Here is a 142,317-nt window from a genome sequence, read left to right on the forward strand (position 1 = left end):
CTCTCTCTCTGTCCCTGTAAATAATAATAATAATAAATAAAAATTAAAAAATAAAATACTTTAGAGAACAATAGATTAAATATTAACAATTGAATCTTGAATACTTAATGAGAATGAAGTGCCAAGCAAATTCAGTCATAGCAGCCTCTGTAATACTAAGTAGCTATCTAATTTCATCCTCTTACTCCCATAGGGTCAGCCTTTGTTTCTTCTTACCTGGACGTCTGCAAGTGGCCCTAAACTGTCTCTACCTCTGATCTCATCTAAGCCACCTTTCATCACAGCCCCCCCCTCAAAAAAATTCTTCTGATATACAAATTTTATGTCCTATATCTGCTTAATCCCCTTGGATGGTGTCCAACTGCCTGCATCATGAAAGTCAAGCTCCTTAGCACATGGCCCTTCCCCATCTGCATCCTACCTGATTGCTTCTCTGGCCTTCCTTCTATCTTCATGTCATACGTATTCCAGCCATAATGGGCTAATTATAACTCTTCAAATGTACCCTGTTGCTTCACAGTTACATTTGTAAAACCTTAAGTTATTCCTTCTATGTGGAACCTCCTTCTTCTCTATCACTACTAATAACTCTTTTTTAAAATAAATTTTTATTAATTTTAATGGGGTGACATCAATAAATCAGGGTACATATGTTCAAAGAAAACCTCTCCAGGTTATCTTGTCATTCAATTATGTTGCATACCCATCAACCAAAGTCAGATTGTCCTCCATCACTTTCTATCTGGTTTTCCTTGTGCTCCTCCACCTCTCCCTCTCTCTCCCTCTCTCCCCCCCATAACCACCACACTCTTGTCCATGTCTCTTAGTCTCAATTTTATGTCCCACCCATGTATGGAATCATACAGTTCTTGGTTTTTTTTGATTTACTTATTTCACTTCATATAATGTTATCAAGATCCATCCACTTTGTTGTTAATGATCTGATGTCATCATTTCTTATGGCTGAGTAGTATTCCATAGTGTATATGTACCACATCTTCTTTATCCAGTCATCTATTGAAGGGCTTTTTGGTTGTTTCCATGTCTTGGCCACTGTGAACAATGCTGCAATGAACATGGGGCTACATGTGTCTTTTTTTTTAAATTTATTTATTTATTCATTTTTTTAGAGAGGTGAGGGAGAGACAGAGAGAGAGAAGGGGGGAGGAGCTGGAAGCATCAACTCCCATATGTGTCCTGACCAGGCCAGCCCAGGGTTTTGAACCGGCGACCTCAGCATTTCCAGGTCGACGCTTTATCCACTGCACCACCACAGGTCAGGCGGGGCTACATGTGTCTTTACGTATCAATGTCTCTAAGTTTTGGGGGTATATACCCAGTAGAGGGATTGCTGGGTCATATGGTAGCTCCATTTTCAGTTTTTTGAGGAACAACCATACTTTCTTCCATAATGGTTGTATACTTTACATTCCCACCAACAGTGAATGAGGGTTCCTTTTTCTCCACAGCCTTTCCAACACTTGCTATTACCTATCTTGTTGATAATAGCTAATCTAACAGGTGTGAGGTGGTATCTCATTGTAGTTTTGATTTGCATTTCTCTGATAACTAATAAAGATGAGCATCTTTTCATATATCTGTTGGCCATTCGTATTTCTTCCTGGGAGAAGTGTCTGTTCATGTCCTCTCCCTTTTTTTTTTTTTTTTTTTTTTCTGAAGCTGGAAACGAGGAGAGACAGTCAGACAGACTCCCGCATGCGCCCGACTGGGATCCACCTGGCATGCCCACCAGGGGCAATGCTCTGCCCACCAGGGGGCGATGCTCTGCCCCTCCGGGGTGTCGCTCTGCCGCGACCAGAGCCACTCTAGTGCCTGGGGCAGAGGCCAAGGAGCCATCCCCAGCGCCTGGGTCATCTTTGCTCCAATGGAGCCTTGGCTGCGGGAGGGGAAGAGAGGGACAGAGAGGAAGGGGGGGGGATGGAGAAGCAAATGGGCGCTTCTCCCATGTGCCCTGGCCAGGAATCGAATCCGGGTCCCCCGCACGCCAGGCCGACGCTCTACCGCTGAGCCAACCGGCCAGGGCCCCTCTCCCCATTTTTTTATTTGATTGTTTGTTGTTGAGTTTTATGAGTTCTCTGTATATTTTGGATATTAGGCCCTTATCTGAACGGTTGTTTGAAAATATCATTTCCCATTTAGTTGGCTGTTTATTTTGTTGTCAGTTTCTCTTGCTGAGCAAAAACTTCTTAGTCTGATGTAGTCCCATTCATTTATCTTTGCCTTCACTTCTCTTGCCTTTGGACTCAAATTCATAAAATGCTCTTTAAAACCAAGGTCCATGAGTTTAGTACTTATGTTTTCTTCTATATACTTTATTGTTTCAGGTCTTATATTTAGGTCTTTGATTCATTTTGAATTAATTTTAGTACAAGGGGACAAACTGTAGTCAAGTTTCATTCTTTTACATGTGGCTTTCCAGTTTTTCCAGCACCATTTGTTTAAGAGGCTTTCTTTTCTCCATTGTGTGTTGTTGTCCCCTTTATCAAAAATTATTTGACCATATATATGGGGTTTTATTTCTGGACTTTCTATTCTGTTGCATTGGTCTGAGTGACTATTTTTCTGCCAGTACCATGCTGTTTTGATTGTCGTGGCCCTATAATATAATTTGAAGTCAGGTATTGTAATGCCCCCAGCTTCATTCTTTTCCTTAGGATTGCTTTGGCTATTCGGCGTTTTTTATACTTCCATATAAATCTGATAATTTTTTGTTCCATTTCTTTAAAAAATGTCATTGGAATTTTGATGGGAATTGCATTAAATTTGTATATTGCTTTGGGTAATATGGTCATTTTGATTATATTTATTCTTCCTATTCAAGAACAAGGAATATTTTTCCATTTCATTGTATCTTTTTCGATTTCCCTTAACAATGCTTTGTAGTTTTCGTTATATAGGTCCTTTACAGTCTTTGTTATGTTTATTCCTAGGTATTTTTTTGTTGTTGCAATTGTGAAGGGGATTATTTTTTGAGTTTGTTTTCTAATGTTTCGTTCTTGGCATATAGAAAGGCTATGGACTTTTGTATATTAATTTTGTATCCTATGACCTTACTGTATTGGTTTATTGTTTCTAGTAATCTTTTTGTGGAATCTTTGGGGTTTTCAAAGTATAGGATCATATCATCTGCAAAAAGTGAAACCTTTACTTCTTCTTTTCTGATATGGATGCCTTTTATTTCTTTATCTTGTCTGATTACTCAGGCTAGAACTTCTAGCACCACATTAAATAAGAGTGGAGATAGTGGACAACCCTGTCTTGTTCCTGATTTAAGGGGGAAAGTCCTCAGTTTTATGCCATTTAATATGATGTTAGCTGATGGTTTATCATATAAGGCCTTTATCATGTTGAGATATTTTCCTTCTATACCCATTTTGTTGAGTGTCTTAAACATAAAGTTGTGCTGTATTTTATCGAATGCCTTTTCTGCATCTATTGATAAGATCATGTGATTTTATTCTTTGTTTTGTTGATATGGTGTGTTATGTTAACCATTTTACATATGTTGAACCATCCTTGAGATTCTGGGATGAATCCCACTTGATCATGATGTATTATTATTATTATTTTTTTTAATTTTTAAAGATTTTATTTATTCATTATAGACAGGAGAGAGAGAGAGAGAGAGAGAGAGAGAGAGAGAGAGAAGGAGGGAGGAGCAGGAAGCATCAACTCCCATATGTGCCTTGACCAGGCAAGCCCAGGGTTTTGAACTGGCAACCTCAGCATTTCCAGGTTGACGCTTTATCCACTGCACCACCACAGGTCAGGCCATGATGTATTATTTTTAAAATATGTTGTTGTATTCGATTTGCTAGTATTTTGTTTAGTATTTTAACATCTGTATTCATTAGAGATATTAGTCTGTAGTTTTCTTTTTTTGTGCTGTCCTTGCCAGGTTTCAGTATGAGGGTTATGTTGACCTCATAAAATGTGTTTGGAAGTATTGCTTCTTCTTCAATTTTTTGGAAGACTTTGAGTAGAATAGGAACCAAGTCTTCTTTGAATGTTTGATAGAATTCACTAGTGTAGCCATCTGGGCCTGGACTTTTATTTTTGGGGAGGTTTTTAATAGTTTTTTTCTATTTCCTCCCTGCTAATTGGTCTGTTGGCTTTCTGCTTCTTCATGACTCGGTCTAGGAAGGTTGTATTGTTCTAGGAATTTATCCATTTCTTCTAGATTGTTGAATTTGGTGGCATATAGTTTTTCATAGTATTCTACAATAATTCTTAGTATATCTATGATGTCTGTGGTGATTTCTCCTCTTTCATTTTGGATTTTGTTTATATGAGTCCTTTCTCTTTTTTCCTTGGTGAGTCTTACCAAGGGTTTGTCAATTTTGTTGATCTTTTCAAAGAACCAGCTCCTTGTTTTATTAATTTTTCCTATAGTTTTTCTGTTCTCTATTTCATTTATTTCTGCTCTGATTTTTATTATTTCCTTTCTTCAGCTGGTTTTGGGTTGTCTTTGTTCTTCTTTTTCTAGTTCCTTAAGGTGTGAAGTTAAGAGGTTCACTTGGGCTCTCTCTTGTTTGTTCATATAGACCTGAAGTGATATGAACTTCCCTCTTATTACTGCTTTAGCTGCATCCCAGAGATTCTGATATGTTGTATTGTTATTTTCATTTGTCTGTATATATCTTTTGATCTCTGAGCTTATTTCTTCTTTGACCCACTCATTTTTTTAAAGTATGTTGTTTAGTTTCCACATTTTTGTGGGTTTTTTTTTACCTCTTTTTTGCAGTTGAATTCTAGTTTCAAGGCTTTATGATCAGAAAATATGCTTGGTACAATTTCAATTTTTCTGAATTTGCTGATGTTATTTTTGTGGACCAATATATGGTCAATTCTTGAGAATATTCCATGTACACTAGAGAAAAATTTAAACTCTGTCACTTTGGGATGAAATGTCCTATAGATGTCTATCATATCCAATTGCTCTAGTGTTTCATTTAAGGCCAATATATCTTTATTGATTTTCTGTTTGGATGAACGATCTAGAGCCGTCAGCAATGTATTGAGGTCTCCAAGTATGACATTTTTGTCAGTTTTTGTTTTTAGGTCAATCAGTGGTTGTCATATATTTTGGTGCTCCTTGGTTTGGTGTATATATATTAAGAATTGTTATGTCTTCTTGATTCAGTGTCCCCTTAATCATTATGAAATGACCATTTTTGTCCCTGATTACTTTTGCTGTCTTGTAGTCAGCATTATTAGATATGAGTATTGCTACACCTGCTTTTTTTTGGATGTTATTTGCTTGGAGTATTGTTTTCCAGCCTTTCACTTTGAATTTGTTTTTATTCTTTTTTTTTGAATTAACTTTATTTTCCCTACCATGTTTTTATTCTTGTTGCTTAGATGTGTTTCTTGTAGGCAGCATACAGTTGGATTTTCTTTTTTAATCCATTCTGCTACTCTGTGTCTTTTTATTGGTGAGTTTAATCCATTTACATTTAGTGTAATTATTGACACTTGAGGGTTCCCTATTGCCATTTTATAAATTGCTTTCTGTTAGTTTTGTATCTTGTTTGATTCTTCTCTTTTGTTTTTCTATCATTTGTTACTACTGATAATTCTTATTTGTTCTTTTTCGTTTTCAACCATGTCTTTGTATATTCTAAGAAGCCTTCTGCCTCTCTCTCCTGTTCCTATAGGTATACACCTCTCTGCTTTCACAGGGCTCCATGTGTTTCTCTCTTTCAGCACTTTTGAGTGTTTAGTAGTCTGTCTTCTCTATGACCATGACTCAGGGTTTTACACAGGGCTTGACACACCAGAGGCCATTAAGTTTTTGCCAATTAAATATATAGAAAAATAAACATTTCCATATTTTCTCAGGAAAAACTACAACAAAGCCAATATGCCATATTCAAGTTTTAAATAGGAATTAAACAGTATCACAGAGGACATTAATAATAATTTAAAGAGTAGTATCACTTAAAGTGTTCAATATTTGCTTTTCTACCCTGTGCTATAATTTTCACATTTTTAGGTATAAAATAATAATATCAAGCAAACATCTTCTGAAGATAAAATAGGGTAGAAAGAAGATGTAATAATTTGGTTGTAGATGCTTCAGTATATTAGTTGCTAGTGTAAAACTCCAGGAGACCTAAGAACATCATATTTTCAAATATATATAATAATAAAAGTTATTAAATATTATAATAGAATTCATTTTTAGAGGAATATTGCAAATGCAGTTCATTTTTACATGGAACCCTTGATTTGAGGATACAGATAGGAAACTCCAGAACTAAGATTTGAAAAAGATAATAGAAGCTTAAGAAACTTATATAAACTTTAAAGTTCCTAAGAGACTAGATCTTAATTGTTCTCACAATAAAGTTATACACCTTCGACCCTGGCTGGGTAGTTCATTTTTAGAGTGTGTCCCAAATGTGCAGAAGTTGCATGTTTGATCCCTAGCCAGGGCACACACAAGAATCAACCAATGATGGCATGAATGAGTGGAACAAAGACTTTATTTTCTCTCTCTCTGTCTGTCTCTCTTGCTTCCTCTCTCTCCAAAAATCAATTAAAAAAGTTATACATCTTACATATATATAATTTTTATTTGTTAATTATACCTCCATAAAATTGGAAGAAAAAAGAAAGACAGAAGGGCCTAAAAATTGTTTGAGTAGGAGTCAAAACTGCCCAAGATCATCTCACAATAAAGAATCCCAAATAAAGCTCCAAGCTAGAAAATTCCAAGTGGGTAACAAAGTTACTTGGTCAAAATATGCAGGTGACAATCCCTAAATCTAGATTAATAAATAATCTAGATAATGAGTTAATCTAATAAATTCTTTTTCTCCAGTTTAGTTTCAGTGTAGATCTGGTCAGAGGGGTTCTGAAGCAAGAGAAATAAGAACAAAATGAAGAATACAGGCAGGCCATTGTGTCCAGGAAGCCCCGAGGAAAGGTGGCTGCTCAAGTGGAAGATGTGGCCATGTGGGAGTAAGTCAGGGGCCCTTTGAGGACCCCTGCACTGTGCCTGAGGTGACCCTTGCTTTCTACTGGGACAGAAGGGACAGCAACTCAGAGATTTGTGAGCAGGAGGCTTGGGAGCCCTACTGGCGTCACCACCCTAGTTTTAGGGTAATAGGAATTTGGCTGTCTATTGAAATCTCATCCTTCTTTGAAGTTCAAATTCTATCTTCTTCAGAAAACCTTCCCCAAATCGACCTATGTGATTTATAATCAGTTTGTAGCAATTTAACACCTTATTAAATTGAATCCGTATATTATCACCTTACTAGGTTATAAATGTCTTTTGGGCAGAAATCATGTTTTGGGTTTTAAAAATGTCCACAATGCTTAGGGGAGGGTTGAGAATGTAATAGGTGTTCAACAAGTAAGGTTCTGATGGTAAAGCTGAAAGGAAGAAACCATCAGGCTCCTGAAAGTTTCCAAAGCTTCTTTCTAACTTAGAGGAAGAATACCAGAGACAGTTGGGTCCTGTTCCCACATTCTCAAATCAGAGTGCTGAGGTTCATCTAATATATGGTATATTTTTCTCTGAAGAGAGCTATCCTAAATGCAAATTTAGTTTCACAGCCCTCCAAAGGACAACAGGGAAAGCACAGTCCCTTGTAAATCCCCTTGGGGACCAGGCTCTCCTGTCTGCATCCGCGTCTGTGTGTGAGTGTGCATGGTGGGGGAGGTTGTGGTGGGGTGGGAGGGCATTGGCAAGAGGGAGGAGAGAGACTCCACGCAGTGATTATGTGGAAGGGATTTGCTATGTCTCTTTTCCTCCCCCACCCCTCTTTCTTTGTCCTTTTTCTCCGTGTTCCTCTCTTTGTCCCCTTTTCCTCGTCCCTTCTTCTGCATTTGTCTGAGAGGATCCTGGAGTGTTCTTTTGATCGACTCAATCTTTCTCTGGCACTTGAGTCCTGATTGGCTGAAGGACTTAGAGGGGAAAAAAACTTTAATTAAGTAGATAATCTCTTCTTTGGAAGTTTGGCAGCTCCATTTCACCTCCCCTTAGCTCTGTTTGGGATCGCTTACACACCAAGGAAGTTGGGGTTCGAGAAGAATTCCATCCCACTACCACGAAGAGAATACTTCCCCATCTCACCTCTCTGTCTCCCAAGATTTTAGAATTTTCTATCTCTGTTACTCCAGAGGATTATGTTACTTATGGAGCCTTCTGTGTGCATCATTCTTTTCACCTGTGTCCTCCAACTCAGCCATACCTGGTAAGTAATCTGGACCTTGGAATTAGGTAAATGCCTGAAATATATGGGAGAGAGGTCATTTTCATTTCTAGGAACGTAGGATGCTTTGGGATCTCTCCTAGGAAAAAGTGTTCAAGGCAGTAGGGCTCTTCCAAATTTATGGCTGATTTCAGTAAATCTTTAGGCCCTGACTAATAAAAGAATTAAAATATGGGGCTCCTATTTTTCCAAATTGCTATATCATAAATATTCTAAGTGGTTTTGAGGAAAGACAGTAGCCTTTTCTATCAAATCCTGATTTTGGCATTGCAGAGAAGAGGAAGGTGGTTCAAAGCAGGTTCTACTGTGTGTGGAATCTGATCTTTGAGGTGAAGACAAAAATTCAGTGGGATCTTATTTTGCACTGTCTGACTTTAATGTTTTCAGAATATTCTAAGTAACAGCTTATAATATCACTTCTTAGAGGTTAAAAATTAACGTGAGTTACTGGGTTAACAAACATTTGAAATAAAATATTTTAGAAATTTAAACTTTCCTACAAAACTGTTTAATTTATTCAGTTTACAAATATTTCTAAATTGCTCAGAAGGTAAAATAATGTGTGTGAAAGTGCTTTGTAAACTATAAACAATTGCACAAATGATAGATGGTATAATCATCATTCGCACTGAGCTCTGGGAAACCATCTAAAATATCTTTACATAGAGAAGTTAATAAGCAAGTATTCAATAATATACAGGCGCAAGACCTGGGAAAGGCATGTTGCTCGGGTGTTTGGAGTTTCTCCTCAATTAAGATGTAAGCTCAGTCTCTCTCATTATTAGTTCTCATTTTGACCATCTATTTAACCAAGATACGAATCCAATTGCTCCATAAACTGTTGAGGAAGCAAGAATAGGAATTTCTTTGCTGAAATCAGCATCCTGTGCTAATTGACAGTGTATTCTTATCATAAACGAGTATAGCCATCTTTATTAGAGAGTTGATATAAACTGCCAAATTAATACAATGATTTGCCAGTTAATGGCATAATTTGCAAAATTTCTGATTATAAATCAAACCACCAAATAACTGGTTAATTTTTAATTGGTGTTTTAATTAAATACTTCATGTTAAAAAGAAAACCTCTCTTCTCTCTCCCTCATGAGAACAAAAAGACAAAAGGGACAGGAGACTATTTCAGAGCGTTTCCACTGATGTTCATGGTATTCTTCAGCTGATTCAGTATCAGCAAAAGAGAAACACGAGATTCCTTCCCCCAGTCACCAGGGCAGTGTGAAGAATTGTTCTATAAAAAATACCTTTACTGTGTGTTCCTTCCCTGCTGGAGGGGGTCATGTTCATTTCATTCCGATACTGACACAGCCACACTGAAAGGTGGCTGGGTTGCTTGTCTGTCCAAATTCAAGTGTCTGGATTCAAAAAGAAAGAAGAAAAAAGAGATGTGAAAGAAAGTTCTAATTTAAAAACAGGGTTTAAGAACCTCCTTGCTTTGCCTGACTTGGAGGAGAAAAATGTACAAATCTGTATAATGCGATTAGATTTTAATTGCATTTCCCCCATAAGCCCCAATTTGAATTAAATATTTATATTTTACCAAGAGTCTGGTTTTGGTAGCATTTGAAATGTGATTTTTAAATTTACCATCAAATCTTGATTATTCTTATAATGGAACTACCAGGGTTTTGCATAAGGTCATCTTTTCCTTTGTGCCATGCAGAGAAATCTGGCCAATCACAGTCTTTCAGATGTTTCTCTTAGTACTTCATTATCAACCTTTTATGTGAAGACCTCAAAAGCATTTAACAAATAGAGAACCACAATTTCTGCTTGGCTGTTCAATTGTAGGCTTGCCTGAAATTACTGCCTAAAAGAATCCATCAACAGAAATTCCTGAGCTTGGAAAGGAGATGATAAAAATTACATGTGACTACAATATGCAGTTTAACTAGTTATCTCAGTGCAAAATAATTGGGAAAAAAGCATTCTCCACAGTTTAGGGCCCTTCTGAAAGAATTATCTTTAAGTAACTGGAGAAAAATCTTTACTGTGAATTTGTTTTTCTTAATTTTAATGACTCCAGAAAAAAAAAAAGAAGAAGGAAGGAAGGGATGGAGGGAGGGAGGGAGGGAGGGAGGGAGGGAGGGAGGGAGGGAGGGAAAGAAAGAGAGAGAGAAAGAGAAAGAGAAAGAAAGAAAGAAAGAAAGAAAGAAAGAAAGAAAGAAAGAAAGAAAAGAAAGAACCATGATACAACCAAGCAAATGGTGATGGTTATAATGGTGGCTAGAGATGAATCAATGTGACTTTCTACTTCCAATATATTTACTCATCTAGAATGAATGGACCTAGAACATGTTTTTCCTTAACTGTTGCCTTCACTTGACTCCAAATGATGTCTCATAATGACACTGGGTTTTAACCAGTTCTGTCCTTCTCTCTCTCTCTCTCTCTCTCTCACTCATTGCTCAACTCAATCACCGAATCAGAAAGATGCAAGGGACTCAGAAGTTAACTATGGCTCTGCTTGTATTCTTTAACAGAGGTCATTACCTTCATTCTTTTCCAAAGGATTTAAACAGGGTTAGTTTCTTTTCTGTAATAGAGCAAGAATTTATCTGAAATCTGTGTGTTTTAAAGCAGTTTTTTAAAATAAATCATTCTTTGGTTCTCTACATTTATGTTTTTAGAGTAATCTGTCAAAATGGCTCTTGAAATCTCATCTGATAATGACATGTAAAACCCTTGATTAGAAAAAGCTTCAGTTATTGGGGGGAGAGGGGGTGTTTTTGAATCCATAGTCTCATCAAGCATCATCGATAACTAAAATTATTATTCTCAGCATTTATGTGCAAAACTTATCAAATGCATATATATTTAAATTTTTTCATTGACTTTATTTGGGTGACATTGATTAATATAATTACACAGGTTTCAGGTGCACAACTCTACAACACATCATCTGTGTATTGTATTGTGTGTTCACCGTCCCAAGTTGTCTCCCTCCATCAGATGTATATTATGACCAGTCAAACACACACTCATTTAAAAATCATTGAGTTCGTGGTAATTGGTTGTCCTATTAAGTTTTGGTTGAGTTTTCCCCATTAACAGATATAAAAAGAACAAGGGCAATCAAGTGAGAATCCACTGAGCTTTGTCACACTTGATAGGAATTCTCATCCTCACAGAGGCTGGGGATCTCTGAAGTTAGAGAAATAAAGTCAGGTATGAGAAATTGCTTTGGAATCTGCAAAATAATATACCAATAAAAGATTCACATTCCTAATAGCTTCCCTGGTCAAAAAAATTTCTCTATATCTATATCTATATCTATCTATCTATCTATCTATCTATCTATCTATCTATCTATCTATCTATATCTCCCATCTACCTTTCTATAGACAAAGGACCAGAGGAAAAAGAGTTTTATTTATTTATTTATTTTTACAGGGACAGAGAGAGAGTCAGAGAGAGGGATAGATAGGAATAGACAGGAACAAAGAGAGATGAGAAGCATCAATTATCAGTTTTTGGTTGCACACACCTTATTTCTTTCTTGATTGCTTTCTCATATGTGCCTTGACCGCGGGCCTTCAGCAGACCGAGTAATCCCTTGCCTGAGCCAGCAACCTTAGGTCCAAGCTGGTGAGCTTTTTGCTCAAACAAGATGAGCCCGCGCTCAAGCTGGCATCTGTGGGGTCTGGAATCTGGGTCCTTCCGCATCCCAGTCCGACGCTCTATTCACTGCGCCACCGCCTGGTCAGGCAGAAAAAAGAGTTTTAATAAAACTCTCTTGTCCATGGACAGAGTTTACTTTTTTTCCTTTTACCAGCTGGGACAATTGGTTTAATGCTGCTCTATACTGGGCAGTGCTAGTTTCTCTTGGAACTGTTAATAAAATCCCTCCCCCCCCCCCCCGGCTCCATTTACTCTTTCTATTTCCATCAGAAGTAGAGGAGAACTCAGAGGGCATAGAAAGAGTGGTCGATTTAATTTTACTTAGGATAAACCCTCATTTTGTCAGAAAGCAGATTTTCCTTCCTAGGTAAAAGATCAGGCTGGGTTAACAGTTGGAGAAATTCCGAGCTTGATCCACATAAATAACATTCCTCATTGCCTCCCATTTGAAATATACCTACATGCTAAGGCAAGGGTCGGGAACCTATGGCTCGCGAGCCAGATGTGGCTATTTTGATGGCTGCATCTGGCTCGCAGACAAGTCTTTAATAAAAAAAAATGATAACATTAAAAATATAAAACATTCTCATGTATTACAATCCATTCATTTCCCACCGCTCATTGGCTCCAGGCGAGTGGCTGGAGCCAATTACGGCTGTCCTCCAGGATAACACCAAATTTTTATTGGATAATGCATAATGTACACTGGTCGTTGTATGGCTCTCACGGAATTACATTTTAAAATATGCGGCGTTCATGGCTTTCTCAGCCAAAAAGGTTCCTAACCCCTGTGCTAAGGGCTTCTTGAAAGAACCTATTATCTGCTCTGGACAAACCCTCTACTCTCATTATAAACCAAACTTTTATGGCTTGTTTTTCTCAATCTTTATTATAGGCCCTTCTTATTGATCATATCATTTCTCTACATGCTTCTTAGGTCAGATTTTCCTCCAGGCCAAGAGAAATCACATCATAAAGGGATCATTTAAATTCTCCATTATCCAACCAGTCCAAATTCACTTTGCTTACTAGGTTGTTTTCCCAATGTCAGCATGCTCCAGTCCCAGCACAGACGAGGCTATGTTCCAGTAGTCTCAGTAGACCCCATAAGTAGACCAAGAGTTCAGTAGTTCTGCGCAGCTGCACAGATGAAATGCTTGTGTTTTCCAGGCCAAGCTTAAACCATCCTGCATGAGGAAAAACTTCCCCTTCATTCAAAACTGCAATTCTCTAATTGTCCCATAATATGCAACTAGATATCGACAATGACTAAATTTTTTAATAAATATTTTAAACCAAAACCCTGTAATTCTCTTTCACTACCAAAAATCTCAGTCCCTTTCCTTTACTCTTCGGGTTCACCATGTCAGACTTTGAACGTTCCATTGCATACCAAAATCCAGGGTAATAAATAGCAAACCAGGAGATTGGCCATATTATCCTGTCTGGCATTTCTTCATGTTAATCCAAGGTGTTTGGTGGAGCCCATATTGCATAGATTAATGCCTCAGGAATGTTCTGTGTCATTTTATATTATGAAAAATTTCATTTTTTCTCCTTGCAAACATTGAACAACATGTATAATAACCCCCCATAACTCAGATTCAACAGTTATCAACCCCTGTGTAAACTTGCTTCATGTATACTTTCGGTATCTTTTTTTTTTTAACAGAGACAGAGAGAGTCAGAGAGAGGGATAGACAGGGACAGACAGAAGGAACAGAGAGAGATGAGAAGCATCAATCATTAGTTTTTCGTTGCAACACCTTAGTTGTTCATTGATTGCTTTCTTATATGTGCCTTGACCGTGAGCCTTCAGCAGACCGAGTAACCCTTTGATCAAGCCAGCAACCTTGGGTCCAAGTTGGTGAGCCTTGCTCAAACCAGATGAGCCCGCGCTCAAGCTGGTGACCTTGGGGTCTCGAACCTGGGTCCTCTGCATCCCAGTCCAACGCTCTATCCACTGCGCCTTCGCCTGCTCGGGCTGTATAATTTTTAATTGCATGTATTCTCTTAGTCAAAGTCTTTCAAATACTTCCATGGATCAAAATAAGAAGGACAGAAAAAGGAACCCTTTACCCCATGTCCAAAAGACCTAGTGCCAGTAATTAGGGTGACTCGTCAGGAATATCATACAGATGTGACCGCCCTTGGAGAGGAAAATAAAAAATACAAATCAGTAAAAAGATAATAGCCTGACCTGTGGTGGCGCAGTGGATAAAGCGTCGACCTGGAAATGCTGAGGTCGTCAGTTCAAAACCTTGGGCTTGCCTGGTCAAGGCACATATGGGAGTTGATATGGCACATATGGGAGGATGCTTCCTGCTCCTCCCCCCCTTCTCTCTCTCTTCTCTCTCTCCTTTCTAAAATGAATAAGTAAAAAGATAATTCATTCAAATCCACATTTGAGTTTACTTCTGTTTGAGCTGTGGCTGGTTAGTAAAAGTAACAGAAATTGATAGTTGATCAGATTGAGGAGAGGACACTTTAGAATCCATTGGATTTACTTCCATTAAGTAGTGAAAACAGTACCAAAGTGCCAAAGCCTGTCCTACCTTGAACTGTCCACCTCGTTGTTTTATAGGACAATTCTCAGCGTTATCATGTACACCTATCTTCTTGATCTTGACATAAGCTGGTATTGCATCCATCAATGCCATTGAGAACATGAATATTTTCTAAAATCTGTACTACAAGGACTAAGGTAGCAACATCAGAAAACAAAACAGAATGCTCTGCTTCCGTAATGCTCCTGGATGAGGGTCCTGCAATCCCAGGCTTGCTGGAAACAGTGGCTTGAGCTGTTCCTTAACAGCTTTCACTTAGAGACCACGGAACAGAGAATGAGACAGCTTATTCCCAGTTCGAGTCCCCATTTAAATGCTAAATGCTAAAGGACCTTTCTATAGCTCTGTGTTTCTCAGCAGAGTTTGCTCCAATACAAAAAAAGAAAAAAGGAGATGAGGACAAGAAAGACAGCCTATATCTCTACAAAATATCCTGGAGTATAGGCCCTGGCCAGTTGGCTCAGCGGTAGAGTGTCGGCCTGGCGTGCGGGGGACCCGGGTTCGATTCCCGGCCAGGGCACATGGGAGAGGTGCCCATTTGCTTCTCCACACCCCCCCCCCTCCTCCTGGAGCAAAGATGGCCCGGGCGCTGGGAATGGCTCCTTGGCCTCTGCCCCGGGCGCTGGAGTGGCTCTGGTCGCGGCAGAGCGATGCCCCAGAGGGGCAGAGCATCGCCCCCTGGTGGGCAGAGAGTCGCCCCTGGTGGGCGTGCCGGGTGGATCTCGGTCGGGCGCATGCGGGAGTCTGTCTGTCTCTCCCCATTTCCAGCTTCAGAAAAATACAAAAAACAAAAACAAAACAAAAAAATATCCTGGAGTATAAATGACTTTTCACTTTCAGGGGAAAAGAGTATTCTCGATTTGCTCTGGGAAGAATTGGCCCATGATTGTTTCGCAGGGACCCATGACACACACTTGTCCAGAGCGCTGTTATATGGTCTTTGCCAGTGATTCATTGCCAAGGACTGGATCTGAGATCATGTAGGATTTTAATATATATTTTAATAAAGGATAACTACCCAAACTGACACATCTGTTTAATTTTTCTTAGTCAACTGGGTTATAAGACGTTTCAAAATATATTCTAGGGCACTACCTTATACTATAGAAAATTCACATTTATAAAAAATGTTTTTGAGGTTTTTTTGTGTGTGTGACAGAGACAGAGAGTGGGACAGACAGGGGCAGATAGACAGGAAGGGAGAGAGATGAGAAGCATCAATTCTTTGTTGTGGCACCTCAGTTGTTCATTGATTGCTTTTTCATATGTGCCTTGACGGGGGGCTACAGCAGAGCTAGTGACCCCTTGCTCAGGCCAGTGACCTTTGGGCTTAAGCCAGCAACCATGGGGTCATGTCTACGATCCCACCCTCAAGCCAGCGACCCTGTGCTCAAGCCGGATAAGCCCAGGCTCAAGACAGCGACTTTGGAGTTTTGAACCTGGGTCCTCTGTATCCACTGAACCACTGCCTGGTCAGGCTTGAGAATTCTTTATAGGGCTGAATTCTCTTTGAAGAAAGAGATGGAGTCTAAGACAGTGAAATAGCTATGAGGTATGACCAAAACCTGTGTAGTCCTTAACTTCTTCCTTTATACTCATCTTGAAACAATTTTCACTTGGCCCCAATCGTCACTACATTTCTCTCTTTTCTTTCAATGCCGCCAGACTCCTCCAATGAGGCTACACTAGCGGCTTTCATTCCATAACTGGTCATCCACCACAATCGGGTTTCTGTTCCATCTCTCTACTGAACAGTCTCCCTCTGTTATCATCTCTGTTCCTTCTTAACAAACGGTTAAGTAGGAGGAAATTTATCTTTGAAATTCTGAGTACTTCTCTTCTCTATAAGACTTCAGATATCTCATGATTTCTACTTCCTAATCCTTCCCCTAGCTAAACAGGAAAAAGCCCAATTTCAATTACTTGTACTTTACAATGGGTAAGAATTAGTCATGCAGTGCACCCTTGAAAAGCACTTGCATTTTAAAACTGAACTCTATCTAATTGTACAGTGAATTGTGCCTAGCTTAGTACCAATCCTTGATGTTGTCAGAGAGGGTAATAAAAAATTCTGGACCCGGCCCTGGCCGGTTGGCTCAGCGGTAAAACGTCAGCCTGGCGTGTGGGGGACCCGGGTTCGATTCCCGGCCAGGGCACATAGGAGAAGCGCCCATTTGCTTCTCCACCCCCCCCCCTCCTTCCTCTCTGTCTCTCTCTCCCCCTCCCGCAGCCAAGGCTCCATTGGAGCAAAGATAGCCCGGGCACTGGGGATGGCTCCTTGGCCTCTGCCCCAGGCGCTAGAGTGGCTCTGGTCACGGCAGAGCAATGCCCCGGAGGGGCAAAGCATTGCCCCTGGTGGGCGTGCCAGGTGGATCCCGGTTGGACGCATGCGGGAGTCTGTCTGACTGTCTCTCCCCGTTTCCAGCTTCAGAAAAAAAATACAAAAAAAAAAAAAAATCTGGACCCATAGGATATGATTTCACAATGATTACTAGTAAGGCCTGCCTTCCCTGCAGTTGTGTGTGTGCTGCGGTGCATGTGTGTTACGTGGGGTGTATGTTACAGCAGATAGGATCACCAGGCAACATTCTCAGAAAGGGCTGCTTTGGGGCTGTCCGGGCCTGAGGCCGCTTGTGAGTTCATGAGGTGAAAAGCAGGCTGTCAGACATTCATTGTAAGAAGAGGTTGCATCACTGGGACACCTCTAGCTACGGCTCCTGGCAGCCCCGAACTCTGGTCCCTCCCCGTGACCTCTCCCCTGTCTCCTGTTCTCTCTCTCTGTACCAAATCTCCAGAGAAAGATGTGCATCTATGTTAACTCACTGCCCCTTCTGCTCTCCCTGGGCCATCACCCCCAATTAGAATAATCACACGGGCCCTCCAGAAGTAGGCCAATGAGAGCTTCGTGACCCAGAGGCTTTTTATGGACCTCATGAAATGAGATTAAAGGGTAGAGGGAAGGCAAACCTGTTATTCAAAGACTTGTGAGGAAAGTGGAGAGAGGGAGAACACAAGGGGGGGGGGTGTCAGAAGGCATTGAGATAGAAGTCTTGGGCATCAAGAGGAAAACACCAAATTCTGGACACGTGCAGAATCTTTGTCTTGTAAAAATACATGTGGGGAAGGGTTAAGGGGAATCCTAACTGAAATGTAAGCTGCATCCGCACAGGGATTCAACTCACCCAGGCACTCATGGCAGCCAGTGAGGCTGGCCTGCAGGAAGTTTGCTGCCTGACACTTGGGATTTCCTGGGAAGGAACTCCCACACTGAGGGGAGAGGCAGTCTGCACACACACGTGGCCTAGAAACAAGGCCCTGGTTATGCAAAGGAAGAAGGAAGTCTGGAGGTAGCCTGGTGCTTGGCACTCCTGGCCCAGTGTTCATCTCTGTCATAGGCTATACAGAATCAGGCATATGTTCTCATCATGGTGGCCAAACTGCTGACCAGACCATGTGATGTGCTGCAGGCCACCTCATGGGCTGTGCTAGTTTGGATAACCACCCCCAAATAGAGGGAAATAGTGAAAACATTGGATAGTGGCTTAACCCCCCTGTCCACCATTAGATATGACTGACAGAGAATGGGAACTTCCTAAGGTGGTAAAATAGTAATAAGTAATGATTAAAAGTATCTTTAAATGGTATCAAATAAAGAGAAGCATTGAAAATTAGAGTGAGTGGGTAAATAATAAACGTTTGGCAAAAAAAAAGACAGCTTTTTTTATCCACTCATCTACTGATGGGCACTTGGGCTGTTTCCAGATCTTGGTATTTTAAATAATATTGGTATAGGTACACGATGCAGTGTGCAAAGGACGTTTTATTGAGTTGCACACCCAAACCTATACCTAATTAATTACAATTTTAAAAAGACAAATCAAAAACTTGGAGATTTTTCAAGAACTATAATAAAAGCGAAGCTGTGGCATTTGTATTTGTTGATCCAGCTCCCTGAAAAAAATTCATTGGTGATCACACAAATTATAGAATAGGCAATTTAGGAGATGGTACAGCCCCTGAGAGAAGCTGCAGAATGTTGAAAGTTGTGGGTATTTGAGGAGCTATAGTGTCCTAGATCAAGAAATTTTGCATAGTGGCTCGATTATAACTAGTTTATAGCCACGTTGTGTGGCAAAGTTGGAAGGTCCCTAGAGCAGACGCCAAGGGAATATGATAGAAAGTGCACAGGGCTCTGCTTTAGTGGTTATCCATAGCCTCAAAACTACTTGTGCGGGCCCTGGCCGGTTGGCTCAGCGGTTGAGCGTCGGCCTGGCGTGCGGGGGACCCGGGTTCGATTCCTGGCCAGGGCACATAGGAGGAGCGCCTATTTGCTTCTCCACCCCCCCTCCTTCCTCTCTGTCCCTCTCTTCCCCTCCCGCAGCCAAGGCTCCATTGGAGTGGGGATGGCCCAGGCGCTGGGGATGGCTCCTTGGCCTCTGCCCCAGGCGCTGGAGTGGCTCTGGTCTCCGCGGAGCGACACCCCGGAGGGGCAGAGCGTCGCCCCTGGTGGGCGTGCCGGGTGGATCCCGGTCGGGCGCATGCGGGAGTCTGTCTGTCTGTCTCTCCCCGTTTCCAGCTTCAGAAAAAGAAAAAGAAAAAAACTACTTGTGCGTCTGTAATTTTCACTTAAAAATAGCTGAACAGATACTCAGCAATGAAGAGACTAGCAAGGATTAGACACACAGGGAAAGGAAGAGGAAAGAACTGGTCAATGCTAATATTAGGGGAGCTGTGGCAGAAAGCATCACTGAAGACAAGGACAAGAGGATTTGTCTACCCAGTCTAGACAGGACTGGGAACAGAAGTTACTAACAATAAAACATTATTGTGAGAGTTCAGAATGAATGATGGAGAGAGAGAGGGAGAGATCTGACTGCTCTTGCAAATTCTTACTATTGGTAAATTAACTTGGGAGAATGATCAGATGGCATTAGAAGCTTGTAGGAAAGCGTATAGACCAAAAAGTGAATTAAAGACTCATTTCATGATTGATGACAATACTGTGGAAGTGGTCTAAGAATGTAAAATAATGGCAATGACAGGCCCTGGCCGGTTGGCTCAGTGGTAGAGCATTGGCCCAGCATGTGGAAGTCCCGGGTTCGATTCCTAGCCAGGGCACACAGGAGAAGCGCCCACCTACTTCTCCGCCCCTCCCCCTCTCCTTCCTCTCTGTCTCTCTCTTCCCTTCCCGCAGCCAAGGCTCCATTGGAGCAAAGCTCTCCCAGGCGCTGAGGATGGCTCCATGGCCTCCACCTCAGGTGCTAGAATGGCTCCAGTTATAATGGAGCAATGCCCCAGATAGGCAAAACATCATCCCCTGGTCAGCATGCCAGGTGGATCCTGGTCGGGCACATGCGGGAGTCTGTCTCTCTGCCTCCTTGCTTCTTACTTCAGAAAAATACAAAAAAAAAAAAAAAAAAAAAAATGGCAAAGGCATTAAAGCCTTCCTTGAGTGGCTTTAATGTTTCCTACAGGGCTGATGGCCCCTTGATGAAGGCTCAGAATCCTTGTAGGTACATGTCTTCCCCTCCCCAATTTTATTCTTGGTATGGGGAATATGGGCATAAACAGCCATGACACAATTGCCAGGAAAACATTCTACATGACCAAGAAAAACTGCGAGGACAGAAAGAGATCCGTGATTTTAGTGCTCAGTACAGAAACCCAGCCCTTCAGGGCAGTGACCAGTGAGGGCTTTGAGAGCTACTCAAACCAGAAGATGCTCCATCCAGATAAGAAAAAAAAAAAAAAAAAAGACATCCACCTATTAGTCACTGTTGCAGTTGGAGCAGCCATTTCTAGAAGACTGAAGCAATAATGTCAGTCTCCCGGGCCTTCAAAGTATTCCTTAGGTATTAGAGGCTTGTTTGGCACCGCCTTATTCTCCCTCGGGACCGGTGTTTCTCACAGTGGACTCTGAGGACCATGTGCTATACAACCCTTTCAGGACCGTGGACGTGCAGGTTCCATTGCCCATCCCCCCTCCCCACCAGTGATGGGATTCAGTCAGTTTGTACAGGTTCGGCAGAACCCATACCTAATTTTTTGTTGAGTTCAGTGAACCAGTTGTTGAAATGGCACTTGTAATCAGGGTTCTCTCTAAGGTGGGTGCCTGGGGCAGCCCCCCAATGTGGAAATCACAAATTTATATTCCTTACTCATTTTTAACATTCATCTGTGCAACAGCGTGTTCTAAGCACCCGTAATAATGTTCATTCCGTCCATAGGTGAAAAAATTTGATGGAACTATGTTGTAATATTTATTTATTCATTTCACAAAACTCATTATACCTTTGATGAAATACCTCATTTTAATTCCCTCACGTTTGTTACTTCAGTAAACAAACATATAATGTAAATAGAAAAAGTGCCAAACAACCAGGGAATGACAAGCTGTCATTGGAAATATCTTAAATAACAGTTTTATTGTTTTTTGTCAGGTATTATTTAATATTTTTTATTATTATTTTAAAACTCTTACCACATAATCTAGTTTTGTGTACCTCTTTTATTGTTCTTATTTAAGTATTAAGTGCATGAAATAATAAACTACCTTTTGGTGTATCGATTTTTATACTTAGAACTGTTATTAGGGCAAAGAACCAGATTTTATATTATTTGAATCCCACCATTGCTCTACAACAGTCTTTGGAGCTAAGGCCCATGAATTTTTTTTTTTGTGTGTGTGTGTGTGTGTGTGTGTGGCTGAGACAGAGAGAGTCAGAGAAAGGGACAGATAGGGACAGACAGATAGGAAGGGAGAGAGATGAGAAACATCAATTCTTCGTTGTGGCTCCTTAGTTGTTCATTAATTGATTTCTCATATGTGCCTCGACCAGGGGGCTACAGCAGACCAAGTAACCCCTTGCTCGAGCCAGTGACCTTGGGCTCAAGCTGGTGAGCCTTGCTCAAACCAGATGAGCCTGCGCTCAAGCTGACAACCTCAGGGTCTCGAACCTGGGTCCTCCACATCCCAGTCCCACATGCTCTATCCATTGCGCCACCACCTGGTCAGGCTAGACTACATTTTTAGAGAGATGTTAGGTGTACAGAAAACCTGAGCAGAAAATACAGAGTTTTCATGTATTCCCTTGCCCTCCTCCCCTGCATTTTCCCCCATTACTAACATCTATTTAGTGTGCTATGTCCATTGCCCTCAATTTTTAAATTTTATTGAGAGTGAGGGAGGGAAAGAGAGAGAGAGACAGAAATGTTTATCTGTTCCTGTATGTGCCCTGACTGGGGATCAAACCCACACCCTCTGCATATCGGTTGATGCTCAACCAATGGAGCCATCTGGCCAGGGCGACCGGGCTTTATCTATCTATCTATCTATCTATCTATCTATCTATCTATCTATCTATCTATATTAGTGAGAGGAGGGGAGGCAGAAACAGACTCCCATATGCGACCCTAGGGAGTGATGCTCTGCCCATCTGGGGTCCTTGCTCCATTGCAACCTGAGACATTTTTTAGCGTCTGAGGTGGAAGCCATGGAGCCATCCTCAGCAGCCCGGGGCCAACTTGCCCCAGTCGAGCCATGACTTCAGGAGAGCAGAAGGGAGAGAGAGATAGGAAGAAAAGCAAGAAGAAGAGGGGTGGAGAAGCAGATAGGCATTTCTCCTGTGTGCCCTGGCCGGGAATTGAACCCAGGGCTTCCACATGCTGGGCCAATGCTCTATCACTGAGTTAACCGGTCAGGGCCTGCTCCCACTTTTTTAATGCATAGAACCCAGTGTGAACAGCAACAGTCTCCATAAAAACGTGCTAGGGAATGTGGTGGTACCCAGATAAAGCAAAGCCTATGCCTGGGCAATAGGGGTGCCTGGTGGACACGGAAGCGGAGGAAGGGCTGAAGCAATGGGAAGATAGAAACACAGTGGAGACGATGTGATAGTTAACTGGGCTGTTTATGAGTGAGACCTCCAAGAAATACTTCCCAAGAACTTTGGAGGGACCAGGATTCCTGGAATGTGGATGGGAATAAGAGCAAGAAATAAGGGTTGTGGGCAAGGGGAGCAGTGGAGGAGATGCTCTAGAATCAGACTGACAAGGTTCCAGTCCTGGCTTTACCACTTAACCTGCTGATGCTGGCTAACCACTCCGTGTTGCAGTTTCTGTGTCAGTAAAATGGAAGACATAATACTTCCTCCCTCATATAACTGTTGTGATAATCATGTGAGCTTAAAACAGGCAAAGCACTTGAAACTGTATTTGGTGTGCACAGATAAACACTCAATAAATATCAGTAGTACCTCCCCCAGGGGGTTGCTTGCTATGAAAACAGAAAATGAGGACCTGGGTCAAGTGCTCGGAAGAGTTCCCACCATACTTGATGAATGCTAGCTATTACTGTGTGATAGAAATTAAATTTGATATGGTGTCACTATATCTACTGGGAGACTAACAAAAGGAGAAAGACAACTTAAATAATTTCATTTGGCAGGTCAAAGCAAAATTAACTAGTTACTTATGTAAATTGCTTACCACATATGTCTAATTATCGCAAAGCACAAGAATAATTATACATAGTGTTAAATGGTCATACTGACTTTGCTAAAAGTTTTGTTTATTTTTTTCTTTTTTTCTTCTTTTTTTTTCCAGAGACAGAGAGAGAGTCAGAGAGAGGGATAGACAGGGACAGACAGACAGTAATGGAGAGATGAGAAGCATCAATCATTAATTTTTCGTTGCGCATTGCGACACCTTAGTTGTTCATTGATTGCTTTCTCATATGTGCCTTGACCACGGGCCTTCAGCAGACCGAGTAACCCCTTGCTCGAGCCAGCAACCTTGGGTCCAAGCTGGTGAGCTTTTGCTCAAACCAGATGAGCCCACACTCAAGCTGGAGTCCTCGGGGTCTTGAACCTGGGTTCTTCCGCATCCCAGTCCGATGCTCTATCCACTGCGCCACCGCTTGGTCAGGCTAAAAGTTTTGATTATAACACCAACCCCTGTGTAATATACTCAGTGTTCAGTGTCTGTTGCTTCTTGTATGATCATCTGCTAATGAAGCATGGTTATCTGCTCAGAGCATTAGAAAATTAACGGGAGCATTGGCTTGCCAGAGACTTCCTTCTCCTGACCCCTCAAATCATTTTTCAGTCATTATTCTCAAATTTTCTGTTACCTCTGATGACCCTTTTATCCTTCTTTCAAAAACACTTCAATTCAATGTATTTTTATTAGAGAACTTACCATGTCCAGGTGCTATAGTAGGAGCTGAAAAGGACACAAAGATAATTAAGGCAACCCTCACTTATAGTCAAGTATAAGGGAATAAAGGGAAAGCTTAATACGAGGCAGGGGAATAGTTGCTGCGAGGCTTCAAGAAACGCTGACTGTGGTTTCGAACTAGATACTTATTTAAGAAAATGCAGGATTTTTACATAGTTGCTTTATTGAGACATAATTCACACACTATAAAATTCGCCCTTTTAAAGTGTACAAATCAGTGGGTTTTAGAATATTCACAAACTCGTGCACCCCTCACCACAATCAATTTTAAAACATTTTCGTCACCTTAAAAAGAAACGCCATGTGCATTAGTGGTGACTGCCTATTCCCTTTTCCTTCAGTCCTCGGCACCTGCTGATCTTTGTTTCTACAGAATTGTCTATGCTGAACATGTTTGTTTGTCTGTTTTTTAAGAGAGAGACGCATAGTTTTTGGGTTTTTATTCATTTTTATTAGAGAAGAGAGAGAGAGAAAGAGAGATAGTTTTTGGTTTTTTATTCATTTTTATTAGAGAGGAGAGAGAGAGATAGTTTTTGTTTTTTTATTCATTTTTATTAGAGAGGAGAGAGAGAGAGAGAGAGAGAGGAAAGAGAGAGAGAACAGGGGGAAGAGCAGGAAGCATCAACTCCCATATGTGCCCTGACCAGGCAAGCCAGGGTTTCAAACTGGCGACCTCGGCATTCCAGGTCGACGCCTTATCCACTGTGCCTACCACAGGCCAGGCTGGACATTTTTTAATAAGTAGAATCATACAATTTATGGCCTTTAGTGTATGGCTTCTTTCACTCAGAATGATATTTTTAAGGTTCATCTATGCTGTAACATGTACTTCATTCCTTCTTTTTTTTTTTTTTTTGAGCAAGAGAGACAAGAAGGGAAAGAGATGAGAAGCATCAATTTATAGTTGTGTCACTTTAGTTGTTCATTGATTGCTTTTTATATGTGCTTTGACCTGGGGGATCCAGGTGAGGCAGTGACCCCTTGATCAAGCCAGAGACCTTGGGCTCAAGCCAGTGATCATAGGATCATGTCTATGACCCCACTCAAGCCAGCAACCCTGCGATCAAGCTGGATGAGCCCGTGCTCAATCCTGCAACCTCAGGGTTTTGAACCCGGGCCCTCAGTGTCCCAGGTTGATGCTTTATTCACTGCGCCACCACCAGTCAGGCCTTTATTCCTCTTTGTGGTCAAATATTCTACTGTATAGATATACCACATTTTATTAACCTTTACATCAGTTGATAGAGATTTTAGCTATTTTTACTTGGGAGCTATTATGAATATTGTTGCTATGAACATTCATATACAATTTTTTTGTTGGACATGTGTTTTTATTTTATTTTAATTTTTTGTATTTTTCCGAAGTTAGAAATGGGGAGGCAGTCCGACAGACTCCCACATGCACCCAACCAGGATCCACCTGGCATGCCCACCAGGGGGTGATGCTCTGCCCATCTTGGGGTGTCGCTCTGCCACAACCAGAGCCATTCTAGGCAGAGGCCACAGAGCCATCCCCAGCGCCCGGACAAACTTTGCTCCAATGGAGCCTTGGCTGCGGGAGGGGAAGAGAGAGACAGAGAGGAAGGAGAGGGGGAGGGGTGGAGAAGCAGATGGGTGCTTCTCCTGTGTGCCCTGGCTGGGAATTGAACCTGGGACTCCTGCACGCCAGGCCAATGCTCTACCACTGAGCCAACCAGCCAGGGCCTGGACATGTGTTTTTAATTCTCTTGAGTACATACATACCTAGGAGTGGCACCACTGGGTCATATGGTAATTCCCTGCTTAAATTTTTGAGGAACTGCCAGACTATTCAAAACAGCTATACCATTTCACAATCCCACCAGCAATGTAGGAAGGGCCTGATTTCTCCACTTCTTTGCCAACAGCTGTCTTTGCCAATTGTCTGTCTTTTGTGTTTTATTTGTTTATTTGTTTATTTTTTTAAGTGAGAGGAGGGGAGATAGTGAGACAAACTCCCACATATGCCCCTACTGGGATCCATCCAGCGACCCTCATCTGGGGCCGATGCTGGAATCAACCAAGCTATCCTTAGTGTCTGGGGCCAATGCTCCAGCCAACTGAGCCACTGGCTTCAGGAGGAAAAGAGAGAGAGAGAGAGAAGGGAGAAGAGGAGGGGAGGAGAGGCAGATGGTCAATTCTCCTGTGTGCCCTGATCGGGAATCAAACCTGGGATATCCATATGCCAGGCCAATGCTCTATCCACTGAGCCAACTAGCCAGGGCCTGTCTTTTGTATTTTAGTTTATTGTATTTCCCTGGTGACTAATGATGTTCAGGATCATATCATACATTATTGGCCATTTGTTTTTCTTCTTTGAAGAAATCTCTATTCAGATCCTGTGACCAGACCCTGTGGTGGCGCAGTGGATAAAGCATCGATCTGGAAATGCTGAGGTCGCTGGTTCGAAACCCTGGGCTTGCCTGGTCAAGGCACATATGGGAGTTGAGGCTTTCCAGCTCCTCCCCCTGTCTCTCTCTCCTCTCTCTCTCTCTCTCTCTCTCTCTCTCTCTCTCTCTCTCTCTCCCTCCCTCTCTCTCTCCTCTCTAAAATGAATAAAAAAATTTAAAAAAAAATTAAAAAAAAAAAAAAGATCCTGTGACCATTTTTTATTTGGGCTATAAGTGGTCTTTATATATTCTGAATGTAAGTTTTTTACTTGCAAATATTTTCTCTCATTCTGTGGGTTGTCTTTTTTTCTTTTTTTAGTGAGAGGAGGGGAGACAGTGAAACAGACTCCCACATGCACCCTGACCGAGATCCATGCTGCAAGCCCCCTACCAGGCAATGCTCTGCCAATTTGGAGCCATCCTCAACCACCAAGCTATTTTTAGTGCCTGAGGTGAGGCTCTACCGAGCCATATTCAGTGCCCAGGGCCAATTCGCTTGAACCAATCAAGCCATGGCTGCAGCAGCAGGAGGAGGAGGAGGAAAGAGAGAGAGAGAGAGAGAAAGAGAGAGTGAGAAAGAGAGAGAGAGAAAGAGGAAGGGTAAGGGTAGAGGAGCAGATGGTCACTTCTCCTGGGTGCTCTGACCAGGAATCAAACCAGGCACATCCATAAGTCGGGCTGACGCTCTACCACTGAGTCAAGGCCTGTGGGTTATCTTTTATCCTTTCTTTTCTGATGCCTTTTGAAACACAACAGTTTTTAATTTCGAGGAAGTTCAATTTCTCAATGTTTTTTTTGGTCACTTGTGCTTTTGGTATCATATTTACAAAAACATTGCCTGACCCTAGTTCATGAAGACTTAACACCTGTATTTTCTTCTAAGAGTTTTATAGTTTTAGCTCCTACATTTAGGTCTATGATCTACTTTGAGTTAATATTTGTATGTGCTGTGAGTTATGGGTGCAACTCCATTCTTTTGAATGTGGATAACCAGTTGTTCCAGCAACACTGGTTAAAAATACAAAGACCAGGCAAGATTTAAGGGAACAGCATGAGTAATGGCATAGAGGCATGAATGTATAGCTGTCCAGGAATGTGTAGATGTCCAGTTTGGCTAGAGGATTGGACAAGTAGGGATATTTCATGGGATTCAAGCCTGGAAATGTGTGTATGGTCAGCTTACATACGAGTTGGAAAACTAAGAAAGATTCTTGAGCAGGATTATATAAGAATCAGGCTTTCAGAAGATTAATCTAGCTTCAAACTGACTATCCACTGGATTGGAATGGGGTAAAACTAAAACTAGAGAGGTCAGTTAATAGGACTTCTACAATGGTCTAAGTTGGAGGCCACAACTAAGACATGACAGTGAGAGTCCCTGAGAAAATGAGAGAGAAAAGGGGGAACTGATATGTGAAAAGTATAATAAAGGTAAAATATACACAGGTCTTACTGACTGATTAGATAGTGAGAACGGACTGGGGAAATAGTGGCTCTATTAACAAAACATAGTAAAGTCAGGAGAAGTGGTAAGTTTGGCAGGGAAGATAAGGTGGCTTTTAGACATATTATCTTCACTATTTGAGACATGCCCAGAGAGAAGTCGAGCATTCATCTGGAAATGCAGCTCTGGGCCTCAAAATGAATATCAGCACTGGAGGTAAAGATTTAGGAGGTGTTGGCCCTGGCCGGTTGGCTCAGCGGTAGAGCGTCGGCCTGGCGTGCGGGGGACCTGGGTTCGATTCCTTGCCGGGCACATAGGAGAAGCGCCCATTTGCTCTCCACCCCCCCTCCTTCCTCTCTGTCTCTCTCTTCCCCTCCCGCAGCTGAGGTTCCATTGGAGCAAAGATGGCCCGGGCGCTGGGGATGGCTCCTTGGCCTCTGCCCCAGGCGCTAGAGTGGCTCTGGTCATGGCAGAGCGTCACCCCGGAGGGGCAGAGCATCGCCCTCTGGTGGGCAGAGCGTCGCCCCTGGTGGGCATGCCGGGTGGATCCCGGTCGGGCGCATGCGGGAGTCTGTCTGACTGTCTCTCCCCGTTTCCAGCTTCAGAAAAATACCAAAAAAAAAAAAAAAAAAAAAGATTTAGGAGGTGTTGCATAATCATAATATATTGTTAAGACCATGGACGTGAATAAGGGATTCCTCCTTTTCCCCTGTCTCTCTGGATAGTTGCCTTTCTGAATTTCCTCAGATGGCACTTCTCCCTGTTCTCATCCTTAAATGGGAGTTCCTTCATTCTTTCGTTCAACACATATTTATTAAATGCTTACTATCCCCAGGTACTGTTCAAGGTACTAGTGTTACTTCCTGAACAAAACAGACGCCCAAGAATATCTGCCTTAACAGGCTAGGGGGAGGAAGCGAAGAGTAAAAAAATAAAGATGTGCAGCCTAGTGTTCAGATGATGACAGTACCATTGAGAAAAATTATGAAGCAGAGAAAAGGGCTGGGGGAGAGTTGCGATTTAAAAGTAGGATGACTGCCTGACCTGTGGTGGCGCAGTGGGTAAAGTGTTGACCTGGAATGCTGAGGTCACCAGTTCAAAACCCCGGGCTTGCCTGGTCAAGGCACATATGGGAGTTGATGCTTTCTGCTCCTCCCCCCTTCTCTCTCTCTGTCTCCTCTCTCTAAAATGAATAAATAAAAAAAAATCTAAAAGTAGGATGACTAAGGACAGTCTCAAGGAGAATGACACATTTGATTAAAAGGCCTGATGCAGGTGAAGAAACAAGCTATGTAGGTATCTGAATAAAAGTATTCCAGGCAAAGACAACAAGTACAGTAACTTGGAGGCTGGACAGTGCCTGGTGTGTCTGAGGAACCAGGAGACCATGTGGCTGGAGCAGAGTAAGCACGGGAGGGTAGCAGGAGATGAGGCCAGAAGACTAACTGAGGCCACATTGCGTAGGAGCTTACAAACCACAATGGGACTTTGGCTTCCCCTCTATGTAAGACAGGTAACCACTAGATGATTTTGAGCAGAGAATAAAAAATTTTTATTTCTATTTCAAAGAGATCACTCTTAAAAAGGACCAATCATTTTGAGAGTAGAATGTGGGAGAATAAAGGCAGAAGCAAGGTCAGTTAGTAGGCTAAAGCAGGCAAGAGAGAATGACGCCTTGGACCAGGGTGGTGGAAGTGTCAGTGCTGAGAACTGGTGAGAGTCTGGATGTATTCTCAGCTGAAACCGGCCTGATTTGATGACTGATTGAATACATGGCGTGAGAGAAAGATAGGAGCCAAAGACGAGTCTGATTTCCATCTGACAACTGAAAGGAGAACCTTTCCTTTACTTAGATGGGGTAGAGTATGGAAGGTGCAGGTTTGGGATGGTGGTCGTGAAGATCGGGGGTCCAGTTTGCAGTATTAAGCAAGTTTGAGATGCCTATGAAACACTGCAATGGAGACATCAAGAATATATTTGGATATATAAATCTGGAGTTCAAGAAAAGTTATGAGAACAGTTGGGAGGTTTCAGGAAGACATCCAGCCTTTGACGACACCCAGTGTGGGTGGTATCATCAGTGATTGCACGTATGAGGAACGGAAGCTTGCACCTCTGCCTAGGGGTGTGCTGCTTGCACCACCTCTGTAGAGATCTGCCTCCAGCTGCTAAACAGATTTTAATCTTCCAGTATTTGTCAGCATCTTTCCTTCAGTCGTATAGAACTGTCCACAGGTGGTACCTGCACACTTCAAATCCTTCTTTGGCTCCCTTTCTCCCTTCTACACATTCTGAGGCTGTCTCCCACCCATGAGGTAACCAGGGCCGACCCGGCTTAGCCTCCGAGATCACGCATGTCGGGCGCTTTCAGGTTGTTACGGATTTAGATTCTCGTTCTCCCTTCTGACATCACTCACTCACCATGCTTTCTGTAATCCATATTATATTTTACCCCCAAAAGAAAATCTTGCCATTGTCACATTAATAAAAAACAAGATCCTTCTTTGGTGCCCACCACAAGGACAGCAGTCTTTTTTTTTTTTCTGTTTGAGAATAATTGATATATTACTTTTTGGTGCCTTGACCAGGCAAGTGCAGGGTTTTTTTTTGAACCGGCGACCTCGGTGTTCCAGGTCGAAGCTTTATCCACCGCGCCACCACAGGTCAGGTGCATGAGTCTTTTCTTTTGTTGTTTGTTTGTTTTACAGGGACAGAAAGAGAGAGAGTCAGAGAGAGGGATAGATAGGGACAGACAGAGAGGAACGGAGAGAGATGAGAAGCATCAATCATCAGTTTTTTGTTGCGACATCTTAGTTGTTCATTGATTACTTTCCCATATGTGCCTTGACCACGGGCCTTCAGCAGACTGAGTAACCCCTTGCTTGAGCCAGCGACCTTGGGTCCAAGCTGGTGAGCTTTTTGCTCAAACCAGATGAGCCCGTGCTCAAGCTGGCGACCTCAGGGTCTCGAGCCTGGGTCCTCTGCATCCCAGTCCAACGCTCTATCCACTGCACCACTGCCTAGTCAGGCCATGAGTCTTTTCTTAAGATTACATAATTTCTATATGAGTAAGTCAGCCATAATGGTTCTAATATGTCTGCAAATAACTCAGGGGTTACCAACACAAGTCAGTTTATGGGAATGTTGTCCAAATAAGGCTGACAGTTGTGTCTCATGGCAGGTGTTCAATTAAATCTGACTGATGAATTAATTGAACTAGACCTGCGTGACATAGAAATCTTTACCTATTGTTGGGCCTTTGAGGAAAAAAGAATCCTCTAGCATCTGCCCAGCACTCCCTGTGATTACAATCTTGTATCTTCTCACAGGAAGTCTCTTCACCCAGGCTCAGGGCAAAGCTTTCTCCTTTGTCTGCCATTGGATTTTTGCATTGTTGTTTTGCATACTTTCCTGATACTGCCTGTCCTGGGGAATGGGAATTAGCCTCTGTCTCACCTAGTAACATCCAAGAATCTTTGACAGCTAGTCCTGACATGCAGAATGCCCTTCTGAGCCAGAGCAAGCTCAAGTGCCTTTCTCTGAAATACAGAGCCTGGCTGACCCATCTGATGCCAGTTTCTCAGGATCACACATTTATCTGCAAACCCATAATGGCTTCAGCAATTGTGAACCCATATAATTTGTTTTTAATTTATATTATACTTCTCAGTCAAGTTAATTTTGCCTGCTAGGCTTTAGAAATTGGGCTTTAGTTTTGCTAGACTATGCAGTCTTTTATGATATCCTAAAATTCTATTACACCTATTTCCAAGTCTTTTTCATCTTCTCTCATATGGCAGCTTCCCAGTATATAATACTGTTTTCCAAAAACTACCCCCACTTTAGGCGTTGTGTGTGTTCTGTGTGAAGAGAGTCAGCCGATCTCTTTTGGCCTCTGACAGAAGACTGAACTTTCTCAGTCTCTTTAGTTTCCAAATCTGCTTTGTGATGATGGCCAGCATCATACAGGCCTTTACTATTGCAGGGTACACCAACTTTCATGGAATAATACCTAATGATTCCCATGTTACTTTCTTCTGTTATAATGGGAAAAGAAAGATAATAGGTAATATACATGGGTGAATTTTTAAATGCCTATCCTAAGTCCCTCTGCCACATCTCTGGCACTCCAGATTATGTAGGTATGCATTAAATTTTTTATTTTTTTTCTTCTTTTTCCAAGTGAGAAGAGGGAAGACAGAGAGACAGGCTCCCACATCCACCCCAACCGGGATCCACATAGCAACCCCCATCGGGGGCCAATGCTCTGCCCATCTGGGGCCATGTCCGCAACTGAGCTATTTTCAGTGCCTGAGGCTCCATGGAGCCATCCTCAGTGTCTGGGGCTGATATGCTTAAACCAATTGAGCCATGGCTGTGGGAGGTGAAGAGAAAGAAAGCTAGAGAGGGAGAGAGAGGGGGGGGGGTGGGTGGAGCAGATGGTTGTCTCTCCTGTGTGCCCCGACCAGAAAATGAACCCAAGACATCCACGGACAAGGCCCATCCATGTTCTACCACTGAGCCAACCAGCTAGGTCCTGAATTTTTATGTAATTATAGACTTGCAGAAGGTTGCAAAGAAATGTGCAGGCAAGTCCCACACAAGTCACCCCTGGTGGTAATATCTTACAACTATAGTACAATACTTATAAAGTTTATTCAGACCACTCATTTTATATACACCCATTCATGTGAGTATGTGTATGTATAGCTCAATGCAATTTTGCCTCATGTATTGCTTTGTATCATCACACCACAGTCAAGACACTAAATTCTGCCATCTCAAGACTCTCTTTATAGCCACACCCATCCTTCATCCCTAACCCTTGGAAACCACTATTCTCCAGCACTATAATTATGTATCTCATAATTGTTACATAAATGAACTCATGCAGTTTGTATCCTTTTGAGATTGGCTTTGATGGCTCCATATAATTTCCTTGAGGTTCATTCAAGTTGTTGCTTGTATCAGTTGTTCACTCCTTTTCATTGTTAAGTAGTAGTTCATGGTATGGCTGTACCACACTTATTCCTGTGAAGGACACTTAAGACAATTTCAAATTTTGGTTATTATGAATAAACTTGCTATAAACATCTATATACAGCACCCTAAATAAAAATAACTCTTCATTTCTCAGGGATAAATGCCCAAGAGTGGGAACTGCTAAGTCGTATGACAAGTACACTTTCAGTTTCGAAAGGGACAGCCGAACTATTTTACAGAGTCAGATTATTTGTTTTTGGATTTAATTATGACTCAGTCCCTAGAAAGATATTCCACTGCTTACCTCTTTATGACTAGAGAACTATCCTTCTCAGAGTCCAGGGGAGTCAGACAGACCTGGATTCAAATCATGACTCAATCATTGACTAGCTGGGTGACTTTTAATACTTTTTTTTGACTCTCACATTCCCTGTTTGAAAACTAGAGATAATAATGCCTGGTAGTAAGTATTTAACAAGATCAACATGTAAAACACTGAGAGTAGAACATCTGGTACACAGCAGTGAGATGCTGGCTCTATTCCCACCCATGGCAAAACAATGATCAAGCATTACTCCCAACATTTTTGGTATTTGAAATTTTAAAAATCCAAAGGAAGCATTATACTAGTTCCTCTTATATATATATTCCTTCTTTTAATTAAATAAGTAGTCTTTTAATAGATTCCTTATTATAATTTTTCCTTGGCAAAATCACTTTCCCTTCCTTCCTATCAATTACGTTTACTGAAGTAATCCTTACAACTCTTGGCGGCAGAAATGAGTTGGCGCATCTCCATTACGCTCTGTGGTTTTCCTCTCTTCTAGGTCAGTGAACAATTTTCTGATGACTGGCCCAAAGGTAAGGAAGAAATTATTTTGATTTGGTTGGATTTCACTATTTTCAGCTTCATGACTGAAGATAATACATGCCAATTTCTTTTGATTATATCTGCATCTCTTATCATGCTGTAACTAGAAAAACAGTGGCACAGAGGGGGTTAGTGACGCCCCCCTGAACACACTGCAAACTAGTGTCAGAGCTAAGACAGGAACTCAGGAGTATCCATTCTGAGTTCATACCCAGAATCTCCAAAGCCAGAAGCGTTGACAGCCTGTCGCAGTGTCAGGCCGCAGTCACAAAACCTTCTCAGTGCAGTGGTGGGATGCAGTTTTCCATCCTTAAGATGTTGGCATTGTACTGCATTATCTCTAAGGACATTTCCAGTTCCAATATGTTATTTTCTAAGATAGTAATGGGATGAGGACATCTGAAAATTCATGAGCTGTGTAACTTGGAATCACGTTGGAGAGGTAGAATGGTACAGTGAATAAAGTCATGTCTAATGTCTGATAAAACCGAATTTCATTGCTAGCTGTGGGACCTTAGGCAAATTGCTTTAATTCACCTCTCCGATCCTCAGATTCCTAACCTATAAAATGGTTCCTATTTCACCAGGTTATTAGTAATGTTAAATGAGACAGCATATTTAAAGGGCTCACTCTGTCATTATTTTGGAGGGATGAGAGAGAGGGCAGGAAGAGAGGGAAGAGAGGGGCTTAGCCACTTTAGGGCAAATGTCTCCCAAGTCCAGCGGCTTTGAGTCTGAATTTGACCCATGTCCCTCAGGCTTACCTGATCTACTCCAGCAGCGTGGCAGCTGGTGCCCAGAGCGGTATTGAAGAATGCAAATACCAGTTTGCCTGGGACCGCTGGAACTGCCCTGAGAGAGCCCTGCAGCTGTCCAGCCATGGCGGCCTTCGCAGTGGTAAGGAAAGCCTCGGCCACCGCTCCCTGGACCCCCTGGCCACAGGTTAGAGCCCCGCTCTTCAGGGATGGCCCCTTGCCTCCTCTACACCCTAATTCCCCACCTGGTCTTGACTCTCAGGTCATCTCCCTCTCTGGGATCTTTTCTGTTCCATCTCCAGCTCCTCTTTCCTACCTACAGAGTTTTATTCCTTCTTCCCCAACACCCTCACTACTCGAGAAGTGGTCCTTGTCTCACCCCCAATCCTATATCATCTTTGGCCTCCTGGTGGCTAGAGGCTTCCTTCCTCACAATATAAAAGAACATCAGGAGGTAGGTATGGGATAGAATTGCTCGTTCCTCTTAGTCCCTTCCTTCAGCAGGCTCTGCAGAGAGGTACAAGGCAAGTGAGAACAGGCCTGGAGACCAAATTCCCATGCAGAAGACAGAGGGGCCATGCCAGTAAATAAAAGAGCTGGCAGTCGGAGGTTCTTTGCAGAACCAGCTGGTGCATGCCTCTTAGACTTTGATGTTTCCAGAGGAAATGGGGATAAGGTCGTGCTAACCTGGCCTTCAGCTTTCTCTCTTCCCCATTTCTTCTCAGGCTCTTTCCCACCTAAGTCCTTTACAACCATGAATGTCAACAAAACTCTTGCCTCCTAACCAAAAGTGTATGACTTGAAAAGATGGGAGGGGAGAAGAGCAGGGCTGAGACCAGGGCTGGAACGGAGCCGGGAAAGAGTAAGGTACATTATAAAGGTGGCAAGTAGGATGGAGCTGGGGAAGGAAAGGATAACGACTGCATTGAAGGGAGGTGCGTGACTGGTATTTCTTTGGGTTACAACTCCTCCCTCTAACTCACCCAATTTTTGGTTCCTGCCAGCTAATCGGGAGACAGCATTTGTACATGCCATCAGTTCTGCTGGGGTCATGTACACTCTGACTAGAAACTGCAGCCTTGGGGATTTTGACAACTGTGGCTGTGATGACTCCCGCAATGGACAACTGGGTGAGTAGGGATATTGGGGTGGGGAGGGCAGGCCGGTAAAGTTCACTTGAAGAATGAACAGCTTGGTGAGTAGCTGGGAAGGGGAGGAGGAAGAAGAGTTGTATTTTTCTAAATCTGACAAGAATCAGGGCCAACCAGTTAAGTCCAAACCCTGCAGTGTCAAACCAGCTTAAATGCAGCATGGGCTCTCCTTTTCCTACTGAGTCGTCTCCTTAAACACAATAATAACAACAACTAAACAACACTCCCCATGCAGTCAATCCAGTCACTCTCTCAAACATGGTGGGAACATCCTTCCATGTTGCCTCTGTTCCCTTTTCACTCTTTACTTCCACTGTCCCCTCTGGCTCAATTTCCAACTTACTTCAATTCCATATTACTTCAATTGCTCCTCTGTCTCCCCCTTCAATGTTCGCGCCATTTTGTCCCTTCTCTAAATCAGTCGCTGGCGGGCCAACGTGCCCACTTTGCCCAAAGGCCAGAAATTTATGTAGAGGGACACACCGGCACCTTGCATAGAATTCACTCAGCAACTACTTATGTCATGGAGTCCTAAGTAGGGGATTGGCTGGACGTGAGCGCGCAAAAAAAAAAAAAAAAGGCAAAAACAAATCTAGGCTGAAACTGATCTGTAGACAAGCACTCATCCAACCTTAATCTTTTCCCCATCCCAAAGCCCCAAAACCCAATTAGAAACAGCTGCTTAGGAGGCTCTGCACCGACTGCTCAACGATCTTTCCTCTCCCTGCACTTTTCTAGGGGGTCAAGGCTGGCTATGGGGAGGCTGTAGTGACAACGTGGGCTTTGGAGAGGCAATATCCAAGCAATTTGTCGATGCCTTGGAGACAGGACAGGATGCCCGGGCAGCCATGAACCTGCATAACAATGAGGCCGGCCGCAAGGTGAGTTCTGCAGCCCCTGGCGTTAGGCAGTTGGCTTCATCCACTACCACTTCTACATGAGGACTCTTCGCTTCATTTAACCGTTTGGAAAAACGAGGTACTTACTAAAGCGATGTTGACTGGCTAGACGCCTCTCAATCCCCCAGAGGCAGACACCCCACGCGCTTAATCCCCGGCCCGCTCACTCCTAACTCTCTCCCCAGGCAGTAAAAGGCACCATGAAACGCACGTGTAAGTGCCACGGCGTGTCTGGCAGCTGCACCACGCAGACCTGCTGGCTGCAGCTGCCTGAGTTCCGCGAGGTGGGTGCGCACCTGAAGGAGAAGTACCACGCAGCTCTCAAGGTGGACCTGCTGCAAGGTGCTGGCAACAGCGCGGCCGGCCGCGGCGCCATCGCCGACACCTTTCGCTCCATCTCCACGCGGGAGCTGGTGCACTTGGAGGATTCCCCAGACTACTGCCTGGAGAACAAAACGCTAGGACTGCTGGGCACCGAAGGCCGAGAGTGCCTGCGGCGCGGGCGGGCCCTGGGCCGCTGGGAGCGTCGCAGCTGCCGCCGGCTCTGCGGGGATTGCGGGCTAGCGGTGGAGGAGCGCCGCGCTGAGACCGTGTCCAGCTGCAACTGCAAATTCCACTGGTGCTGCGCTGTTCGCTGCGAGCAGTGCCGCCGGCGAGTCACCAAGTACTTCTGTAGCCGCGCCGAGCGGCCGCGGGGGGGCGCAGCGCACAAACCCGCGAGAAAACCCTAAGCGTTTCCTTTCCCCGCTCTTTTCCTATTTGGCCTTGGCTTCTTTTAGAGACCCCAGTAATAGAGGAACCTAGACAATGCAGGTCCCGCACTCGCAGCGCGGGGATCCCGAGAGAGACTCTGCAACCTCCGGAGCTTGTCACTTTCCAACCTGTTTCCCCAGTTCGGCCGCGCTCTCCTGAAGCTGTCTGAATCGTCCTCACAGCCCACACTTAGGTCTGAGAACTCAGATTTTGAACCATTATCTTTGGAAGAGGAAAATAGGTGTTCCTCTTCCCTTTCCCAGTCGCCCTAACGCTGGTCCTCCCGCCCCTCCTCCGCCAGGTCTGTATCGCTGCTGCCTTTTCCTCCTGCAGAGCCACTCCAGTGCTTCTGATTCCGTTAGTGTTGGCATAGACTCCCCAGGAATCTCTAATGCTTCCTCTCCCTTTCTCCCTTCCCCTCTTTCCTTGAAAACAAAAAACAGACCCATGGGGACGGGTTCCTAGAGGTAGGGGTTCAAAATGGGGAAAATGGGAACCCTGGAGTGCTGCCTTGCTGAAAATCAAGGTGCTCCTCATCCTCGTGACACCATCTCTAATGGACTTCACCAGCGGAACAATGACCTTCCTAGACAATCACCCAAGGTGCTCCAGACACTTACCCACAGTCTAGAAACTATATAAGGTCAGATTTCCAGTCATTTCCTACCCTTTAAAGTAACCTTTTCCCTGCACCTAACCTATTTTCTCCTAACAACCATCTTTACCTCTCCTCCTTCCCCCAAAATCCTTGTTCCTCTGAGCCAAGACTGAGCTCTATAAAGTCAGTTTCCCATTCAAACCCTGGTTTGCACTGACTGAAGCTAATCTGCCAAGGATTAGTGCATCGGCCACACAAATCTCGCACTAACACACTCGGCAGTGAGCTCGCTGTTGTGCTGGCCGAGGCCGCTGGTTCTCATCTCAGAAGCAGTAGAGCAGGGACTTGCTTATGAAGAGGGCTCTGGGAAGGGAAAGCCAATCCCTGACAGACACTGGGGACCAAGGAGCAGCCCAGTCAGCTCTCTCCCCCAGGCCAGCCCTGGTCTGCTCTTCAGGAGCAGAACTGGTCAGATGACAGGCTACCTTTTCCCACTTGGTCCAGACAGGAGAAAGCACAGAGGTGTGGCTCCAAGTAAGTAACAGGGGCTGAGGCCCTGGGGGCCAACCTGTGAGTGCAAGGGTTCCCATATTCCAAAATGAGACAGTGGCCCGGTCAGACCCCGAAGCCCTGGGCTCGTGCCTCCACCTCTCCTGCTCCTACTAACACTTGCTGACAGGAGAGGTTCCCCTTCCTTCCTTATAGGGACCTGCTTCCCTTCGGTGGTTCATTGCCAGCACTTCTGACCCATTTGTATCAGCAAAAGGCCTTTGCTTCTTCCCTCAGCTTTGATCTGGGCCTCTCGGTCTCCCAACCTGCCCTTCTTCCCTCATCGAGCAGCAGCTGTGATCTGAGTATGCAGTAGGAAAACCCGGCCAGGCAGCTAGGAAATATAAAAGGGCACAGTGTTGTCAGGACAGCTGCGTTCTCCCAGGATGGGGAGGTCTCTCAGCACAAAAGGAGAAGAATTTTTATGCTTCATATTTGATAACTCCAGATCAGTACTCAAAACATGTCATACTGCCAGCAAGTTCTCTCACAGGTTGTTTTGTACTCCCAAATGGATATGATACAAGACTCATTTGAGTTCTATAGAGAAAACATTACTGAGCTACTTTAGATTTGTATTGCTCTCCTTTGACCCCCACCAGCTGCCTTGCATTATCCATTCATTTATTTGTCCAGTTAAAAAACAACAACAACAAAAAAAAAACACACAAAGAAAAGGAGTGGATATAGAGTGGTGAACCTTTCCTACATTCGTGGAGTTGAGGTCCTCTCTTAGACTCATCACCAGGGCTGTGTTCCCCTTGACAGATGTGGACAACTCCAGAACAGCTACTTGGGAAGACATCTTCAGGTCAGCTAGTCAAACCTTAGGTTTTACAGATTTGAACGTGCTGAGAAAGATGTCTGGCTTGTCCCCCCAGCTGTACGTTACCGTGGAGTGTGCAGTGCAACCCAGGCCCCTTCCCATCTCTGTGTGCTTTTTAGGGGGCCAGAAGCAGAGTAGTTTTTGAGAAGTGACAGGACATTGGGGGTGTGGGGGGGGCGTGCAAAACACTGTCTCCTTCCTGTCCCTGGCCTGTAAGCCTACACACAGGCAGGGCTTTCTTTTCTTGAAAAGAATCCCAGCCTCAAGTGGCCTTAGCAGCAGGTTAGGGTAAAGACAGAGACAGGGTCGTGCTCAGCGCTGGTGGTGCTGGTGGTGGTGGGAGGGGAGGGCAGGACAGGGCACTCGCCTATTGTGAGTCTGGATTGGATGCTTCCACTCATTCACTTCCTTTTAATTAACCCACATTCCTGGAGGAGAAATATTTATGTTGGCTCCCATAGAGGCAATCTGCAGACTGGAAAGAAGGCGGAAGAAAGCCTGCCTTAGCAAAACAATATCTCTAAAGAGCTCAAGAAAAGAAAATGAGTACAAAATGCCATTAAAATAGCCTTCTACCCCCACTGGAGTCAACGAAAACTTCATTTCACATGCTAATCCCCCACTCCGCCCCTTTCTCTTCTCACACCTTTTCCGAAAGTGTTTGGGAAAAGTCTTCGCAGTCAGTACACAGCTCCCTGCAGCTCAGACTTCTCCTTGTGTTAGTTCAGGGCCCCAAGGGGGGCTCTCACTCCAACAGCGGCTTTTTTCTCCCCCCCTTTAATTTAAACAAAGACTTCGGAGTTCATCAACCTCCCACTGAAATTCACAGCTGCTGAACAAACTAATCCCCTCTCCCAGCCTTTCTTCCCTTCAATGGGCTCTTGGCTTCAAAGACACTTTGGGAAAGGACTTTGCTGGGGCTCACATTGCTTCATCAATAGAAGTTAGTGCAAGTATTATCTGAAGAGCAAGTGGCTTTACAAACAAATACTGCCTAACAATCCCGTCCTCCCAAACACACACATCTCGCCTGCAGACATGATGGGATCTACAACAGGATTAGAGATAGTACCCCTGGCTTCACACCCAGCCCCTTTGTGCAGCTGAGCTCAGCCCTGAAGTGTTGTGGGGAAAACCCTGGAGCTGACTGTCAGGCACAGATGGAGACACACGTGCCCACGCATGCACTCACACACACATACACACACACACACACAGAATGTAATGGCCACAAATGCTGCAAGGAGAGTCTATTTCAGTGACTAACTTTCTTCAACTGTCTTGACTCCCCATCTGTCTCCAAGCCTCTCCCCTGCCTATTGGGGTGGTGCAGGAAACAAGAACAAAGAGGACTAGGAAGAGAAGTGAGGGCAAAACAGGACCCAGGAGACAAGTATTGGGAGATGACTGAGGAAACCAAATCAAAGCAGCTTTATTGCACAGTAAGTAAACCAGTGCTTCAAACGCAGCGTCCAACCAGGAGAGCGCGGCCAGAGAAGGCAGCCCTGAGACATGGGTTCGGGGGGGGGGGGGGGGGGGCTCCAACCCTTGAAGAACAGTGCTAAAAGAGTCTCTGTTAATATGGCTCCCATTCCAGAGCCGGGTTTACACTCACAGAATGAGTGGTCTCTGGCCTTGGACCAGGGCTCAGACAGGCCAAGTCAGGAGTTGTTCCCCACAGGCAGTGGTTGGTCTCTCTGCTCCTATCTCATAGGCTAAGACAGCTCCCAGCAAAAGGCAGTGTGCCCCTTCCACCTCCCACGTAACCTTGCCCATCCTGAATAATGCTGGCCAATGAGATGTTCCTTTTGAAACGGGCCAAAGTTCCTTCTCTTGGTTCCGCTCGGCACCCACACTTATGTCCATGACTTGTTCAAAGGATGAACAGTCAACTCTACTCTAGCCTCTGGGGCTCAGAGAAATATGGACCCGGAAATATGAAGTCAGGTCAAGAAGAAAGTAAGGTCAGGCTCGTAACTCGCAGGACAAAAATAAGACCCAAAAAGTGGGCACAGCAGAGACAGACTTGGGTCCTGCTCACCCTCTTAGAAGCCGCTGAAGCAGAATGTCCCTGGGGAAGAGGGTACCCTGCCGCAGGTCCTGTCGGAGCACAGCAGTAGGGGGAGTGCAGAAACGGCTCTGCTCTGCCTCAGAGGCTGGGCAGCCCTGGGCACACCCTAGAAGGCCAGGCACACAGGGGTGGAGAGCAGGCAATCTGATGGTTTGGAGTCAAGCCGATAGCCGTGTATACCTGGCAGCAAGAAAGAAGATTGGTAAAAACCAACAGAATCTGTTCTGAAATTCCTTTTTCTACAAGGGCACAATTAAGTACCAGCAGACGGGGCCTGCTGGTGAGAGAGGCTACCTGGCTTAACCGTGCAGTTTCTGAGCAATGGTGAGGACGGCCTTCAGGACAGGCATGAAGCTGGAGACCTCGCTGAAGCGGCTGCAGCCCACCACCTGGGCGTGCACTGCGAGGCCCTGCTCAAAGCTTCCTGCAGCCGCACATCGGGCAACCTCGTGGAGCCCGGCCAGGACAGCAGGCGAGAGCTGTGGAGGGGTTGGCCCTTCGGTTAGTAAGCCCAAACCAGCCCTAAGTTGGCAGCATGGAAAGGATAAGAGGCGTAAGTTCTAGAGCCCGGTCCAGACAAGGTGGATCGATTCTGTGGGGAACCCAGGTCCATGAGACCTAAGGGGAGGAGACACTGGAGTTCCCTCGGCCATGGGTAAAGGTGGAGAGGCAGAGGAACGCCACTAAGGTACTTACCGTCCCCTCCCGGAGCTTCTCATAGAGACATTCTAGACGTTGTGCTGCCTCTTCCAGCTTCCGCGTTGTCTTCTGCAGGGAGGAAAAGGGGTTCTGATTCTAGCCCCTCAGGCTGGCATCACAGGACTAGAAAGAGTCTCGGTAGACTAGCGCTAGGACAGCTTAAGGTTGCTTCTTCCATTTCAGAGGGGAAAACGGGGGCCTGAGGGGGGTAAGTGACTTGCTCCAGCTGGCCCAGCCAGTGAATGAATGGCAAGTCTCCTGACTCCTGGTTTCACCCTCTTTCCGGTACTCCCTGCTGTCTCAGTGCTGGGTCCTGCTACCAAGAAGCTGGGCTTCAGACCAGGCAAGACCCCCCCCCACACACACACACACACGGACATCAAATAAGTGTAAGATACAGACATGTCAAGGGACGGTGACACAACGGTCACACAAAGACCTAATTTATGGCAAAGGGGTCCAGGAACCAGCTAAGGGAATGAGGAGAGCATTGTGGGGAAGGTTCAGACTTACTAAGTCTGTGGCAGACTGGGAGCAGCGTTGTAGAAGTGCCTCAAAGGTGGTTTTCAAAGACTGATGCTCTGGGGGCAGTTCCTTCCTGTCCATCTTCTCTGGTGGCCGTTGCTAAGGAAAAAGCAGGGAGACAGGATAGACAGGCAAGCTATCCTTCTCGTAGTTTCCCTGAGGACTAGTCCTCAGTGACTCAGCATCACACTGTTCTCACTAGAGCATAGCAGAGCCGGGAGGGGACATCCTCCACAGTAAGGACATTTGGTGTCTGTCCCTCCCCATCCCCCAGCTCACAGTCTGACTCTACTTTTAGGAATGAGGCCCATCTACCAAGTCCCTGCTTTTTTATACCCAAGGATGACTGGAAGGTTTCCAACGGGAGGGGGACACACTGTCACCTGCAGGCTGAGTTCTCCTGGCGCTCTAGGGGGAGCCCCTGCTTTTTTATACCCAAGGACGACTGGAAGGTTTCCAATGGGAGGGGGACACACTGTCACCTGCAGGCTGAGTTCTCCTGGTGCTCCAGGGGGAGCATGACCCACAGCAGGGACAGGGGGCTGTGAGGAAAGGACCCTTCGTGGCTCAGAGGTGAGGCTCATAACTGGAGCAGTAATTGGTGCCGGGGACACAAATGTCTTTGGCAACTTAAGAGAGAGAAAGAGAGAGGCACATTAGCGTAAGCTGAGAGACTCCCTAGGCCCTGGTTTGAGAGAGTGGCAGAAATCATGAGAGAACCACGGACAGAATAGTGAGTGGGACACCAGGAAGTGGGAAGACTGGTGTATATGTAAGAAGGAAAGAGGAGGGGGCAGAAGGGAGAAGAGTAAGGGGGAAAAGAAAGGGCAGAATGCATGCCTGAGAATGGGAAGGACTGGGCTGAATTCTGTAAGGAACTAAAGTGTGGCTCACTGATAAACATATGAGGAGGTGGGTGGGGCGGTGCACTGACCTGTGCCCTCTGGAGGTGTGCCCTGGGAGCTGGAGCATTTTTCAAGGGATCCTGAGGCCCTGTATAATACAGAGACAGAAGTATTGAGGGACATGGTCAGAAACATTGGTAAATCTCAGTCTGATGGTCATCAAAATTATTTTAGCTAGAGTCCACCACATCTCCCTCTCCAGACCAGTCATACTCTCAGCTGATGTTCTCCAACCCAGGGGCCCCAGTTCATTGGCTTGAAGAAGAGACTCCCAAGGTGGTTGTGGAGACAGAAGGAGAGGGAGGCAATGAATGAGCAAATGGGAAGCCATGGAGAAAAGACCAACCTGCATGAGGAGTCAAGATGCCGGTAGTTTGGATGGCACTAGAGTATGGAGCACTTGGTCCTCCTGGAGGGTGTGCTGCAGGGAAGCTGCCAGGAGGGGCTGGGGGCTGGAAGCTCGGAGGACCAAGACCTGGCGGTCTCACAGGAAGGAAAGGGAGCAGTGGAACAGTCTCAGGCAGGGAGGCAGAGCCAGGCTGCAAGATGCCGGAGGGGGCCATAGGTGGTGAGGGACCAGGAAGAGGCCAGGTTCCAGGGAATCCCACAGAGTTAGGAGCTGGCACCCTTTGCCCTCTTAATAGCTGTGGCTGAGATAAAGCTGGAGGGGAACAGAAACAGGTCATTTGCCACCAAATTTCAATTGGGGAGAGACTCAGAGCACATGAGGGGGAATGAACGCAATGATGATAATTTTTAAAAAGCTAATAATAAGAAATGATTAATTAATACATCTGTATGTAGATCTACCACATACAAAGTACTTTTAACTAAATTCCTTATTCGACCCTTAAGATAATACTGTGGTGCTGAAATGAACAACATAACAACTATTACTACGTTTCAAAAGAAACAGCATATTGCTAAGTATATTGCCCACAGGCACAAAGCCAATAAGTGATAGTACTGGGAATTCTGACTTCAAACTCCAAACTCCTTTCACTACACAGACACACTGCTTCCCAAATCCATGCTGGCCATGCCAATTGCTTTCCTCTGTGTTTTCCCAGACAGATCACTCACTCACCAGGCCTTACCCCAGGGTCCGGGGGCAAAGGCTGGGCTACCTGGGGCTCACATGCCCTGTAGTCTCTTATATTCTGCATTCTAGAGCCTTGATAAGGGGCAGTATGGGAAGGTGCCAAGGGCATTGCTAGTGATGAAGGAGGTGTGAAAATGCTTGGCCTTGTAGATGGAGTGGGAACCTGTAAAGAGAAAAAAAAATTATCCTTGGAAAGGGAAAGAAAGGAAAGTAATTGAAAATAGAAAAAACTATAGAAAAAAATGAAACTAGATAGTTCTTCAAAAAAAATCAATAAAACTGATAAACCTCTATAAAAACCTACAAAAATAAAGAGAGAAGACACAAGTCATCAAGGTTAGGGATGGCTGATCTTGATGACTTCATTATACTACAAAGTGGCAATAATCAAAACAGCATGGTATATTGAGCGTGGGGTCACTGGCTTGAGCATGGGATCATAAGCATGACCCCATATTCGCTGGCTTGAGCCCAAAGGTAGCTGGTTTGCAATCCAAGGTTACTGGCTTAAGCAAGGGGTCACTGGCTCAGTTGGAGCCCCCCATGAAGGTACACATGAGAAAGCAATCAATGAACAACTAAAATGCCGCAACTACAAGTAGATGCTTCTCATCTCTCTCCTTTACCTGTCAGTCCCTGTCTATCCCTCTCTCTTGCACGGACGCACACTAAACAAACAAAACAAACAAACAAAAACCCAGCATGGTATTGGCTAGAAAGCAGACACACAGACCAAAGGGACAGAACTGAGAGTGAAGAAATAAGCCACATGTATATGGGCAAATAATTTTTGACAAAGGAACGAAAAACATACAGTGGAGGAAGGAAAAAGCCTCTTCACTAAACTGCTGGAAAAATTGGAAAGCCACATGCAAAAGAATGAAACTAGACTGCTATTTGTAACTAGACACAAAAAATAACTCAAAATGGATCAAAGACCTAAATATAAGACCAGAAAAAATAAATTACATAGAAGAAAATATAGACCTTATGGACCTTGGAGTTAGGCAGAATTTTATGAATTTGATCTCAAAAGCAAGGGAAGTAAAAGCATTTTGCTTTTTAAAATAATTTTTTTTTTATTTTTTAAATCAATAGACTAAAAAGCTCTACAGAGCAAAAGAAACTGTCAACAAACAAAATGGCAACCAATTGAATGGGAGAAGATACTTGCAAACAACACATCCAATAAGGAATTCATATTCAAAATATATAAAGAACTTATACAACTTAAGAACAACAAAGAATGAACAATTCAATATAAAATTGAACAGAGGACCTAAACAGACACTTCTCCCAAGAAATATATGAAACGTTGCTTGACTTCACTAGTTACTAGGGAGATACAAGTCAAAACTACAAGGAGATACCACCTCACACCTGTTAGATTGGCTATTAGCAAATAAGACAATTAATAACAAGTGTTGGAGAGGTAGTTGAGAAAAAGGAACCCTCATTCACAGCTGCTGGGACTGTAAACTGGTATGGCCACTATGGAAAACAATATGGAGGTTCCTCAGAAAATTTCAAAAAGAGCCTGGCCTGTGATGGTGCAGTGGATAGAGTGTCGACCTGGGATGCTAAATTCACTGGTTTGAAACCCTGGGCTTGCCTGGTCAAGGCACATATGACAAGCGAGCAATGAACAACTAAGTAAAGCAGCTATGAGTCGATACTTCTTACCACCCTGCTCCTCTCTGTAAATCAATCAATAAAATATTTTTAAAAAATTAATAGGCCCTGGCCAGTTGGCTCAGTGGTAGAGCATTGCTCAGCATATGGAAGTCCCAGGTTCAATTCCCGGCCAAGGCACACAGGAGAAGCATCCATCTGCTTCTCCACTCTTCCCCCTCTCTTTTCTATCTCTCTCTTCTCCTCCCACAGCCAAGGCTCCACTGGAGCAAAGTTGGCCCGGGCGCTGAGGATGACTCCATGGCCTCTGCCTCAGGTGCCAGAATGGCTCCAGTTGCAATGGAGCAACACCCCAGATGGGCAGAGCATCGCCCCTTAGTGGGCTTGCCAGGTGGATTCAGGTCAGGAGCATGCAAGAGTCTGTTTCTCTGTCTCCCTGCTTCTCACTTCAGAAAAATACAGAAAAAAAAAATTAAGAAGAGAGTTACCAATGACCCAGCAACCCCTCTTCTGAGTATCCACCCAAAAACTTTGAAAACATTTATTTGTAAAGCTGTAGTACCCCTATGTTCACTGCAGCATTATTCATGATGGTCAAGACATGAAACAATCAAAGTGTCCTTCCATAGAGGACTGGATAAAGAAGATGTGGAACATATACACAATGAAATACTACCATTTATGGAAAGATGGATGGATCTTAAGAATATCATGCTAAGTGAAATAAGTCTGACAAAAAATTCAAGAACCATATACTTTCACTCATATGTGGGATATAAAACTGAAAGGAACAAGTAAACAAAGAGGACAAAAACCCATAAACACAGACAACAGCATGGTGGTTACCAGAGGAAAAGGGAAATATGGGAGAGATAGTAAAGGGCAAAGGGGGTCAACTATATAATGATGAAAGGAGATTTGACTTGGGTGGTAAACACACAATTCAATATACAGATGATGTGTTATAGAATTGTACACTTGAAGCCTATATAATTTTATTAACCAACATTACCCTGATAAATTTAATTTAAAAAGTTTTAATGATCAGGGATGAAATAGGGAATATTACAACAGACCCTGTAGCCATTAAAAGCATAATAAAGGAATACTACAAAAATAACTTTACATTCATAAATCTGACAATTTAGAAAAAAATGGGCCAATTCCTCAAGAACCACAAACTACTAAAATTCAGTCAAAATAAAATAGATAACAAATAGTTCTATAAATATTATTTTAAAAAATATTTTATTTATTGATTTTATAGAGTGGGGAGGAGCGAGAAGTAGCAACTTATAGTTGCTTCACTTTAGTTGTTCATTGATTACTTGTGTATGTGCCTTGATCAGGCAAGCCCAAGGTTTCAAACTGGCAACTATAACTACATACTAATAATGAACAGTGGGAACCAAAATTAAAAATGCAATACCATTGGATTTTAAATTGTTCAAGAAAAAATTAAATACTTATGTTTGAAATAAACAAACCATGTATGATGAAAATAATAAAGTGCTGATGGAGATAGCGTTGAAGAGACATACAATGTTCATGGATGGGAAGACTCAGCATGGTGAAAATGTCAATTCTCCTTACATAATTCTATAATTTTGATATAATTCCTGCCAAAATTTCAGCAAGTTTCTTTGTAGACATAGACAACATTATTCTAAAATTTATGTGGGAAGAGCAAAGTCCTAGAATATTCAAAGAAATTTTTAAAAAGAAAAAAAAAGTGGAAGAATTACTCTATCTCATGTCAAGGCATACTATATAGAATAGAGTGGTATTGGCAGAGGGATAAACTCAAAGATCAACAGAACAGAATAGATAACTGAGAAATAAATCCATATAAACATGTCCAATTAATTTCTGATAAAGGAGTAAAATCAATTCAATGGAGGGACAGTTTTTTCCATAAATGGAAATCCACTGGCAAGAAAAATGAAGCTTAACCTAAACTTCACACCTTACATAAAAATTAACTCAAAGTAACATGGATTTAAATGTAAAACATAAAATTATAAACTTCTACAAAGAACACAGGAGAAAATTTGTAGGACCCTGGACTAGGCAGAGTTCTTGGACTTGACAGCAAAAACAAGATCTATAGGAAGAAAATAAATTGGACCTAATAAAATTAAATTTGTTTCTTGAAGGACCCTGTTAAAAGAATGAAAAGACAAATTCTTACATAATTACACACACACACACACACACAAAGTACATGTAGAACTGGCGAAATCTGAATCTCTGGATTGTACCAAGGTCAATTTCTTGATTTTGTTATTGCATTGTGATTGCTGTTGGATGTTATGGGGTGAGGTTGGGATGCATGAGACTTTCCAGTATATTCCTTTGTGGCTTCCTGTAACTCTTTAATTATTTCAAAATATAAAAGACAGTGTGAGAAGGAGAAGAGAAGAATAAGGGAGAGAAAAAAGGGGAAGGCAAAAAACAAAATTAGGGTTGGAATTGAAGGTGGGACAGAATGAATCAATCATCAGAACTTCTGCCTGATACCTGTTTACAATCTCATTGGATTTTGTTTGCCAGTTTCTCGAGTAGGCTCCTGGTATCATAAATTAATAGCACCCTATCCATCTAGCCAGAAAGCTAGAGGCCAGTCCCTCTACTTCACACACTCTACTCTGAACTATCACCAATCTCTGTCAATTCTACCTACTAAATATCTTAAATCCAACCTCACTCTCCAGCCTTAGGTTATTTCTTGTCTTCATTATGCCTTGCTAGACAGCCTCCTCAGTGCCTCCAACACTGCCCTTCCTGAACACAGAGCTGGTTATTCCCCTGTATAAGACTATTGCTGGCCCTGGCCGGTTGGCTCAGCAGTAGAGCGTCGGCCTGGTGTGCGGGGAACCCGGGTTCGATTCCGGCCAGGGCACATAGGAGAAGCGCCCATTTGCTTCTCCACCCCCCCCCTTCCTCTCTCCATTAGAGTGAAGATGGCCCGGGCGCTGGGGATGGCTCCTTGGCCTCTGCCCCAGGCGCTAGAGTGGCTGCTGGTCGCGGCAGAGCATCGCCCCCTGGTGGGCAGAGCGTCGCCCCTGGTGGGCGTGCCGGGTGGATCCCGGTCGGGCGCATGCGGGAGTCTGTCTGACTGTCTCTCCCCGTTTCCAGCTTCAGAAAAATACAAAAAAAAAAAAAAAAAAAAAAAAAAAAAGACTATTGCTCCTGACTGCTATCAATTTCAGGGTCAAGCCTAAACTCTTTAGCTTAGACTACCAGGTCCTTCCTGGTCTAACTCCTGTTACTCCAGCTTCATCTAAGCCAGTGGTTCTCAACCTGTGGTGTATTGTATAATAAATGTGTATTTTCCGATGGCTTTAGGCGATCCCTGTGTTTTGGTCCTTTGACCCCCGCCGGGGTCACAACCCACAGGTTGAGAACCGCTGATCTAAGCCTACTTCACTGCCACGAAGAACTTTTTTGCAGCCTCATTAAAATATGTAGTAGTAGATCCTCAAATGGGTTTTGCTCACTCTTCCTTCAATGTTTTCATACTTGCTGTTTCCTCTGCCTTCAGCCTTTCCTTTGCCTAAATTACTTTTAATTTTCAAGCCTGAGATCAAACATCATACTTATTCTGAAATATTCCCCAAACTTCCCACCTTCCAAAGAGATAACTGCATTCTTTTGTGTGGTCCTGTGACACTTTATCATACCCAAATCATGGCATTTACAAATTTTATTGTATTTTTTACATCCCTATCGTTTCACTAGGTTATGAGCTAATTAAGGGAAGGGATCATGGTTTGTGCCCTTTTCTAAGAGCCTAGCAGTTGTTCGATAAACAATTATTAGAAAAATAACTGATTTTTTTAATGACTATAAAAGTTATATTTATTCACGATACTACATTAATTGCATTCCCTTAGAAAAATGGAGAACTGTTTATGTACCCAATTTGCACATATAAAACCTTATACAAATTATGTGCAGCACATAAAGGCCTCTGGTACAGCTAAAATCCTGCCACTACAATTGGGGTGAATCTGCTGCAAGGTCTCCAGTTTATCAAGTCTGTCCACAGAAAATTAAACACTGGAATTACAGTCAGTCTTGTGGCTCAATGTAGAAATTATTTTAAAATATAATAAAATAAAACTTTCAATTCTCTAAAACTCAAAAAAGGTAAACTGGAAGGGGATACATTTTGTTATTCAATTTAACATGATAAATTCACACCTTAGAAAAATAACTGATTTTGTGAAGTCAGGAATTTTCATCATTTCTGTTCATTAATGTATTCCCAATGCCTAGAACCATGCCTGGCACTTGGTAGACATTAATGAGTATTTTTGAATGAATGAACAAATCAATGAAGAAACAACGTGTTACCTGGTGAGAAGGCTGTAATCCCAATTTGCAAGATGACGTCTCTTTAGAGTGGGGGGCAGCTCCCACAGTGACTCGGGTGAAGGGGAAAGGAGGAGACTGTTGGCCTACGACATAAGCACCCTGGGCATGAAACAGCCGATCCCTCAGTTGCTGAATTGATGGCTATAAAAATCATAATAATGAAGAATTAAGTAAAATTAAAGCAAGCAAACATCCTCTCTTAAAAGCCTGGCCCCATATAGCATTCAAACTTTAGCTGACCCTCCACACCCTAGACACCTTAGATGACTCAAAACTCCCTAATCCCTGCCGTGCCTCCCTCCTTGCTGTTCTTTTTGCCTAGATCACTCTACATCTGCTGGTAAGCTACTTTTCTTTGAAGGTCCAGTTCAACAATTTCAACCACTCAGAAGCCTTCCTTGGCTTCTGCAGGCAAAACCAGCCCCTTCCCTGGAGTCCCACGCTGCTTAGTATAAGCCTCAGTTGTAGCAATATGAGTTAGTGACATCTGATTTTCCTCCAAAGGATTGTGAGCTTCCTGAGGGACTAGATCTTATTTACTCTGAGCTTCGGCATTTAGCACAGTGCCTAGAACAAGGAAGTGTTCAGCCAGTGTTAGATGATTAAATAAAATGGTTCGTTCTTTCCACATGGCACCACTCACCTGAGCACAGTCACTGGGTACGTAGCTCATGGCAGTGGCCAGGTTGCCCTGGGCTGCCAGGAGGCTGGCATACTGAGTGACCCAGTAGGTTGTGGCAGGGCCTGGGCTCACCCCATCAGGACCCCGCAGTAGCTCCAAGCTCCTGTTCAGGACCATTACCTTCTCCATCAGGTCCTAGAGGAACAAGGACGAGGACGGTCAGCCCTGTTCAAAGCACACCCTGCTCTCCAAGCCCAAGCAGCTCACCCAGAGATTTCCCAGTATGGGAGGAGGGCCCCTGGCATAGCCAGGTGAAGACATAAAATGATGACATATAAGAGACATGATAGTTAAAGAAGGGCCACTTGGCCTCGCCTCTCAGGCTGTTAGCACTGGGCTCAAGTGGGGCCATTAGGGTCTTAGATTCTCATATATCTCTGCCTTTTTTTGGCTTTCTTTATCCTTTCTGCTAGTACAACAGCAAATTCAGAATAAGTTATACTATTGTTTGTGCATGACTTTGCCTCCCCATAAGTCTGTGACCTCCATCTTCTCTGAGAGTATCTGGTGCAATTAAGATTCACAAAAATTTTCACAGCAGCTAAGAGAAGACCCAAGCTCACAATTACTCAGACATAAACTTGTATAGCCAAATCTGAAGTAGGAAAACATTATGAAGCTTAATACCTAAGCAGCTTTTGCTCAGTCTCCCTGATGAGAAGGAGGGAAGGAGGGGAGAGCTCACCCTTGGGAGGGGTCCCAGGCATTAATGGCCCTTCTCTCTTCCCTCATCTGACTCCAGCCTGGATCCCCAGAAGCCTTGCTCTAATGTCCCTGCACACCCCCACCGCTAGCCTCTCCTCACTGGAGCCCTGTGAGAAGGGGTACCTGCAGAGCCATGGGGGATGAAGCCTGGTGGCACTTTGCCCAGCACTCCACCAGCTGCTCCACACTCCCTGAACACACATAACAGAGTCTGGCTTCGGAGGTGAGCGCCCTACCACCCTCCTGCTCCATGCGAGTACCCAGCATGTCTGCAGAGAGATGGAAACTTCTTTAATGTCACAGCTTCCTCTTGCCTTTTCCCCTTTTCCTGTTTGGAAATGGTTGGAAGAACATGAGCTATGGGACAAGTAGCTACAGTGGCTTTGCACAACATTGAGGCTCACCCTGCTCTATAGTGGAGGGCAAAGCTCTTCCTTCAAGATGTGACAAAAAAAAAAAAAAAAAAGGACAAGTAAAAGTAGGAGAATGCACTCTAGTCCTTGGCTCTGGTGACATGGCCTGGGCTCCCAGAGCTCAGGCTGCTCTTCTGCCTCCTCTGTCAGCATGTCCACAGACGCCACGCTGAGTCACATCTCTCCACCCTAGGGCCCAGGGCCACCTACCGCAGAGCTCAGGGAATGTCTCTGGCCCTGAGTACGTCAGCAGCAAGGCCAGTGCCTCTCTCCAGTTCTGCAGGCTGCAGGAGCACACCATGTCCTTCCAATTCTTCTGCACAATACAGGCTAGCAGCTGTGAGGGGCAGAGACAGAGAGGGAAGGAGGCCATCACCTGCCCACCCTGCACAGGCAGCCGGAGTCATGCACAGGAATGTGCTAGAAAAGCCACTCATGAGTGGGCTTCATGTTAGACCACTGATTGACTGGGGGCTCTGTGTAAGGACAGGATGGTTAGAGTGGGAAGAGAGAGAGTTTGGCAGATCCTCTAAACACCAGTCCCAAGGTACGGGCATCCATCCAACAAGGTCCGAGTAACTCCCTCCAATCCCCTCCCCTCCCCTCCTGCATGGTCGGCAGTTACCAAGGAGATTCTGGTTTTCTTCTTGGCCAAGTAGCGTTCCTGTGTTTGCTTGAGCAGATCTGCGCCTCCAGCCTGGGCCAGGATAATGGCTTCAGCAAAGCGCTCTTCTTTCAGACACAGCTCCACAGCAGGGCCCAGCTCACCAAGCAGGAGAGCCTGGCTCAGGAGTCCATCTGTGTCTGTGGGCAGAGGCATCCCCCCATTCACCTGCCCTCAGCCCACAGCTTCCTGTCCCCGGCCGAGACCAGAGCACACCTGCTATATCTGTATCATCCGCCTCCCTCGCCCCAAACTCCCAAATTTCATTCCTCAACAACAAAAGGTAGTAGGGTGTCCTGAGGTGCCCAGGTCCAGGGATAACTCTCTAAGGCGAGAACCCAAGATGAGAGAGTAACTCATGTGGCAGTAACATGGGTGTGATGTGTGATTGTTCAGCAAGCCCAGGTCACAGTCCTTCAAGCAAGAACACAGAAGGATCAAAAAAAAAAAGAAGAAATCTAAGTAGAAGGCCTTCCATAGGAAGCTCTCCATAGGAGCTTTTCACCCATGAAAAGCTCTAACCAGTAACACAGTGCTCTAACCAGTAACAGAACCACCCGGCATTTTTGATGGCGAGAGGGAAGCAGGAGGCAGGGGACAAGAAGGAAATGTCCTCAAGTCTGAGAACTCTGAGCCCACCCACTCCCATGCAGAGGGTTTCTCTCCCTCAGGCTCAGAGTACCTTCTGTGGTGGGGATCTCCCATGGAGTCAAGTTCTGAGGAATCAGCTCATCAAAGAAGGCTGAGGAGGCAGAGGCTTCCTCTGTGGTGTGTTTGGAGGCCTTTACAAGGAAGGAGAGAGGTGGCTGCTTAGGAAATGAGCCCTAAAGACAGAGAGCTGGCTTAGCAGCTCTCTCTGGGAGCTCTACTATATTTGGCCCTAGATGGGTAAAGCTAAAAGGATAAACTGGTAAGGTTTGGGAGGGCTCTAGTTCATGGTTAAAACACAGCTCCACTCTATAAGCCCAAAAGCTTATCGACTTCGTGTCTCACTGTGGTTCCAAGTGATGAAGAGTCTGCACACTTCTACAGAAGCTGAGCAAAGGCTTCATGAAAGCAAAGCAAAGGGCCAGGAAGGGGTAAAAGCCCTGGTAGCACAGGTCGGACTGGCTGGGCTCCTCCCACACCTGGCTGCGGAAGGCCTGTTGTCTGTTACTGTTGAGGTCATCTCCCTCGGGCTGAGGACTCTCCCCCGGTCCCGAGGCACTCTTCAACCATGTGGCCACCTGCAGGGAGAGACCTATGAGTAACCCTTGCCCCAGCACAAGGGCAGACAAGCAGTATGCTTTCTTCCTACCTCCAAACCCCACTGACTAGACTGTGAGATCCTTGAGCTAGTTTCCTGGGAAACAGCCTGACTCCAGGAGGTCAAATGTTCGCACATACGTTAGTGATGCCCAGGAAGAGGTATGCTGAGTGGGTTTCCACCAACAGAATTCTATTCTTCTCTATAATATGAAGTGCATGATTCTGATGTGAAAGCAGCTTACCTTTTTCTGAAGTTCATCTTTACTGTATCCTAACAGCTTTAGGAATTTCATTCTGGAGTCTTGTTCCAAGGTCACCTAAGGAGCCACAGAACACAGACATCTCCATCAAATGAATGTGAATGACCCTCTCCTGCTGTTAAAACTGGATATCTGTGACAGTGTACCCTCAAATACAGTTCTCTGTGCTACCAGAAGTGCCTTACCAAGGCCAATACCACCTCTCCTTTTTCTCCCCAGATTTGATTTCTGCTGGGCTGTGGGCCTACTGGTAACAAAACACTTTCTCCCTTCTGCATGAGAACTGAACTATCAGTTGACTTCCTAGATCTGTTACCCTGGTAACCTGACAAGAATAAAATGTTAGCGATGTTTCTAGGCAACATTGCATTTGGACTAGAACTATATAAATTATAAGTAATCAATGTGGACGGCAAACTCTGGGCTTCCTTGATGGCAAGGATTCTTGTAACTGAACAGATCACTTGTAGAGTCTAGAAGCTACGCTTTTGAAGTTGGTACAAGAGATATGGGCTCTCCTGGACCTGAGTCGTCTAAATCAGGGCAACTGACACACCTGCCTATGGACACCTCAACTCCTCGCACCTAAGCCACCTCCCTGGGAGCCGAGGAGGAGAACTCTGCACTGCTGCATGGATGCTGCATGGATTGCCCAGAAGGGAACACCTGATGACACCCTGCTGACAGGTTGTGGTTCCTGTCCCCTATCTTTGAGATGATACCGAGTGAGTCTTCTAACTGTCAGGAGAAGACTCCTGCTAGGAGGCACACGGATATATAGTAAACAAAGTCAGCTTACCCATCCAGTGTCCCAGATACTGAGGACGAAGCTTTCCTGAACCCCTACCCTAACCTGGGTTCGCTGGCCCACACCCTTTATTTATCCTATACTGAACCATGAGTTCTGACTACCACCTTTTTCATAGCCTCTCAGGCCCCTCCTTCTTCCACGATCTTCCCTTGGAAATGGTCATCCACACTCAGCTCCATGACCACTCTAATGGACAGCTCTTGGGTAGCTTTTCAAACAGACTGCCTGAGGGAAAAGGCTGAACTCCTGATCCCTCCCTCTCCCTCTCGATCACTCCTATTCTCGTTCCCACCTCACCATTCCTGGAGTTATTACCTGCACCCTGCTTGTAACAAAAGCATCTTTTTCTTTCTTTTTTTTTTTAACAGAGACAGAGAGAGAGTCAAAGAGAGGGATAGATAGGGACAGACAGACAGGAACAGAGAGATGAGAAGCATCAATCATCAGTTTTTCGTTGCGAGACCTTAGTTGTTCATTGATTGCTTTCTCATATGTGCATTGACTGTGGGCTTTCAGCACCGAGTAACCCTTGTTCAAGCCAGCAACTTTGGGTCCACGCTGGTGAGCCTTGCTCAAACCAGATGAGCCCGCGCTCAAGCTGGCAACCTTGGGGTCTCGAACCTGGGTCCTCTGCATTCCAGTCGAATGCTCTATCCATTGCGCCACCCCCTGGTCAGGCTGATTGTTTTCTCATATGTGACTTGACCATGGGCCTTCAGCAAACTGAGTAACCCCTTGCTCGAGCCAGCAACCTTGGGTTCAAGCCGGTGAGCTTTTGCTCAAACCAGATGAGCCCGTGCTCAAGCTGACGACCTCAGGGTCTCAAACCTGGGTCCTTCCGCATCCCAGTCTGACGCTCTATCCACTGCGCCACCGCCTGGTCAGGCTTCCCACATCTTTTTCTAGCTTTACTTTTATAACTGATGATCTTTCTCAAAACCCTGGCTCCTTCCCAGATTCCAGGTGTCTACCTCCACTAAGTTCTACTATGTCTGAAGCACAGACCCAAGTCCTTCTCAGGCCCCTAGGAGAAGGCCCTGTCCTTTTTGCATTCTTTCCTACAACCCCAAAGATTTCAATAACTATCTGTCTGTCGGTCAGTTGTTTCTTTCTCCTGTCAGCCCTCTCCTGCTCATTTCCTTTGACAACTGCAGCACTCCTCCCGGTGTCATAAGCAACTTGAGATTAAGATAGCACTGTAACTGAAGCCATGCCTCCAGAGCAGCGTACGGCTTGAGCCCTAAATCCACCACCACAACTGGCCTTGCGTTCCTTGAAACAAATTCAAAGCCTACTTATGATGATACATTTTTCCAGCTAATCTTCTTCCCCTCCTTTCCCTTTCCTTCTTCTCCCTTCCCATCACCTTATCTGCCCTTCAGCATGGCCTTCACCTTGGCTCCAGTAAAGTACCCAGACATGAGCAAGAGTAGCAAAAAAGGCAAATGTCACTTGGACTCCTCAGCTTTCTTAGCTGCAAATGGTCTTTGAGCCTCTGGCTGATGATGAAAGTTCTGTGCGTAGCAGGTGTGTATTGTATGGGAGAAAACCTAGCAGGGGTTAGGGCCTCTGAAACCTGGCTCACACTGCGCTGTGCACCCCCGGCAGTGGACAGAGGAGGGAGCGCCCGCTTCGGGGAAACACTTCTGCGCAGCCAGCCGTCAGTCCTACCTTCAGGAACCGCCAGAGCATCTTTTCACTTTGCAGTGGTACTCGCTGGATCTTGTTCTGACAATAATTGAGGAGATCTCCTGACCCCAGGGCTTCCTGTAGCTCAGCTGACCGCATCAGGAATTCGGAATCTGTGGTCACTTGACTGATGAAGACTAGGCGGAGACAAGGCTGTGGCACCTGATGGGCAGGGGTGCTGGGAAGGCCAAAAGTAACCAGCTTCCCCCCAAACTGGTGAGGAAGAACAAGAAGGGTCAAGCTCATGTCTTCAAGCTAAAAGTTAACACCAAGTCAGCATCCTAGGAAAGGCTATCTACTGGTTAACCCTAGAATAGGAGATCCATAATAAGAGAACTCCTGGGGGTGGAACAGGACTAGGAATTGAATAGCAAACCACCTCTGCATTTTTAGCATCATCAGCTTAAAACTTCAGCACACGGTACTCATCTTCTCTTCACCTGTCCTGGTACCACCCTTCTCCCAGTCACCTGGACCAAACACCTTGGCATCATCAGCCTTTAGACACACTACAGCCAAGCAAAAACGAAGTCTTCCCTCTTCTCGTCCAATGTCTCATGTGGGCCCCTCAGTCCCACTCCCAGTGCTAGCACACCTAGCTTACCAGAGTAGTTTGCTAGACTCTAGGTTTTTTCCCTCATCCAATCCAGCTGCTCAGGAGCCTGTAATGGTTTCACAGGCCACAGGCCAGACCGGAAGCTCCTCTGCCTGCTGTGCACAGAACGCTCCAAACTCATGGCCAGACCTGCCCCCGCAGCCCCTCCCTCCCTGCTCGTTCGTGTGATCGCTCACACCAAGTGCCCAGCTCATTCCTGCTTCCGTGCCCTCGCCAGCACAGCACTTCAGCCTGAGCATCCTTCTCACCGAATCAGGTACTTTACATAAAGCGCTCGACACAGACTCATCTTAGTCGAGGTCCTTTACTCCAGCACTTCTCCACCTTGGCCACATATTAAAGTCACCTGGGGAGCTGTTCTGAGTCACCACTCTGGGGCGAAACCCAGCATCAGTATTTTTAAAATTCTTCAGGTTATTCCAATTGCTTTATTCCCTAGCCATGCATTATTGCCCTCCCTACGACCCTCTCCTTAATGAACTTTCCCAAGCAGAACTGTTCTCTTGACTCCTACAGAACAAAAGCTACACTTGGATCAGTGCTCAAGAAGACCATCTTAATTTGGATTGGTATAGCACTGGATAGTTTGACAAAATGCTTACATATATTCTTATTTGAGGTTCAGGTCAATTCACAAACATAAGCTAGGCAGGTATCACTATCCCCGTCTTACAGATAAGAACACTGAAGCCCTGAGTTAAGTGACTTGCCCAAGGTTACTCAACTGATAAGAGACAGATTAATAATAAGAATTCAGGCCTCTTCATCTCATAATCCTTCACTTCAATGCCTCTTGAGTGTGTTGGTCTTCTTACCTCCCTAATAAAATTCTGAAAACAAGAGTCTCTCCTGTAAGCATGTGTTTTCAATTCGAGCTTGCTATTTAAAGCACTGAGCTAGGTATTTCAGGGCCTTGCTAGTCCTTCGATCACCAGCACGGGCATTACCTGGGAACTTGAGGAAAATCAGAACCTTGGGCCCTCCCCCAGACCGGATGAACCAGAATTTGAATTTTAACAAGATCCCCAGGTGATCTGGATGCACATTAAATTTTGAGAAGTGCTGCTTTAAGAATAAAACATGAACAAGATGTGGTCCCTATCCTCACGGATTCTATTACGTAGCAGGGTGTAACACAGTCATATAAATAAGTTAGTACAGTTAGAATGTATCATTAAAAGAGTATAAATTTGTGACATAGTTTGACTAGGGAAGTGGTCGGCAAACTCATTAGTCAACAGAGCCAAATATCAACGAATGAAATTTCTTTTGAGAGCCAAATTTTTTAAACTTAAACTATACAGGTAGGTACATTCCTTATCAAGGTAGCGCCCGCACATGGTATCTTGTGGAAGAGCCACACTCAGGGAGCCAAAGAGCTGCATGTGGCTCGCAAGCCATGTTTGCCGACCAGGGGACTAGGGTGAAGAAGGGCCTCGCAAAGCAGGTGGTATTTAAGCGAGGGGCCCTGAAAGGCTGCAGCAGGATTCAATGGCCTGAGAGAGAGAGAAGCTGAAGAGTGGGGCACAGGTGGAAGCAGCAGAGTCGGGGAGTTATTCGTGGAACAGAAGGAAGTCACATTTATTTGGTTCATAGAGAACACATGAGAATAAGGTGGGGATAAGAACTGGAAAGGTAAAGGGGCTCTGTGTACATTTGGTTTGAGCCTATAAAGCAAAGGGGTTAAAGGTTTTGAGCAGAGGAGTCACAGGATGACTATATTATGTTTTCTTTCCTGCCTTGTAGTCTAACCCTTGCATAACTGGACTCACTACCGGTCCTGACACGTAAAGGTTAGAGAAACATCAGGTGCAACCTCAGGCAGTTCCCCATAACCAGGGGCGGGGGGTTTAATGCAATCTGTTGTTTTCATATATGACTGGCACAGCAAGCAGGGGAAGGGGCAGAGAGGGAAGCACTAGGAACTCTCTGCTTGAGCAGTTAGTGGGGCCTGTCCTGAGATACAGTAGATGGAAAAAATACCTCCTACAGAACAGAGCTCCATGCTGGGCACACGGCAGGCTTCACAGGCACTCACATACACATACACACACACACACACACACACACACACACACACACACTACACTTACAGCAAAGGAAACACCTGCTGGCCTTCTCATCCATTTGGGAGCTTTTTTCAGAGGAGGAATCGATGATGCTTGGGCCACTTGCTCTGGCACCTGCAATGGTGGGAGAGGCTGGCCTTTGCTGAAGGAAGAAGAGATCTGGGGACAAAAGGACACCAGCATCACCAGGCTGAAGTGGCAGCCTAGCCAGGAACTCCACCTACAAACTCCATTTTGGGAGGAACCCTTGAGATACCTAATCTGGCCCACAAAGACCAGATGACCATATTCCAAGGGACTAATAGTGATCGTGGGACACCCTGAAGTAGGCTTTTGGAAAGCCTACTGCTTCTAAGGTCTATAGAGGAGTATGACACAAAATGGATCTATGGGAGAGAGGGAAGTGAGACAGTTCATAATTCCAAAATAATGGCTCCAGCATGGAGGTCTGATGTCCCTGGAATACCACAGGGAACATCTAAGAACAAAAGTCAAGGTGATGTCCTCCATTGCATTGTGGCAGGAACTGACATCCTCCCAGGACAATGGGCAGTGGAGCAGAAAAAACTCAGCCCTCCAAAACCCAGGGCCCTGCCCTCCCACTCTTTAATAGCTCCCACTTCTTTCCAAGCTGTATGTCCTGCTCTCTTCCCCCAAAGAGAGACAGCCCATTCCCTCCGGCCTTCCCCACTAAGCCCCTCAAACCTTGTCAGCCTGTCTCATCTGCTGGACTTCCCAGCTCCTACCCATCACAGAGTACAAACTGATCCAGCCATCGAAGGAGGCAGCTGAGAATACTGGGGGGTCCCGAGGGCACCACTGTACATCAAAGCACCAGCTGCTCTGTGTGGGTAGCTTATATACCACCTGTTAAGAGAGAACACACCATAGGGAAACCCTGACATAGGGAAGGCAGCCCAGAATGCAGCGCTGCTGGTTTCCCCTCCCATCGCCCCTCCCCTCCCAGCACACCCACGGAAGGGCCAGCCTACCTCGCTGCTCCCCAGGTTCCAGCACAAGACCTGGTTGTCTTTGGCACTACTGAGCAGCAGCTCAGCATCGGCCTGGCTCCATGACACTGACAAGATACCCCTAAAGAGGAAGGAGGAGCTAACATTTGCTGAATGTCTCCTATGAGTAAAGTACTTTATATGTCTCTGATAAATCTCATCCCTACAAGGTGAGCAGCTTGATTTTATTTCACAAATGAGGAAAACAAGGCCTTGAAAAATTAAGAAACTTTCAGCAGCCAAGCAGCCAGAACCCAAGTCAATTTCCAGAGTCTATGTACTGTGTGCACCATCTCACTCTGACTCTCACAGGCCACTGCAGGACGGCCTGCTTCTTTTCCCTGATTGTAGAGTAGGGACTATGAACATGACAAGCACTCATCCCTATGGGTGCTTTCAGCCGAAGAGGGTAGTGAGGACCTAATTCTCAAAAATCCCCAAGGAAGTCTAAAGGCAGCATGACCTGTGAGATAGAAAGAACAGACCTTGGGGCTGCGTTCTCTGCTGTGGGCCCAAGAGCTCAGCTTCAGAGGCAGGCCTGTGCGCAGGACACACAGAGCCAAGGATCTCCTGTTAAGGAGAAGTCTTAGAAAGGGGGCAACCTTATCACCTAAAGAAATGAGCATTACCCTCAGATGGGAGCCTGGAGACTCTCCTAGGGGGCTGAACACTGGCTCCAATATTTCTCATGACTCCATCTCCATTCCAATTTCTAGAAGCTGGATGAAACCTAAGGCTCTGCTCCATAACCTCTGGTCTGAAGGAACTCCTCTTGGTTGGGCTGGAGCTAGGACCGGTGACTGTGTGTTCACTGGGATGTCTTTGAAGACAGAGAGGATGTTTGGTAGCTAAAGTGAGGCACTCATTGCCCCCTACCTGGGTCATTATGCCCCTGCCCTCCACCAGGGATGCTGATGAGGTTTGAGATGCTACCTGCTATGGCTCTCCAGCACCTTCAGGGGTGAGGAGGCAAAGCGCAGGTCCCACAGCTGAATCACCGGGAGACGGTCGTCTTCTGAGCACAGCACCAACTGAGTGGCTATGTCGGGGTGCCAGGCCAGGCCTGAGCAGTGCATCTGTGAACAGAGCAGATGCCAATGCCAATGGGCAACATAACCTGACTCTTTTAGTTACTGACTTTTTCTGTCCAGACGGAATGGGGCCTCTCCAAGGGCAGGTTATGCCTTTTCTAGGTGACTGGGAACACCATAGCCATCAGGAAATAAATGATGACCATGAATGAGGAAGGAGCATTAGAAGCCCCCATATCAGCTCTGTTTAGCTTCCCTAAGATGTCATCCTCAATAGGAAATCTGCTAGGTGCTGAATCCAGATGTGCAACAGCTGGAAACAGAATCCTGGTCTGGGAAAGAAAAGCTGCAATGACTAGGCATGAGAGAGAAGCCACAGCCCAAGGCTGTATTGTGCTCCATGACTTACCCTGTTGCTGTGATCACTGACTTTGATGATAGGTTCATTCTTCCTGAGATCCCACACAACTGCCTTGCCACTGGGGTGAGCAGAAGACAAAATATGTTGAACTTGCCGGTTCCAAGAGAGTGCCTTGATGTCTTCCAGGGGCTGCTGAGGTGGGATGGGGGTAGGGGGTGGAGGACAACTTGTCACCCCAGACCAAAGGACATCTGCTCTTCCACTGCTCCCAACCACCCTCAGAAAGACTTAAGAGTAGACATCAGGCTACCCAAACCAAGATGGTCTCAGGTAGCTGGGAGCTGAATTTCCAGAGAGGAAGCTTTAGGGTACTGGTATAGAAGCTGAGACAATGGCAGGCACACCTGGGTTTTACTCTTATCCCAAGGTGCTCCTGAAAGGATAGAATCAAGATTAAAAAAACAAAAAAAACAAAACAAAAAAACCTCTCAGGGAGAGGAAGGTGAGGAAGGGAGGGAAACAAACACCCAACATTCCCAGAGTGAGACAGAAAGAAAAGCCATTTAGGGCACAGACGCTATCAAATTTATTAACTTACCTCACGATACTGTAAGCGTAAGCCAGAGAAAAGCCAAGAAGCAAAAAGGCCCAGTTACAGACTGACACACAAGTACACTCAGAGACAGAGATACACGTGACCCCTGCCTGCACAGGGAACCCAGGTACAGAGACAAGGCTGACCGTCCCCACAGAAAGGACAAGGGTGTATCTGGGAGTCCTGCGCTGGCCCCTTCTGCACTGCGCTCGCTTAGCCTTGCCCGCACTGTGCTGTGATAAAACAGCACGCTCATTCCTCCCCTCAATGTCTTCTACTCCCCCCCTCTCCTTCACTCTCTTTCCAGAAACCCCTGAGACAGTTAATGACCACAACCCCCACCCACCCACACACACAACCTCCCCACCCGTCTGTGATCATCTGGTAGCACATTAGTCTGTGGAGCTGTATTGCCCTCCAGTGGTAAAGCCTAAAACCTTTTATGCTTTGGCTCTAGAAGTCAATCAAGACTTTTCCTTTTTCCTGGGCAAGTCAGCTGCACACTGTTCACAGCAGCTCCGGGAGCCTCCTCACCTGTGACTTGGATCCCGGGGTCATTGGCACACTCAGGTTATTCAAATCCCATATGAAGATTTCAGAATCACTGGCTCCCGAGGCCAGGAGGTTGCCCTGTATGAAACATAGGCCTTTGGAGACCACCATCCCAGGAAGAGAGGAGAGGAGAGAAGGAGAGGGGGGAAGAGACCCACATATTAGGCTTCCAAAGCCTCCCCCATAACAGCCTGGGATGGGTTCAGAGTTATAGACTGAAGGTCATAAGTGAATGCTTCCATTCAGAGCTCTTGTTCGAGGGCTTGGCCTTGTCTGACCAAATGAAACGTAGTACCTGGAAAGGATTAAAGTCAAGGGCTCTGACAGCGCCCGTGTGCTTCTGTCTCTGGGCAATAACGGGCTCCTTCCCTGAAGACAGGATGTGGGCCACACTGTATAGAGTAAGCATGCCATTGTCTCCACCGCCTGCAATAACCCCGGAGCCTTCCAGAAGTCCATTGCCAGAGCTCCCCCAGATCAGCTTGTGAAACCTACAGAGAGGAGAAACTAGCATCAGCACCAATTCAGGTTCATATCAGTAAACATCTCTGTCAGCCCTTGCCTCTCTGCAAGTACCCCCCACCAGGCTGGGGCCTGCTGGTCTTCCTCATTCCCGGATACACAGTCAAAGCCTCCTCTGCCTGCCCCTGCCCTTTCTCTGAAAAAATGCCCCCTCTGGCACACTAGAAGCCAGGAAGCCCCTCCCTCAGAGTTGTGTGGAGATATATATATTTTTTAGAGACAGAGAGAGAGTCAGAGAGAGGGATAGACAGATGGGAACGGAGAGAGATGAGAAGCATCAGTTTTTCAATGTGACACCTTAGTTGTTCATTGATTGCTTTCTCATATGTGCCTTGACCATGGGGCTCTAGCACACTGAGTAACCCTTTGCTTGACCCAGTGACCTTGGGTCCAAGCTGGTGAGCTCTGCTCAAACCGGATGAGCCCGCACTCAAGCTGGCGACCTCGGGGACTCGAACCTGGGTCTTCTGCATCCCAGTCCAACCCTCTATCCACTGTGCCACTGCCTGGTCAGGCGTGGAGATACTTTTTTAAAGTTAATATTATACTGCTCACAAAATTAGGGGATATTTCAAAATGAATAAAAAGCGGTAAAATATCCCCTAATTTTTGTGAGCAGTATATACAGGCCTAGTGATAAATACTTCAGATAGGTTATGTCACTTAACTCTCACAACTCAAATAACTAATAGTTATTGAATATTTCCTATGTACCAGGCACTATCTTAGGTGCTTTATATGTATTAACTGATTTAACATTCAACAACCCCCAAAGGTGCTATTATTATTCCATATTCAACTGAGGAAACTGAGGCATAGAGAAGTTTTGAAACCTCTGCATATACAACTAGTAATTTTATCTCCATTTTACAGCTAGGAAGTGGCAGAATCAAGGTTCAAAGTCAGGCCCATTTTATTTTAAAGCCTGAGATCTAGACTGCCTTCTGTTTAGAGGAAGATCCAAGCTTTTCTGTACTTGATTAGAAGCAGATTCCCTAGGCCAAGAATTGCAGTCCCCTCTTTCCTTTAAAACTAGAAGCGAGAAAAGAGCCAAGGATCTCCCCACCCTGGGCCTTGCCCAGGTGGCTAGCTATTGAAGCTGTTAGGTGGCTGCAATGGGCCAGCCCTAGAGACATAGGGGCGTGTAGAATAGTAGAATAAACACGCCTCTTGGGAAACACTTTTCTGGCTTTCTAAGGATGCTTCTAACAAAATACTGTCAGTGTCTTACACCAAAAAAAAAAAAAAAAAAAAAAAAGATGGACAAGCATGGTCCTCTGCAAAGCCCATAGAGAAAGCATGTGAAGTCCCCAAAGCCTCCTAGGTGGTCCATCCTCCAATTCTCAGCTGCTAGCCAAGGATATTTCCACAGCCCTTCAGAGAAGTCAGACTTCACACTGAAAGGATTGATGTCCTAACATCCCTAACTGAAATAAAGTGTCTCCATACCCTAGGGCCAGTCAGCAAAGAAATCAAGTGGGGTGATCAGGCAGGAACCTGTCTGGCCAGTCATACGAGCAGAGCCAACCTGCTGGAATGAATTGCTGAGCAGCAGCTCAGACTAGGTTAACATCTGAAGCAAAGCAGTACAGTGTAGTTACCAGAGGGGAGGGGGTGGGGCGAGGATGAAGAGGGTAAAGGAGAACAAACATATAGTGATGGAAGGAGACTAGACTTGGGGTGGTGAGCACATAACACAATATACAAATGATGTATTATAGAACTGTACACTTGAAATGGATATATTAATGAATGTCACCCCAATAGATGTAAAAAAAAACAACAACAAAAAACAGTAGAGCTGACACAAATGGTGGCTCTGAAGCTACTGTCAGAAAGACTGTTTTCTAAGGTTGTCTGATCCTAACAGGGCAGAAGAATGTGTTCCTTACTGGCTCAAGACGCTGCCATGGCATCCTGGGGCCAGAAGGTAGCGTGGCAGCGGGCAAGTCAACAGAGCACCTAGAGAAGCCCATGGAGGTCAGACAGGAACCAGAGGAGAGGATGGCCAGTGAAAAACCCACGTGGGGATGGTAGAAGAGGTGCCCCTCTATGGTCAGAGCACATATGACAGACCAGAAGAAAAGGTACCTGAGACCTTAAGGAGGGAGGGAGGGTCACCAAAGGGTTTGAGAAGAGGGCCCAGTTACTCCAGAGTGGCTGAAATGCAGAACACAAAGTATGACAAAATGATTTTCTTTCTGTAAGAACACAGACAGTCTATTCCTATTGTTAGACACTTCACTGGTGAGGGTGAAGCTGGATACCAAATGGGGCAGGAGATGGCAGAACTGGGATACAAGCCCGGTCTCTCCAGCAGCAAAGCTCAAGCTCTCCCTATTCTGGGATCCTGGGATCTTCTAGATAGAAGACAAGTCTTAGAAACAGTAAAACTAAGAAATATATAAAGTGGTTGTTTTCTGCTTGCTGTTGTCCCACAAGCACCCACAGAGAGTTCCAAGTGCTCCCGCAAAATATAGAATTAAGCCCTGGCCAGATGGCTCAGTTGGTTGGAGCGTCATCCAGAAGTGTAGAGGTTGCTGTTTGATTCCAGGTCAGGGCACATACAGGAACAAATAGATGTTTCTATCTCTTTCTCTCTCTCTCTCCCCCTTCTTCTCTCTAAAATAAACATTTTTTAAAAATTAAAAAGACTATAGAGTTGAGATAAAAGTACTGGAAGATAGATCACCTACTTGTGAAATATGTGACTAGAGGATGGGTCATACAGAGGTTACAGAGGCCACTCAGAGATCGAGAACCTCAGTGTAGACAGAGGTGGAGAGTAGATCACACATTGGCCTCTGACATCATTCAGCCACAGCACGTATGTCCTCAGGTCAAAAGTCAATACATAAACAATGTGTTCTTCTCCCAGAAACCTTTCTTCTTGCCTGAGATTGTCTAACAAGTCAAACATCACTTGCTTCGGTGTCCATGCTAATCCATATTGACTCTGATTGTATCCAGTGACATTTATCCATGCACTCTCTTCAGTCTATTTTTAGCTTGAGGCTGTCCCTTCCGTACATCCATACCAGTATTTCAAAACATGTCAGTCAGGCATTTAAACGGGTACTTCTCTGATGCATCATGGGTTGAGGACAAGGGGATTTTCAGGATTCAAATGTGGTTTGGGGAATGGGTCTAGTGAAAAGGGCAGGCAAAGGAAAGGGATGATTTTGAAAAGTATATGTTTAGTTAATAATGAAGAGACACAAGGAAAAGTTTTCTTTAAAAATAAAGGGGAAGGGAGGAAGGAAACTAACCTAGAAAAAGAACTGAAGATTTGAATAAGATCTGAATTTCAAGGTTAGTAGGTTCCTAGAAGCCGTCTGGTAAAGTCTCTTCTTTATACATCAGTGAGGAAACCCAAGATCACTGACAGAACTCAGCTTGCCCAAAGTCATATAGCTTTTGTCAAGGCTGCAATCCAACTCAGCTGTGCTCTCCACTAAGCCATGCAGAAGATAACACAAAATAAAGAGGAAAGCATAAAGCAACGGATGGGCGGTCCTCTATCTACCCTGACTATCTTGGTCAATAGTCTGTGATACTGACTTTTGAGTAAGTGACCTAACCCAGGCTGGAACAGAAAGAAGTCTTAGACCTTAGTATGTCTAAGATGACTTCTTCAGAAAGGACCCAACAGGACTGTGTCAAAGGTAATCCCTTAGGTCTTTGGGAATGAGAACCAATCTTTGGACACAATTATAGAGGTGGAAAAAGAAGGTAGAGATGAAATACTATCAACAGTATTAACTGCAGTATTTATTTTGGTTATAGCCTACAAATCCCTGCAGGCAAGATATGAGGTGAAGTTCATGACGCCCACATTCAGTACCAACATTTCAAAAAGGGTCCCTTCCACCTAGTTGGCTGCAAAAGAAACAGATCATCACCCTTGAAAAGCTCTTAGACTAACTGAAGACTAACTACAACTAACTGAGGTGGTGGACAGAATGCTCAATTTGGTAACCCAGATCATTGGCTCAAAAGGACCTCATAAGAATTTTCAAAATAATCTGGAGATGTTTTCTCTGAACCTATGTACCCTGATTGATTAATATCACCTCATTAAAATAAAAAAACACCTAAAAATAAAAGAATTTTTTTATATCACTTATTCATTCAATAAATATTTATTAAACATTTTCTGCCAAGCATCATTCTAGGTTCTAGAGATACAGCAGTGAATAAAACAGACAAAAAATTCCACCCATGTGGGATTTTACAATTCAATTTCAAGGTTTCTTAAGCAATTATATTGCTACTTTTTTTTATTCAGTGAGAACAGGGGAGGCAAAGACAGACTCCCACATGCACCTCAACCGGAATTCACCCAGCAAACCCACTAAGGGGCAATGCTCTGCCCATCTGGGGCGTTGCTCCATTGCTCAGGAACCGAGCTCTCCTTAGCACCTGAGGTGGAGGCCATGGAGCCATCCTCAGTGCCCGAGGCCAACTCGCTCCTATGGAGCCATGGCTGCAGGAGGGGAACAGAGAGAGAGAGAGAGAGAGAGAGAGAGAGAGAGAGAGAAGTGAGAGGGAGAGGAGTGGAGAAGCAGATGGGCGCTTCTCCTGTGTGCCTTGACCAGGAATCAAACCTGGGACATCCACATGCCAGGCCAATACTCTACCACTGAGCAACCAGCCAGGGCCTCTTTTTTAGGAACTCTAAGCCAAAGGAGCCACCACTGTGCTGATGCTGATGCTTGCCTGGCCAAGAATAAGACCCCTTGCCCATTGCCCCTTTTCTTACCTCCAGGAGTACAAATATTATTGAATTAGCTCACCTCCATCAGGGGCCCTTTCTGAAATACTTGCTTAGAGGCTAAAACTATCTCATTATTATTTTTAAACCCTCCACTTCTTGCTCTTCAAAAAGGTACAAATACTGGAATACAAAGATATGTAAAAAATGTGAAATATGGATACTGTCATAAAGTGACACAGAGGCTCAAGAAAATGAGAACAATAACTAACCCTCATTATTAGATTAAACCATGAAAATAAAGAAGAGGGCACTTCTTTTTAAACATCTTAACTAATCTTTCAGATGAGCCCCAAAATTTACAAGAGGATGGAACACTGTACTCTAAACTGGGATGGACAAGATAATTCTCTGGCTGTAAGAAAAATATTTATATGTTTAATCTAAAAAATGATAAAATTATATAAATTGCACTTTACTAATAGTACAATAATAACTGTACATTATTTGTACTGAATATATAACAAGTATAGTGAATATTGACATTTTTCTGATGGCACAAAAATTTGGAGACCATTGCTTCAGACATAAGCCTCATGTTTACAAAAGCTAGACAAGAACAGCTGAATAATGGAGAGAAGGCAGGCTTTGGAAGGAGACAGATGGAAACTTAAGTGCTAGGTTCCCAGAGTTTTGGTTCTCGCCTATATGAACCGAGAATAATGTTATTTATTGCTTAGGCTCATTTAGAGAAATGAATAAGAAATACAGAGCCCCCAGCACAGTGCCTAGCATGTACACATGTGCTCATGAATGCTAATAAGTGAATGCTGCCCTGTAAGCCTACCAGAGCCGTGAAATCTATGAGCACCCAATCAATCCCTGAGAGCAGTGAGAAGAGGAGCATTTGTTCTCCTCCCTTTGACGGAAGAAGGGGTACTGTGTAAGGTTTTTATCTTCATAAGAGCCAAGAGAGGAAGGAGTCAACATCTCTGGGTCCCGAGAGAGATCAGGTACTCATGGCCCCAGGCTTGTGTAAGGCATCTCGACCACATGATTCTGTCCAATGCAGCTGCTGCTGCTGCTGCTGCCCAGAAAGGAGCGGGTGCTTTTCAAATTGTTTTTGCAAAATAAACCCAGAGTTAACTTCTCTCCAACTTGGTGAGTGTCCTTCTCCCCTCCTTTGTCTCCCATGAGCCCTGGGAAGCACACACTAGGATTCCCCATCAGGACCTCCGTCAGGATCTGTCCTACATACGCATCAGCACTTCAGACATAGTACCTGATTGAGGCAGAAAGGACTCCCTTGCGTTTCAAGTCCAAAGAAGGGTCCCTGAAATCAACCTCAAAGATTTCCAATGTGCCATTTGTGCTAAAGGAGGCATCTAGCTGCTGGGCAGATGTTCCTAGGCACAAAAAAAGTTAGGAAGAGGCAGCATATGAGCAACAAAACATGCATGGAGTTGAGGTATAAATGGTTAGGGAGTGGAGAGAAGGAGAAAAAGGAAAAGACTGAGTGTACCCTTTTTCAAATGGCAAAGCATGAGGTGCCCAGCCTTGAGCCATGGTCCAAGGCTGCCCCCAGGTACCCAAACACTTAACATTCCCTTGCTTATGCAGACAGCCAACCCCCTGACTCGAAAGCTTTCTCTGATGCTCAAGAAAGAATAGTGCATACTAAGTTTCTCTTTGACCTATGTACTTCCCATGGCTCCTAGCCCACAGTATCACCATACCTGTGGCCAGATACACTGGGTACTGGCTGGCTGGACTCCACACTTGGACAGCTGGCCTCTCAAGTTCCTTCAGCTTCATGGTCTGACCTGTAGGTGGCAGAAAACTGACATGGCTCTCAGCTCAACGAAAACAGAAACCAGCAAGCTTAAGGGCCAGATCCAGGGAGCACCTGTATACACGAGATCTTGTTTCTCTCTGTCATGGGATGGGATATCTCAGGGCAACATAGGATGACAAACACATGGCCATTTGCATATCTGTAAGGACAGTCCAATTACCCAATTACTGAAATCTAATGCTTTAAATCCAAAAAAATAACCAACCACACTGGTTGCCACAGGCCCCATGGTGGTGATAACCATCAAACCAGATAATCTCTCAGTGATTTTATTAAATTCCCTTTGCTTTAAATATAATTCAAATGCTGATGACTCTCAATTTTTTTTTTTTTTTTTTTTTGTATTTTTCTGAAGCTGGAAACGGGAAGAGACAGTCAGACAGACTCCCGCATGCGTCCGACCGGGATCCACCCGGCACGCCCACCAGAGGGCGACGCTCTGTCCCTCCGGGGCGTCGCTCTGTCGCGACCAGAGCCACTCTAGCGCCTGGGGCAGAGGCCAAGGAGCCATCCCCAGCGCCCGGGCCATCTTTGCTCCAATGGAGCCTCGCTGCGGGAGGGGAAGAGAGAGACAGAGAGGAAGGAGAGGGGGAGGGGTGGAGAAGCAGATGGGCGCTTCTCCTGTGTGCCCTGGCCGGGAATCGAACCCAGGACTTCCGCACGCCAGGCTGACGCTCTATCACTGAGCCAACCGGCCAGGGCAATGACTCTCAAATTTATATCACCAATACTAATCCCCCCTCTGAGCTCTAAGTTTTTATATACAACTGATAAACAAATATTTCCACATGGATATAGCAGGTATCTAAGTTTGTCTAAAATGGAATTCTCTCGGCCTGACCTGTGGTGGTGCAGTGGATAAAGCGTAGACCTGGAACGCTGAGGTCGCCGGTTCAAAACCCTGGGCTTGCCTGGTCAAGGCACATATGGGAGTTGATGCTTCCAGCTCCACCCCCCTTCTCTCTCTCTGTCTCTCTCTCTCTCTCCTCTCTAAAAATGTATAAAGAAAAAATAAAAAAAAATAAAATGGAATTCTCTATCCCACATCTTCTCCCCCAAAGTCTCTTCTCCAGTATTCATCTCTGTAAGTGGCTCCACTCTCCACCCAATTGCTCAACCCAGAAACCTGAATATCACCCTTGATTTCCTCGCTTTTCCTTCATTCCCTTCTAACCCATCATTAAGTCTTCCAGATTTTACCTCCCAAAATGTATCTTAATCTGTCGTCTTTCCTCCATCTCCACCACCACCCCTCTATTTAAAGATGCCATCATCTCTCACCTGGATCACTTAAATAATCTTCCAATTTGACATCTCCTCGCTACTCATTCCATCACACAATTCATTTGCTACACAGCAGGAGTGAACTTTTAAAACCAAAACAGAATTTTCGCATTCCATGCTTAAAATCTTTCAATGGCTTCTAGCACATTCAGAATAAAATTCAAACCCCTCATTATGGCCCTGCTCAAAGGCTCCAGCCCACCACTTCCACTTCATCTCTGCTACTTCCCCACTTATTCATTGTGTTCCAGCTGCACTCGCTTTTGTGCATTTCCTGGCTTTTTTCCACCTCACAGCTTCTGCAAATGCTCTTCCTTATGTTTTGAATGTTCTTCCCTTCATCCTTTGCATGTCTGGCTCCTCATCACATCTTTCTGGGTTCAGCTTCTCATCTCCTTAAAGAGCTACCCAATCAAAAAGAGCCTCAATTTTTTTTTCTTAGCAATTTATAATATTTAATTATTTACATTTACATTGGTGGTCTTATCCACAAAGTAAACTCCATGAGAGTTAGCACTGCGCCTGCTTTGCTCATGTTATAACCAGAACGTCTGACACATAGTAAGCACCGGAACGAAAACATCCATTTTAACTCTGTGGCTTCCAATTCAGTTTTAACGCATATTCATGGTACCATTCCAATGAGCTCACAAAGCGGCAGAAACGTAAAAAATAAAAGTAAAAAGTAACAATGGGACCCACTGCAACCTGCTTTAATTAAGCAAACCACGGTCCGGTTATTCTCAACTTAGAAAACAGAAAGTAGTATCACTTAATCTCTAATGTACTTTACAGCTTGAAGAAAGTTTAAGACCAACTATTTAGCCAAGATTTCCAGAAGGCCTCTGAACACTTGAGGCTACATCAGAAATCTTCTGACACGTTCACTATACAGTTACCAGTGCCACCTGCTGGTCAAAACCATTTTCACGTTTCTGGGAAAAGATCCCTTAACAAAAGTAGGAGTTACTATTAGAACTGTACACTTGACATGCTAACCTTTTTAATTCTCACTATGGTTCTACACGGCAAGTACGTACTATTATCCCAACTTTACAAAGAAGAAAACTGGGTAGGTCAAGGTGTGAACCCTTATGAGTCTTCAGGGCCCATTGCTTTTAAGTCTAAACTAAACTAAACTCCTTGAAGAGTTTAAATCCTAACAGTTTAGAAATTGGGACAATGGACTTTTAATCTATTTGTTCAGAGACAGCTGTTCACAAAACAAAAGGCCCCCGCTGGCTGAGGGACGGGGCGTTGACGGTGGGAGGGCTATGACCCTTCAACCAAGAGCTGAACAGACTTTTGCAGAGATGGAGGGCGCCGCATACCCTGGGCAGCCCAGGCCCAGTGGGGGGCGGTCAACTGAGTTTCTCTCCGCCTGCCCCGCAGCGCGGTGCGCAGAGACTCGGGGCGGGCCCCAGGGCCTGGCCAGGTCAGGGCCCAGGACAGAAAGCAAGGCGCGAGGGCATCGCCAAAGGCGGCCCGGGGGCGGCAGGTGGAGCGCACCGGGCCCGATGCGAGCAAGGGCGCAGCGCGGGAGGCGCACGGCCGGGGCCGGGGCGGCCCGGGGTCTCCGCAGAGCGCGCGGTCCCCCCGAGGCAGGAGCGGCGGTCCCAGTCCCCAGCTCAGTCTCTGCTCTCTTGGGTTCCAGACTGCGAGGAAAACCAACCTGCCGGCAGAGCCCAGGTCAAGGGTCAGCCGCGGCGACCCAGGGCCGCTCTTCTGGGCGCTATGGACGGCGGCTGTAGAGGACCAAAAGTAGTCCTGGCCCGCAGGGCCTCGCTGCCCACACGCGCCGCGAAGCTGGGAGCGGAGAACCGGGCCCGGCCGACCCACGAAGATATATGGAAGAGGACTATAGCTTTTAATGTGCCTCTCTCACCTGGCCTATGATTGCACAGTTCTGCCGCAGAAGGTCAGATTCTGCTGCCAGTAAATTCTGGTTTATCAATTTGAGCTAGGCTATGGAACCAGCCTCTGAAAAGGGAAAATATCAATTCATTATCTACTTATTGAAGCGGAGAACAACTGGCCCTAGCTCCAGGAGCTCTCACTAGAACCCTAATTGAAAAGGTAAAAACTCAGCAATCGGAGGCCATAAATAACTGTGGCACATTGCAGCCCAGAAACTACTGGCGCCCAAAACTATTGGTTTAACTAATTAAGGGCTATAGGTGTGCGGAGGGCAAGGTATTGTAGACCAGAGAGGAGCTTCCTGGAAGGTCTCAAAAACATGAGACAGGTGTTATACCTTGGAGCTGCAAGACAGGCAATGCCTCAGCAAGGAAGAAGGGGCCCAACGGGCTAATCGCTGACCTTTCCTGTATCTTGAATAAAAGAGGCTACAGACTGTGAAATACTGACTTAACTCAGATAATCAAGAGTTATTGAAAATCATGGGTAGGGATGCAATAAGATATAAATTGTATTTTGAGACTAGTAATATGGATCCACCCAGGGAGAGAAGAGAGGGCTGGAGGCAGGAACTCAATTAAGAGATTAGAACAACCTAGGTACCAGGTGATGAGAACCTGGATTAAGAGTGACAATGTTTGTAAAGGAAAATTGGACAGGCTTTTGTGACTGATAAAGGAGTTGGAGGTGAAAAGATCATATGTATTTAATTATGGCATTTCCAAATAAAATATCCTGTAGGCAGCTGAAGATCTGAGACCTAAAACATCTATTTAATGCATCAAGTCCACTGTACTCCTGCCTGATATCCTCCAAAGATGGTGAGTTATGACAGCCCCAAGTAATTGTGACACAACTCTAGATTTCCTTTCATGTCAGGACAGAAGACAATTTAGGGCATGGTTTGTGCCTGCCCACTCTATGTACTAAGCACTCACTAAATATTTAATTTCTTAGCACAACCGTGGATGAGATCTGAGGAAAAGTAAGCAGGTTGACAACTGAACATCAGGAAATACTTCACATTAGGGAATGATGAGGTACATTAGAGAGAATGAAGAGAGCACCAGGGAGAGCTTTCTAAATGAAATAAATCTGAACCAAAGGCATAAGGTCAGTTTCAAGCAAGACATGATTTGGTTTTCTTAGGTGCTTTCTTCTCTCAATTCACACATATTATAAATTCTTTTCACCTTGTTTTTTTAACTGCCAGTCCAGGTAACTTGAAGGCAATTATTTTGTCTTGTTCAACTTTATATCCCCAGGGCCTATCAGTGTCTGAGGCACACAGATGTTTGCTAAATGGTTACCAAATGCTCTAAAGGACAGAGAATGAAGACACAAAAAGACATTGGAGGTTTTGAGAGGCATTTTGGTATATGTACCCACTCCCTGATCTCATAAGTCTTTCACTGCCTAGACAACTACTAAAGGATACCTTATCTGACTTGAATGAACTTGCTTGCTTCCACAGGTCTGTTGAATGTATGCTTTTTTAGGGGTCAGGTTTTCAGGCAATATAATTGTAATCTAAAAAAATGTCCCCAAAGGGAAGAAGAGAAGTTGGTCCACTTACCAGATGCATTCAGATAAGACTCTCAAAAACATGGTTTTCCTCTAAGGCTATATAACAGGGGTCGGGAACCTTTTTGGCTGAGACAGCCATGAATGCCACATATTTTAAAATGTAAATCCGTGAGAGCCATACAACGACCCGTGTACGTTAAGTATTATCCAATAAAAATTTGGTGTTGTCCTGGAGGACAGCTGTGATTGGCTCCAGCCACCCACAACCATGAACATGAGTGGTAGGAAATGAATGGATTGTAATACATGAAAATGTTTTATATTTTTAATGTTACTATTTTTTTTTATTAAAGATTTGTCTGCAAGCCAGATGCAGCCATCAAAAGAGCCACATCTGGCTCGCGAGCCATAGATTCCCAACCCCTGCTATATAAGAACTTGGATGAATCATTAAGGCAACAAATGCCGTAAAGGATCAGTAATAACTCACTAAACTGTACTCTAATACATAAATATAAGTAATGTTAGCTTTTAAGAAGCTAGGATTCAGAAGTTGCTTTGGAATAAGAAATACCTATTTATATCATATAAGACAAGTAAAATCAGAGGCAGTCACAGCCCTTGACCAGTCCAAAACCATCTATTTATCCTATACTATACTTATAACATGTTAAACTATAATTTTTTTTATTAGTTAACTATTATTAAAGTTTTTTTATGGGAAATAATTCTTGTTCCAACTTAGGAAGTCAGGACCATATCTTCCTTCTTCCTCAACCCTGTAAATGAGGAAAGGAGCTACCCTTACACCTGGTGTACAAATGGATCCTCAACTATGATACTTTCACAGTCCTGGCGACGGTAACATATGACATAAGTTTTGCTTAACTCCCCCCCACCCTCCCATCCTTCCAATCTCGGGGTGGGGGGAAGGATGAGGTTCCTCATGGCAGAGGCTATTCCTGGGAAAATGAGGCACAGATACCACAGCACTAAGTTTTATTAGGGATTTCTTTAAGGTTAAGTCTCTAGGAATGAGGGAGTCAGTTAGGGGGCACAGAGCCCACGAAGCCTCAGATTTCATAGTGAACCACAGGCTCAGGTTCTTTGGACGGATCACCGCCTCGTTCCAGGTAGAGATCATTATAAGGATACTGCTTTGGCCCCTAAGGAAAAAAACACAAGTCAGCAAGAACAACATGCATCCAGCCAATACCTGAGTTTAATAGTCACGCACAGTAAATGGGTACACGGTAGCCTCTGGTCAGACCCAGCTGGGCTAGAATGGCAGGAAGAGCACTCCTCTTCCCTGCTCAGCCCAAGGCAGAGGGAAAGCCTAGATTGTAAGAGAAGTGGTGCCTATACTGTGTGTGTGCGCGCGTGCGTGAGAGAGAGAGAGAGAGAGAGAATGAGGAGAGCACCAGGGAGAGCTTTCTAAATGAGACGATGCATCCATCCATCCCACTCTCTCTCGGGGTCGAGACAGACTCAATCTCCTTTAAGTCACTCAGCCTCTAATGGTTCCACCACTAAAGTGGCCTAGCAAATGAGGCGTGCAGGAGCAGCAGTGGGGGAAAGCACAGAGGAGACACGGCTGGGACGTGCTTTAGGGGCTGCTGGCTTTACCAACAAACAGCTGTCAGAGAACACAGCTCAAGGGGAGGAGAAAAGGGTGATGTGCTTACAGAACTGAAAAATGGAAGAGGCACACTGTGTTTCTTGCTCTCCTGAAGTGAAGTTAGTGCTCACACCAGCCCTACGTGCACTCTCCAGCCTGGGGTCCCTGGGGCTTGGTAGGAAGGCTCATGTCAGTGCACACAGACATACCAGCTACCATCAGGACATTGATTATCTCTGCAGAGGTAGCAACTGAGCAGCCAACTGCAAACACAGCAGCTTCCTGCCTTCAGTTCCTTTCCTTAGAATCTATCCTGTAGACTACTCCCAGATTCATCTCCCTAAAATCCTAGCTTTCATTATGTCACTCTTCTGTTTAAAAACCCAACATGGCTCCCAGCTGCCTAGAGGCAGACCAACTTATTGCTGTATCCCCAACCCCTAGCAAGGCCTGTATTTGGTACACAGCAGGGGCTTCATAAATATTTCTTGGATTAATGTGTTACTGCACCATCAAGTCCAAGGCCCTTAGCAATGCAGGAAAAGGTGTCCAAACCTAACTGATCAGCTCACCTCACAATAATTTTTAATACAGAAATTTCTTCATCTGGTTCCCCAGGACATCAGAATTACCTGGGAACTGTTAAATACTGATTTTAGAATCCCACTGTGGAGCTCCTGAATGAGGCTCTCCAGGAAGTCAAGCCCAGGAATCTGAATTTTTAGCAGCTCTTCAGGTTGAACCAGTGTAGCTAGCTAGTTATCTAGGAAATATTTCATCCAACTAACTCACTCTCCTTTTCCTTCCTTCATTCTCTTTTCTCTTGCCCCAAATGTTATCCAACTTCTCCCCAACATCCAAAGTGTGTGTGTGTGTGTGTGTGTGTGTGTGTGTGTGTGTGTATATATATATATATATATTTGGCATCTACTTTAACCCTTCTCCTTAACAGCACCTCATGGCGTCCCTTAGCACTGTGATGGCGAACCTTTTCATAAAAACCGCCCACTTTTGCAATGCTGGTCAACCTGGTCCCTCCCACCCACTAGTGGGCAGGAAGGACTAGGTCAGGGGTCGGGATCCTTTTTGGCTGAGACAGCCATGAACACCACATATTTTAAAATGTAATTCTGTAAGAGCCATACAACGACCTGTGTAAGTTAAGCACTATCCAACAAAAATTGGGTGTTGTCCCAGAGGACAGCTGTGATTGGCTCCAGCCACCCACAACCATGAACATGAGCGGTAGGAAATGAATGGATTGTAATACATGAGAATGTTTTATATTTTTAACGTTATTATTTTTTTTATTAAAGATTTGTCTGCGAGCCAGATGCAGCCATCAAAAGAGCCACATCTGGCTCCTGAGCCATAGGTTCCCAAACCCTGGACTAGGTTGACCAGTGCTGCAAAAGTGGGCAGTTTTTATACAAAGGTTCGCCATCACGGCCTTAGCACAAACATTCATTACACACAAAAACTATGCCAAATTCCTATATATTTGTTCAAATGTTGCTCATGTCATTTATCTAAATCTTCTTATTCAACTTTCTTAAAGCTAGACTATTTTTTTCTCTTTTACATTCTCCAAAATATAACTCTCTATGCATATAGTAAACACTTAATTGCTTCCAGTACCCCACAGGAGGTACCCTTCACACCTCTAAAAAGCAAGGCTTCATCTCCATATTCCATGACTGCATCTTAAAAGATCACATGATGAAATATAATTGGTAAGTCCCCAAATGGCAACTCTAGAGACTAGATGGCTTCCAAGTTCTCATTCTTCACAGAGTCCTAAACTGTTTCTTCTCACACAGACTGATCTAACATGTAGGCATGGAGCAGTGCTCTGGTACTTGTGCCAGGCCAATGTATCAGGCCCTCTATAGGCCTTACTGGGAAGCCAAGCTTGGTATTGGGTGGATCCCTACTCCAGAGACTTCACTCCTTCAGGAAAGAGGACTTAGTAAACGTGCCTAAGGGAGCACTTCTCAGATACTCACCACGGGCTGGTAGGAGGGATAAGTCTCCCCTACCCAAAACATGAACACCATGAAGGCCACGAAGCCGAAGAGGTGCTTACACATGACAGTCCAAGAAACAGGCGTGGGGGATGTGTCCACACGGTTCCTGATATACATATCTAGGTCCCAGTGAATCTAAGGCAGAAAGGCAGATAACTGTCACATATTGCACTTCTTGCAAAGGGCACGCAGTCCAGAGTGATCAGAGCCTGATACAGGGCTTGACGCAGGCATTCTACTGCCCTGGGCAATATTCTGAGCCAGGTTTGAGATATTCTGGCCCACAGGACTAGATGATGGTTTATGGCTAGGGTCTACTGACCACAGACAGCCCAATCATGGAAGTTCACAACTTTCACAACACAGAGTTTGTTAATTCCCAGAAGTTCCATTCCACATGCCACACATGGAACCTTAGATCTCAAATCAATGGATTTTGCTTCCCTGAGCAGAAAGCTTTAGCATTACTCGGACAGAGAAGTGCTATTTGAGCTAAAGAAAGAATCCCTGGGAATACATTAGGGAGAAGGAAGAAAGGTTAAATGGATTATGGCTCTCTCACCGGTTCACCAAAGTTTAATCTCAGGTCTGGGTGGTCCCAGTCATACCATGGATCCCTCTCATGCTGTGAGCGGTCAGGGAGCTTTGGGTAGTCACCATACCTGAGAGACAACAAGAACTTCTGAAAAGGGCTCTGAGCAATATCTCAGAGAATTCAGAGTTTCCTCACCTCTAAGATAAAAAACTAATTGACAGAAATAACTGCCTCACATAAGGACAGAGGAACTGAGTTTCAAATCAAGATCTCAATTTCTAGACCCTAAACAAAGAACTAACAAGTCCAAATTGTAATTAAAAGTTCATGTCAAAGTCTGAAACATTATAACATCATAAGCTTTTCTTACCTTCTTTCAACAAAAAGAAAAAAGTCACATGATGTTTTAATGTTAGGCCTGGAAGGGCATTTAGTTATCAATCACTCTGATTTCCTCATTAGACAGAAAATTAAACTGAAGTTTATGGTCTGAACCCAAGGTCACCTAGCTAATTGAAATAAAAACAAAAAAGTACAGATAAGAAAATTATTCTTTTCATAGCAACTGTGTTCCTCAACCACCAGAGTGGCATATATCTCCATGTCTCAAACACCTGATGGGACTTCTTGCCAAGTTAGGTTTTTACCAACAAATCCAGGGTCAACTTATACAGGCGGCTACCAAGGCTGCTCTTGTCCACAACACAATGAAAGACATAGAAAATGATGACAACTTGATATATAATAGATCGCAGAAAGGGATTGGAAAACAATAGGACAAATAGGAGCTGCTGAAACCACAATTGAAAGAGTGATGCTAGGACAGAAAATGAGGGTGCTAGTAATCACTTCAGATAATTAACCACACAGAGATGTTAGGTGGCTATGGGGGCGAGAGGGGGAGGTATAACATCAACTGGAGTAAGAGTGCTGGCTGTTTAATCTGCTTTACAGTTGCTAGGATTTCCACAGCTCCAAGAGCAATGATATATATATATTTTTAAAAGATGGATATACACGAATATAGAGTACTCCATCTACAAATAAGGTTCTCAATGACAGGAGTCCAGCTCCAGCCTGGTCACGTGCCTAGATGACAGCACCTGAGCCCAGGAGATGCTCAATCCAAATGAAACCTTGGGCTCTGGATGGAGCCAAGGAAGGTTCTTGCTATTCAGAGGTCCTCAGGGGAGCTATTAAAACCTTGCTTCCTCATTTGAGGAAACAGTCCGAGCCAAAGAGTAAATTGAAGTCCTCTCGGTTGCAGCTGCTCACCCACCGCCTCCCACATCCCTCCACCGAGAAAAGCACCCACACCATCGACTGAGAGGTCATAGGAAGGTTCAGGGAAAAGGGTCAGAGTCGAGCCCCCTAACGCTGTCGCCTTCTCCTATCACTACCCTGGTGCGAACAGACCCTCTCTATCTCACCCCATGCCATCATCCGGGTACGGCTCGTAGTCTTCCACTCGCATATTATACTTCTTGGCGGCAGCAGCCCTTTCTTCTGGGGACCTGGGATAGGGCCCCGGGAGCATGTCCTTGGTAATGTGGGAGGCTGCAGAGCAGACGAGGGTAGGTTAGAATGCACCCCGTTCCGCCTGCCGCCCCGAGGGTTTCAAGCTGTAGTGAAAGCCCGAGACTTCCAGGGGCCAGTAAGACCCTACACTGGCTCTTCTGAATATACCAACTCCACCTCGTCCCCTCAGCCTGGACACGGCCGCCGCGGTATCCACAATACCCACTCGCCCCCCGACACACCAAACCTCAGGGATCCCCTCCCCACACTGAGGCCTCGCCCGTTGTCGCGGACCTGCCCGTGCACCCAGCGGCACCATGTTCCGGGCTGCCCTTTGCAGCATTCGGACTCCCAGGACCCCCGCCCCGGCCGCCGCCATCTTGACCTTTTGCGGGCTTTACTCTGCACATGCGCAAAGGGCTGTCACGGCGGCTGAGCCGGGCCAAACGCGACGGAGAAAGCAGGTAGCGAGGGAAGTCTTAAGGGTTCCACAAGGTGGGGCTTAAACGGTGTGGGGAACCCGAGCCAAGATGTACGGATGGATGGAGGCAGAGAGGGAAAGTTTTAAGGGGAGAAAACCAAGGAGATCACTGCTTTGATACTTCAGATTGTTGTGTCTTTTTCTTCCTCACTTGACTTAGACACACTCAAGGATAATGAGGACTCAGAACCCGAACATCTTATGTGGACAGTTGACCCACCTACCCCAGGAGCGGTACAAGTAAAGTGAGCCTGTGTTAATCTCTGACTGCTTGCATTTTTCCTCTTCTTGACTGGCACTTGCTCTATTCATTCCCAAACGTGATCATTCTTCAAATTCAGCGCTTGGTCTTGCTTATTTTTGTTCTCTTTTCCAAATTGGTTGATCCCTTTCACTTACATGCGCGGCGCAACAGTTAAATCGGCCTGGAACTGGCTCTTCATTTTCCGTCCATGTTCACATACGAGTGACTTCAACCCAACAAATGTAAAACCAATCCAATAACCAGAGGCAGCTTTTCCGAGCCCAACTAAAGCCTCAGATTTGCTAGGGCTTGGATAAATTCATTTCAAACCAAAACACAATGAACAAACACAAGCTTAATAGAAGAATGGAGGACATTATTATGTTTGCAAATGAATATGTTTTCATTTTATTTGCACAAGTGGAATTTGCATAGTTTACACGGTATACATATGCACATATTTCCAGGAACTTTGAGAGTGATCACTGTTTTGAAGCAGAATTCGTTATAGACATTCTCTAATAAATATCAGAGCAGTAAAAATTGATTTATCCTATTCAGTATATAAATTTTGCAGGAAACTATTGTACTTCATAACAACTTGCCCTCTTGTAAATGAGCATCGCTAGTTCATGTTGAGGACAATTGGACACTATCTATACTCAATAGGAAGCCCCGATCTAATTTGGGTCAAAAACAGTTGATCTACTTTATTTATTTTTGTTAAGATATAATTTACATACCATAAAATGCACCCCCTTTTTTTTTTTTTTGTATTTTTCTGAAGCTGGAAACGGGGAGAGACAGTCAGACAGACTCCCGCATGCGCCCGACCGGGATCCACCCGGCACGCCCACCAGGGGCGATGCTCTGCCCACCAGGGGACGATGCTCTGCCCCTCTGGGGTGTCGCTCTGCCGCTACCAGAGCCACTCTAGCGCCTGGGGCAGAGGCCGAGGAGCCATCCCCAGCGCCCGGGCCATCTTTGCTCCAATGGAGCCTTGGCTGCGGGAGGGGAAGAGAGAGACAGAGAGGAAGGGGGGGGTGGTGGAGAAGCAAATGGGCGCTTCTCCTATGTGCCCTGGCCGGGAATCCAACCCGGGTCCCCCCGCACGCCAGGCCGACGCTCTACCGCTGAGCCAACCGGCCAGAAAATTCACCCCTTTTTAATGTGTATAACCAAGTTATTTTTAGTGTATTTACACAGTTGAGTAATTCTCACCACTAATTCTAAATAACTTCGTTACCCCAAAAAGAAACCCCACACCCATTAGCATGTTTCCCTTAACCCCACCCCTTGGCAACCACTAATCTACTTTTTATCTCTATGGATTTGCCTATTCTGAACATTTCATATAAATGGAATCACAGACTATGGCCTTTTGTGTCACATTTCAGTGATATTTTCAAGGGTTGTCCACATTGTAGCATGTGTCAGTTCTTCGTTTTTATGACTAAATAATACTTCATTATACAAATATATAATATTTTGTTTATACATTCATCAGTTGATGGACATTTGGGTTATTTCCACTTTTGACTATTATGAAAAATGTTTCTGTGAACATTCTAGTATAAGTTTTTTTGAGTGGGGGGGGTTAGAGAGAGACACACACACACAGGAAGGGAGGGAGATGAGAAGCATCAACTTGAAATTGCATCACTTTAGTTGTTCATTGATTGCTTCTCATATGTGCCTTGACTGGGGGGGGGGGCGCTCAAGGTGTGCCAGTGACCACTTGCTCAAGCCAGTGACCTTGGGCTCAAGCCAGTGACCTTGGGCTTAAGCCAGCAATCATGGGATCATACGAATGATCCCACACTCAAGCCAGCGATCTCGAGGTTTGAACCTGAGACCTCAGTGTCCCAAGTTGACACTCGATCCACTGCGCCACTACTCGTCAGGCCTTGTATAAGTTTTTGTGTGTATGTATGTTTTCAATTCTCTTGGGTAAATTCTAGTAGTAAAACTGCTGAGTCATAGGATAATTCTATGTTTAACTTTCTGCAGAACTACAAAACTGTTTTTCAAAGAAGCTACATCATTTTACATTTCCACTAGCAGTGTATGAGTGTTGCAGTTTCTCCACATTCTCAATTAACACTTGTTATTGTGGGTTTTTTTTTTATTGTAGCCATCCTAGTGGCTATGAATGGTATCTCATTGTGGTTTTGATTTGCATTACCCCATGACTAAAGATGTTGAGCAATTTTTCATGCACTTATTAGCCATCGTATGACTTCTTTGGAAAAATGTTTATTCAAGTCTTTTGTCCATTTCTTAATTGGGTTGTCTCTTTTTTTTTTTTTTTGCAGAGGAGGAAAGGGGGGCCACGCGGCGCGCGACTCCCGAGCCGGCTGGGGCAGCCCGGGCCACGCGGGAGGCGTGGACGCGCCACGGAAGGCGCAGCGAGCGTGAACGGGCGCCACGGCCCCTTCCCTCACCCCCACCCCCAAGTCCCAGCGGGCGGGCGGGCGAGGGAGGAAGGAAGGAAGGAAGGAAGAAGGAACAACAAACCCTTGTGTCGAGGGCTGACTTTCAATAGATCGCAGCGATGGGTTGTCTTTTTATTGTTGAGTTGTAAGAGTTCTTTATGAATTCTAGATAAGAGTCCCTTGTCAGATAAATAATTTGTAAATATTTACTCCCATTCTATGATTGTCTTTTCACTTTCTTGATGGTGCCCTTTGGGACTCCCATTTTTATCCTGAGGGTGTTGGAATTTATCAAAACATTTCTGTGTCTATTGAGATAATCATGTTTTTTACTTCTTCTATTACTATTGTTAATTTTTGGATGTTGAACCAACTTTGCATTCCTGTAATACATCTCACTTGGTCATGGTATATAATGGTATATAGTCCTTTTTATATGATGCTGATTTAACTTGCTAGTATTTTGTTGAAGATTTAAGCTATATTGGTCCATAGTTTCCTTTTCTTGTGATATATTTGTTTGGTCCTGGGCTTTTCTCTGTGGAAATTTTTTATTTCTAATTCAATCTCTATGCTTGTTATAAGTATTATTAAATTTTTTCTATTTCTTCTTAAATCAGTTATGATAGTTTATACCTTTCTAAGAATTTTTCAATTTCAAATGGGTTATCTAATTTTTTGGCATAGAAATGTATACATATAGTGTTCTCCTCTATCCCTTTTCATTTTTGCAAAATCAGTAGTAATGTCCCTTCTTTCATCCCTGATTTTAGTTATTTGAATATTCTCAGTCTAGTTGATTTGTAATTCCCAATGTTTCATATTACTATATTCATAAAAATTCAAACACTGCAGATAAAAACTAAAACTTTGTCCCCTCTACCTTCCAACCCTCCACAGAGGTAACCCCATTATCAGTTTATAGTATAGTTACTATGTAGCATAATTATACAATACATAGTTAAGCCAATGTGTTAGTTTTCTATTGCTGCATAACAAATTATCATAAATCTAGCATCCTCAAATAACAAAATTATTTCACACTTTCCTGAGTCAGGAGTCCAGGATGGGTTATCTGAGTCTCAGCTCAGGGTCTCATCAGGCTGAAATCAAGGTATTGGTTGGGGCTACTATCTCATATGAGGCTCTGTGTCTTTTTCCAAGCTTGGTGTTGTTGGCAGGATTCAGTACCTTGCAGTTGTAGGTCTAAGGACCCTGATTTCTTGCTGGCTGTCCATCAGGAACCTTGCTCAGCTCCTAGAACCTATCTGCCATTCTCGCCACATAGTTCATTCTTTCTTTCTTTCTTTTTTATTTTTATTTTTTTTATCAAGTGAGCGGCAGGGAGGCAAAGAGACAAAGTCCCACATGCACTCCAATGGGGATCCATTCTGCAACCCCCCTCTGGGGCTGATGCTCTGCCCATCTGTGGCCACTGCTTTGTTGCTCAGCAAAAGAGCTATTTTAGCATCTAAAGCGAGGCCATGAAGCCATCCTCACTGCCTGGGGCCAACTTGCTCATTTGAGCCATGGCTCAGGAGGGGATGAGGGAGAGAGAGAGAAGGGGAAGGGGTGGAGAAGCAGATGATCACTTCTCCTGGGTGCCCTGACCGGGAATCGAACCCAAGACTTCCACACGCCAGGCCAACGCTCTACCACTGAGCCAACTGCCCAGGGCTGTAGTTTATTTATTTATTTATTTATTTATTTATTTATTTTTACAGAGACAGAGAGTGAGTCAGAGAGAGGGATAGACAGGGACAGACAGACAGGAACGGAGAGAGATGAGAAGCATCAATCATTAGTTTTTCATTGCACGTTGCAACACCTTAGTTGTTCATTAATTGCTTTCTCATATGTGCCTTGACCGCGGGCCTTCAGCAGACCGAGTAGCCCCTTGTTGGAGCCAGCGACCTTGGGTCCAAGCTGGTGGGCTTTTGCTCAAACCAGATGAGCCCGTGCTCAAGCTGGCGACCTCGGGGTCTCGAACCTGGGTCCTCTGTATCCCAGTCCGATGCTCTTTCCACTGCGCCACCGCCTGGTCAGGCTGTAGTTTATTTCTTAAAGGCCAAGAGGACATCTTCTGTGGCTTCTAATCTCTCTAACTTCTGTCTCTGACTTCTTGATCAAGATTTAAAGAGCTAGAGTGATTATATCAGGCCCACTCAGGGCCAGTCTCCCTTTTGATGAACTCAAAATGAACTGATGAGGGACCTTAATTACATTTTTGCCATATAATATTACCTAATTTCAGGGTTGATACCATATCATATTCATAAGTTCTGCTCACACCTTGGGATGAACACTTTGAGTCCGTCTTAGAATTTGACCCCTGACAGCCAGCCATAAGAACTATGTAAGCTATAGAGATAATTGATAGGGCATTTTATAATCAATATAAATTGTTTGAAAATGTGGGATGCTTATGCTTGGCAACTATAATAACATTGGTCCCATAGCAACAATATCTTCACGTAGGAGAGATGGTGACACAGAGAAAAATCAAGTGATTTTATTTCTTTTTTTCTTCTTTTTTTTTTAGAGAGAGAGAGAGAGAAGGGGGGGCAGGAAGCATCAACTTCCATATGTGCCTTGTCAGGGCAAGCCCAGGGTTTTGAACCAGCGACCTCAGCCTTCCAGGTCAACGCTTGATCCACTGCGCCACCACAGGTCAGGCAAGTGATTTTAAACAAACAAACAAAATACCGTATTTGATTTTAACAGAATTCAACTTGCCATGTATCTTTTGCCTAGACCTTCAAAACAACCTTTGTCCAACATCTATCAATCTGACAATTGCTTTTCTTTCTGACTTCCTTAGGTCAAGAATTTGCTTTTCTCCCCATCCATTAGTGTAAAATTTAACGCCCCACTGAACTTCCTCCTTCTTTGCCTTTTGTGCAGTTCTGGGCACATTGAGGTAGTAAAAATATTTTGTGAATTGGTTAACCAGGTTACCAATTCTATACAGTTTAGTGGGCCTGACATCTGGCCCAGGTCCTGAAGGGCGGAGCCTAGCATGTAGAACTGTTGGTCACCATTAGGCGGCGCTCCCCCAGGTCTCGGCTCCGCGTTTTCAGTGCCTCTTGAGCCGTTCTCGCAGCCCATCTCTATGGTTTCCGTTGTGTTTTTCTCTGGAATAGGCGGAGCTTCCGGTTCCGGCGGGCCGTCCCTAGCGGCGGAGATGGCGGCTACAGCTACGGAGGCAGCGGCCTCAGGCTCTGGAGAACCCCGGGAAGAGACTGAAGCTCCCGGCACTGCCTGGAATGAGTCCCAACTGCGCAATTATAGCTTCCCGACCCGACCCATCCCGCGTCTGAGTCACAGCGACCCCCGGGCGGAGGAGCTCATCGAGAATGAGGTAGGGGGCGGGGCCGCGTCCCGAGCGGGAGCGAGGGAGGAGGTGGTTGGGAGGAGAGGTCAGAGGCGATCGTTGATACAAGGGGGGCAGGCACTGGCTGGCTCGTAGACTAAGGCCTGAGGAGAAATGGAATTTGAGGGGTTCTGTTGGTTAACCAGAGAAATTATTCTGAAGTTGGGAAGTAATTGGAATCATGGAACCAGAATCCACCAGCTCTTCAGGATGACTTCATTTGTTTGTTTGTTTTTCCACCTGCTGTTTTCACTTAGGAGCCTGTGGTGCTGACCGACACTAATCTTGTGTATCCTGCCCTGAAATGGGACCTTGAATACCTGCAAGAGAACATTGGCAACGGAGACTTTTCTGTGTACAGTGCCAGTACCCACAAGTTCTTGTACTATGATGAGAAGAAGATGGCTAATTTCCAGAACTTTAAGCCAAGGTCCAACCGGGAGGAAATGAAATTCCATGAATTTATTGAGAAACTGCAGGATATACAGCAGCAAGGAGGGGAAGAGAGGTAAGTTCCAAAATGATTTTTTTTTTTTTAATGAGCTCTAAGTCATATTTTCCTTTCCTGTATTTTTTGAGGATATGGAGGAGTTGGGTGAGTTCTCTAAATTGAAGGATGAAGGAATAGTGATGCTTGAACTGTGACTCCCTCATTCTTTGTTATTTTCATGAAGTCACAGCTGATACAGCGGTCAGGTAGGTGAACAAGATGAGTGAAATTTAGGTAAGAACTGATGAAGCTGAGTGCATACATCCCATTCAAAGAGGAAAGTCATTACTTGTTTCCATTTGGGAGTTCAGTTTCAGGATTGCCAAATAATTCAGATTTAGAAGAGAAGCCAGAAGTCAGGATTTTTACTTCAAATCTTTTAAACTTTTAAAGGTGTGCATCTAATTCAAATTTATAAATAAAGCTACAGCAGGCCAAACAAAATGTCTTTTTGGCCTTGAGAGTACCAGTTTGCAGCCTAAAATATTAGGCTGGCTGGGGATAGTTCAAGCTGAAAAGCTGTATAAATTGTTGATTCTGGAGTAAAGGATATCAGGATCCTCTAGCTTATGGAAGATCCGATTAGACTGGGGCTATATTGATGTTCCACAGTGTACCGGTGATAGCAAACACATGTCACGCACACGAGTGATTTTTCCTTTCTGTTTTTATCCCTGTTTATGAGATAAGTCCCTTAAGTAGGTCTCAGACCACATTCAGTCCTACTGTTGCATCTGAGGTACTACTTTCACTAAGTTCTTCATGGTGAATGACCCTTTTAATCTCATTTGGTGTCCAGTCCTGGCCTTCCTGCCTCAGTTCTCCAAGACTCCCTCTTAGCGGTATGCGGCTGAGTTGAAGGGATTTGAAATACCTTTTTTTCTGTCTTCCTGAGACTTAGCAGTTATCTCAATGATATGACTTTGACTAAAAGAGTTTCTAGAGCCTGAACTGTGATCGACCTGGTATTTATGTCTTATGAATACTGGTTTAGTTAAGTTGTCTCATGCATTAGTTTCTTTGAAATTATATGCATGCATATAGGCATGTACACACATCAGCGTTCAGGTTGAGAACAATTTAAACATTGATGGAGTGTCATTTCATTTAATGAACATATGCGCTGGAATCAGCATGAAATAAGACACATGAATCCTCTGGTTTCTCAGTCACTTTAAGTTTCTTATCGCCCACACTGAGAGCATTTTCCCTCACTAAGTATGAGCTATGAGTATAGTCTGTACTTTATGGGTGATTCAAGGAAAAATTTTTCCTGTGTCCAGGTTTTGCCCTACCAGCTGACTTTAGCACCAGCCATTTCCACTGCATAATTGTACCGGTTGTAATGATTCTGAGGTAAAGGGTGTTAGCATCTTCTTTGAGCTTTTTTGAGTATTTACTATTTAAGTATGACAGAAATTTAGATTCATGTTTCATGAGCGGTCCTGCTTTTAAAGTTACTTGCAAAACGTGTATATGTGTATGTATATTATAATCTCTGGGGAGAGTAAAGGTTACATTTAAGTCTTGAGGGTTCCTTGTCCCCAAAAAGGTAGATAATGTTTCCAGCTTGAGAGGTTTCTAGTCAAGGTTTTCCTTAAACATCATGATTGTAGGCATTGAGATACCTTTGAGCCTTTTGAAGGAGCTTTCTCAGGACCAGGAAAGGGCTGCTTCTGTCTCTTGTCTTCTGGTTTGTCTCCTTTATTAATGTCTGTATGGAGCTTGATTAAGTGTGTCTGGGTTTTCATTTGCTACTTCCTCAGGTGTGGTAGGAGCCCCGGGCCTGCAGAGAGCCTGATGAGACATCTTTCTTCAGCTGTAGAAGGCTGCTACAGAGAGGTGGCTGATCAGTTAAGATAAGCTAGGCTTCAAGTCAGAGCTCCACAACTCTCATTCATTCTACATGTTTGTCATTGGTCATCTGCAGGAGGCTCTGCACTTACATCATCTTTTCCACTGTGGGACTCAGATTGCCCTTAGTAACTACTATCTGAAATTTTGCAGTTGTTGTGGCAGAAGGAAAAGATGTGGTGATAAGTATGTACTTTTTTTTTTTTTTTCCAGTGAGAGGAGGGGAGGCAAAGAGACAGACTCCCGCATGTGCCCTGACCGGGATCCACCCGGCAAACCCACTGGGGGCGATGCTCTGTTGCTAGCAGTGGAGCTCTTCTTAGCTCCTAAGGCTGAGGCCATGGAGCCATTCTCAGAGCCCAGTGCCAACTTGCTCTAATTGAGCCATGGCTGCAGGAGGAAAAGGAGGGGGGAGGGAAAGTGGGTGGGAGATGGAGAGGGAGAGGGAGTGAGAGAGAGAGAGAGAGAGAGAGAAGTGAGAAGGGGAGGGGTGGAGAAGCAGATGGGCGCTTCTCTGTACCCTGACCAGGAATCGAACCTGGGACATCCATACGCCAGGCCAATGCTCTGCCACTGAGCAAACCAGCTAGGGCCTGCACTGGTTCTTAAAATTAACAGTTTGGAAGCAACACAAGTCACTTCCGTGGACATTTCATTGGCCAAAGCAAGTTAAATAAGCAATGTGTGTTAAATGGCTTCAAGGGGCTACAGAAGAATAACTCCACAGGGAAGGAACTAGCTCTTGGTGAACAGTAACAGCCTCAAGGGCCATCTGCGATGTCTTGGGCACTGAGAGTGTCTGGAACAGAGCTGATTCATCATTCTGGGGTCTCTGCATAGACTGAGGAATCTCTAAAAGATATTGAATGAAAGTTCTGTGTGTATGTGCATTTTTATTCAGAACCCTCCTTGGGTTTTTAAAGGGTTTATGCTGTGACCCAGAAAAAGTTAAGGATCACTTCTTAAAAATAAGTTTGGTGTTGAACAGTGTAAAGAAAGATAGGTAAAGATTTCGTTTCGTGAGAATCTGTGTTGGTTAAGATTCTCATGACAGTGGTTGTTCTCTGGAAGATGCTGCTGTGGGTCTGTGCTTAGATTTCCAGGTGTGGGGAGGCCATGCCAAGGGACGATGTGTACATGCACTAATGGGTTCTTCTTCTTGGGACACTTAGGTTGTATCTGCAGCAAACACTCAATGACACTGTGGGCAGGAAGATTGTCATGGACTTCTTGGGTTTTAACTGGAACTGGATTAATAAGCAACAGGGAAAGCGTGGCTGGGGGCAGCTGACCTCCAATCTGCTGCTTATTGGCATGGAAGGTAAGAAATCTTTCAGAAAGCAGCATAGCTTGGAGTCATACAAACCTGGTTCCTAATCCTGTGTCCACTATTTTCATTCCTTAATTTTGAACAAGTCACTTTTCAAACCTCAGTCTGCACTTTTCAAATCTGCAGAAGGAACATAATAGTATCTTATAAATAGCTGTTAAGATGAAATAAGAGTTGAGAGAGCAAATCTGGGGGGATGTCAGGGACTCTCAGTACTTAAGAAGGCGGCTGTTTTGGCCCACTCAGGCAGACCTGGGGATGTCTTCTATACACCAGGTCCTGTAGCAGGCCCTCTGCTCTCGAGGATTGTGGGAAGAATAAAGAACAGATGTGGCCCCATTTATAAAGAGTAGATAGAACATACACACACTAGGGTAGAAGTAATTCAAGGTGGCATTTAAAATAATTTTTCTGACTCAAATTACACAGCACTCTGTAGGAATCTGATATTCTTACCCCTCTAAGAATCAACAGCCCCATTGTTGCTCTAGGAAGTGTTGCATCCACAGGAGTGTTTAAGAGGAGGAAAAGTTAGAATCTTTGCACTCCAGAAGAGCTACCCAAAGCAAGTACATATTCATACAACTTAAAATGACTGGTTAACTCTGTTAAAGAAGGCCATGTGTGCACTATTGATACCAGTCATTTCAGTTGTATCTAACTCTGGTTTTGTTGCCTTTGAATTCTTGCCATAGTCAAGAAGAGACTAAGTATATGTAATATATTACTTTACTAGACTTGAGTATCATTTTGTGGCGTGCTGTTGCTTCTAGTAAGGTCAGCAACCATCAGTTAAGAAAGTCTGTTTTGCTAATTGATGCTGAATCCTTATTGCTAGACTTATTACTGATTAAAAGTGAACACCTAATTCGCTGAGAGTTGTAATTGCCAGCTCCCAGATTCTGCCTGATTTTTTAATTAGGAATCCTTAGCTGATGCGGCAGCTGGATATCTCTCCAGCCCTGGGCCTTACGTTCCAACCTGTGCAATAAAGCCACTGCTCTGAATAAGAAAATATCTTCTTCTTACAGGAAATGTGACACCTGCTCACTATGATGAGCAGCAGAACTTCTTTGCTCAGATAAAGGGTTACAAGCGATGCATTTTATTCCCTCCGGATCAGTTTGAGTGCCTCTACCCATATCCTGTTCATCATCCATGCGACCGACAGAGCCAGGTGAGCTCCTGGGGTCTGAGGAAAGGATAGAACTTGGGGATCCAGGGCTGGCGTGTCTTTCCCCTCCCTGTGGTGGTATGCCAGGTTTGGACAAACTCCGAGGTCAAGTCCACAGCGGGGCAAAAGTAGGTCTACAGTTCATATGGAAAATAATACAATAATTACTAAATAATACAAGGTTAAACTTTGCATACTCATAACTCTAAGCCTACTTTTGCCCCACCCTGTATATTCCAGGCCCCTGTGGCATTGCCCAGTTGTTTAAGTATAAAGAGCCCCGTAGAGCTGGTTCTGGAGGGCAGACCCTGTCACTGATGCTGATGGAGTCGGGTCACCCTATTTGATGGATTATACGTCCTGGAACAAAATGTTATGTCTCCACTGGATTTAATAAGTGTTTTCTTTTGTCATGGATGTTACTTCTTTTTGACAAAGAGGAAGGCCAGTAGAATTGAGCTAGATTACTTAATGTCTTCTCTGGATCCAGGTAGGTATATGGTTGACTTTGTGGCCAACCACAGAGGTCCTTTTCTTTTTGAGGTGAAAGCTGCCCAGCTCCTTCATGTAGGAATCTTGTCTGCTTAGAATATGTTTGAGAGAAAGCTTCTGATGGTTTGGGTGTCGGGTGAATCCCAATTCCTCTTATCTGCAGGCCATGAACAAGTTTTCTGACCTGCAAGCTGTGATGATTGGCTCTGACCGCAGGAGCACTGAGGCCTAGTACTCACTCAGTGTTTGAACATGGTCTGACCTCCAGTTGTTCTCTTAGGGAGTGTGTGTATGTTTAATCTGTGTGTGTCTTCTGCTGGATATAAATTTTAAATTCATTTTTTTAACGCATCTTGTTTGACTACTAGAGTAACTTTCACATAGTAGTTAATGATAAAAATTTGGTGATTAACTGATCTTCTCTTTCTCTTGATTCTCTCAGGTGGACTTTGACAATCCTGACTACGACAGGTTCCCCAATTTCCAAAACGTGGTTGGTTACGAAACAGTGGTCGGTCCTGGTGATGTTCTTTACATCCCCATGTACTGGTGAGGAGGGGCTGGGACTGGGGACTTCTTGGAGTTTTTCTTCCCATTCCCTGGAAAACGTTACTTGTGTCCCTTCTGAGTTGTGGCATAGTTGGTCTTATGTAATCTACAGGAAGGTTGGCATATCCAGATGTGAGCATTCTGAACACGGGGGAGGGGGGGGCGGGGGGGGAGGATGAGAACCTTATCTTTCTAGCCCCAGGGTGTGTTTGAGAGGATGAGCGTAAAGATACTGTCTTCATGATTTCCCTTAGCTGGACTCTACCTAGTTCTCCATCCGTCCCTTTGGATAGGGTTGATGGCAGACAGCCTGTTTATTTTCTTGCAGGTGGCATCACATAGAGTCATTACTAAATGGAGGGATTACCATCACTGTGAACTTCTGGTATAAGGTGAATATGGGTCTTTTCCTAGGCGGGACTGGGGTGAGGTAGGTGTAATTATTTGGGGGCAGGGTGGGGAGGTTGGCTGTCTCTGGAAGTGATTCCCAAATCTTTGGACAGATGAAGAAGGGTGGGCTTGAACTGTGATTCTTAGAAGGGAGGGTGGTGCCTAGGAAACAGTGGGTGACACTGAAGCCTTCTGCTAAAGGCGTTTGCTGAGCTGTTGCTTCCCTTGCAGGGGGCCCCCACCCCTAAGAGAATCGAATATCCTCTCAAAGCCCATCAGAAAGTGGCCATAATGAGGAACATTGAGAAAATGCTTGGCGAGGCCTTGGGGAACCCACAAGAGGTATGTGGCTGCCCCAAGGTGGCACTCTTATGGTTCAGTGGGCAGAGACCAGGGAAAGGCAGGACTGGTGTCACATTCTCCATAGCTCCTCTGTTTCAGTATCTGGTGTCCTCTCCATAGAGGTTGTGGGTATGTTCAGAAAAGCTTTGTTTTCTGGTGAGAGCTGGGCTTGACTGGCGGATCAATTATAATCTGTTCCATGCTAGTGATGATGTTCCCCATGGGGCTTGTGTGCCAGCTGGGGACCCCCCCCCCCCCGAGGGGATTCTTTTGGAATGGGAAGCGAGCAGTAAAGCATCTCCTCACGCTCTCCCAGCTGTGCCAAGGCTGCTCTAGGTAATGTTGAGACCTGCTTCCCACACAGGTGTGCCAGTGGTCCAGCAGATAAATTGGGGGAGGAGTTGTATTTGTAATGCTCTTGCCTCTGTCCTGTGGGTAGCCCCAGCATACAGAGGACCTGTGGGGATGGGAGGTGGCACTTGCCTTAATTTTAGATGACCTTTTCAGGATATAAAGGCATGTAACGTTCTTAAGACACATTTTTGGAAATAATGCAAACAGTTTTTAGGTGTTTGGGGATTTTTAGCTCCTCTGACCTCTGTCAGTTTGGTGCTGCTTACAGATACAGGGTATTATGAGAGGGAAGCTAATACAAGGTGGATCCAGAGGAGAGAGCCATGCCCCACAGTACTGGGTTGATTTCCAGGAAGAAAGTTGGTTAGAGAAGTGTTTTTCAACCTGTCCATGGACTAGTCCTCCAGAAATTTTGTGCCAGTTTGCAAAAGAGTTAACCACCCTGATGTTGTATGAAGATGACAGACCCAGTGATCTTAGTTGAATTTGCTTATGCTCAGGGTGATTTCTGTCTCAGCAGTCCCCAAAATAGTTCTCCCATTTTCACTGGTCCCCAAGTGTAAGAAGGTTGAAAACTACTGGGTTAGAGGGTTTACATCAAGATTGAAAGCCTTGTACCTGCCCTTGACTGGACATTGAATGTCTCCAGACACACCCTGTCTGGCTCCAGAGTCAGGGACTAGGCAATTCTGACTGGCTCCTCATATCTTTTCACAGGTGGGGCCCTTGTTGAACACAATGATCAAGGGCCGATACAACTAGCCTGCCAGGAGTTGAGGTCTCCTGCCAGGTGACTGCTAGCCCGTCCACACCGCTTCATTGATGAAGACAGGAGACTCCAAGCACTAGTATTGCACGCAGCACTTAATGGACTGGACTCTTGCCATGGCCCTGGAGGCAGGTGTTTGGGGCAAGGCAGGGTGGTTGGCACTCCACTCCCATTTGGAGAGACTTCATACCCTTGCCTCTGTGCCCCAGCACCTTCCTCTTGCCCCCCTAAAGTCCTGCATTCAGTGTGTGGAGTTCCAGCTTCTGGTTGTCATTATGTTTGTTTGTGTCAGTGTGTCAACTTTGGGATGTGTGTGCATGCACACGCACGTGTGTATCTGTTCCTTACGCCCTTCTGGGTCAGGACCGTACTTCTGGCTCTCGGCCCTGTCTTCTGCAACCTCTGCCTCTGCCTGAGATAGAGAAGATGTTCTTGGGTGCCCGCTACATCTGGGCTGCAGGGCCAGAGCTATCCTGCCCTTGAGGTCAGTTGCCTTCCTTCAGGTTTCAGAGAATCAGATTCTAGGGCGGGTAGGATTGGCTACTGGGACTCGAATGGGGAGAGTGCGGAAGAGGCTTATTTTGAGAGCCGAGAAAGCTTCCTATGAGAGAGGATTAGACAGGTTCCAACTTGGACCTTCATGCTTAAGCCATACATAGAAAAGAACCTTGGGACGCAAGAACCAAGAACTGTACATAAGTTTCCAGTTGCAGACACATACAGCTTCTCTCTTTCAGCACCAGCTCTTGCTCCCTATGCTGGGTACTAAGGGAGTCCTTTTAGCAGTGGCCTCTCTGGTTCTCGGGGTGCACGCCTCTGTGCAGGTGCAGGGGTGTGCGTGCGTGTGTGTGTGTGTGTGTGTGTGTGTGTGTGTGTGTGTTCACACTGGCCTGCCTCTCTGCTTACCAAGTTTCTCTTGCTTCATCTTGTCCAGTGCTACATGCAGTGGGAACCCCAGGGCAGTCGCGCCTGCCCTAAGCTAAAGATTTTAAACTCAGTGTTAGCCATTGGACGTCAGTCAGGGCTCACTGCAGCCTGCCTGAGGCTGACTGGCTGGAACCTCTGTGCCCGGGCCACGGCCTCTGTGTCTGTGGAAACAAAATGGAATCATGCTTAGGCAGCTAACTTACCATCTGTTTTTCACCTCACGGCAAGGACAAAAATGTGGCCTTGTTCTTAAAGCCAGAGCCTCTGCCAGACCCCACTGTAATATTCCATAAACACTCAGAAGTCAGGGCAACTGGTGGAGCACAGAAGTGTAGTTGCCTCTCTGTTCTAGCTACTCATGGGAACCCTCTCAGGGCTGCAGCTGACAACTGGGCAGCTGTGCACTGCACAGCCTGAAGGGCCACCATTCTCATCTGTTCAGTGGAAGTGGAGTCCCGGGGATCGGGCAGTGTGGTGGCCCTGTGTCTTGTCACCTCCACTTCCATCTCCATGCCCCTTTTCTCTGGAAGGAAAGAGGAGTTGGAGTTGTGTTTTCTTTATCCTTCCTTCCTTTTTTTTTTTTTTTTTTTTTTTTTTTGGCCAAAGGTTTACTTCTGATTTCTGAGCTATGGCTCTTACCCCCAAAGCTCAGTTTACAGTTTCAGTGCACTGATGGGCTGAGAAGACGTGTATGTGTGTCATCTGTGTATGTATAATATTTTAGGGAGGGCTGTTTATTCTTAGTACCCCGTTCTAGGGCTCTCTGATGCAGTGTGTGTGCGCAAACACGGTACTTTCTCAAGTGTAGTTCTTTCAAATATAGCCAATGCTGAAAAACGATGCCGTGATCTCCATCCCTTCATCTGTTTTGGGAAGGGAACACACAAAGAAAACAAGGCAGACATTAGTTAAACTTGACCATGGCCACACTCTGAAGGATAGATGATTATTGTTCTCCATAGCAGGTCTGCTGCATTCCCGGCTCAACCTGCAAAGTTCAGGCTGACGTGCAGCTGGGAGGTGTGTGCCACTCAGCTGGCCCTTGCTGGGGGCTGAGGGGACAGAGGGGCTAGGGCCTGCACAGGATCGGTTGTGACCCTTGGGTAGTATAATAGTGACCCCTGATTATTAGACACCTAATACGTGCTTTTTTTCTCCGTGCCTCACTATCCTGCATGGTAGGTGTTCTGAAGAAATGTGCTCTGAGAGGTTAAGTGATTAGTGGCAGTCAGGATTCCAACCTAGTGCTGTTTGGCTACAAACTCACTGCTGCTCTTTTTCCACCATATTATACCGATTCTTTTTCTTCTCCTTTGTACTACAGGCCAGCCCTCAGATTTTACGGCACTAGGCATTGTGTGGTGCAGGTAGCTTAGCTCAAGATGGTGCAGAAGATAAAGGATAGGGTGAAAGCTCTTCTGGGCTCTGGCTGAAGACATCCAGGAGAAACTGCCAGGAAGCCATATGGGGAGACTGGGTTCTAGATCCCATTGTGTTACTAGTGTGTCTGAATAGGTCCCATAACTTCCCAGCATGCTTTTGCATCGGTAGAATTGAAGATCTAATTCTAGGTGATCACTGAGAACCTTGATTCATGTTCTGCTGTGTCCTTTTCCCCAAGGAAGAGGTTGAGGCTCTTCCCTCCACATAGTAGGTTAGAGCCATTCAGGCCCAAATTCTGCTTGGAGCAGAGGAAACATTTCTTCCCTGTTGCTTACCCCTATTGTGGAGGCAGACTCCATTGGAAGGTAGGGGTTTGGGCCTTTTTGGAGGTCAGCCATGTTGCAAGCTTTTATTTTTACACCAGCAGGTACAGAGGAAACTACTGTTTTATGAAGTCAAATATTTGTTGGGGGGTTGGAGTTTGGGGATGAAGGAGGGGCTGTTCTGGGCATTAGTTGAGCAGATGCCCAGGATGCCTGGGGGAGACCAGCTTCCCCTACAAATCAGAGCTCTAAATTACAAGGTTTTTACCAGCGCGAACAGTTGGGGGAAGTCGTCTGCTCTCATTTACGTAATGGTTTCTGTCACTGGTGATTAGACACAGGATGAAGGAAAAGAAATTTGACAATTAGGAATGAGCGATCATTAATCTGAATCTGTTAGGAGACAGAGAGGGGAAGGATCCTTATCAATGGGCCAGCCCAATGTGGGCAGACTCGCCCTCTGCCCTCTTGAGACTGTTGGGTCACATACCCTTTTATTGTTCCCACAAGCAGGATGAGCTGGTATTTCTTAAGGATGACTAGGTGGGCCAGTTCCTAGCTTGAGGTGGAGACAGGAACACATCTACAGGCCTAGCCAACACAGAGAGATGGGTGTCATGTGCAAATGATAGGGCAAAGAATCACAATGGAATAGTTTTGATGTGCTATTTGTGAAAAATGTGTTTAATCAACTCTCCAGACAGCCAACCAATGACAACTGTTGAATTCATTCCAACACTGCAGAGTGTGGAGAAAACCTGGTCTTCATGCTCCAGGAGCTTTTGCTTAGTTGGAGCAGACACCACATGAAACACTAGAGGTTATGGAGTCTGCCCCTGCACCTTGTGAGAACAAGGTTAGAGACTGTGGAGGGAGGAGGATCGGTAGAAAGCAGAGTTTTTCCTCCAGGCTCCGCCAAGCCCCTGTACACCCCAGGGAGGGAGTCTGCACTCCTGGCCTCCCAGCAACATGGACCCCCTCAGCGCAGCTGGAACTGTATATGGAGGCACAGAGGCCCCTGCCCAGATGTGTGAGCAGGTGATGAGATTACTGAAAGGCTGAGTCTTGGGTGTGGAGTCACAACTTGGATCTTCCCGGGTCTCCACATTTCCTCCTCTCATCCCTCTGTCTCCTCAGACTTCAGGGGCAATGTTAACTTGCCCTGGTTGGTATTTCTTCCTCTTTTTTTGTGACTTGTGTGTGGTGGGTTCCTTGGAGGCCTCCTCAAGGATTGGGGGCAGGTTTAGCAGTGTAGTGGTTGTCTTCTGAGAAAGTGAACTTCCCAAGGATGAGGCGCCCCCTGGTAAATTCCCTACCCTTCACGATCCAGTGCTGAGTTTAATAGGGCTGCAGGGAATGGCCCTCAGTGATGAGCTTTACCCAAACAGGGTAGATGCTTGGATGCACCTGGAAGTGATTCATGGGGTTCCACAGGCCCTGGCCTGATGTCAACCCATTTTCTCTTTTTCTTTGGGACCTCCAGTGCTTGTCCTCCAGTTCCTGCCCTTATCTCTGGTCCTCACAAAATGTCCTAAAAAGATGTCCCAACTCCCCTTTCCAGCCCCCCCCCCCATTTCTCCTCCTCTCCTTGCGCAGTCTCTTCAGCAAGATCCCTTTTCTTAGACAGTTGCCCTTTTCTCAGAAGCTCCAGACTGCCAGTGTTTGGATAGACTTTCTCTAGGATCCTCCTCTTTGGGATTATTGCTGTTGATCTTAGAGTCACCTTCCTTTCCTGACCTGCGATAGTTCTGTTTACACAGGGTTAGCCGTTTGTTTTGTGTGTTCTCTGTCCTCTTGTCATTTTGTCTGTTTTGTACATTCCGGATTAGCTTTTCTATCTCTGGTGGCTCTGCCTGCTAGTCTTCCGCGAGCTGTTTAATCCTCACAGGTCCCCAGCAGAGCCCTGCTGAGAACGTGAGGTGCATTTCTAGGGGAAGAAGCCTCGAACAATGGCAGCCTGAAGGCCCAGGGGCCTGTGGTCGGGAGGCCTCTAGGGGTGGGGTGAGGGGCAGGTACTGAGAAAGGTGTGAACAGTGGAGAACCAGTGATGGGAGATGGGGCAGGAGACTCCCAGGATTGGGGCCTGGCAAGCCAGGGAGGAAGAACCAACTATGTTTCCATCTTTATGCAGCTGCGTGCCTTAATAGTGAGCGTTTCAGGGATGGGGGGCATTTTATGATCGGTCTCCTAATTTCTCAGGTGTTTTGGCAGTGCTCTGGGTCAAGTTTAGCTCACTTCTGCATTTCAGCGTTTGCTGGAGGGAAACGGCATACTGAGTAGCTGAATGCCAGGAGTGAAGATCCTGGATGAGGGAGGCCCGGGCAGCTGGGGCAGCAGGAATCGGGGACCCAGTTGTCAGCTTCTACCCAGACCATCTTTTCACTCCCAAGTGTTCAAGTGCAATAGCTGATTATGGGCCTCACCTTTTCCCTACCTAACATCTGGTCTTTGGGCAATATTTTGGGAAGGATAATGTCTTTAAACGTCAATGAGAAACACTAGTGTAGTGTTTAAAAGCATGGATTTGGGAGTCGGGTGTCTTCAATACAGATTTTTAGCCTTGCTACTTGCCAGCTGGGTTTGACCTTGTTGATTTGATTGAACCTCTCTGAGCCTGTTTCCTCAACTCGAATGCTGTGTGGTAGGGGAGGGGCTGTTGAACATATCTACCTCAGGGTGGTCGGATTAACCGAAACAATGTAAAGCTTTAGCACAGTGCCTGGCAAGCACTTAATAAATGGTGTGGTGGTGGTTATATTATGTGACTTATTCAGAAACTTGACTTTAGTGATTTCTAAGATTTCCAGCGATTCCTTCCTGCTCAATAAAAGTGTAGGGAAGAAGGAGGAAAATCTTTTGGATAAACCCATGTTGAGCTGGGGGCAGACAGAAGAGCCGTGGTACCCTAACCTGAGGGAGGGGAAAAGGGAACAGTTGGATGTGGTCTGCCTGCCCAGCCAGACTTTCTGCTCTCCACACTAGCCTGGGGGCCGGGTGAGAAGCTGTCAGGTACAGCTCTTACACCTGGAGAAGCTGGTGCCAGCCTTAAACCAAAACACCTTGGTTCAGTTTTACTCCATGTCCCGTGATGTGTTTAAGTTATATGTGTGTGAGGATTGTTTTAGGACAGGGGCAATCAGGAGAATTCAGAAAAATATAGATGGGATCTTCATGGCTACCATTTGTGCAGCGCCCTGGAGCACTTCTGTTCCAGACTCGGCTTGTTCCTGCCCTTGTGCTCAGTTCAGTGGGGGTGACAAGCATGCAATTAGCGTTACAGGCGCACAGAGGAGAAGCACCTGACAAGCTCAGGTGTTTGCATTAGGCTTCCTGTAGGAAGTAACTAATGTAGTTTAAGCTGATACGCCTGAAAGATAACCAGGGGTTGGGGTGTAGTAAAAGGCATGAATTTCTCTGGCTTTGTCTCTTTCTGTCCCAAAACACTCTGCTCCGTGTTTAAGAGTTTTGTTAATCACTCCTGGGAAAGGACCATCAGCCAGTCAATTGACCTCAAAAAGAAGAAAGCCCTTTGGTTACCCACAGAATCTTTGAAAATCAGTTTGGTTTCTGGCCCAGGTTTGTCCTGGGGTGCAGATGCGTTGGACCTGGCCACTTTCAGTCCCTCTTCTTCAGAAGACTGGCCTCTGGAGCTGCCCTGCCACCCTACTTGGAAGAGCCCCTGTACTTAGTTATTCAGAACTCAGTCTGAGATAAATTCTGGCTGCCTCAACTTCTCCACCTCTTCGCACTGAGATCCTGTGGTTCTGCCCGCATCACTAGTCACTCCCCGCACCCCACTCTGAACCAAGCCTCTGTACCATTTCTCTGTAGCCAGTCACATCCTCTTGCCTCTGACCCTGGTCCCTAGCCCCGTAAGTGAAAAAGACTGCTCTCTAACTGCTAAGCCATCACTGAACTGCAGGCTGTTCTATAGTCAGCTTGCATTCACCTGTTTGCTTTTAGATTTCTTTGGCTCTGGGCCTTGGAAGCCTCTTTGGCCCCTGAAAATTGCTGTACTGTATTTTATTCAGTTTGCTACAAACCTATTCACTTGGTCATTGAGGTCAATCCAGCCCTTCAGGGAAGCTCTGCTCCTTAACCCAAAATCTAAGCTACAGCTGGGCCAGTTTTTATAACCTCGAGTATATAGTGTAGAGTGCAGTAAAGGGTAGTAGTTGAGAAGGAAATACCTACCTGGTTTTGAATCCTACATCTGTCATGCTGTGTGACCTTGGGCAAATGACAGACTGCCTGAAACTAATCTTCATATATATGGGGATAACATAACCTACCTTGTCAGGGTTACAGGAAATAAGGTGTGTTAAGAAAGGCTTAGAGTGCTGCACGGCAAGGGCCCCAACACTCTCTCTTTGGAATCCTTACCTCTCCTATCTAGCTTTCTGACTAGCTTCTGTTTTTGGTAACAGGGCAAGTCTAGTCAGCTTATCAGCAGAGCAGAGGGATGAGCATAAACTTTTGCTGACTTGATCAGTTCCTTTCTCTCCTTAGTGACCTCTGACTCAGACCAGTTAACACCCTCTTCACTGGGGAATGTTCTTCCAAAATTTCTTTAATATTAAAAATCCATGAAATGCACTGTCAGTGAGACCTGCTGTCCCCAAGGGATCAGAGACTGACGGTGTGTGAGCTGGGAGCACAGCAGACAGGGACGCAGGAGTCAAGGAGACTGGTGCCGAGGCTTCGTGCGAGTCTAGACCACGGGCTTGAGAAGGTTCCCTTCAAGGTTTTGAATAGTGAGCTTTTGGCAATACTGTTTTAGCAAAACCCCATCCACTGTACAATCAGTGTGGTCATTGTCCTCATGGGTCTGTGTAATGTCTTGACAAGAATGAGGCCTTGGATATTACTCCCGAGTTTGAATCTCTGTTTGCCTCTTACTAACTCTAACCTTAGGTAAGTTAAGGTGTCTAGATCTTGGACACTTCAAGGGGTGGGAAGTAACATGCCTAGCAACATTGCTATAAGGGTTGTGATGATGTTTTCAAAATACCCTGTTCAATGTGGGTACTAGGAAACGCCCACATTTCAAAGACCAGGTGTCTGAACAGTGTTTAGTGCTTAAATAGAAACTGTCGGCAACAGGGCTATCTTGATCCTGACTCTCAAGATATGATGCTCAAAGTGGAATCACAGAGATTATTTTAAGATTGTGGAAGAGACCGAAAATCTGTGAAAATGGGACAGTTGACTGGGTGTGGGGTTGAGCACAAGCAGAGACCTAGGCTTTCGAAACCCCAGAGGAACAAAGGCAGTAGGGCAAGAGGGTTCTGTGGAAGGACACTGGCTGAGTGGGAAGAACACAAACTTGGAGCAGTGAGCCTACATGTGAATCTTAGGTGCACTTCTCTCAGGCTGGGTGACTTGGGGCATGTTCATCTCCGTGCCTTGGTCCCTTTGTATTTAACATTGGTTAGTAATACAGCTGCCTTGCCTACAGGTTGGGATGACATGTGAAAGTGATCTAAACTAAGCACGGTATGTTAATTGTTGGCAGTTTAGGAGAACTGTTCCAGTGTGGGTGGGTCACAGAATTGCAGGAGTTCCCAGATTGAGCCTCCCACACAGCCAGCAGGAAACAGTCAAGTGGCATTTCCCACCGAAACATTGTCTTCCACTCTGCCAACATCAGTAAGGAATGTTTTGTTTTTTTTTTAAAGGAAAAAGCACTGTGGTCAGAAAGGGCATAAGTTGTAGAATTACACGTGCTAGAGTGGAGTCTTGGTTTCACCATTCCCAACATTGAAATGGTCAGATTACTTCCTGTCTCTGAGCTTTGATTTCTCAGCAGGTCTCCTTATGTGACTTGGGAATGAGCACCTCAAGGGAAACAACCCAGAGCCTACTGCCTGCCTAGGAAATGCCCAATAAATGTTAGTTCCCTTTCATTTCTTTTCTCCTTAAGAAGCATCCAGTTTACCCAGTATTCGGATTCAGTTGTCCGTGCCTTAGTGTAAACAATATCAGTTTCTCCTTTTCTAAGGTGAGATCAGTTGCCCTAAAGCAGCAATTTTCAACTGGCGTGTTGTAAGAGGCACACTGGTGCACCACAGGAAAATTTAAAATGTGCAGTACCCGATTGTTTAGTCAGGGTTACTGACCTCTTTTCCCTTAGATTGTCAAATTAAAAAATGGCAGCTGCCAACACAACAATTGCCATCCAGTGTGAATGAATTAAAATTATACCTATATTTTTGGTCAGGTCGGCAAGAAAATATTTCTGGTGTGCTACAGAATTTAAGTAATTAGTTTGTGTGCCATGAGTTGAAAAAGGTCGAAATTTGCAGCCCTATAGGAATAGGAGTGTGAATGGAGTATTTATGGAGAAGGGGGCAGGACTGTAAAGTATTGGAGATGGAGGGGTATGATCTGGGTGACCACCTCTCTCAGTAATAAAAGCCCTGGGGTAGGACTTTCACAGGCCACAAATAGACTTTCCGGGTCTCAGAATCCAGTCAGTGGCCCAACCCATGTTTCCGGTTGGTTTTCAACCTGGGCCATTTGAGAAGGCAACCTCCAAAAAGGACGTGGCAGCATCAGTTGTTGCCGCGATCAGTGAGCCTCTTTCAGTGCTGGGGGACTTGGAAGGGAGGGTAGACACATGTAAGAACAGCTAACGCACAGCACTACTGTTTGTTTTAAGGAATATATACAGTTTATACTTTATATCCTTGGCATGTGGAAGAGAATTTGCCTCTAGGTTTCAGGTTTACTTTGTAATATTAACTAAAGAGTGTTGAGTAATTCATTTTGACTTGAATTTTAAGTTAAGTCTTGCTAAGTTTTTATATAGTTTCGGAACATTTAAAATTATTTGAAGATTTGCTATATTTATAAACTTAATTTATTGGAGTTACAATAATTAGGTACTTGGGAAGGTTTATTTTAGTCAGATTAATGACATGCTTAAGGAAATCGAGTATATCAGTCTTAATTAAACTTGTTTTATAAGCAAAATAATGTTTGTAAAAGCTGAGCTTAAAAGCTTAGACAAGAACTAGGATTTTGAATATGTAACTATGAAAACTGAGTATAACTTTTAAAACTAAAGTAATTTCTGGATAACTGTTTCTATGCACAAAAGTAACCCTCCTGGGTATCAAAATTCTCGCAGGGAAACTAATGTATTGCCGCAAACCCAAGTCACTTGGCCTGTTCAAGTGTTTGGCAACTGGCAGCAGTTAAGATGTCTGCCACGGGTCAAATGATCTACAGACATGTTTTGGAACATTTTGAATTAGTAGGAAACATTTAAGGTAAACTTTTTACCTATAAAAACTCGATTTTTGGCTTCTTTGGAAAACCAAGATCTGGCAGCAATGAACTCACATGTCCCCTATGACTACAGTGGGCTGGAGCTGAGTAGCCACTGTCCTTTGGGCATGGCCTTCCAGCTTACCATAGTCACCTCCTCATTTTGGTACTTTATACCTCGTTTGTCTGACTTGTGACCTATGTGTCCCACATAGATTTTTGAACGTGTGAACCCTGAGCTAGAGTTTCTCTGAGGTTCCTAACAGCTGATTCATAGCCTGGGATAAGGTCTCAGGAAAAGCGCAGGCCCACCCTCCTCTGCCTTCTTATTTCCCTGCTCCAGCTGGGCTGTCTTTTCACATCTGACCTGGGCTTAGGACTGGTTTCAGCCCCAGTAGGAAATACATAAGAAGCCCTCAGGCTTGGCTTTCTTTGTGTTTGCTGTCCTTGTCTGTGACCAAACTGATTGTAAGTTTCTTTTGCTCAGACAGTTTGCCTAGGCTCCAACCTCATGTCTTAGTTCCTGTAAACTTCCTGATCCACTCGTAATTTGACCACAGCCTCACTTGTTGTATGAGGGCTCCCAGACCTGATTATACCTGATCTCTCAGGCTTCGTAGTGAATATTCTGACCGACCCTCAAACCCTGACCCCATCTTGACCATCACTGCTCCCTTGTCTGGGCAGTGTGGTTACTCAGCTGCATTGCTGAAGGTTCAGGAGACATAGGAGGTGGGGTTGGAAAGGATTAGAATAGGAAACAAGACAAACACAGTTTAAGGAGGCAGCTAGTAAAAGGCTGTTTAGTTAAGGGAGGCCACTGCACATATTTGTAGGCAGAGGAGAAGGTGGCAGGAGGGAAAATTTAAGTGTGCAAATAAGGTCTCAGAGGAGGCACCAGAGTGATGGTGTAGGAAATAGCAACAGCTGTTGATACCCAGAGAGATCCTGAAGCTGAGAAACATCTTAACACCTCAAGAGATACAGGAGGGGCCACCACTGAAAGTCTGTAATCCCCTGAAGGTATGGGCAAATAAATGATGCTGGAGGTTTGGAGAGTAGGAAGGGGGCGTGGCCATGTCGTTTGGGCCACAGCCTGGGGCAGGAGAAATTTCCAACAATGCAGCCAGCAGCCTCTCAGAATATCTGTAGATGTAGTACAACATCTGAACCAAATGATGATGAAGCTTGGTGAAGAGCCAGACCCAGTAGGGCTGATTAATGGATCCATGTCAGCCTAGACTAGAGGGAAGTCTCCAGCAGTATGCCTTAGGGCTCAGTCTGGGCCTATGTGCTGTCTGACATTTTTATTGACAACTGACCCAGGCAACGGGCTCATCAAGTTTGCAGGTGATAGAGCTAGGAGGGGCAGCTCATACTTTGCATGAAAGAGTCAGAATTCAAAACGGTTTCAACAGGCTGGAACCAACAAGATTACATTTAACAGGGATAAATGTAGAGTCCTGCACTTAGGTTAAAACAAAATCAATGTCATAAGTACCAGGTGGAGGGTGGGCCCAGCTTGACAGCAGTTCATGATGAAAACACCTGGGGAGGGGGTGAGGAGCCAGGGTTAGTTGACTGCAAGCTCAATATCAGTCAATGTGAGGTGACTGCTAAAGCCTCTAATACAGTCACAGATTGCATTAACTAAAAAGGAACAGCCAGATCACCGGAGGTGCTTACCCCACTGCTTTCTGAGATTGTCAGGTCCCCTTTGGGATACTGGGGCCAATGCTGAGGTCTTTTTTTTTTTAAAGGTCAGTGAAAAATGAGAGAATATTTTGGATACGCAGTCAGCGTGGCAATGATCCTGAATACTACCGGAAACTTGCCAGAAATCCTATGGTGCTGATGTTCTGGAATGAAGGGGCAGAGGTGTGTGCTCTGACCCAGGGCGGGTTGGGGGGGGGGGGTACAGTTGTATCTGGAGCAGTTTTCTAGGATTTGCGAGGAAATACAGGAGGTGCTTTTCCTTACTTCCTGTAGGTACTCAAAGGCATTGGCCTGTGCATCTCATCTCAGGCCTTCCTGAACTCAGGGGATTAGGACTGACTTAGAATGGGTCAAGGATGGGGATCATTGTGGGAGTGGGTTGAAAACGGCTGTGAATTGGGAAGGAACCTGGTAGATTTGTACCTCAAGCACCACCTTTCCATCCCTCTCCTCCAGGATGCGTGGTCCCTACTTCGGTCACAGTGTGGCGCCCTAGCTCCATGTGGGGATCCTGAGCCTATGGCAGGAGTGGATTGGACAGTTAGGCCACAGGTGCACTTTCCGCACTCCCCACTGCGGGGAGCCCTTGGGGCTGCCCTGCTTAGGTGTGGTTGACTGGGGACTTCTGTGTGGCAAGAAGAGAGCTGAGGTGGAAATGCTTGCCTGCGGCATAAACATGTGGAATCCAGATGTGGCTCCTGTTAGGGCAATGCGTTCTGGCCTGAGCTACTCTGCAAGTAGCCTCTTGTCTGAGCTAACACGGAGCCCACGGTGCAGAGGGCTGCTCCTCTGGCAGGAGGGTCCCCAGGCACCAAAGAAGTCCGTCTCTCTGTGGGGTCATGGATAAGCGAGAATGTCCATGACCCTGCGTTACTTAATGCCTGCAGTAGAAGAACACTGCCAAGTCTGTGCAGTTGTTAGGACTGGATGAATAAAGGCATCTAGGGCAATGATTCTGAGCCGTTATGGGAGTCACCGGAAGAGCTTGTTGAAAATGCAGATTTGTGGCTTCACCGCCAGTCATTAAAATAGTTCTGGATGGAGCAGAATTGGTCATTTTAACTGGTTTCTCCCGTGGTTCTGATGTTCATGGTCCTCTGACCACATTTTGGAAAACTGACCTAGGACATACAAGGTTGTTTAGTATGCCTTAGTTATCTTTCTTGGAGCCCACAGGAGGGACAGCTTGGCGATCATGGAGATGGGCTGACAAGAGTATACAGGCTTGCTCTCCAGATGATGGTAGCCAAGATGGTGGGAGAAAGATGGGTTTGGAGATGGGACAAAATATTTACCTCAAAATGGATGTTTAAGACCTGGAAAGATTGAATATACTGAAGGCCACAGAGGAGTTGGGGTGCTGGCACCAGGGATGGAGGATGCTTAGTGGTGGAGCAATGGGTTGTATTGGTATACTGGAGTGTGAGTGTAGTGTGGTGTTGAAGGGCATGAGGTTGGATTGTACTCAGAGGGGAAGGAGCTGAGAGGACAGGGTAGAGTACATTGGCATTTTCTTGGGTGGCTGGGGGAGGAGGTTTGTTATGTCATGATGTGGCCAAGAAGCTGGAGTACTGGAGACTGTGATGCTCAGTGAAGCCCCATGGGGGCAGCCATGTGATTTGTGATGACTTGAGGCCAGGCTTATGACTTTTCTTTTTTGGTGTAAGAAGGGAGAAGAATGTTTAAGATCTTCTGGGAGAACTTTCCTGCCCCCAGGGGATATATAGGTGTGTGTGTGGGGAGAGAGAGAGAGACAGAGACAGAGACAGAGGGGGAGAGGGGGAGAGGGAGTGTGTGTGTTTGTAGTGGAGGGTTAACTTATGCAGTGAGCTTGTTAAAAGTCCCTCTCTCGGTTTCCTGACTGCCCTGAGGAGAGGAGCTGTCTCTAGGACACTCCCCTCTCCCCTATCTCCCTCCATATACAGAATGATGTTTGACCAGCCTGGTTTCTCTTGGGTCTCCACTCCCCAAAAGGGGGCACTCCTCAGCAGCTCATGAGCTTGAGGATGTCTGCTAACTGAAAACATCTTCCAGAAATTATGAAGGCCTTCCTAGAGGAACATTCTAGAAAAAATTTTCAAATTCTAAATCCTTAAACACTGGCGATGGAAGAGAAATTAGATACCATCTGATGTCTCCCCCAGCTTGGCACTGAGGAATAGATACCTTGTATGGCACCCCACTTTCTAAGCCTTTTGACATCCCACCGCCTGAGAGACAAGACTCACACATTACCTAAGAAAAGGGAGGCTCAGTCGAGTCCATGGGTTCTGGGCTCTGCCAGTAAACACCTAGGAGGTCAGAAGTGGGTGAACGCCTACACAAGAAGGCTTCCTAGAGCAGGGCAACTGGAGCTTACCTTAGAATGAGTAGGGTTTATTTTTCATGGGTGGTTTTTTTTTCTATGATTTTGTGGAAAATCAAGGGAAAAAATATTGGGATGAGAGGGTGGGAATGTTGGTCTGTCTACAGGAAAGCAAAGCTCAGGGCTCTGAATTCATGTGAGGTTTGGAGGGCAGTAAAAAGAGACCAGCATGGGTAGGGGGCCTGGGCCACTGTTAGTATAGAGAGGAAGGGCAGACAGGACTGGCTGCGGCAGGAGTATGGGGCTGGAAGCCAGAAGAAAGAAACTTGGGCTTGGGCCCCTTGTAGCGACAGTGAGGGTTGGAGCTAGAGAACAGAGAACATGCAAGGAGACAGGGAGAGAGAAGAGGGCTTCAAGGGCAGGTACAACATGCCAGAGAAACACTTTCCAGGTAAGCAAGAGAGGGACCAAGAGTTTGGAGGTTATTGAAATGGAGGGGGACACGGGGCAGTCACAGGCTCAAACTGAAGAGTTGATCTAGGAGGGTGGGGCTGAGAACCCAATGAAGGTCATTAGAATTGGTGACTAAGAGGTCAGCAAAATGGTAGGGGTTAAAGAGTGAGTTTGTGGAGAAGAAATACAAGTAGTAAGTGTAGACAACTGTATTCTTTGAGAAATACACTGAGGACTGGAAACAGGCCCATATTTTGGTTTTGAAAAAGAAGTTGCAGCAAAGCTTTGTTAGCCAAGGGGAGAGGAGAAAATTTGTGGACACAGGACAGAAGAGAAGGAGCCATTGGAGAGGGAGAGATTAAAACTACTGGAAAGAGCAGGCACAAAGAATAGCCAAATTCTAGAAGAGAAAGGAAGGTCAGGGAGTCAGGCCCTGGAAAAAGTCAAAGCTTCAGGTAGAAAGCAAAGGGCGAAGTCTGGGGCTCCAGTTGGACCAAGGCTTTACTCTAAAACCGGGAGTCAAGGTTGAGGTCAGCTCCTTAAAGTAAGGGCAGCCAGGGTAGGGCTGGGCTAGAGGCACACAGAGGAAAGGGTAGACTCAAAGAAGCTGGATGGCTGACATATGCAGGAGGCCTGGGATGCAGTGGAGTTGGGCTAGGGTTTGCCTTGGGCCAGGTCCATTGCTCTGCATTTTGGGAGCAGGGTGGAGCAGCAAATCATGGTGCAACCAAATTACAAGTCTCAGGAGCCTAGAGGCTAGGATACCATGAGAGCAGTGAGGGTTTCCCTGGGGGGATGTGGGGACAGTCGCCAGAGCCCAGCCTGGGAGGGCTTAATGGAACAATGTGGGCAGCCATGCAGTGTGAGAGTCAAGAGCCTGAGTTCAAATGTGAGGTGTTCCCATTGTTACTATTTTTAACTACCTGAGGTGGGCTCTGAGTGGAGAGAACATGAAGACATGCAGAAGGGAGCATTGCTTTGTGCCAAACACTGTGCTATATTAACTAACTGAATTCTCACAAGACTTCTGTGAATTAGGTATTGTTATTACCATTTTAAAAATGAGGGGGAAAAATGAAGTATTAAGTGAGAGGTGGGAAGGCAGAGAGACAGACTCTCACATGTGCCCCGACTGGGATCCACCTGGCAAGCCCACTAGAGGGTGATGCTCTGCCCATCTGGGCCCATTGCTAGGCAACCAAGCTATTTTAGTACCTGAGGTGAGGCCTGGTACCTCACCTCATCCTCAGCACCTGAGGCCAACTTGCTAGAATGAGCTATGGCTGTGGGAGGGGGAGGGGAAGGGGAAGAGGGAGAGGGAGAGAGAGAGAAAGATAGGGGAGGGGTAGAGAAGCAGGATGGTCGCTTCTCCTGTGTGCCCTGACTGGGAATTGAACCCAGGACTTCCACACGCCAGGCTGACTACTGCTGAGCCAATCGGCCAGGGCACAAATGAGGCAATTGAGATTCAGAGAGGGGAAGTAACTTGGCCAAGGTCACACAACCAGTTCGTGGCATTTGAAAGATTTTTTTGACTCCAAAGTCTAGCTCAGGGGAATCCAAAATTTTTACACAGGGGGCCAGTTCACTGTCCCTCAGACAGTTGGAGGGCCGGACTATAAAAAGAACTATGAACAAATCCCTACGCACACTGCACATATCTTATTTTAAAGTAAAAAAACAAAACGGGAACAAATACAATATTTAAAATAAAGAACAAGTAAATTTAAATCAACAAACTGGCCAGGATTTCAATGGGAACTATGGGCCTGCTTTTGGCTAATGAAATGGTCAATGTCCGGTTCCATATTTGTCACTGCTAGCCGTAACAAGTGATATGACGCGCTTCCGGAGCCATGACGCATGTGTCCTGTGTCACCCCATACAGTACTCACCACCAATGAAAGAGGTGCCTCTTCCGGAAGTGCAGCGGGGCTGGATAAATGGCCTTGGGGCCACATGCGGCCCGTGGGCCGTAGTTTGGGGACCCCTGGTCTAGCTTCTGATAAGCCTTTTTATCAGCTACTTACTAGGTAGATGGCCTAAATTTTTCCCTCCCTTTCCTCACCTGAAAAGTGAGGATAATAGTAATACTATTATATAGAGTTTGTGAGGATTAAGTGAATTAATAAATGTAATGGACTTAAAACAGTATCTAGTGAAAGTGCTACCTAAGGGGATGCTATTTATTAGTACTATCATTATTACTGTTGTTGTCATTATTGTCATTACTCCAGCCAGAAGCTAAGGACTTTGAGGAAAGTGGAAAAGTTCTGGGGCATATTAGTAATTTAGAGAGAGTCAGGTAATGAGGGAAAGGTGAGAGAATAGCATCCAACCAGTGGTTCTCAATCGAGGCATTTTTGTTACCACAATGGCCGGGAGGAGCTCCTGGTTTCAGTGGGCAGGCATGTCCCAGCTGAGAATGTGCAGGAGAAGCTCAGCAGGGAAGGCTGCTCAGGATTTAACTTTTCAGAAGAGGAGCAGTTCCAGAGATTGGAGCAGCTTGAGCAAGTGCAACATGCCAGATTTTTCGCTCCATAAGACGCACGGGCATTTTCCCTCCACTTTGGGGGGGGGGTGCCTTCCCAAAGTGGAGGGAAAATGCCCGTGCGTCTTATGGAGCGAAAAATACAGTAATAGTTGTGGGGGACATAACCATTCAGTCTACTATAGCATGGAGGATTTAACCTAGTTAGAAGATAACTTGGAACCAAGAGCCAAAGGTAAATTTAGGGATTAGAGGAGAGAAACGTGTGCCAGGTGGAGAGCCACGGGGTCCTGGGTAAGGGGCATGACATGTTCAGGAAGACCACCATGGGGCCAGGGAAGAGGTTGGGTGGGAGGGGGAGGATCTGTGGACCCATCAGGGGAGTGGGGCCAAACCCTGGCCGGAAAGGCACATGAGCTTGGGATTAGAGTATGCAGGTAAGTGGCAATACTGTAGGTCATTTGAAGGAAACCCAGTGTAAAAATGCATGACTGGAGAGTGGGCTGGGCCAGGCATTATAGGCACATGACCTGGGAGGGAATTCTGGGAGAGATGGGCTCATTAGTGACTCAAGGTGATCACCATGAATTTAAGGTGATAACAGAGAGTCTGGGAGGAGGTGTTTGGTGAGGAGCTGGAGATGTCAGAAGTCGGGATTGAAGTGCTGATTTGGAGTCATTAATCCACATCCATTGAGGGCCCATGATGCTCAATACACATATAAAGTAGGGCCCTTTGAGGATCATTCTTATGGGGTTACTAGTTGAATTTGAAATCCTGCTTGTTGATTAGTTGGTCATGGGAAGAGAGGGGAGGAGAAGCACTGGAAACCTTCAGACTGAACCTTCATTCGGGTAAGTGACAAAAAGAGTAGCTGGGAAAGAATCGGAGAGGTCAGAGAACCAAGAGAGGACCGAGAGCTTCCAGGAGACCTAGGGACGGGCTGCTTCCAGACAAGTGACTTCAGGACAGCGGCAGGGTGGAGGCCAGAGGTAGACAGTGAGCCACAGAAGGAGGCGGCACTGGTGAAGGTGGCCAGTGGGCTGGAGAAGTGTGAGGGTTGAAGGAAAGGAGGGAGCTGCAGTTCTGAAGGCAAGGGGAAGGGGACTTCTATGAGAAAGGAAACCCTGAGGCGGATGGAGGGGAGGGAGTAGAAAAGGAAGTGGCTCTGAGCTAAGGGGTTCTCAAAGAACCACGCCCACTATAGGTACAAAGAAGATTTGTCCAGCTCAATTCTCTAGCCCTTCTCTGCCTCTTGCCTTCCAAACCTGCCCCAGCCTCAAAACAGCCCTATCCTGTAAACATTTCTGACTTACCTGACTTGACTACCCTGCCCCTCCAGACTCAGCAACTCCGACTCCTCTGCCTTCAGCTTTCCCTTCCCCGGGAGAAAGTTAGCTCCCATAAGGTGACATGACTGAAGATTTTTGTCCCGTTTGCCGTTCTCAGTGTGTGTGGGCCTTTTAGAAAGCTTGCGGACCACCTTGCACCCTTCTCCCCCTCCCCCTTCCCCCCATCTTCTATTCAGGCCAGACATGCTTTGATCACAGCCTCTTTTGGGAAGTGATGCCCTGATTCCCCCCACCCCCAGCTCCCTGGTCTTTCTGAGTCTGTCACCAGGGTTAGGAATCAGCAGAGGATGTTGAAAACTCCTCTCTTCTAGGAATCTTCCTCCAATTGGGCTCATTTAATTCTTATTGCTCCTTTCCTCTGTTGATTCTGCAGATGGGGGGGGGGTCCATTTAGATAACTTTGCAGATAAAAAGCAACACATGCTCTGATATCTTAACTGTTTTAGAACCATTTTGCTTTGTATTTTGGAAGGGAACTAGAGATCACCTAACCCAGGGATTTCGAAGAATATTTTAAACTTTAGAACCTTCAATTCTACACACACACACACACACACACACACACACACACACAGCAGATGTCTGACTGAAGCATGCTTACTTTTGCTCCAGCTCTTGCCCATAGCAGCCCTGGATGCTCCTGGCAATCCATAAGCTCCACAGAGCACATCCTGAAAGATAGGTGTCTTTATCTACAGGTGAGGAAACGGGTCCAGAGAGAAGGGACTTGCCCAGGTGCACACAGCAAGAGCAAAACCCCAAGATTTTCCCAAACTCCTCGGTTCTAGCATTCTAGAACTTATTAACTTCTAACTGAGCTGTTCCTCTAGTGTTCCTTTATATACTTCGTGTTTGTCATTTACTCATTTAACAAATACTCACTGACCACCTACTATGCACTGGGTACAGAGTAGGACCTCAGGACTAGTAGGTACCAGTTCTGGGAGTCAATGGCAGCAAAAGTGGACACTATCTTCTCTCAGGGGACTTGGATTTAGCAAAAGCATCTGTGAAAAGTGCCATAAAGAAGAGCTCGCACCCTGGCCAGTTGGCTCAGCAGTAGAGCATCAGCCTGGCATGTGAAAGTCATGGGTTCGATTCCCAGTCAGGGCACACAGGAGAAGCAACCATCTGCTTCTCCACCCCTACTCCTACCCCTACCCTTCTCCCTTCTCCCTTCTCTCTCTCTCTCTTCCCCTCCTGCAGCCATGGCTTGAATAGTTTGAGCATGGCCCTCGTCACTGAGGATGGCTCCATGGCCTTGCCTCAGGTGCTGAGATGGCTTGGTTGCCAAGCAATGGAGCAGCGACCCCAGATGGGCAGAGCACCCCCCGGTAGGGGACTTGCTGGGTGGATCCTGGTCGGGCACATGTGGGAATCTGTCTCTCTGCCTCCATGCCTACCTCTCACTTAAATAAAATTATATTAAAAAAGAACAACCAGTGTGGTAAGGAGGGCTTGGAAGTGGGGTGTCAGTTTGATCGGGCTGCTAGGACAGCAACAACAACAAAAAATTGGACCGGGTGGCTTATAAACAATAGAAGTTTATTCTCAGTTCTGGAGGCTGGAAATCCAAGATCAAGGCTCAAGTAGCTTTGGTGTCTATGGAGGGCCCATCTTGGTTCATAGATGACTGGCTTCTCACCAGATCCTCTCATGGTGGAAAGGGCAAGGGAGCCCTCTGGAGTCCATTTGATAAGGGCACTAATCTCAGCATGAGGTCTCTGCCCTCATGATCTACTCACTTCCCAAAGGCCCCAGCTCCTAATGCTATTACATCAGGCATTACGTTTCAACATGAATTTTGGGGAACACAGCCATTTCATCTGTAGCATGGGGGATTTAACCTAGTTAGAAAGTGACCTGGAACCAAGAGCTAAAGGTAAACTAGGGGACTGGAGGAGAGAGAAGTGTTCCAGGTGGAAGGAGCAGCACATGCAAAGCCCTGTGGCAGGAGGGAAGGGGAGTAGGCTAGGGGGCTGGAGCATGGGAGCAGGGAGCTGTGGCCAGGCAGGCAAGGGCTGTATGCCAGTCTGGGTAGCACGGGCTGTTCAAAGTGCTAGGGCTTTATGCTAGCATCAGATTTGTGTCTTCAAAAGATGTCTCTAGCTGCTGAAGATAACTGAATGTCTCATCCCCAGCCCAGTCCCCACCCCTGTCCGAGCTGGGTTCCTTTCATTCATGTCCTTCTTCTGTCTGCCTTTCTGACATCAGTCATATGCCGCCTGAGGCATTCTTAGCAGGGCTTGATTCCACTTCTTGTGGCACATGCATTTCAACTCTAAGGTATATGTGTGCAGTGTAGTGTGTGAATGTGTTGTTACTAAATCATTTATTCATTCAGTAAATATTAAGTTATTAAGTGCCACTATGAGCCCAGTAACCGTTTGATTATCATTATGGGCACCCCACATGATGAGTGATATTATATTCTAGTGTGTGATGCTAGTGCACTGTGTCATTATGTGTGAGTGCTTGTGTGTAAATATGTTGACTGTGGTGCTATTAATGATGACCACTGTGGGTACCTGTTATCGTATTGCTGTCAGTGTAAGTCTCCTCTAGGTGTCATTGTGTGTGACTGTCACTGTAGGTGTTGTCTATGTAACAACAATGGGTGTGGCTGAGGTTGTGTGTTGCTGTGCCATGTGAATGTAGGACTGTCAGTGTATGGCACACATGCCCTGACTTGGTAAGGTTCGGTTGGTGTGATGTGTCTCTGTGTCCGTGGGGGGCTTGGAAGACCCCCAGCTCCTGCCATAAATCCACAAGAGAATGAGCTTCTCCAAGGCGGTTGGAGGCACTCTCCATGGCCCCTGGGATGATGGATGTGGGGAGTGGAACCTCTGCCTGGTGCAGCCCTGGGCTGTTAGGGAGGAGGAGCCTCCCCCTCTGGCACTGGAGGGGAGAAGGGTGATGGGGGCAACTGGGCAGGTCGGGGCTGGCCAGACAGGGCCAGATTAATAAAGAGGGGCCTGGGGGAGGGAAGGCCTGGGCCTGCGGAGGCAGGAGGCGGCTGAGATGAAAGTGGCCCGACTGGCGGGCAGGCAGGTGGCCTCTCCCCTGCCCTGTCAGCACTTTTTAATGTCCCCTTGGTTAGAATGTGTGGGAGGAATGAGGCAAGGGAAGCAGGAGCTCACCTTTCCCAGGCCCTGGAGGAGGGGGCTGGGTAGCCACGAGGCGGGGTTGCTTTTGGTAGGTGGGAGGAATGTGGCTCAGAGGGGTAACTGAGAGGAAGAGCCTGGCTCGCGTCCCTTTCTGTCCACTAAAAACAACCAGAGCTCCATCTATCCGGGGGAGGCAGGGTTAGGAAGCAATTGGAAAAACAGAAGGGAGGTAGAAGGGGATGATTGCAGTGAGACTATGTCACATTGTGTGTGGCGCCTCACACCGGTTGTTGTCGGGGGCGTCAGTTTAAACCTGCAGGAATAAATGTGCGGAAAGCTGGGTTCATGAGACCATACGAACAAGACCGCGTGTGCTTGTGTTAGTTCAGCTCTCTGCTAGTTCAGCTCTCTGCATGTGGGAATTTAAATTTTAAAACCGGGGGCTTGCATCCTGGCTTGGCCTGTTGCTGGAGTGTGGCTTTGGGCAGGTCATTTAACCTCCCTGAGCTTCATGGCTGCATCTCTAAAGTAGATATAAGAGTATTTGTTTCATAGGATGATTGTGGGGCTTAAATAGACTGAAATAAATGCTCAGCTGTAAATTTCTCTATAAATGTGTGGTACTGTTAACAATGGCATGTGGGGCCTGTTGGGTGACGGCGTGATGATGTCGGTGTGTCTGGGAGCTTGAGTGTCTTTGTGTATCAGTTATAGTGGGTGCCCACATGAGAGAACGTGTGTGAGTAAGTGTGAACTATTTGCGATGAGTTTGTTGTACGAGTGAGTGTATAAGTGTTAGGTGTGTATTTTGTAGGTGTAGTAAAATATATGAAAATATCTGTTTGGGTCCAAGAGTAGTGATTGTATCTTTGTATGACTGTGAATGTGTCTTTGGGTGTCAACCTCATTGTGTCTGTTTGCAGGAGATGACTCTGCATCTCGAAGTGTATGTGAGTTGCCCGGGCACCTAGGATGGATGTGTGCATCTTGAAATGTGCACTGGCTGTGTGGGAATGCATTTTGTGTATCTCTTTGCCCTGTGTGTGTCTTTGGCTATGTGTCCCAAAGCGAGTGTGCTTGAATGTGCCTTTGTCTTGGTTGTGTGAGTGTGATGGTGGTATGTGGTGCCTTGGTGTGGCTGCGTGTGACTGTGTGTGACAGTGTGTGTGCGTTTGCGTGCGAGTGTGTGTTTGGTGAGCGGCTCTGCTGCCTTAAGCACCTTTCGAATACATTGGCCACAGCTCATTGAATCCTTTAACAATCTGACTCTGCTCTTCCTTCCCCGTTTTTTCTAATTCAGTTCCTCTTATTACAAAAATAAAAAATAAAGCGCTGCCCCTTTCCAGTGACTGGCCCCGCGGAGCCCCCGCCTCGGGACCAGCCTCGTTTCACTCCATTTCGGGGAAAACGGGAAGTCGGTAATTTTAAAAAATATTTTCTACTTTATTTGGGATTTAATGTTCTTACAGAATCCTGCTGCCTCCCTATGTCCCCCCTCCCCAGTTACCCCCAGCCCCACATGCAAGAGGCGTAATGGCCCGTTCAGCATATTAGGGGAGCCAGGCGCACGCCCGTTTGTGTGTGTGCGCACACACACTTAGATAAAAATACTCAGGACCCACAGCAGATACACATAGGACTACACAGCAGCTCAAAGGTCTCCTCAGCCACTCGGCCCTAATACTGAAATACCACACAAAGACAGAGCCGCAGCCACACTCTGGAGGGAAACAAACACAGGAGCACTGTCAGAGGAGAGCTCCCCGAGAAGGAAGGGAACCGGACGGGCAGGAGGGGAGGGTGGAGAGAGACATGTTCCCAGGGAGAGACAGACCAGACGCTGCTTCTACACAGAAACTTGAGTAGTTCAAGGCAATGAGGGGGTTGATCACCCCTGGGCCAGGCCTTGCCCCTTTTGTACATTGCATGGTCAAGAAGTGATTCCTCAAGGTCGTGCAGGGAGTCAAGACTAGATGTGGGGGCAGAAGTGAGAATCCTATATCCCTTTCCTGTGCCCTACTGTTGTGGTCCAGGACAGTCACCTGCATAGGTGTGTGTGTGTGTGTGTGTGTGTGTGTGTGTGTAAGATGTGCTTCTGAACAGCACTAACTTAAGGGCCATACATTTATTAGACCCAACAAAGGCTTGCAGGGTGTGGCTGTGTGTGTCTATAAATATATAAGGTCTACCGGAAAGTTCTGTCTGTTTCTGGAATAAAACAAAGTACAAATTTTTCTTACCGTCAATAAACTTTATTAAATATAATTGCCATTATTATTAATGATTTCTTGCCAGCGTGAGGGCAATTTGTATATCCCATTTTTGAAAAATGTTTTATCTTTTGATGTGAAAAATTGAACCAGTGCTTGTTTGATATCTTCTTCATTTTTGAATTTTTTGCCCTTCAAAAAAATTTGTAAGGACAAAAACAAGTGATAGTCGGAGGGTGCTAAGTCCGGGGAATATGGTGGATGCAACAGACATGCTTCTGTAGCATTTCTTCCTTGTTGAAGAAATTCGTAAAAATTACAGTGGCGTAAATGAACTTTATCAGTAGCCATGGGTACACTATCGCTTCACACATAAGACTAACGTGAATCAACTTTGTTTTAGTTAATTTGCTACGTCAGTATGTATACATTAAGTGATAAAAATAGAGAGGCACACATGCACCAAATAAACATGTGCTTACGTGTCAAAACTTGTTGTGATAGAAACGGACAGAACTTTCCGGTAGACCTTATATATTGGAGAACCTTTGTGTGCACACACCTGAGGGGTGTCCATCATGGAGTATAAAAGCCTGTATAAGTGTGGCTATGTCTATGCATAGACAATAAGCACCATAGGGACAGGAACCATATTTCCCCTCTGTATCCCCAACATCTAAGATAGGACTTGGCGCATTGGCAGGTACACAATAAATATTCGTTGAAGAATGAATGAGTAAACAAAATCACTCTGGGAGCTCAGAGAGCTTAGGGAGAGCCTGGCCATCACTGGCAGAGACCACGGGCAGCCCAGACTCCGGATGGGCCCCGGAAGAGGGAGCGCTACTCCACGAGGGGGTAGGGTGGGAACCTACTGGTCTTTCCCTGCTGCCATCTCTCCTGCCGGGAGATGTGGACACTATAGTCTGTGCTTTGCCCAGAATGATGAGTTTCAAGAGTTATTTCAGACTATTCTGTGGTAGAAAAAAAAGGAAATGAGCTCTCCATTTGTTAAATATGGGACAGGTGAGGGAGAGAAGGGCAGTGGTGGACAGAAACTCAAGATGGATAGGTGGACAGAGATGGATAGACATACTGACTAAACACAACTGGATAAACAGATTTATTTATAGACAGACCAAAAGACAAATAGAGACACAGATAAATAGATGTACAGATAGACACACAGACTGACATGAATAGGCAGGCAGACAATCTCTAGGAGTGACTGATAGACGAGCAGACCAATCGATAGACAGATAGATGGACAGTTGATTGCACAGAAAAGATGCCTGTATATAGCTCAGCATACAGAATAGGCCTACCTAACAGCCATTTCCCATGGTCTGTCCTCCTTTCTTGCTAATGGCACCCACTCTTTTGTTCGGTGTTTGGAGACCAAGTCTTTTGGGAAGGGTTGAACCCTCTCTTGCCCCAGAGGTTAATCTTAGTTGATCCAGGAAAATCATGTCATTCCATTCCCCTTGCTGGGGATTCATTTGGAATGGACATATGATACAATTCTGACCATTTACGTGTGGGAAAAGTCCATTAAGGAGACTTCCTTTGGGGTAATTTCACCTCACATGTATAGAAAGACCCGTGAGGAGATGGACCTCTTTCTCTTTTCTGGAGTCTGCACTTTGCTGTGTGAAGATGGAACGTGCTGAGGTGCTACAGCCCTTTTGAAACCTTGAGCTTCCTCCTGAGTCAGAAGCTGACATGCCACGGATGGCAGAGGAGGGACCTGAGTGCTGAATGATGCCACTAGGTCACATTAACCAATCTGGGACTCTCCCTCCCAAATTTCTCTTTATGAAACATAATATTGTTCTCACCATCTTAGCCACTTTTGGTAGGGTCATTGATTACTTGCAGCCAAAAGCATCCTAATTGCTACACAAATCAGTTGACAAATTGGCAGACAAATAGTAAAGAATTGGGGAGATACATGAGTGGAGAGACAGCCAATAGACAGACATACAGATAGATAACCGACAGACCAACAGACAAACGATTTGCAACCAGTGTGCCACAAGAATTTTTAAAATGCAATACCTATTTATTTATTTATTTTTAAAGATTCTATTTACTGAATTTTAGAGAGAAAGAGGAGATGTGGAGGAGCAGGAAGCATCAACTCATAGTTGCTTCTTATATGTGCCTTGACTAGGTGAGCCCAGGTTGAACCAGCAACCTCAGCATTCCAGGCTGATGCTTTATCCACTGTGCTACCATAGGTCAGGATACCTGACTATTTAGTCAAGGATACTGACCTCTTTTCCATTAGATTGTCAAGTAAAAAAATGACAACAGCCAACACAACAGTAGCCGTCCGGTGTGAATGCCCTGTCTTAAACCATAAATACATAGGTCATGCAATAGATTTGCATCTCATTGGTCACATCGCATAACAAGGTTGCGCCTGATGGCAAGGTCAATTTTTGGTACTAGAATCACTATATATAAATATAGGCACCTGATTTTTTAAAAAGTCACTTTGGAGCAAAAAGGGTAGGTAATTACAATATTATTTCTTAAGATTTTATTTATTGATTCTACAGAGGTAGAGAGAGCGAGAAGTATCAGCTCATTGTTGCTTCACTTTAGCTGGTCATTGCTTGCCATGTGTGCCTTGACCAGGAGAGCCTGGGGTTTCGAACTGGCGACCTCAGCATCCAGGTCAATGCTCTGTCCACTGCGCCACCACAGGCAAGGCAGTAATTACTATTGTTATTGTAAATCAATCAAAATTATACCTATTTTTTGGTTGGATTGGCCAAAAATATATATTTTTGATGAGCCACAGAATTTTAGTCATTAGTTTATGTGTGCTACGAGATGAAAAGGTTAAAAATTGCAGAGTTATACAATAAACCGATTCTTCAGCTGACAAGGAGATAAGCAGATGGTTTGTAGATGGATACTAGGTAAGTAGACAGATGGACAGAGGTGAAGTGGACGAATGGAAATATGGATTGGGATATAGGGGGATAAGTGGAAGGACTGGCAGATGGAGACATAAGCAGACAAACAGGCTACTGACATGTTCCCCAGAAAACCTTCCCTGACCCCAATCTGACTTGAATTGTGTTCCCAGGGCCACCTCTATACAACACCATATCAGCCTTTACCCACTGTGTGGTAAAAATTGGTTTATTATTCTTTTTCATGGTAAGTTCCATGTCACAAATTCCTTGAGGCTAGGAATCATATCTTACCCACCTTTAATATCCCCAGACTAGTACAAAGCTGAGTACATAGTAAGTGCTCAATAAGTATTTATTAAATGAACAGCTGTAGGTGGATGAGGGAAGAAATGAAGGAAGGTAAGGAAGGATTTAAGGAGGGAAAAGGAAAAAATAGGAATATAGACAAAAAGTTGTACAGATGTATCAATGGAAATGGACAGACAGACAATTTGGTAAACAGGTGGACAGACCATCAGATAGGCAGATAGATAGAGTATGTTTATATATCAACAGTGGACAGATGAACAGAGAAACAGAATGATCAGTAAATAGACAAAGGGATGAGAGAGAATGAGAAAATAGGAATGAGTATAGATGGATAGGTCACTAACAGGCAGGCAGGTATGTTACAGATGGACAAATAAATGGATGGTCAGCCAAATATTTAGATAGATCTAAAATAGGTAGGAAAACAAATAACTGGGCAGGTGGACAAAGACAGACAGGTAGTCAAACCTAGGACCTGCGGAGACCTGGCTAGATGGACAAGTTAAAAAGCAAAAAGAATTGGGTACAGGAATGGCTACATAGAGAGATGGACACAGAGATAACCAGACTGGGGAGCAGACAGTTGGAAAGACAGTCAGGCTCAGAGACCCTGATGTTTATGTTTATCACCTGTTAGATACCTGTTTGTATTAATTATGTAATTTTCTTGTTTGAGAAAAATTGTTTCTCCCTCTCTCCCCTCCCACCACAATCTATCCTACTTTCTTCCTCTCTTCCTCTCTCTTCTCTCCCTCTTTTCCTCTCTCCTTCTCCCATGTCCTCCCTCTCTGCCTTCTTCCCCTTCCTCTCCTGCTTATCTTTAAGAGTCCCCATACCCATAGCTGATCTTCTGCCTCCCTAATAAGGCATGTTATTGTGACAGAGGCTACCTCCAAGCAGGGCCTGGGTTTAGGATGGCAAAGGACCGTGGGAACCACGGGAAGGCAGAGAACCCCCTCTCACTCCACCCTACCCTTGGCAACCCCAGGCAATCTTCCTCCAAAATCCAGCAACTAAGTCTTGGCCTACGGTTCTTTTCCGTACCACTCCGCCCCTCCCCCTCCCTGCCAGAGACTCCAGGAAACGGGTTGGGCCCTGGAAGTCGCCCTCTCAGATCTGTTCACTTTCCAGGCTCCAGGATTTGCTTTTTTGTTATGGGGCACAGAAATGTGGTAAATATAGATGGTGGCAAGGGAAGGGAGGTCTGCCCAGCTCTTCAAGCCCAAACCTTGCTTCTCTCCATCTTTTGTGTCCATTTCAGTTATTGATTACTTTCTGAAGCTCCTCTGATTCTCTCAATCCAACAAATAAATTCTTGGGCTGCTATGGTGTGTGAGCTACTGCCTGGTGCTATGGGAGACAAATGGGTACTAAGGCAAGTCCCTTCTCTCTTCCTAAGACAAGGCTTTTTCTCTTTCCTTCTTCCCTTTATGTGTGTTGCTCTTTAGGTGTCTTTCTCTGACTTAACGGATCAAGAAATAATCATAAAGTAGCCACTATATGCCATGCCCATGGGCTCTGTTCTGCAGCTCTGCCCTTTTCACACCATGCCCACCTGCCCTCGTCTTCAGTTCCCACTCAGGCTGCAGTAAGTGTAGTAGGCAATTTCTATGGACAGAAGACTCAGGGAATTGCGGACTCTGTGACAGCACCCTCCTCCTTTCCCCAGGATAATGGATCTGTCATCAGAGGACAGGGTGTGGGGAATGGGAGGTGGTGACTTAACAACAATGCAGCAGTGGGTGGCCACCAAGGTATTCCTGCTGGCTCTTAGAGCCCCTCCTCCTCATCTTTGCCCTTCATCTCCTGCTGCCTGATACTCTCTGAAGCATCAATCCAAGCAATCGATGCATTGATGAGGATGACTCAGCCTGACCTTCAGAGCTCTCCACGATAGGCCTCAACTTACCCCTTCCAGCTCCTCCACTTGCACCCCCACAGCCCTTCAGGACTGGCCCCCTTCCTTGACAGGCCTGCAGTTTCCTGCTTTTTCACCAACAACACTTCATCTTTTCAAGCCATAATCAGATGCCGTCTATTCCAGGAAGCTCTTCCTGCTTGCCCCTGCAAGAGGCTTCATTCAGCTCAGATCCACAGGCACCACATACACCCTTATAAACTTACTCACTAACCTACAAACAAATATTGACGCCAACACCAAGAAGTCCATGACACATCCTCTGCTTTCTACCCTGCTCTGGTAAGAGTCAGGGCTCCCCATCAACAAGCTTTCTTGAGAGCCTACTGTGTGCAGAGTGTGCTCTTAGAGGCATAGATCTGGAGCCAGACTGTGGGTTCTAATTCTGTCTCTGTCTCTTCCTCAGGCAAATGACTTCTCTGTGTCCCATTTCCTAATCTGAAAAATGAGGTTTATAATGGTACCTACCTCTCAGGATTGCTGAGAGGATTGATTTGAATAGTCCCTGACACACAGTTCTATGAAAGAGTTACTATTCCTACATACTTCCGGTTCTGGGGATTCAGGATTCTCAAGGTTTTTTTTGTTTTTGTTTTTGTTTTTTTGTTTTTTTTGTTTCTTTTTCTGAAGCTGGAAACGGGGAGAGACAGACAGATTCCCGCATGCGCCCGACTGGGATCCACCCGGCACGCCCACCAGGGGCGACGCTCTGCCCCTCCGGGGAGTTGCTCTGCTGCGACCAGAGCCACTCTAGCGCCTGGGGCAGAGGCCAAGGAGCCATCCCCAGCACCCGGGCTATCTTTGCTCCAATGGAGCCTTGGCTGCGGGAGGGGAAGAGAGAGACAGAGAGGAAGGAGGGGGTGGGGGTGGAGAAGCAAATGGGCGCTTCTCCTGTGTGCCCTGGCCGGGAATCGAACCCGGGTCCCCCGCACGCCAGGCCGACGCTCTACCGCTGAGCCAACCGGCCAGGGCTCTCAAGTTTTGAGGAAGAGAACTGTCAGGCACCGAGCAGCTCCTGTGGGCTTAGGGTCTTATATGTAGTGTCTCAGCAAAACAACAACAAAACATCCCTGTAAAAAGATATTGTCACCATTTGTTCAACAGATGAGGAAACGAGGAGGCATTAGCTGAAGTGACTCGCCTGAGGTCTCCTAGCCAAAACAGGGAAGATTTGGGAGTTGAGCTCAGATTTACTTGATTCCAAATCTGCCTTTTCCAAAGACATGGTGCTGTTTCTTTGATTTGAGGATCAGAAGATTAGAATTTGGGTTTATAATTCAAGGATGTGAGAGGTCTGAGAGTCTGGCACTATGGGGGTCCATATTATTTTGGCAGGGGGCAGTTTGAATATGATTAACTTGTTTTCAGAGTGGTCACAGTGGATGACAACCTCACTGCCAAACCTCCTCACTCTTTGCCTTCTGAAATCAATGCTCTGGCCTCACAGTATGAATTGGGGGTTTCTGGGGGTGGGAGCCAGGTGGTTACTGGAGGACAGGAAGAGTCACCAAATTAATGACCCACCTGGGGTCAGGAAGTCTACTTGGGAATGAATTATCTGGTTAAGAAACCATGACCAGGTGGATCAATGGAGACAAGGTTTTGTTACCACCCCACATTTAAAGAGCTGTACCCTGGGGCTGCGGCTCATGGGGACTGCTGCCTTTCTCCTGTAGTGCCCTAGCCCCAGATCACTGCGTCCTCAGGGAGCTCAGAGCCCAGTTGGGGAGACATGAGCACCAGGGGCTTTCCCAGGAAACAGATTATGAGGTGGAGTGAATGTGCAGGGTGTTATCAGGAAGCTCTTGGGATCAAAACTGTGGAGGGAGAAGGAGTCGGATTGGGCAGAGGCTGACCCTCAGGGCACTGTGGGGCTGGCATTGCCCTTCAGCTTGATCCCAAACTGGGCCAGAGGGCTCAGCTTTTATAACTGCTTGTTGATGGGTTGTGGGATGTGGGGACCCAGGAAACAAGTGTGACCTTGGGCTGGACAGCTTTCTTCAGCTGATGCCATTCCCCAGTGGTAGCTGATCTCTGAGGACTGTCTGCTAGCAGTCCCGGCAACTAGGTTAAGTCCCTCATCGGAGGGGATTTGGGTGGCACATTACAGTGTCCATCACAGGCGCCTACCCAAGCTGGGAGGGGGGGACACTCAAAAAAGTCTTCATGTATGAGACAATGCCCAAGCTTTTAGAAGAATGAGAGGGGTTATGAAGGCAAAAAAATAAAAATAATAAAAAATAAAAAAGGACTGGGGCATGTAGGGAAAGGGGGAGTTTCTAGTGGAAAGAACAGCATATACTGCAACCCAGAGGCAAAGCCGACCCCAGAGAGGTAGGCAGGGCTCAGACTGGAAGGGCTGCACTGCCATGCCAAAGAATTTGGGGGGTTTTATTAAGGGGATGGGGAGTCCTTATGGATTGTTGGACAGTGTGTGAAATAAATAAGATTTGCATTTTAAAGTAATCCCAGCACTGCCACTTACTAGTTGTGTTACTAACAAATGGCTTAACCTCTCTGTGTCAATGTCTTCACAGTAAAATGGGGATAATAACAGTGCCTGCTTCTTAGAGTTGCTGTAAGAATGGAATAAGACAGTATGGGTAGGAGGGACTTAGAAGCTCTCTATGGGAGCTCAGCTATATTTGGCCCTTAGGGTAAAGCCAAAGATGGAGATTAGTTATTGTTCTTGGCTGTTACAGGATGGATGGGGGTGGGCAGAGGCCAGTGAAAGGAAGAGTGGAGACAGAGATGGTCACTGCAGGTGTGCAAGAGAGACATGGTAAGGGCACAAGCAGGGCAGAGGCAGCAGCAGTTCCCACAGGCATAAAGATGCCTGTTTAAAGGCTTTTAAGAGGTAAAATTCACAGGACTCAGTGACTGCTTGGATAAAAGAGGTAATAAAAAAAGATGGCATTCACAATGGCTCCTAGAGTTCTGGTTTGGGTGACAAATTCTGGGAACACACAGATGGATTTGGAGCAAGGGGACGTGGTAAGTTTATTGTGGGTTGAGTTGAAACTGAGATTCTTGGGGAATCCAGCTGGAGATGCTGGGCAGTTATTGGTAGCTGAGCTCTGAGGAAGGCTGGTTGGGCGGGGGGAGTGTGTGAAGGTGGTTGAGCAGCCATGGGCCGGCTGAGGTCCCCAGGGTGAGTATGTGGAAAGGGAAGCATTGTGGGCTGTGGATGGAATGGTGGGGAGCACCATCCTTAAAGGGAGCTTGAGGAGGAGATCGAAGAGATTCCAGAGAAGAGATCGAAGAGATTCCAGGAGCCAAGAAGGAGATGCTGCTATAATGAAAGCTGAGGGGAACGAGACCCAAAAGATACCAGCCAACACAGCTCAGTGCCACAGAGAGGGAGACAAAGAGAAAAGTGGCAGTCTACTGGAGAGGACAAGGGGTTCCTGGTGGTTGACCTTGAGGAGAGCGTTGCATCAAAGTGGTGGGCGGAAGGCAAGGTGTGACAGTTTGAAGAGTAAAGAGGAAACTGAGGGCTGTGCATCTCTGAGTGGACAGCATGTAGTTAGATTGCCCAGGGTCGGTGCTGGGCCAGCCCAAATGCAGTCTTTCCAGACGACCCTGCCTGTGCCCCCTCTCCCATCACAGACTGTACCTGTCACAGTTATCTCGGTCCCTGCCCTCCTCCTCTACCAGACTGTGAGCTCCTTCAAGGTGGGATCCTCATCCACGTCTGCATCCTTCCCTGTACTAGAGGTGGTGCTGGCTGGACCTGCAGGGGATCAGCAGCTGCTTGTGGAGCGGATGAATGATCCGAGGTGAAACCACAAAGCAAGTTTCCTGGTTTGCAGACTGGTCAGTCAGCAGACCAGAAATGAAACCGTATTCAGGGTAGAAGATGTGTGATGGGAAAAGAGGTAACAGAATATGGGGCGGTGTGAATTGAGGCACTTAGGGCAAAATAAAGCCAACTGACCCGTGAGCAGAAGTTCTTAACTTTTTTAGACCCTGAACCCCTTGGAGCTGCCGAAATAAATAATGAACATGTGCTCCACAAAAAACACGTGACACACTCATATCCAGTATGCATATGATTTCAGGTTTTTCACAGACCTTGGGCCCATCTACAGACCTGCCCAGTGGTCCATGGTCCCAAGTCAAGAATGTACTTCCAAATGGGGTATTTACCAGTGGCCTGGTAGACACTGACCTGATCTATCACTTACTCCCTCTGAGCCTCAATTTCTTTATCTGTTAAATAAGGAATATGTGAAAGAGATGGAGAGTGTAAAGAAACTTAACAGCTCTGTGAGTCACCTAGTACAGGTATTTTACAACCACAAACATTCTTCCTGTTTGTGGGTAGAATCTTCCCCACTTTGAAAATAGGGAAATGGAGACTCAGTTTGAGAAACTTGACCAACTGTACACATGAGTAAGTGAAAGAGCTAGATTCTACCCAGGTCTGTCCACCTCCGAGTCCTGGGCTGTCTCCTGTAAACTGCTGCCTACCAGGTACAACATTATTGATGCCTGTCTGCCCACCCCTGGCATGGTTAATGCACTAATGTATTATGAAAACAATTTGGAAACTGGACCGCACTTATGCAAATATAAGGTACCGCGTTGGTATCATCATTATTGATCACCCGTATCTTAAAGTCCCTTCCTTGGCATCTGTTTCGTTCCACCCCCCAACCTCAAGCCACTTATTCATTGCTTCTGTCACCTGCTCCTCCTTTTCCTCCTGTCTCCTGAGGGTGGGTTTTCTCCGGTCCCTGCCCTTGCTTTCTGTTCTTTACTCTAAATCACTTCATTCTACAACTTCAGCTTTGACCTCCAAGCAGGTGACTCTCACATCTATACTTCAGTCCAGAGCCTTATTTCAACCACCTACTGGGAGATTCTCACCTGAACCAGTGGTCTCAGACTTCGCTGTGCATCAGAGTCACCTAGAGAGTTTGTTAAAACAGATTCCTGGGCACTACACCCAATTTCTGATTCTGGAGACCTGGGGTAGGGCCAAGGAATATGATTTACAGCATTATACAAAGTATAATTGATATGAATAAACTGCACATATTTAAAGTGAACAATTTGATAAATTTTGACATATGAATACAGTCATGAAACCAGCACCACAATCAAGATAGTGAACATATTCTTACCCCCAAAATCTCCTTGTTTCCCGTTATAAACCCTCTTCTCCTTCCCTCAATCTCCACCCCCATCCCCAGGTAAACTTTAACCTGTTTGACACTGCAGATCAGTTTGAATTTTCTAGAATTTTATGTAAGAAGAATAATAAATGATGTATTCTTCATTGTTTCTGGCTTTTCCACTCAGCATAATTATTCCAAGATTCATCCACATTGTTGCACATAGCAGTAGTTCATTCCTTTTGTTTCTCCATTCACAGGTTGATAGATATTTCAGTTTCCAATTTGGGGCTATTCCAATTAAGCTGCCAAGAACATTCATATAAAAATCTTTGTGCTTGTATTTCTCTTAGAAGTGGAATGGCTGGGTCATATGATTAAGTGCATGTTTAACTTTTTCAGGAACTGCTAGACTGTTTTTCAAAATTGGTTGTACTATTTTACATAGTCACCAACAGTGTATGAGAACTCTAGTTGTTCCACATCTTTGCCAATATCTTGTGTGATCAGTCATTTTAATCTTAGCCAGTCCTGTAGGTATGTTAATGGCATTTCCTTAGTAACTAATGACATTGAGCAGCTTTTCAGGTGTTTATTTGCTATCCATATATCTTTTTGGGTTGAGTGTTAGAAGTTCTTGTTTATTTTATTTTTATTTCTTTTTATTTTCTTTTTATTTTTTTATTTAGATGATTAAATTTAACAGGGTGATATTGGTCAATCAGAGTACATAGATTTAGAGAAAATATCTCACATCATTTGGACAGTTGATTATGCTGTATACCCATCACCCAAAGTCAAATCATCTTCTGTCACTCTATATTTTGTTTATCTTTAAGCCCCTCCCCTTCCCCCATCCCCCTCCCTCTCCACCATTCCCTTCCCCCTGGTAACCACTGCACCCCTGTCTATGTCCATGAGTCTATTTTACGTGAGAGGAAGGGAGATATTGAGGCAGACTTCCACATGTGCCCCAACCAGCATCCACCTGGCAACCCCATTGGGGCCAATGCTTGAATACTGAGCTATCTTTAGCACCTAAGGCTGACATGCTCAGACCAACCGAGCAATCTTCAGCACCCTGGGGCCACACTTGAACCAACTGAACCACTGGCTGTGGGAGGGGAAGAAAGAGAGAAGGGGGAAAGGGAGTGAGGGAGAAGCAGATGGTTACTTTTCCTGTGTGCCTTGACTGGGAATCAAACCTAGGACATCCATACGCTGGGCCGACGCTGTAGTCACTGAGCCACTGGCCAGGGCCTCTTTTGCTTATTTTAAACATTGGATTGTTGTTTTCTTACTGTTGAGCTGTAAGTGTTTTTTATGTATTCTAGAACATACCTGCTTTATTGGGTATATGTTTTTTAAATAATTTCTCCCAGTATATGTCTTACTTTTTTTTTTTACTTTTTAATTTTATGTTTTAAAAAATTATTGATTTTAGAGAGAGAGACAGGAAGAGAGAGAGACAGAAACATTAATCTCTTCCTGTATGTGCCCTGAGTGAGGATCAAACCGTCAACCTCTGTGGATCCAGACGATGCTGTAACCAACTAAGCTATATGGCCAGGGCATTTTTTTCATTTTTTAAACAATATCTTTTGATGAGCAAACATTTTTAATTTGATGAAGTCCAATTTATTGATTTTTTTTCTAGTTTGACTTTTGGGGACATATTTTAGAAATCTTTGCCAAACGCAAGGTCACTAATATTTTCTCCTATGTTTCCTTATAGAAGTTTTATGGTTTTAGCTTATATTAATTAGGTGTATGATCCTTTTCAAGGTAATTTTCGTTTATGGTGTGAGGTAGGTTTTTTTTTTAAAATATGGCTATACTTTTGTCAAAAATCAATTTGCTACTTATGTGTGGGTTTATTTCTGGACTCTGTATTCTGCTCCATTGATCTATTTGTCCGTCTTGACACCAGTGGCACACTGTATCTTTATAAGTCTTGAAATCAGGTCATGTAAATCTTCCAAATTTGCTTTTTTTCAGATTTGTTTTAGCTACTCTAGGGTCCTGGTGTTTCTATATTCATTTTTTAATCCATTTGTTAATGTCCACAAATAAAAAACCTGCTGGGATTTTGAGATTGTCTTGACTCTATAGATCAATATGGGTTATAGATCATCTTAACAATATTGAGTCTTCCAATGCATTGATGTAATATTTCTTCGTTAACTTGGGTTTTCTTTAATTTATCTCAGCAATGTTTCATAGTTTTTCAGACTACAGGTCTTGCATATCTTCAGTCAAATTATTCCCTATAGTTTTGATGCTATTGCAAATGTTATATTTTAAATTTTTTAGTCTTATTGTTTATTGCTAGTTATTGCATGTTTTTCTTAAAACAGACTGTTAGGCCCCCAACTCCACAGTTTCTGATTCAGAGAGTCTGGCATGTGGTCCCAGCATTTGCATTTCTAACAAGTTCCCAGATGATGCTAATGCTGGTTGTCTGAGAACCACACTTTGAGAACCACTGGCATAAGTGTTCTGCCTGAACCTCTTGTTCTAAACCAAACTCATCTCTTGGCCCCATATAAGTTCTCCTGATTTTCCTCTTTCCAGAAATGGCCCCACAATTCAAATCCATGTCCAGTGGTTAGCTGTTTGAATTTGCCATTGCAAAACCAACCTGTGGCTTATTGTAACACAGTCGTGTCCAATGAGCTGCCACTCTAATAATATACTCCTGAAATACATCTCCTCTTTGTTCCCTTTCTGTTTTCTAGCTTCATTACTACCCCCTTGACCAGTGAAATCACCTCCTAACTGGTCTCTCTGCTTCTAGTCTCTTTCTACTATAATCTGTTCTGCTCCCAGACTAGTTATTTCAGCCAGAAACTTGAATTGTGCCATTCTCCTGCTAAACAATCCCCCACAGGTCTCCCATTGCCAGATGAATGAAGTCTAAACCCCTTACTCTGATGTTCCAGTTGCCTGCCTACTGGCACCCATCCTCCTTTCATCTTTAGAAATAGAACTTATATCTTATTCAGGGGAGCAACATGTCCAGAGTTTTGAGAATTATATTCCTTAATATCCCTTGGAGATAAATGGCCATGTGACTAAGTTCTGGCCAATAAAATGTAAATATCAGTTGTTTCTGGAAAGTCCCATAAAGGTTACATTAAGAGGGAAAATAGATGGACAGACTGCCTGTCTTCTCTTCCTTTGTCCTCCATGTCTGGAATGCTGGAGCTTCTGTAGCCATCTTGGGCCATGAGACAACTTAAAAGATACAAGCACTTGCTAAGGATATAAGGAGCCTGATGACAGTAGAGCTTCTATACCAAGTCCAGATCACCCAATTTTGAAGTTATTTTACTTAGAGAAAAATAAACCCTTATATGTTTAAGCCACTATAACTTAGCTGCTTGTATTTAATCCTACTCTTGATTGATACACATGATATTCAAAGTTCTCCAAATATTAGCCCCAACATACTTTCCAGTCACCTCTGATTCTACCCCATCCCCCTACAAATACACTATGTTCTGGCCAAACCAGAAAAGGTTCCCACAATTGATTGGTATCAAAATGATAAAAAATAAGTTTCTATCCTAGGAAGGTAGAGTAGACATACTTTTCCTATTCCTTTCGTTAAGTACAACTAGAAGCCCTGAACATCACATATAAAGCAAACATAAGAAGACTCTGAAAGGTGGAAAGGGAGTGGCAGACCAACTAGAGACCTTGGACTCCAAGAAACAACATGGTGGTGAGTTTCCTGAGTTTTCCTTTTGTCTCACCCCATGTGTATTAAACCCAGAGATGCAGAAGCCAGCAACCAAGAAATACCAGTAAGTATAGACCCAAAAAAGTCTCAATAAAGGCCTGCTCTCTCTAGTCAAAGGACTAAGAAAGGGCGGCCTAGACAGAGCTTTTAGACAATAACCACTCTACTCCAACCAAATAGCACAGAAAAATCCACCCATGCCAGCAAGATGGTGTCAGAGAAGGACAAGTAGGAAGCCTGACCGTTGGTACTTGACAGTGGTAATAAGCTTCCCATGCCCACCCAGCAGTAATGAGGCAACCTTTCCCCTCCACCTGGGGTGGTGTTATAAGAGGCCTAGTAGAGATTAAGGACTTCCATTCCCCCCCATACTGTGAATGGAAGCTATGTGAGTAGTAGTAACAAAGCACAGCCTGTTAGAGAGCAGTTATTTTCACATCCACCCAGCGGAAATGAAAAGAGGGGTTAAGTGGGGACCTTGGACTTCTACTATATCTTTGTTGTAAAGCAGTGCTCTCCCCCTTCCTCTGTTAGAGTAGTGTCATAAGAAGCCAGCTAAATAAAGGTTTAAATAAAATCAAAAGTCTTATAACAACCCAAAACGTTTCAATAAAAAAATCACTCATCATACCAAGAACCAGGAGGATCTCAAACTAAATGAAAAAAGACAATAAATAGATGCCAATAACAAGATGGCAAATGTTAGAATTATCTGACATAGATTTTAAAGTAACCATCACAAAAAGACTTCAACAATTATGAACACATTTGAAACAAATAAGAAAAGAGAGTCTCAGCAAAGATACAGAAAGTCTTAGCAAAAAAGAAAACATAAAGAAGAATCAAATGGAAGTTTAGAATTCAAAAATACAATAACAAAACTAAAGACTTCAAATGATGGACTCAACATCAGAATAGAGAGAAGAGAGAAAAGAATCAGTGAACTAGAAGATAGGACAGTAGAAATAACTCAAACTGAAACAACAAAGAAAAAACACTGAAAATTGACTGCAGTACTACAACAAAAGATCTAACGTTTTTGTAATTGGAGCCTCAGGAGAGGATAAAGTGAGTAGGGCTAAAAAAAAGTACTTAAAATGGCAGAAACTCCCCCAAGTTGGGCAAAAGATATAAACCTAGAGACTCAAGAAGTTGAGTAAATTCCAAACAAACAAGATATTCTTAAAGAAATCTACACCAAAACATATCACAGTCAATATTATGAACACTGAAGACAAAGATAATTCTTGAAAGTAGTGAAATAGAAATGATAGAAAAACCAATTCAAATGCAGTGAATTTTTTTAAGTGTAAACATTTTATTTATGTTTTTAGACTATTTCTTTTATATTTCTTATTTTTTAATTGGATTTATTTGGGGTGACATTGTTTAATAAAATGACACGTTTCAAGTGCATCATTCCATAATACATCATCAGTACACTGCAGCACACGTTCACCATCCCAAGTCAAATCTCCTTCTATCACAATTTATTCCCCTCTACCCTCTTCTACCTCCCCCACCTCTTTCCCTTCCATAATCACCACACCATTGTCTATGTCTCTGAGATTTTTTGTTTCTTTGCTTAATCCCTTTACCTTTTTCATCCAGCCCCCAACTCCCTTCCCCTCTTGACAGCTGTCAGTCTGTTCTCTGTGTCTGTTCTCTGTAGCCTGTTTCTATTTTGTTTGTTAGTTTATTTTGTTCATTATATTTTGTGACAGCATAGATGGACCTGGAGATTATCATGCAAAGTAAAATAAGCCACCAGTCAGAGTAAGACAAGTACCATATGATTTCACTTATATGTGGATTTCTCATTAGAAACTATGAAGGCGAGAAAGAAGTGGCACATTATTCAAGTGCTGAAAGGAAAGAGCTGTTAACACAGAATATCCAGTGAAAATATCCTTCAGAAGTGAAGGGGAAATAAAGACATTCTCAGATAAAGGAAAACTAAGAGAATGTGTCACTAGCAAAATCTACCCTAAAAGAATGGCTAAAGGAAATTCTCAAAATAGAAAGAAATTTGTAAAAGAAGGAAACTTGGAACATCAGGAAGGAAGGAAGAGCATGGTAAACAAAACTATAGTTAAATATAGCAGAATTTCCTTCTCCTCTTGGGTTTTCTAAATTATGTTTGACTATTGAAGCAAATAAATATAACACTGTCTGATGATAGGTAAAGAAAATATTTAAAACAATGATAATATAAGTGGGGAGGATAAAGGGATGTAAAATGAGGTAGGTTTCTGCACCTCACTTAAACTGGTAAAATGATGACATCAGTAGACTGTGGTAAGTTATGTGTTTATAATGTAATACCTAAAGAAACCACTGAAAAAAGCTACGCAGGGAGCCTAACCAGTGGTGGTATGGTGTATAGAGCATGGACCTGGCATGCTGAGAACTCAGGTTTGAAACCCTGAGGTCACTGGCTTGAGCACAGGCTCACCAGCTGTAGCGTGGGATCACTGGCCTGGAATCATCAACATGATCCCATGGTCACTGGCTTGAGCCCAAATGTCACTGGCTTGAGCCCAAGGTCACTGGCTTGAGCAAGGAGTCACTGGCTCAGCTGGAGCCCCCCAGTCAAGGCACGTATGAGAAAGCAATCAATGAACAACTGAAAGTGATACAACTACAAGTTAATAGTTTTCATCTCACTCCCTTTCTTTCTCTCTCAAAAAATAAATGATAAAAGCTAGGCAGGGAGATGCCTTTGAAACACCATAAAAAATAAAATCAGAATTCTAAAAAATATTCAAGTAATATACAGAAAGGCAGCGGAAAAAAAACAAAAATGGAAAACAGAGAACAACCAGAAAACAAAAAATAAAAGGGCAAACTTAGACTCTAACATAGCAATAATCACATTAAATGTAAATGGTATAAATATATAAATTAAAAGACAGATTGGCAAAATGATTTAAAATTATGACATAACTATATGCTCTCTATAAGAAACTCACTTCAAATGTGACATATATATGCAGTTTGAAAGCAAAAGGATGTAAAAAGATATATCATAAAAACAATTAAAAGAAAGCAGGAGTCCATAGAAATCAGTTTATATGCCATATTAATATCACATAAATAACACTTCAAAGAAAATAAAATTACCAGAGCAGAGAGGGTATGATAAAATGATAAAATTGTCAATCCATAAATAAGATTGACAATCCTCAGTGTGTATACAAAAAGTAACAGAGCTGCAATATATGGGAACTCAAAACTGATAGAACTGAAAAGAGAAACAGGCCAATATACAATTAGAGTTGAGAACTTCAACACCCCTTTGAATAACTGATAGAACAACTAGACAGAAAATTGGAATTAGTGAATGTTCTTTAGGGAAATAAACTGTGGTACATCACATCATAGTATATTACTCAGCAATGAAAAAGGAAGGAGCTATTGATACATACTACAACCTAGTTGGCTTTCTAGAGAATTAGGCTGAGTTACAAAAAAACAAACCCAAAAGTTTCTATACTATTTGATTCCATTTATATAATATTCTTGAAATGACAAAATTATAAAATTGGAGAACAGATTAGTGGTTGCTAGGGGCTAAGGAAGGAGTGAGGGCTAGATCCTTGTGGACATGAGTTCTATACCTTGCTTGTATCAGTGTCAAATTCATGGTTTTGATATTGTGCTTTAGTTTTGTAAGATGTACCATTGGGTAAAACTGGGTAAAGAGTATCATATTATTTCTTACAATGGTATGTGAATTATCTGAAAATGAAAAGATTAATTTTGTAAAAACAATCAAAGAATATCAGCACTGCTTTGCACAAGCCTTTCATAGACCTTACCCTGGAAGATATGGCCCAACTGAAAATATATAAAGAACCACAAAAGGTCTAAATAAATGCATATATGATAGGTCCCCAGGACAGTCTGTGATCTTTGGGGCTCCTCTTTAATGCCAAAGAAGGCATCCATGTCCCCTCTAACACCCAGAGATTTTGTCAATACTGGGACCTGAAATTAAGGGAACTCTTGGGCAAGGCTGAAGGGCAAGTTGAGTGTTTTTTTTGTTTGTTTTTCAGCTACATACTCTTGTGGCTTTTTATTTTTATTTTATTTTTTTTTATTTATTTTTTTTTGTATTTTTCTGAAGCTGGAAACGGGGAGAGATAGTCAGACAGACTCCTGCATGCGCCCGACCGGGATCCACCTGGCACGCCCACCAGGGGGCGATGCTCTGTTGCGAGCAGAGCCACTCTAGCGCCTGGGGCAGAGGCCAAGGAGCCATCCCCAGCGCCCGGGCCATCTTTGCTCCAATGGAGCCTTGCTGTGGGAGGGGAAGAGAGAGACAGAGAGGAAGGAGAGGGGGAGGGGTGGAGAAGCAGATGGGTGCTTCTCCTGTGTGCCCTGGCCGGGAATCGAACCCGGGACTTCTGCACGCCAGGCCGATGCTCTACCACTGAGCCAACCGGCCAGGGCCAAGTTGGGTTTTTATATTAGAGGAAGGTTTGAAAGGAGTTGAGAGGCAGATGTGAGGGAGGACACAGCTTAGGTGCCACCTCCTCCAAGAGTCCTCTGCACAGTTGCCCACGTGAGGTATCCCCTTCCCTCTGCTCCATAACCTGCATTATAATATACTATCATCGATAACTTAATTTTCTGTCTCTACCCCGACCATACATTTTTTGAGGGCTGGATCACCTCTTATTTTGCCTCTGCCTATCTTAAATGTTTTATTTTTAGGTTAACACAAATAAAAGGCAATTTACTCTCCAGTTTTTAGATGTAGGACCAAGACCTTTCTTTGTGTATGGGTGTGCTGATTGGTGTAGCTTTTTTGCATGAGCCAAAGTGCACTGACCACCCTTTCAGCCTTGATTTCTTTTGCGTGGACCAGACACTGAAAAGTACTTGAGATACATTCTGAATACAGAGTCCTAGGTTTTTTCAATGATTTTTCTTCTTCCTTTTCAGTTGTCTCACCAATCTATAATTTGATAACAAAACTTTTTAGCAACTTGCTATTATGGAACCTGTCCAAACAGCAACATTAGTTTGGCACTCATATTTTATTGGTTTATGTAACATTTAGTTAAATTATATAATAAGAATAATATGCACAGCTGGCATAAACAGGCTGAGTTAAAAAACAAATGACTCTCGGTAAGCACGCAATTCAACCAAATGGGGGGGCACAACTGCATGGCGTCTTCGCCATGAAGGTTTGATGAGGCATGAGTAGAAGTTGGTACATTGTACAAAAGAGTTGATGGTGTCACTTAAGCCAGTGAGCCAGGTAAGTGCAGGTTGTTTAAGGTTTTATTTTAATAATACCAGTAATAATAACTAACGCTTAGTGAGTGCTGACTTTGTGTCAGGCATTATCCTAAATGCTTCTGTCTACAGTGTGTCCGTAAAGTCATGGTGCACTTTTGACCAGTCACAGGAAAGCAACAAAAGACGATAGAAATGTGAAATCTGCACCAAATAAAAGGAAAACCCTCCCAGTTTCTGTAGGATGAAGTGGCAGCATGTGCACATGTGCACAGATGATGACGGCCATGCCAGTCGAGATGTGGACGGTACAGAGGAAAGTTCAATGTGTTCTGTGGCTCGCTAAATTTGAATCCATGACCAAAGTGCAATGTGAATATCGGCACGTTTATAACGAAGCGCCACCACATAGGAATAACATTACTCGGTGGGATAAGCAGTTGAAGGAAACTGGCAGTTTGGTGGAGAAACCCTGTTCTGGTAGGCCATCAGTCAGTGACGAGTCTGTAGAGGCTATACGGAATAGCTACCTAAGGAGCCCTAAAAAATCTGTGCATGAGCCCACATCGAACTGCACTGAATAGGTATGAAACTGGGAGAGTTTTCCTTTAATTTGGTGCAGATTTCACATTCCTATCATCTTTTGTTGCTTTCCTGTGACAGGTCAAAAGTGCACCATGACTTTACAGACACACTGTATATCTCAATTAATGATTACCCAAATAAACTATTATTTCCATTTTATAGATGAGGAGACTGAAATTCTCCCCAGCTATTAGGTGGTAGAGCTGAGTTTCTGTCCAATTCGAAAATCCATGCTTTATGCATTACAGTATGTTTTCCAAGTATATGTCTTATGGATGGATGAATGGATACAGGCAATTATGCAGAAGATAGGAAGAGGCTGGAAGTTGGGAGTTATCTTCCTACATGCAGGAAAGTGTCCCTTAAAGACCAACTGACTGATTGGCTCAGTGGTAGAGCATCAGCCTGGTGTGTGGATGTCCAGGTTGATTCCCAGTCAGGGTACACAAAAGAAGCGACCATCTGCTTCTCCTCACACACACCCCCCCCCCCACACACACACAGCCATGGCTCAATTGGTTTGAGCACATCACTAGGGTGTTGAGGATGCTCCACCTCAGGCACTAAAAATAGCTTGGTTGCAAGCATGGCCCAGATGGAGGTTGCTGGGAGGATCCTGGTCAGGGTGCTTGTGGGAGTCTCTCTATCTCCCCTCCACTCACTTGGAAAAGAAGAAGGGAGAAAAAGACCAACTGACTCATTCTTGGCAGTTTCCTGAGGTGAGAGAGGTTCCCAAGGAGAGGGCCTGGTGTTCTTGAGGGGTTGCGGGTGTGGGGAGGTCCACTGAGAGTGATGGGAAGCCTATACCTGGTCCTAAGACATGTCAGTCCTGTCTCCTGTATCTGTTCCAGATTTCTGACCATCATCACAATTGGCCTCCCTTTAGTTCAATTCTGCTTTCTTTTATTCCAACTGAATCTGGCTGGAATTTTTAAGGAGGAAACAACAAAGGAACAAAGGTGCACTCTCAATGTCTTGACTTATGACCCCAACATAACTAGCAGTTGAACCACAGACCAGCTTGGTGCCAAAGCTTATGGGTCAAACATCGTCCCATTTCAATTTCTCACCTTAGCCCTGGGTGGGTCAAGCATGATGGATTCAGGTTGGTACCTACCACAGCCAGACCTGGGGGGACCCTCAGTTTTTCCCCAGATCTCCTTCTTAGCTGCCTTCTCTGAGCACCTGTCCTTTGACCAGCTACACACCTCTGCATCTCTGAGCCACCAAACCCAGGGATCCCAGTCTCCTGGTGAATTTCAGCCCTTTCTCCCTCCTTACCCCCTCCCATCCCCGTTTCTCTCGCTTCCTGGATCACTCTTACCTCAGAAGAAGGGGCCCTGCTCTCATCCTCAGCCCATTTCTCCTTGCCCTCTTAAATCCTGTTACCTGAAGCACATCTGCTGGCTGAGGTTAAGCTAGGTTTCCTCTTCACTCGGCTTCCCAGCTGATACTTTGTTCTGGTCTCTTCTCTGCTTTGTGCCTTGGAGAAGGCGCTGTGCTCCCTGGCACCTGTCTCCTGATGGGTCCTCCCATGGCCTGAAGGGGATGCTCACCTCCTGCCAGTTGTTCCTTCTGCCTGGAATGCATTCCCACCTTGCTTACTGAGCTACTTTCTAATAAGCCCCTTGAATCACAGCTCAGATGTCACCTCCCCTAAGAAGCTCCTCCAACCCCATATCTGTCTTGGGTGCCTTTCCTCTGCGCTTAGTGCCTTTTTTAACTCTCAAAACACTATACTGAAATTAACTCATTACTACTTGTATATCTCCCACTCTGGGCTCTGAGCCCCGAAAGCCTGTCTTGTACTAGGTGCTCAATGAATGTTTTTTATTGAATGTATCAATCCATGATTAAATCATTTCTGGTTTGAAAGTCTAACCTACTATTCATCAACTTCCATCTGCTGTATAAGGATGGTTCTGTCCCCCTGGTCATGTGTGGGACAGAATGACTCATCCCCTAACCGTAGTGAATGAGTAAGTGAAGGTCACCCAGCCTCAGTGGACTCATTCTTCACAAATTCCCAGAAACGTTCTGGTTTCTATAGATTACCAATATTAAATACTGTATATAGCCAATGTATTAGCCACGACAAACTGGGTTATTTGGCTGTAACAACCACCATTCTCAGGGGTTTAAGGCAAGGAAGATTTATTTCCCACACCACGTGTGCATTGTGGCTGAGCCAGGGCTTCTGCTGGGCAACGTCATCTCTCAGGGGCCCAAGGTAAAACCTTGTTTACATTTGCTCAATCTTCTGTTTCCTAAATTCTTTGACCACACAACGCTTTTTCTTATGTAACACCTATTTATATCCTATGGGCCTCATGCTCAGAAATACCAGTCAAAGGGGTTATAGCATAACAAACCTTGTGGCACATTGGATAGGTGATAAAATATAAGTAAAGCAGTCTCTGCTCACATTTGTCAATTTTTTTGAAATGCGTTCAACAAATAGCTGTGGAGCTCTTACCTTGTGCCAAATGCTCTGTCAGGTATTGAACTTGCTGAGATATCTTTGCTCCTGCTATCAACGGGCTTCCCTTCTAGTGGGGAAGACTAAATAAAAAACAGCACTCAGCACACAAAGTAAATATATTTCAATGTGTTATAGAAGAAGACATGGATGTGCTATGAGAGTGCATAATAGGGTGACCTTACCTAGTCATGCAAGACTGTTCCAAAGAAATTGACCTGCTATTTGCAAGATGAGGAGTTAGTCAGACAAAGTGGGGATGGAGAGTAATGGTTGTCAGTAGAGACAGGAAGTGTACCAGGCAGAGAAAACAGCAAGTGCAAAGGCCCTGTGGCAGGAACAGAGGTGTCAGTAAACTTGGGATACACTGAGAAAGGGGCAGTAAATAAAGGGCCATATTATGCAGGCCTCACAGGTCAAGTTGGCTTCTGAGTTTTATTATAAGAGCAGTGGGAGCCAATAAAAGACCTCCTAATTCAACATGGAAAATGAAGACACAGTCAGCTAATTAATTATATGGCTTTTTATAATAAGATATTTAATTGGCATGGCACTCTGTGCACTACAAAATACTTTCATGTCATTATCTTATGTCTTCCTTATAGCAACTCTCTGAGGGAGATAGTTCAAGTGTTAGAATAGGTGGGGAGTCTGAGGCTCACAGAGGTAAGTGACTGGCTCAAGGTCACAGAGTGACCGACCGGGGGAAAACAGACGTCCACATCCTGTTCATCTCACTTAGGCCAGTCCAGCAGAGAAAGCGCTGGCTCTGCCTGAGTCAGTCCTGGAGTGTATGTTCTTACTGGCAAGGGGGCCCCTTTATTGAAAGACTGGGTAGAATAGTGGTTACGTGCTCAGACTAAGTTCAAGTCCCAGCTCAGCATTCACTTACTAGCCAGGTGACCTCCAGCAAGTTACTCAACCTCTCCAACCCCCACAATCCTTATTTTGTAAAATGGGGATAACCTCACAGGATTGCTATAAAGATTAAATGAGACAACTCAGATGGAAGTATCTGACACACAGGAGTTCAACAAATATCTGTTTGTTGTGGGGTTTTTTTTAGAGAGACGATAACTGACTCTTTCTTTTCTGTTGGAAACTTGGAATATACTGAAAGTGGAAGTTAAATGAGGCTCAAGTCCCTTCATACCAGGGTTCATTGTACATGAAATGGGTGGAGTCCTTGTGTGATTTGCAGATTTTTAAGATGGTATGGAGGAGGAACAAGTGCTGGCTCCCTTCTCGATAACAGTGCTGATGCTCAAAGAAAAGTCTTCACAGCCAACTCTCCTACTTTCTAGACCAGGGGTCTCAAACTCAACTCAGCATGTGGGCCGCAGAGCAAGATCACAGCCGTTCGGCGGGCCGCACTAGGTCTACAAAAGGCAACTGTTACGCAACACTTTTCTCACTGCAGTTGAAAACAAAAAAAATCAGTACAACAAGCACAATCGTACATGCAGTTTACTCAGTGTCACAAAACGACCAGAAACTGTAGTTCGCATCACAACTGCTGTTAACTAAGCTAATATCTAGCTAGGATGCTAGAGAAATGAAAAATACAAGTAGGCCCCTAGGCTTACTTAATTTTATCCAAAATATTTTGAACTTCGTGGATTAGTCTGCGGGCCGCAGAAAATTGTTCGGTGGGCCGCGAGTTTGAGACCCCTGCACTAGACTGTGTAGGGGAGTTCTGCAG

The 142,317-nt window shown here is 44.9% G+C and overlaps 4 protein-coding genes across 11 annotated transcripts; 2 read left to right on the plus strand and 2 right to left on the minus strand.

Annotated features, from left to right (window-relative positions):
- The first annotated feature begins 8,160 nt into the window (after nucleotides 1-8,160).
- On the plus strand, nucleotides 8,161-36,957 carry WNT8B (Wnt family member 8B). Its single transcript, XM_066239898.1, has 6 exons — nucleotides 8,161-8,228; nucleotides 33,352-33,385; nucleotides 34,154-34,292; nucleotides 35,155-35,280; nucleotides 36,040-36,182; nucleotides 36,386-36,957. Exons 1-6 carry the CDS (start codon nucleotides 8,161-8,163, stop codon nucleotides 36,929-36,931), a joined length of 1,056 nt encoding a protein of 351 aa, XP_066095995.1. The 3' UTR covers nucleotides 36,932-36,957.
- A 3,373-nt stretch (nucleotides 36,958-40,330) lies between these two features.
- Nucleotides 40,331-73,068, minus strand: SEC31B (SEC31 homolog B, COPII coat complex component). 7 transcript variants are annotated; one of them, XM_066238757.1, is made up of 28 exons: nucleotides 72,831-72,959; nucleotides 70,879-71,027; nucleotides 69,919-70,005; nucleotides 69,465-69,588; nucleotides 63,242-63,437; nucleotides 62,929-63,024; nucleotides 61,848-61,991; nucleotides 61,341-61,483; nucleotides 60,390-60,489; nucleotides 60,103-60,264; nucleotides 59,422-59,556; nucleotides 56,695-56,925; nucleotides 54,195-54,269; nucleotides 53,832-53,930; nucleotides 53,387-53,486; nucleotides 52,666-52,844; nucleotides 52,251-52,377; nucleotides 51,751-51,896; nucleotides 50,884-51,057; nucleotides 50,220-50,381; nucleotides 44,214-44,391; nucleotides 43,473-43,787; nucleotides 43,156-43,214; nucleotides 42,704-42,850; nucleotides 42,210-42,320; nucleotides 41,694-41,765; nucleotides 41,292-41,476; nucleotides 40,331-41,177 (listed from the first exon to the last, which is right to left on the minus strand). In XM_066238757.1, the coding sequence occupies exons 3-27, from the start codon at nucleotides 69,995-69,997 to the stop codon at nucleotides 41,297-41,299; spliced, it is 3,534 nt and encodes a 1,177-aa protein (XP_066094854.1). In that variant the 5' UTR covers nucleotides 69,998-70,005; nucleotides 70,879-71,027; nucleotides 72,831-72,959; the 3' UTR covers nucleotides 40,331-41,177; nucleotides 41,292-41,296. The 7 variants fall into 7 exon arrangements, with proteins under 7 accessions (XP_066094854.1, XP_066094853.1, XP_066094859.1 ...); XM_066238756.1 differs by lacking the exons at nucleotides 70,879-71,027; nucleotides 72,831-72,959 and adding an exon at nucleotides 72,994-73,068; XM_066238762.1 differs by lacking the exon at nucleotides 70,879-71,027 and having other exon boundaries at nucleotides 72,831-72,987.
- Nucleotides 73,069-75,734: 2,666 nt separating this feature from the next.
- On the minus strand, nucleotides 75,735-80,910 carry NDUFB8 (NADH:ubiquinone oxidoreductase subunit B8). The gene is made up of 5 exons (XM_066240077.1): nucleotides 80,758-80,910; nucleotides 80,376-80,502; nucleotides 78,973-79,072; nucleotides 78,390-78,545; nucleotides 75,735-75,931 (listed from the first exon to the last, which is right to left on the minus strand). Exons 1-5 carry the CDS (start codon nucleotides 80,840-80,842, stop codon nucleotides 75,839-75,841), a joined length of 561 nt encoding a protein of 186 aa, XP_066096174.1. The 5' UTR covers nucleotides 80,843-80,910; the 3' UTR covers nucleotides 75,735-75,838.
- Nucleotides 80,911-80,966: 56 nt separating this feature from the next.
- Nucleotides 80,967-98,887, plus strand: HIF1AN (hypoxia inducible factor 1 subunit alpha inhibitor). Of its 2 annotated transcripts, none has more exons than XM_066240076.1 (10): nucleotides 80,967-81,189; nucleotides 86,166-86,293; nucleotides 86,767-86,984; nucleotides 87,254-87,504; nucleotides 90,513-90,661; nucleotides 91,702-91,847; nucleotides 92,779-92,885; nucleotides 93,214-93,277; nucleotides 93,507-93,617; nucleotides 94,689-98,887. In XM_066240076.1, exons 3-10 carry the CDS (start codon nucleotides 86,808-86,810, stop codon nucleotides 94,731-94,733), a joined length of 1,050 nt encoding a protein of 349 aa, XP_066096173.1. In that variant the 5' UTR covers nucleotides 80,967-81,189; nucleotides 86,166-86,293; nucleotides 86,767-86,807; the 3' UTR covers nucleotides 94,734-98,887. The 2 variants fall into 2 exon arrangements, with proteins under 2 accessions (XP_066096173.1, XP_066096172.1); XM_066240075.1 differs by lacking the exon at nucleotides 80,967-81,189 and adding an exon at nucleotides 83,754-83,768.
- The last annotated feature ends 43,430 nt before the right edge of the window (nucleotides 98,888-142,317 follow it).

Source organism: Saccopteryx bilineata, chromosome 7, assembly GCF_036850765.1.
Source record: "Saccopteryx bilineata isolate mSacBil1 chromosome 7, mSacBil1_pri_phased_curated, whole genome shotgun sequence".
Taxonomy (NCBI): domain Eukaryota; kingdom Metazoa; phylum Chordata; class Mammalia; order Chiroptera; family Emballonuridae; genus Saccopteryx; species Saccopteryx bilineata.

Coding starts and splice junctions, on each gene's coding strand:
- WNT8B (XM_066239898.1), top strand. CDS start 8,161: ATGTTACTTATGGAGCCTTCTGTGTGCATCATTCTTTTCACCTGTGTC. Junction 33,386..34,153: donor TTCTGATGACTGGCCCAAAG/GTAAGGAAGAAA, acceptor CATGTCCCTCAG/GCTTACCTGATCTACTCCAG. Junction 34,293..35,154: donor CCATGGCGGCCTTCGCAGTG/GTAAGGAAAGCC, acceptor GGTTCCTGCCAG/CTAATCGGGAGACAGCATTT.
- SEC31B (XM_066238756.1), bottom strand. CDS start 69,997: ATGAAGCTGAAGGAACTTGAGAGGCCAGCTGTCCAAGTGTGGAGTCCA. Junction 54,270..56,694: donor TGCTCTGGCGGTTCCTGAAG/GTAGGACTGACG, acceptor GTGGCTCCTTAG/GTGACCTTGGAACAAGACTC. Junction 43,215..43,472: donor CATCTTGACTCCTCATGCAG/GTTGGTCTTTTC, acceptor TGTATTATACAG/GGCCTCAGGATCCCTTGAAA.
- NDUFB8 (XM_066240077.1), bottom strand. CDS start 80,842: ATGGCGGCGGCCGGGGCGGGGGTCCTGGGAGTCCGAATGCTGCAAAGG. Junction 80,503..80,757: donor GCCGCTGGGTGCACGGGCAG/GTCCGCGACAAC, acceptor TCTGCTCTGCAG/CCTCCCACATTACCAAGGAC. Junction 75,932..78,389: donor ATCCCTCCTACCAGCCCGTG/GTGAGTATCTGA, acceptor TTTTTTCCTTAG/GGGCCAAAGCAGTATCCTTA.
- HIF1AN (XM_066240076.1), top strand. CDS start 86,808: ATGGCGGCTACAGCTACGGAGGCAGCGGCCTCAGGCTCTGGAGAACCC. Junction 90,662..91,701: donor GCTGCTTATTGGCATGGAAG/GTAAGAAATCTT, acceptor TTCTTCTTACAG/GAAATGTGACACCTGCTCAC. Junction 93,278..93,506: donor CTGTGAACTTCTGGTATAAG/GTGAATATGGGT, acceptor CTTCCCTTGCAG/GGGGCCCCCACCCCTAAGAG.